General features: G+C 39.5%; 2 protein-coding genes across 14 annotated transcripts in view; one reads left to right on the top strand and one right to left on the bottom strand.

Moving 5' to 3' along the window:
* Positions 1–10184, bottom strand: part of TPBG (trophoblast glycoprotein) — a 14194-nt gene extending 4010 nt beyond the window's left edge. Inside the window, exons 1-2 of the mRNA XM_074864728.1 lie at positions 8487–10184; positions 5094–5154 (exon numbers count right to left, since the gene is read on the bottom strand). Of these exons, the coding sequence (XP_074720829.1) occupies positions 9057–10184 (1128 nt within the window). The 3' untranslated portion in view covers positions 5094–5154; positions 8487–9056. The remainder of the gene's footprint in view (positions 1–5093; positions 5155–8486) is intronic.
* A 35175-nt stretch (positions 10185–45359) lies between these two features.
* Positions 45360–105542, top strand: IBTK (inhibitor of Bruton tyrosine kinase). Of its 13 annotated transcripts, none has more exons than XR_012628057.1 (29): positions 45360–45559; positions 53764–54431; positions 57723–57819; positions 59277–59401; positions 60468–60578; positions 61810–61980; positions 63126–63243; positions 65016–65196; positions 66437–66560; positions 68820–68997; positions 70466–70643; positions 71486–72082; positions 73418–73504; positions 74460–74542; positions 74659–74696; positions 76456–76552; positions 76923–77024; positions 77989–78106; positions 79724–79784; positions 80509–80636; positions 82435–82547; positions 83196–83344; positions 83992–84155; positions 86035–86127; positions 87282–87356; positions 90601–90667; positions 93220–93372; positions 101434–101502; positions 101601–101733. XR_012628057.1 is itself a non-coding variant. In XM_074861933.1 (29 exons), exons 2-29 carry the CDS (start codon positions 54108–54110, stop codon positions 104283–104285), a joined length of 3990 nt encoding a protein of 1329 aa, XP_074718034.1. In that variant the 5' UTR covers positions 45361–45559; positions 53764–54107; the 3' UTR covers positions 104286–105542. The 13 variants fall into 13 exon arrangements, 10 of the variants coding, with proteins under 10 accessions (XP_074718034.1, XP_074718035.1, XP_074718036.1 ...); XR_012628055.1 differs by having other exon boundaries at positions 87282–87437; XM_074861933.1 differs by lacking the exon at positions 90601–90667 and adding an exon at positions 104160–105542 and having other exon boundaries at positions 45361–45559; positions 87285–87356.
* Positions 105543–144179: the final 38637 nt, after the last annotated feature.

Raw genomic sequence — 144179 nt, 5'->3', positions numbered from 1 at the left:
CCTGAATAAACCTAAAAAACCTGAAACTTCTGAAAGAAACCATATCTTCCTCTACTTCAGCATCACTAATGTTGCCACATCATTCTTCCATGAGGGCAAAAAGGACTGTCATTACAGGAGATTTTTGGCTTTACCACATTTCTTTCTTAAACAGTTTGTTCTGTCAAAGATCTTCCCTTTTCTACTTCTCCCCTTCACATGGCAGAATAATGGAATATTAGATTGGGAGGGCCCTCAGTAGCTTTTCTCTACTATTCATTGGTCTCTTTGCACTGAACACTGCCTCTGCAAATTTCTGTGTTTACAGTGCCTAGTGTATAACAACAGTGTTGAAAGCATAATAATGAAGAAATATGTGAAGCCAATATATTTCTGTGACCACAATTTCTTGAACTGTCATGAATAATGATCTCAATAACTACTATTATTTTGAGGGAGAAGATTTTTGCCCATTAATTTGATTTACATTAACCGGTTGTTGTTTGCTCCAATTTTCCTTCTAAACCACAGAGGAGACATACAGTTTTCTGTGAACTATTACACAACTTGTATACAAACAAACCTAGAATTGCTGTGGTGGAGGTGGTGCTTCACATCTATATCCAAAACCTTTTGGATATCCTACATTCTATATCAACTGCTAAATAATAAGAACAGTTTGTATAGCTCTCTACAGTGACTAATACTCAGTTTTGAGTCTTCTCCTGCCAGTTAAAATGACGATTCTAGCTGGTGAAAGCACCAGTACCATCTACTCTAAGCTGGTGCACCACAGCATCACCTGTGTATGTTTGAAATAGGTCACATCAATTCACGTTACTCAGTGTCATTTATCAAGTCCTATCTGCTCTCTCTGTGATTTTCATCAGAAAAATTGCTAAAACTACAAAATCTAGAGAGCTTTATTAAGAACAACAGTAACCCCTACTGGATTGTGACTGTCTCCCTGGAAACCTAGGAGATAAAACACCTTGCACTGCTTTGTGCAAAAGGCATAGCCCGCATAACTACGATGAAGAACAAGTCATTCCTCTGCTTGCAATAAACTTCAGTGTCATCATTTCCTGGATTAAATTGGAAATCCTGCAGAATTTACACTCAAGATTGCTGAAAGACATCTGTTCCTTGCAAATTCAAATTCAGAGCATTTTTTTTTTTGTATTTACAGATAAGTTATGAAACCAGGCTTATGCCAGCTAGTTTGTTTCTGTGTTAAAAATTACAAGTAATAGAACGCATTTCTTTATGTGCCTGAAAATAAGGGCCTTCACATATGATTACTAATGTAAACAAATTACCACAGTCTGCTGAATATATGTCCTAAACTCATCTGAGTCCTCTTCAAACATACTGGGGTGTGTGCAGGGCTCCACGGAGGAGATACCGGAGCAGAGGTACCATAAGCTACTGTAATAGAAATCCCTTGGTCTCATTAAACAGCATATATATCAGTATCACAAATTCAGCATTTCATTCAGCATTCTTTCTGTATATGTAGCATTTCTGAAAAATGAAGAATATGTTAGCAGAGCTATTTTCAGTGACATTTTACTATCCTGTCAGAAAAGTTCGAGCACTGTTTCTGCAAGTTTTTTTCTAGGCTATCATCTCAAAGTAAGATCTCCTTTTTCATTACTGGAAATTGGAATCTGAGAGTTCCTCTGGTCTACCACAGACGCTTTCTGGTATGCTGGAAAACTAAACAGAAAGGGACAATCAGGAAAAGGGAAAACTGAATGAAGGTCTAACAACAGATATAACTTTATTAATTAATCTGCTTAGTGATAGACATTCAAGATTTGATTCTATGCATGACTTGTTTCATAGAAATTCTACCTTTGCTTACCAATGTGAAGTGATCAAGCTTGATCACAATACAAAGGTGATGGAAAAAAGGGATCTGGATTAGGGATGATTAAATAAATGAGCTGGAGAAGAGGAAGGATATTCTGCATAGACAGCGTTACAGAGTTCCCAATGAATTTGAGAAACAACAGAGAGAGCAAAGACTGGGGAATTTCAAAAGCTCTTACAAGTATTTATATTGTCTCTCAAGTATATACCAGACACATGCCTTTTCACACTGAAAAGTTTTTTCCACATTTGGTTCAATTCACCTTAAAACTGTGTAGTTTTCCAAAAGGTGTTCAACAACTTTTTAAAATTAAGCCCCTTTAAAGCTACTTTGAAACCAGAACCCCAAATTGTGGCCACTTTGGAAAATCTAGGCCACTCAGCACCAATTTGTGTTAACTTGCTAATGGCCGCACTAGGTGTGCAGCAACATGAAGTATGTCTTGAGTGCTTCCCAGAGGCATACCTACTCCATTTAGGCACTTAGATCCCCTCTCCAATGTGTGGGAAAAATCAGGCCCCTAAGCTAGCCAAGAGAACGCACTGGAGAGGCTGGTGTGCCTCGGACTCTACTCCTCTTCAATCTCCTAGTTTTACATTATGTGTGTGTGTGTAAAATACATATATGTACATATAAAAAACATCAGAGAACAAGAATTTTTATAAGAGCTCTCTCTGAAGCTAACAAAAGCACCCACCCCTGAAAATAGGGAAACATAAAAGCACTGGGGTAAAGCCACTGACTCAAATGGATTCAAATCTGTATGTGCAGGATTTGGTTACTGCCTGTTCATAAGTTGTTAAGGAGAATGAATGAAGACACCCACCTGAAGAAGAAAACTGTCAATATAGTAACTACTTCTTTTTCCTTCTTCGAAACAAGCTTAAATTACTCAAATGTCCCAAAGTGGTGTCAGTTCATGACTGCTTACAGTGTTCTTGCAATACATGGTATTTTTTCTTAATTTAATATTTCATTACTGTTACTTGATGCTTTTACATTTCCAGCATGCGATATATACCGCATTCTGTTAAAATGTCTATGTGACATCTGATCATGTCAATTTGACAAATGAGTTCCTTATTGCATAAATGCCCATGATTTCATGTAAAGTTGCAGTGGGCTATGCCATAGATAAAATTTGTACTAGAACAAATGGAATATGTGAAGTAGACCATGGATAGATACTAAGAGATCAGTCCTAAGATAAAATCTAGGACAGTTTAATCCGTCACATGTAAAGCCAAACATCCTTCCATGTTAGGTGTCCTAAGAATGTAAAAAAAAAAAACAGCAGCAAAACAACTCTAGACACAAGACTAACCAAGTTATCAGCTATGCTCCTGGGACCACCCCTAAAAAATCACTCCGTTTTATTAAAATTTCAGACGTCTGCACTAGCTATCTAAGAAGATGAAATGTCATCCTTCCCTTTGAATTTCCAATCTAAATATTTGCATTAAAAAAGTTGAAAGAATAAAGGAGTTTGTCATCAGAATGCTTTTTTCTCTAGAGTTCACCCTTCGTTGTCTGTTTCAGCAGTACTTTTCTTTAATAGTTCCTTCACAGTAAGAAAATGCACAGCATCAGTAATAACAGTGCCTCTATATTTCACTATGTAAATATGTATTTCAAGACTTTAAAACACACAGTTTGATCTAGTCATTAAAAACCTGAAAATCTGTTACTGTTAAATTTAGAATTGGCACCTAACTTGAAAATCAATACTGTATATATTAATACCCACAAAGCCATCAAATTATGACCAAAATAACAATAATGATTAAAACACAATCCCTTATGTTCACTGAACAAATTTCTTTCTAAAGAAATTAATCAGGCTATCTAGATGGAATTTGTTTTCACTATTCTAATGTGCAAATTCACAGCCCAGTCATCAATCTGAGCTATAAAGAATACAAGTACACCTTTAGCAAAGACCTCAGTTATCAGTAATTAAATCAACAGAGTGAACATATAACATTTATAAGCAATCTGGTAAGTATTTTATTGTGGTTTTCTTCACAAATAATTTTCAATTAAGAAATAAAACTTCAATCTGAAAAAGTTACAGCAGTTTCTTGCACATCTAAAATTTCTAGAATAGTAAAACATTCTAGAACATGAGATTTCTAACATTTTTATCACTGTATGTACTCAAACAACATTACTAATTTATTCAGATACTTCATGCATAATTACTAGAAAACAAATCTGTTATTCTGTTAGTCTATCATCAGAAAGGAAAAGCCATCTAGTGAATACTTTGAAAAATATAAATAATTGCAAGTATTAAATTATTAACTGCAACTTGAATACACTGTCTAAAGTACCATTTTAATTTTCTTAATAGTTCCCTTTTTCTATTTAGGCTAACTCGGGGAATGCAAGGACTGATTTCAAGCTTTGCCTACACAACAGATGACTTCTGGCATAGCAAGGTTTTCCGAGGATGTGACAACACATAAATTGTAACACTGTTGAGAAAGCAGAAGCCCTTTTAAAGGACATACTTATACCACAAACCTGTATTCTTGCTTCTAAAAGCTTGGTGGTGGTTTTTTTTTTTTCAAGGTGGGAGAGCAGTGGTGTTAGGTTTATTGTATTGGTGCAAAGCATCACTTTTCTGCTACTGCTCTATTGACTCAGGAAGCTAGCAGAGTACGCTTACTTCTGTATCAGCAAAGGATCCTCTGCTCCCACATGGTTTATGCCTCTTTTCAAAGCATGTGTGAAATACCTAATAAATGTTACATTCCCCAAATGGACTGCTTTCTCTCTTCCTTGGTGGGCTTTCACTGTTTGATTTCAAGCTAAGGTCTTTGCAACTAGTAAGCAGCACATTTGCAAAAAAAGGAGCGTTAAGTTATGGGCCTGATCTAGTCATTATTAAATCAGCAGGCACTGAATTAAATTCAATCTTCTGTTATATCCCACAAAAATCTCACAGTGGAAACACCTGCATTAACAAACATTATAGGACGTGACTCCACTTGTTAGCAAAATGTTTCTATTTATAGCAACAGGAAGAAATTAGAGCTGTATCCATAAAACATGACCAGAACATAACAGACAGAATCAATCAGCAATTGTTCCTATGGCTAGCGTTGTGATTTTTTTCCAGTGCTGACCCATTACAAAGGGATATCTCAGCTTCCTTTATAAGCTTCTACCTTCAGTCTTCTCTCCTAGAATATAAATGTCATTCGGAAGCTTGAAACCGAAATGTTTTTCTTACCAAATGCTATTTTCCTTCATCATGTGCTGAGAATGAATGGTTCTTCTTGAACATTCAGCTGCTAAAGAGAGAGAAAAAAAAGTGCATATCAAATTTTCATTCTGTCCACTTTGACAAAGGCTCTTTTTCATGTTAAGGCTTATAAGGCAATGAAGATGCTAAACCTCAAAATATAGGTGCAGTTGGACTGATTTCTCCACCTGTGCAGATTCATGATACTCCTTTTAATGGATTTCTTGAGAAAATGAGGCGAAGAAAAAATTATGCAGATGCATAAAGAGCAGAGTATACCACAGGGAAAATGCTGGTAGAATAATGAGAGTTGGGATCCTAGTGCAGTCATATTTTGAATATTTTGCCATGCCTGTCTTCAGTGACATCTCAGTCAACAACCGAATACGGGTCTGAACAGACTGCTTTGCTAGCTGGCATGTCACTGGGAATTGTCACCAGTGCTTAAAAGATAAATTACCCTGAATTAAAAGGTTTAAAGCAGTTGTGCAAAACTTAAATCACTTTTTGGATGTCAAAAGTATTGGTAATATTATGGCTTGCTGAAATGAAAAAAAAAAAAAAGTCGGATGATCTAATATAAAGCTACCTTGGATAAAGAAAGAGTTTTCTGTTTCTTACCTGGCAACAGAGCTTATCCAAAACTCTTTAGGAAAATATATTAAAACTATGTTAATTCCTTGTGCTTTTCTTCTAAGAAAATTTTAAGCTTATTACATCTAAAACTAGTTTTAAGAAAGCAGTTGAATCTTGGACAAACCATCCTTTCTGTTTCTTAGCTGCACAGACTTCCCTGAAGATTTCCCTACTACTTCAGTCTAAACGTTTTCTGTGAAACATTAGTGACAACTGTGTCATGCAGAACTTTGGGGGTTTATGTATACAAAAGACATTTTAGAGGCATTTAGTACTGCACGTGTTTTATTGACGAATGAATGAATAAAACAGCCTCGCTAATTAAGCTGCTCTGGAAATAGTAATCAATTGGAATTTCAGGTGTCAAAGCAAAGTAAGATTATAAAATGTGCTTCAAAAGAACCATTAAACTAATGTTACTTTAAATGTATAGTTTTTAACCAATTCCGAAGCACTTTGGGAGCTACTTTTTAAATGTCTTCTGAGTACCACTGTTAACCATTTTGTAAAAGGAAAGGAAAACAAATTTCAAGCACTGTCTATGGAAGGGGATTTAAGATTAAATAATGCATTGTACAAAGCACCAAAGCATTCACTGTTGGTCAAACACTGTAGAACGTTGTCCAACACAATACTGACACATGCTAACCGTTACATCCTAATAAATACACATGTAAGCAAATGGCAAGAATTATTTTAAAGTAGCCATCACCAGGTCTCTAAATAAAATTCTATTACATTGACTTTCTATGATACAAAAATAATAATAATAATCTTTAGAATAATAGGTGTAGTACAACAGTTACATTTGCTTGCTATACAAATAGTCCATTGGTGAGAGACTGAGATTAAAGTTGTTGCCTATCCTTACACCGCGGCTCTATAAATGCATGTCACATTAACACATCACAGATAATTGCTTTTACTGTAGTTACTTTAAAGTATCTGTTAACAAAACCCAAGAAATTAACCAAGAAATGGCTTGGTTGATACGTATTTTATCTATTATATTACAGGAGCATCTTAAGCAAGGATGATGCTCTACTCCTCTTGGCACTGTACAATTGAGTGTAAGTTGATAATATCCGAAATGACCAACACAACAAAGTACACTGCATAGCTCTTGTAAATTTTAGCTTCTTACATAAACTACCTTATGTATACAAAGTATGAACAGTTTGCATAGTTGCACAGTAATAGTTATTCACACCGGGGTTTTTTTACACTGTTCTTAAAATACGGGCAGCTAACATTCAGACCAGCAGTCTGCTTCATAAGAATCCACAAACTTAATTCATATGCTGTTAATCAGATATTGCTCATACATAAGTTACAGCAGAAGAAATAGGCTGTGACTTAACTTACATTAATTGTAAAATACACTGATTTATCAAAACATTAATTGTACTTAATATTAATTCTTTTACTTTTGAGGGCAAATGTACAAAACTACATTTAAAACAAAAAAATCACTGCTATTAAATAAAGCCAATTTAAAGCAATAGAAAATTAGTGGGAACCAACTTGTGCTACTTGCTTAGTCTGAAGTTGCAAGAAGAGAAAAATGCATCTGAATAATACTGATGCCCAAAATAGATTACATTTCTTCTGACACTTTAAGGACTATTTTATATTTATGAGCTCTTACCAAAGACGTATATCTATGAGAAAACTGTCACTTCTGAAAGCAAAGGGAATTAGCCAGTAATTCATAAAATTTTAGCGATGCTCAAGAGCTTCAACTAACAGTGACCATGGGAAAAGCTCCAAAGATATACTGATAGATACCAACTCACATCACACTTTTACAGTTGGTGTAGTTTTTTCATTAAAAATCTATAAATAGATTAGAAAAAGTGCATTAATTATTGGTGGCCATTGGAAGATTCTTGCTAACCTTTTCATACACCATCAGAGTTCCATATAAAATGATGCATTTCTGAAATTTTTCTTCGCATGCTTTATCTATTTACAAGAAAATGCATTCCCAAGCAATAAGCATGAGTAACACACAATACTGAAATGCACCTGTTATAAGCTTTAAGATAAAGTTCCATCGTTACTTGATGTAGATCACCACTGAACTTCACGAGTACTGAGAGCTTAAAATGAAACAGTAAGCACTTAATAAGTGCTGCATTGATTTACAAGCCCGAAGCTCAGCGACTACACGACAGAGCTGCATTTAATTTAGTTCAGGCCATGAAAGTATCTTTTCTTTATAATAAACAATTCCATTCAGGTAAAATTTTCTTTAGCTTACAAACTCTGCAATTTAATTTGAACTGGTTTGGGTTTTTTTAATTTGGTAGAGAAGACCTTATGAAAATTCTATCAGCTCGTACCTTCCCAGCAAGGTGGACCCTAGCATCTGTTTCGACGTTTTGCAGTTGTTTTGAGAGAGCAGACCAGGGTTTTTTTTGCCAAGTGAAACTGCTCTCGTCATTGACCGGTGTAATTATCCTAGCATATTTCACAAAGTTGTCAAACATTTATGCCTCTAAGCTACACATTTGTATAAAATTTTATTCAGATTACTACTACGGGGCTATTACTTCAGAGCTATCCACATTCTTAGATGTCCATACATTTCTCATCGAGCAGCAAACTTCAACACAACAGTTCTTGTAAGACTGTTTATTGAATTTAACAGTTCAGATGGAGTTTAGATGCAGTTTGTATAAAAACCCTCTTTTCACGTAAACTGCAATCAAAAATAACTTTACAAAATAGTAAGAGACTTACTGAGATCGTAAGTTTCCTAACATGTAAAACTATAAAGCATTTGTGCATGCTCACTATTCGAATTCCTTCTTTTTAACAGAGGAGTTGTTAAAAGAAGTTTGGTTTTTTAAATCTCAAGGTAGTCTGTGAAACAGAATCATTGTCATCGCAACTTGGATATACAAGATCAAAACTGGCACAGAGGAACATAACAATTTTTTCCCCCAAAAGTTGAGGCAGCTTTTGTTGAACGGTGTCTGCATCGGTAAATTTTTTTATGAACTCTGGTGGCTTTGGAGCATCAGAGAGAATCCTTTTTATCTTTTCAGATTTTGAAAAAAATTTCCCACAAGTACAGACAGGTAAGGAGGAAAAGAAGTAGCAGCTTGTTTCCTACATACAGCCCAACGCCATGCGCAGCTGCCCAGCATCTCAAAACAAAAATGAACTTGACATCACAGGGAGGCATATCCCTCTCAAATTACAAGCACATCTGAGATTTCTCAGAGAGGGAAGCAAGCACGAGGGTAAAGCGTAAGTCTACTTTTCATGCATAGCTACTGTGCGCTGCCCAGCGTCCGTGGCGCTTCGTCAGACGTCCGAGTTGGAGCTGAGGTTTGTTAACCTGGGGTCTGCATTGATCTCGTATCTGTAGTGGTAGCCTTCCATGTGATCCCTACAAGCATCTCTGATGTTGTGCATCCACTTTTTGATTCCTTTTCGGTTCAAGTACAAAACCAGGAGGAAAATGGCCCCGATGAGAGCCAAGACTATTCCCAGGAAGACGTAGGAAGTCTGCAGCTGGGAAGGCAGGTCTACGGGCACAGAGCAGTTCAGGTCCGAGCCGTTGATCTTCAGCAGGGCTTTGCCCAGCATCTTGTCGGGGTAGGCACAGGTCAGGGCTTCTTTGCCCTCGGCCTGGTCACTCTCCTTGAGCCAGGCCACCAGGTCCTCGACGGTACAGTCGCAGACCCAGGCGTTGCGGCCCAAGCCGACGCGCCGGAGGGCGGGCAGGCCGCGGAACTGGGCCAGGGTGCCGTTCCTCAGCACGCCCAGGGAGCTGTCGCTGACGTTGAGGCTTTGGAGCTGGCCCAGCCCCTGGAAGGAGACGTTTCGCAGGCCCACCAGGGAGCTGTTGCCGAGGTCCAGCTGCCGCAGGGTGAGCAGGGCCGTGAACATGCCGGCGGGCAGCAGCAGCAGCCCGTTGTCAGCCAGCTCCAGGCGGCTGAGGTTGCGCAGGGCCCCGGACTGCAGCATGGTGGCCAGGCTGAGGAGGACGCCGTGGTCGCGCAGGGCCCCGCGGAGGGCCAGCTCCTCCAGCGGGCTGCCGCCCTCCCCGAAGGCCTGCGGGCTGAGGGAGACCAGGGGGTTGCCGCTGAGGTCCAGCTGCCGCAGGGCGGGCAGGGCCGCGAGGGCGCCGGCCTCCACGGCCCGCAGGTGGTTGCCGCTGAGGTTCAGGGCGCTGAGGTCGGGCAGGCGCCGGGCGGGGAAGGCGCCGGCCGGCAGCCGGGCCAGGCGGTTCCCGGTGAGGAAGAGGGTGCGCACGTAGGGCGGCAGGTCGGGCGGCACCGCCGTCAGGTTCTTGCTCACGCACTTCACCGTCTTGGCCGGCTCCGAGCACTCGCAGGGGGCCGGGCAGGCGCCGGGCTGCCGCGACGAGCCGCAGCCCAGCAGGACGTGCAGCAGCAGCCCCAGGCAGAGCGCGCCGCGCCCCGGCATCGCGCCCGGCCCGGCCCCGCGCACAACTTTCCCCTACGGGCGCTTTCGGCTCCGGGCGGCGCGGCGAGGCTCGGCGGGGGGCGGCTCCCGCCGGGGCGCTGCCCGCTCCGGGCAGCCCGTTCTCCGGGGGCAGGCGCTTCCCCTCCGGGGCTGGCTCCTCTCCGCTTCCCGCAGCGAGACCTGCGGCAGGGGAGGAAAGGGAGAGGGCAGCGGCGGGGCGGCGCGGCTCCGCTCGCCCGCGGCCCCCCCCCCCCCCCCGCCTGCCCCCGGCCAGACGCCCCCCGCCCCGACACGTGGATCGCCCAGGCAGCCCCGGCCCGGAGGCAGCGCGGGGGAACCCGCCGAGGAACAAGTTTTCCCCCCGCTTCCAGCTCACGCCGCCGCCTTCCCACCCGGCCGGCGGCTCCGCTGGCGGGGCACGGAGGGGAGGGGAGGGAAGGGTCTAACCGGCCGCGTCCCGCCACTCCCCGCCTGCCGCGCCTGGGCTCTCCCGTCCAGCTCCGCGCCGCGACCGGTGCAAACTCCCGCCCGCCCGCCCGCCCGCAAAACGCACCGCGGAGCGGAGCCCGGTCCCAGCCCGCGTCCCCTCACCTCCCGCCGCCGCTCCCGCCTCGCGTCCGGAGCAAACTCCGCCGGAGCGAGCAGTCGCCGACTGCCCCCAGCCCCGCCGCCAACTCCGCGCCCACCCTCGCCGCGCCTGGCCCTGCCTCCGCTGACAGGAGAAACCAACCGCCGCCCCGGCCGGGGGGAGACGCCGGCCGCGCCTGCCCCGAGGGGCGGCCGCGCCGCCGCCCGCGCCCCGCCCGGCTCCCGCCCGCCGCCCCCGCGCCCCTGCTCCGCCGCCGCCGCCGGCGGGCCGCGACCGGGAGCCCACCGGGAGGGTCCGCTCGGCCCCCCCGCTCCCCTCGCCCGCCCGGCCCAGGTGGTGCTGCCGGGGCTCACCTTGCCGCCGAGCGGAGCTGCCCTCAGCGGGGCGGACGGACGGGGCGGGCGGCAGCTCCCGGCTCGCTCGGCACGGAGTGGCTCCCGGCCGCCCCGCGAAGGGCGAGCCGCCGGCAGCGAGCGCTGCCAGATCCCCGTGCCCCGCTCCCCGCCTTGGCAGCGCCGTACCTGCGCTGGCCCCGACGCGGCGGCGCCTGGCTGCTGGGTGCTGTTTTCCGCAGTTTTCCCGACCGGCGCGCTCGGACCGGCAGGACGGGAAATCCCGAGGGATTTCCAGGGCGGGGGGCGCCGGGCGCGGCTCCCGCCCGACACCCGCCTTGGGCTCGGGTGCGGGGACGAGACGAGAGGGGTCCGCGGGTCTCGGCGCGGAGGCGGGGGCGAGGCCGGCCCCGACCGGTCTGGCCAGGGAAAGCGTCTCGAGGGAGGGGGGAGCAACACCAGCAACAAAATACATCGAATAAGCTCCACAGCTAAAGCAAAAGAAAAAAAAAAAAAACAAGAAAACAAAACTAAACCCGCTGGGATCTTTAGTGGTCCTAAAATTATTAATAATAATCATTAAAAAAAAGGTCGCAAATTGACAGTTTAAGTCTGAGATTTAAACTTTATTATGATGAGGAAAAAGCTTAAACGTCTATCTGTATGTAAAATATTTAGCAGTTTCAGTCACTGCAGCTGTCCCAGAACTGCCTGGCCATGGCTGAACAATCCGGGTGGTACAAATGCTGTTTTGTAGATGAGTAACTCATGTGGGTCACTCCATGGGGGGGGTATTTGAGGAAGAGGTGAATGATGGGAGCTATCATGGGGGCTGTATTGGGCCACTGGTCCCTGAGAAATGATTGAGATAGTTAAATAACATCTAATTAACGCAAAAGACATACCAGTATATTCAAATAACCAGTTCCAGCAATGCGAATTCCAGCCCTTTGGGTCTGACTCCTTTGGGTTTTCCTTACCCTTCTGATGAGTGCTTACACAAGATTTCCCTCTCCCTGTATGTCAGAGCTATGCTTCTGCTTTCCTGATCAACTAGGTTCCTTTATCTGGTAAAGTCAGCAGAAATTTTACAGCTGTCAAAAGCCATGAGGGAAATGAACAGATGAATCCAGTATGAAGTCTTGAGAAAATCAGCCCCAAAATCTGGGGAATAATGAGCTAAAACACTGATTTCTGTAGCATTGTTCTCTCCTCTATGGCCTGTCAGTGGTGATATGGTGCAGAAAAGTCTGGGGTTGGTGTGGCAGGCAGGGACTGCCCAGCTGATAGACCAGTATGCTCTTTACATGAAAATTATGGAGAAAAGGAAATATGGAGTGGCTGAAGTAATAGTGATACAAGTGAAATCTTGGACTCTCAAGCAGTTCCAGAAGTTTGGGAAGTTATCGCTTTGATGTTCAGTTAGAAAAACAGTAGCACTACACTGCAGCAGCTTTTAGTTTCTTAAAAGGTATTTACATTCCAGATCCAGGTGCCTGTCTTAGTATAAAGCTTAGAGAAGTAGATAGGTAAAGATATCCCACATTTTGTAAGAGAAAGACGTGTTCTCCAAATCTATTAAAATTCTTTGAAAAAGTCAAAGAGAAAAACCCCACAAAATTGGCCTACTAGACAACAGTGAAATTCAGTGACCAGGAAGAGGTAGTTTCCAAAAGGAGACAGCTTTTAAAAATAGGTAACTGAAAATATGAACAAAATACCTGAGATAAATCGTAGAAAAAATTGTTGAGCATACCCATAACTGTTTTTAAAAAAATGTTTAAATACAATGTCATTTTTAATGGAATAATACAACTGAGAGCAATTACACTGATCTCATCGTGCTGACCAAAGTTGTCCTAGTAGCTCCTGGCTCTCCTTGACTGTCTGGGTAGGTCTGTGCTTCTTGTCCTGGACAGCAGGTTAGCTCTTTGGGCAGGGAACATGGTTTTGTTCTGTGTTTGGGGAGTGTTCCCTGACAGGTGCTTGAATGTGCTGCAGTAATGCCAATAATAAATAACAAATATTTTCCTACTCTTTCCGATTATTCCCATAGTAAATTGCACCTGCTAAGCCTGCTTAAGCTTGCAAGAGGAAGAAAAACACTTGTTAATCTGCTCTCTTCTCTTCTTGTTTAAATAAAACAACTTTTCTCAGAGGCATACTCCAAAAATGAAACAGTACTTTCTGGTGAATACACTTCTGCTGAGTGGATTTCCTGGACATGTTTGTAATCTGTACTAGGAAAATGAAGAAAGAAATCCTGATGTATTTTCAGGTCAGTTGTGGCTTTTACGATTGATTGATTGATTTGTGAATTTGCATTGTACAGCCCTTAAAATCTCATCTCAGTTTTTTGCATAAAGCTTATGCAAAACTTCTGACTGAGTTAAAATACAGTATTTGAAAATATATTGACTTGGCTAAAGGACTCAAACTGGAAGGGAATTTACCATAAGGAAACTGTTCCTGCAGCTGATGTTCCTACAGGTTGACTGAGAAGCTCCTGTTAAGGGAGGGGGATTAAGGCAATGCTTCAGTCTCTCAGCGGTTCTGCTGCTCCAGGCTGAGGCTGGGTGATGTGATGGTCATCTGGAATCATGAAGGAAGCTTCTGACTGTCCTTCTCCAGAAGATTAAAGCTTGCTTCATGTGACAGTGATGAGAACTGCTTGCTTTTGAAAATCAGTACTCCAGTGTTTCAGCTCCCCCAAAGTGAAAATGTGACACCTACCTAAAGGAATGCTGAGAGTCATAGGGACACCCTGTGATAACTTGATAACTATACTGCTTGACATTTTTGGAGTCGCTATACCCCTTTTAAGGCTCTCACCTTAGCAAGAAATAAAGTGGCATCTGTAAATGCTCATGTGACTCCCCTGTCCTTAGGAAAACCTAGAAGATTATTTTAGACACTGAAACTTAAGGCTGTTAATTAAGTTAATTGAGATGGATTGCATCCTAAATAATCTTCACAAATCCCCTTGGCCAGATACTAAACAATGGTGGATGCCTTATATGAGATTCTGAGCGGCCTGACTCTAGCTATGTCCAAGGAGTTGGAATACCATGGAGTAGGACTCTGTCCAAAGCTATCATCTTTTTTTATATATTTTCTTTTCTTTACTGGCAGGGAAATTTATGTTTCTTCTGTGAAATGTTTCTACATTGTCTCAATATTGCATAAAGATACTCAGCACTTCACAGGAAGTGGTCTTGGAAAGGTATTTATGATGTGCTAAAGATTATACACCAAGTGAGCAATAGCACAGAGACCAGAATTCTTTTCTTTTACCAAAAATATCCTCCCACAAAAGTGGAAGAACAAGCTGCAAGTTCCATCTGCTTCCTCACATGGAGAGATCCAGCAGGTCCTCCAAAGGACGCCACCTGCTTCCCTTGGGACTCAGCTTCATTTGAAGAAACACCATCAGAATTCTTAAAATGGTGCCATAAAAATACTTAGGCAACCAAATGCTGCATTGAATTCTTGTTTGAATGTTATATTCAGCATTCACATGCTCACACCCATAAACACTGATGTTCTGGTTTTCTTTTTAGGTGCACTTAAACTTACGTGATATTTTTTAATTTTTATACAAATTGAAGCAATACAGAAGACAATCTTTAAGTAATTTATTTTTTTAAAAACTTAGTACTTTGTTCCAGACACAAAAACACCCTGTCTAAATGATCTTCTTGTCTGTTCTGGTTTTCACTGCCTATATGATGAATGCAGGATAAATCCTATGTTTATCTATGCATCTGCTGGTAAATCATGCAGCCATTAATCGCTATACAAGATAAGACCATGTTTGCATTTTCTTGTATGCTATCTATTTTCATATTGAAATATCAAAAATTGGTCTAATACAAGGAATGTTGATTTTTAATACTGTGGAAACATATTCAACTTTCCCAGTACTAACAAAAAAGGTTTTATACTTTTTTTGGGGGGTCTTTAAAAATATGTTAGCTGGATATCTGTAATAATGCACTGTTGTCAATTCTGTGGACTCCTGCATGCCTTAGGTGGGGATTGAAAGGACAATAGGAGACAAAGTGAATATAAGCAACACTGAATATAAGCAACACTGAAAACTGTAGAAACTGTGAAGACATACTCACTACCTGCTCCCCCCATTTCCTGATAGTGGTTTATTGTTAAAACCTGTTACTCAGATAAGAAGGAAATGATGGTGACTTTCTCCAGTGAAGCTGGCTACCAGAACCAGTCAAGAACATAGTAGGAAAAAAGACTCAGGAAGAGGACCTGCTGTATTCCAGGTGCTGCCACTGTGTGCACATCCCTCTGTCCGTACTCCAGCTCTGCATGCTTTGACACGTAGAGCATCTGCAACAGGAGCCAAATTGAATAACCACTTACAAGTTCATCATAATATAACTGAGAATTTAACATGCTTAAACAGATCAAGCTAAACTTTCAATCTTGCTTTTATTCTTTCCTTGCTCAGGAATGATGCATGTCTTTTACTTTCAAGCTACCTTTGATAGATTGCCATATGGAAATGATAGGGTTTTTTTATTATTTTAATATTAAGAATATAAGGTTTAGTTCTATGACCTAGGCTAAGCTCCATGTAAATTCTACTTCAAGTAAATCACTACAGCTAGTAAAACTCTTCCTTCTGCAAAATAAGCCTTCTGATTTTAGTCCTTTTTGAAGGACCAAAAGGACGTGCCTTGTGATTACTCCTTATTCCTCTGATTCTCACTGCAGGGAAGTTTATATGAGCAGACTTCAGCTGGCAAGCTTGTGTATTGTTCATGTCCACTTGGGATGTCCTTTCAAGAAGCAGCAGTCTAGAAGTCTGATGGCAATACTGGGAAATCAGCGGAGTGGATTATCTGTTGGATTAGCGTTGCTTTGTGCCATGGTGACCTGTCTTGCTACACACAGTCACTCTCAGTGGACGCTGAACTCAAAATCCTGGTTTTTGGGCCAACTTGCAATTTTGTCTTAGTTACAGTGCATGAGGAAGGCACCTGGTTGGATCGAGGTGCTGGGTTCCAGCTCACATCTGGTCATGGTTTCTAGGGGGCTTTTAAAAGATGACATAGGTTAGGTCAGTCACCTAGCTGCAGCGGGGGAAGGAAAGGAAAGCTGAAACACATGGCATTCCCTCCTGGCTCTGAAAAGCAGAAACCCAGATCTTCAGGGAATCTGGGCCAATGTGTTCCTCACACTTCAGACGGCAGTCCCACTCATTCCTCACTCTGCAGGCTGTACCGTGCCGAGGTTTCGCAGCCACTCGCGGTGCCAAGGGTGTTTCCCGGTTTGCCCCGTTTCCCCAGCGGGTAAGAGTGGCTGGCTTTAGCACACAGGGCTGCGGGAGCTCTAACCTCAGAGGACTGCAAGTTGGGAGTATTTTCATGTAAAGCCTTTTTCATGAAAACATGTTCATCTGTTGAAACTGAAAGTCTTTGTAGGGAAGAGTTGATTTTGATGAATTCCCCATTTTTTTTTTTAAAAGGCATATAAAAGGCTCAGCAGATTTGAGAACATATGGGGTTTGATTCTCCACTGTCTTACACGTTGTGCCGTTGTTTACGATCTGACAAGGCAGATGTAAAATACAACCTCACTGCCTGGTTAGGATTTGCCTCCACTTAGTTACAAGTATGACTGAATACACAAGATTAAAAAGCCTGGTGAATCAGTTCCCTGTTTCTTTTCCTCCATGATCAGTGATCCTTTGTCACCTGCTTTTGACCACCATGACACATGTAGGTTTGTATCAACCCTCCTACTGAACTCTTTCTCTTTTGCTTTGCCTTCCCAGCCTTCTCCTGCTTTTTCTCAAGTTTTTGCATCTTTCTGGGTTACTACATCCCAGGTATTTTGAAAGGAATGTGCATGTAGAAATTGGAAGGGGGTGGGAGGAACAAGTAGGACAGTGATTTTTTTGTGGGGGTCGCACATTCTGTCAGCAAAGGAGGAAGATGAAACTTTCTCTCCCTGTTAGCTCTGGTGACTACACCTGAAATACTGCATTCCATTCTGGCATCCTACAACTAGAAAAAATGACAAGAGAGAAAGAAAAGAGCAGTATAAGTGATTCAGAGACTGAATATACACTGACTTATATGGAAAGACTAAATTAACTTTAAAAAGATATGGCTTGCCCAAGCAAAAAAAGCTTACTGAACTATTTTAGTATCCTTTATGGGTATTATGTGCATTTTACATTATAAAGTCTGTTATAATATCAGTTTGATGTCATAAATAGTTTGAGGTCTGCCCCATTAGGTTTATTATTCCTGAATATAAACTGAAAAAAACTTCAGTGCCAGAAAGAGCCAAAGTCTTGTTATGGCATTGGAGCAAAAGTCCACCTAGTCCAGCATTTTGTCTCCTATGGTGGCCAACACAGGTTGCTGAAGAAAAACACTGAAGTGTTTTTCCCCAATATTTTTTCCCAATATTTTTCCCAACTTCCAGCAATTTGTGGCTGAGGGACTTCCCAAGCAAGAGCTAGAAAAACTTCAGTACCATGAACACGAGCACTTTTAGCTGAATTTTTTCACTTGAAAGACTTTTTTCATCAAAATTCTCCCTTTCTTGAAATATTATTCTCTTTTAATCTGAAATTTCAAAACAAAATTATGCATCCTAAATATTTTGATTTTTTTTTTTAAAAAGTGACAGAAGTTTACAGCATCCCTTTTCATTTTCTAGCTCTGAAAAATTTCAATCGTAGGAGGCCAAAAGAATGGAAAAAATGGAAGTGAAGCAGGGGACCAAATTAAATCAGTTACATTCTGTGACCAAATAGAGGGAGACACATAAGAATGAAGGACACAAAATTCTAAAATATTTAAATTTGTCTTTTCTGAACATAAGGAGAAACAGAAAACATTTGATTTTTTTTTAAACTATTTTTGATCTAACTTTCCCTACAATATGACTCGCAGGTGACAGGGAAAAGTATTTGAATATTTTTCTGGGATAAATCTTTTTCTGACCAACTGTAGTTATGAAATTCTCTGGTCATCTGAATATATTTATTAACAAATATCTATTAAAAATATTTATTAAGGAATTCAAAATTTCCCACTCTTATAATTCAACAGATGCCCTAATGCTAAACACATTAATTTTAGATTTTGATGTATTTGTAATGCACTTCAGCACCACAGTGTATGCTTGGTGTTCTTGAATAAATTCTTAGAAACACACTTGCACAATATCAGTCCTGCAGGGACTCGCAGATGAAATTGGCTCATTTCTTTGTTTTATTAGGGCCTCCTTGTGCCATATTCACAGACCAAAAAATGCCTTGAAGGGAGTAAAATAGCTTTCTGAAGCTCCTTCCCTTCTCTGGGTGCAGGCGACCTCCAAAGAGATGCGGTATGGACGTGGAGCACATTGAAGGGTCGTGCTAGTTTCAGGGTGAATCATGTACACCCACAATTTATTTCATGGGGATTGAGGAGAGCAGAAACTAACTGAGTCCTGCTTCATAGGGAAGTCTGCTGCCTCCCTGGGGCCCAGGTAAAGGACCTCACGGCAAAACTCCCCAATCTAGTGAGACCCAAGAACCACTACCCTCTCTTGGTTTTTCAGGTAGGTAGCAACAATTACCAGGAGAACTCCTGATCAATGAAGAGAGATTTCAAGGCCTTGGGGAAACTGGTTAAGGGGTCAGGGGCACAAATTGTGTTCTCCTCCATCCGTTCAGTTGCGGGGATAGATGAGGAAGAATACAGGAGAACTCAACAGATGAACTTGTGTCTCCGAGACTGGTGTTACCAGCAGGACTTTGGATTTTCCAATCATGGGTTAGTATACAGGACATCAGACCTTTTGGCATCAGGTGGGATGCACCTGTCCCAGAGGGGGAAAAGTATCTTGGGGCAAGAGTTAGCTGGTCTCATTGAGAGAGCTTTAAACTAGATATGAAGGGGGAAGGGGACAAAACTGGAACTCCCAGACATAAGCCCCAGGGTAGATTACCAGAGCTTGTGGGCTGTTGTGCCAGCGATGACCCTCACCCTGCTATCCCAGTGGAGGCAAGGGATGGAGACATGCAGCACAACAAAGATGCAAGGGATATTGATGGATCAGTAACTGTGGTAACACCTGTGAAAGCTCAGGCTGGAATTAGGATCTCTAAATGCAAACAGGTGCTGGGGACATCAGCCCATCTGAAGTGCATCTATACCAATGCACACAGCATGGGTAACAAACAGGAGGAGCTTGAAGCCATGATGCAGCAGGAAAATTATGATGTAATGGCTATCACAGAAACATGGTGGGATGTCTCCCATGACTGGAGTGCACCAATTGATGGCTACAAGCTCTTTAGGAAGGATAGGCAAGGAAGGAGAGGCGGTGGGGTGGCGCTGTATGTTAGGGACTGTTATGATTGCTTTGAGTACAAGTGTAGTGAAGACAGGGTGGAGTGTCTTTGTGTTAGAATCAAGGGGAAGGCCAACAGGGCAGATGTTGTAGTGGAAGTCTACTATAGGCCACCCAACCAGGACAGAGAGGTGGATGACATATTCTATAGGCATTTAGGTGAAATCTCATGATTGCTTGTCCTTGTTCTTGTGGGAGACTTTAACTTCCCAGACATCTGCTGGAAATACAACACAGCAGAGTGGGACCAGTCCCAGAGATTCCTGTAATGTGTGGCAGATAACTTCCTGACACAGCTGGTGAGTGAACCGACCAGAGAAGGTGCCCTGCTGGACCTCCTCTTTGTGAACAGAGAAGGACTGGTGGATGATGTGGCAGTTGGAGGTCGACTAGGGCACAGCGATCATGAAATAATAGAGTTCTCTATTGTTAGGGAGGCCAGGAGAGGGGGTAGCAGAACTGCCATCCTGGATTTTCCAAGGGCTGACTTTGACTTGTTTAGGCACCTGCTTGTCAGAATCCTTTGGGAGACGGTCCTGAAGGGTACAGGGGTCCAGGAAGGCTGGACACTCTTTGAGAATGAAGTCGTGATGGCACAGGATCTGGCTGTCCCCACGTGCTGTAAGAGAAGCTGGCAACAGAGAAGACCACCCTGGCTAAACAGGGAGCTTTGGCTGCAACTCAGGGAGAAAAAGAGAGTTTACAGCCTTTAGAAGAAGGGGCTAGCCACTCACAGTGATTACAAAGATGCTGTGAAGCTATGCAGGGCGGAAATCAGGAGGTCTAAAGTCCAGCTGGAAATTAATCTGGCTTCAGCAATCAAGGATAACAAGAAATGTTTCTATAAGTATGTGAGCAGCAAAAGAAAGACCAGAGAGAGTCTCCATCCCCTGCTGGATGCAGGAGGAAACATGGCAACGAGTGATGAGGAAAAGGCTGAGATGCTTAATGCCTTCTTTGCCTCAGTCTTTAATAACAAGACCAGTTGTACTGAGGGAATCCAGCCTCCTCAGCCAGAAGACAGAGACTGGGAGAACGACCTCCCCCCGCAATCCAGGAGGAGATAGTCAGTGACCTACTGCATCACATAGACATACACAAGTCTATGGGACTGGATAGGATACACCCGAGGGTGCTGAAGGAGCTGGCTGGGGTGCTCGCCAAGCTGCTTTCCATCATTTACCAGCCGTCCTGGCTGACTTGGTTGTTAGGTGTTGGAATGGACTGCCCAGGGAGGTAGTGGAGTCCCCATCCCTGGAGGTATTTTAAGAGTTGGGTTGACATAGCGCTTAGGGATATGGTGTAGTTGGGAACTGTCATTGTTAGGTTAATGGTTGGACTGGATGATCTTCAAGGTGTTTTCCAACCTTGATGATTCTGTGATTCTGTGATTCTGTGAGACTGCTCTGACTCACATTTGGGACAGAACAGTCACAGCCTACAGCACAGACTAAGGCTCTCGGTCCCCATGTCCTTTTCGCTACTATTCATACCCCAAAAAGGTATAAAGAACAAGGTAAAAGAAATAACTGAAAAAACAGCTTCCAGTTGTGATAGCCTTAAGGCAATAGGAGCACACAGCTCTAGAGATTCTGCTAAGAGGAAGAAATCTGATTCTACAAGTTACACACTTTTTTGAAAGACAGAATTAAAATACTTTTTTAATGTGCTGTTGAAACAAGCAAACAAAGATGCATCACTTGAAACACAGCAGAATGGGGAAAAGATGACAGTGTCACAACTGCCAGCTCGATGGAGCCTCCAAAGGAGGTGATGCAAGGCAATGCAACAAAGGTGTTCTTGCTGAGGCTTTCCTGCTCAAAGAGGTTTATGACATGAAATTAGATCCAGGCTGGCAAAAGTTTCTTTTACAACTAGGTTAAAATATTCTGAGATTCAGGATGCTGATACCAAGTAAATGAACATGACATTTTTAAATTGATGTGGTGCCAGGGAAAATGGCCAGAAAGCAGTTGTTAAGATGGTTAAATCATCTTTAGGTCATATTGGGAAAAAAAATCCCACTGAAGTTTTCAGCACTGGATATGTTTTATTGCTTCTAATATAAATTTGCTGATAGTAGTTATTACCATAACTGGGAACTGATCACACCGGGCATGGAGGATTTGGGTGCATTTAAGCTGGCCTAAATGACACTAGGCTGTGAGTGCTTTCCTGAATGGAAAACAGTTTCAGTATTTAATAGTAATTTTAATGTGAAAAAGCCAATTCTTAGCATCTGCAAAAATACAGGGGCACGGCTTGTTAGATTTATATATTCCTATTCCAATGACTAGGAACTGCATAATATCTTGGTACCTTTGAGGCTGCAAGTAAAACTTTTTTTTTTTTTTTTTTAATTTTACCATTCTACAGTGACAGAAAAGTAGCTTGCTCACCTCTGCACTTTCGGTACTTAATTTATTCCTTCCAGTCAACTTGTTCTTTCTGGCATGCTTAGACAAACTGCAGACTCATGTACCTTTACAGAACTGCTGCAAGCCAGGAAACAGAACCAGATGAGATATAGGAAGAAGAAAAGAAAAAGGCAGGATGCATTCATTTATTCTTGACTGTGTTTTCAACTGAAACTCAAAAAGTATTACAAAGATAATAATCTATTGCTTTTACATACAGTAGGGGTAGCTTCTATATATGCCATGACAGCTGAATCTCCAGTCAGTTGGCATTTTGTCCAGCATCTAGTATCAGTTTGAAAAATGCCTTCACTTTGCCAATCTCACGTTGCCAAGTCACAGTTCAGAGTCGCAAGAGAACAAAGGCAAATTCAATAGCTGGAAAAATACAAGAGAAGAAAGACTGGCCTTGGACAAGATTTCATTTAATGCTGCTAGGAACTCTAGCGCTGGCTAGAACTGTTTCAAAAGCCTGTATTCTTCTGCTCTTCCTTCAGGAAATAATATGTTAGCATACCTCAAACCCAATGGAGCCACCCAATGGAAAACTAACTATACAATGCACACACTGCCAGATGCTGTTCTTTCTAGCTGTGACTAGAGCTGCAAGTATCTTAGTTAACCTGCTCTGAGATAATTCAGGTATCTCTAGCCTTACAGTGAAATCTGCAGAAAAGGTAAAGGCTCTTCTAAGTTTTGTCTTCAGAAGCGATTGATAGTGAGAAGCTAAAGTTTCCTGGTTTCTAAGCCTTTTTGATGTTTTTGAAAATTGTACCCATATTCTAGTAAATGTACCAAAAAGCATGCCTGTTAGTTGGTACATAAACTATAGAGCGAATATACTTGGGCCAGTAATGCACACATTAACATTAATGGACATTCTTAGATGCTCTGTCCCCTCTCCTCGGCCCTTACTTTTTGAGAACAAACATGATTGGAAGTTGATGGAGGAAATGGTTTTGGAAAATAAAAGACAAGCTGATTTTTAGCTGATCTTTAAGCATGCGTACGAGACGTATGCTTTGGAAAATACTTAAGATACAATCATACACTGATATTTCCTGAGCATATCCATCACTCCCATGGGACATGTCTTTTCAACACTCTCATTCATGGATATATATCTATGATTTTGCATATAATTAGCATAACTCAAAAAATTCCTTTCTCCTATTGAAAGTTAATACAGAGCTTCAGAAGCAGACAGAGGATCAAACTTGGGTCTTCTGGAATCAATGAAGAACTTAAGTGTCATTAATATCACTCATGATCAACAGAGCCAAAAAGCTTTCTTCATTACAGCAAAGAGAAAAAATGTTGACCATGTCATTATGGATCTTTCTGGACAAGTCTTGTCTTTTTTAGTGAATTTGTGACAGTGATCAAATACATCTTGCAACCCTCTGTCAGCCCTATTGACTAACTCTGAGGTTTCACAGACTGCCTGAGAAGCACGCAGCTCCTTAGGTAATTTGACGACCATAATGTGGCATCCATGACTTGCATCCCCTGAAAGCTCCAAGTGTCTCTCAGCTTCCCACCAGGATGTTCAACTCTTTCTTCTTCTGCTCCTTCACATAGAGAGACCTGCATGGCCATAACTGACTCCTTGGCTTGTGTATGTGCTGTCTGTCCCACAAATATTTCTCAGATCACAGCTTGACTTGTCTTTTACACTCACATAGAGGTGTCTTTAATTCCTTTTATCTTTCAGGCTGAAGAAAGGGTTTGCCATTTTCAAGGATGCTCTTAAACTCACACTCCTTTTCAGTGGCAGCATGTTACTACCTTCCGGGAGCACAGGATGACTTCTAGGACTACTGGCCACAGTTCCATGAGCCAAAGATTTTAGTGACTTTGTAGGCAGTATCGGTTCCCCAAAATCAGATGGATCACTGAAGCTTGTGCTTTGCCTTAACTCTCAGCACTTCATTAGAGGTCTCCTAAATCTCTTTGAAAAACTCAAATAAACCCCAGCAGTAGGGTGCCCACTGATGGAACATTACTTACTTATATATTTGCCCTGGATGGTGTGTGATTAGTTTTAAAAAGTGTCGACCAGTGTAGAAAATGAGCCTGTGTAAGCAGAGAAGGAAAACATATGTTGAAAAATTCTCAAGAAAGGCTAGGACTGGCATTTTAACCAAGATATGCATGAGACAGACAATGCTGTAAAGTCATGAAAGCCACAGGTAATGTGACACTGCAGATGTTTTTAATGGGACCAGAAGCTCTGTAGAAATGTTTTAATCTGATTACACAGTTACTTACATTGCAGGCTCAGAATTAAATAGTTTTCCAATTCAGATAGGATGAAGTAATTCCCGGGTTTTATAGTTGCCATTTACACTGGTAGAGATACAGAACACGAAAGCTAGAACAATCATTTTGTTATCTCAAATCTTTTTCAGCTTTCTCCAAAGCATGTTAACTCTTCTCATTATTTCTTCTTCAGTTAAGGCCTTTGTTTGTTTCCTTCAGATTAATAGATAACAGGCTAATGAATAATCCATCAGCATGTGAATTCAGATTCTGATTCTGTGTGAAGATTAATTCCTTCATTCAGAAAAAAACCCCCACTTTAGCAAATGCTATCCGTGTCGCGATTCCAGGCATTTAATTTATTCGCTGACTAAATTCTCAAGTCAGGGCACTTTTTAGGACTTCTAACTATTTTTGGTTACAGAGATATTCTCGTCCCCGATACTCAGAGTCGGTGCCTCTACAAGGTAAATTTATACTGTTTGCAGACTCCCGATGAGTAGAATAGCACTACTTAAAAATGAAGGTTCTATGTATAATATCAAAATATCTCCCTTGGGAATAGGAAAAAAATGGAATTAGCATTTCTTGTTGTATTCTAAATTTTACTCTTCAGTCTGTAAGGCACAAAAAGATATAAATTGGGTTAGACTTATTAAATCTCATGTCTTACCTTGCCAAATGTAGTCTTAAAGAAGGTTTATTCATTGTTCAGGCAATGCCTTTAATAGTGAAACACGAATGGGGAAAATGTATCCCATAATTACTTTTTAATGGCAGCTTCATCTTGGAGAAAAAAAAGAAGTGCTGTAATAATTTAATCTAAAAATAAAGATAATTTGTAGAAAGCAGTACTGAGTGTGTGAAAGAGTCAAATGTTGAGCTTCAGAATAAAAGAGAGCTAAATATGTCTGGGCATGTGTTAATTGTGTATAGCAGAGGTCTTCACTTGGATGGGGAAGAGAACTAGTTTTTTGTTCAACTGATTTAAAAAAATAACCTTACCTCAAAGCTTGGAGTAGATTTGAACGAATCATCTTTTCTTTGTTTAAATTATGTTTGCTAAAGGCCAAAACTTTTTTTAAGCAGAGATGTCAAGTGAATTTTGAGAGGAGTATTTTTAGTTTGTTAAGCCTACAAGTGTCATTCTGTATCTCAGTGGTTGGCTTGTTTACCTGCAGTAATAAAACATTTCTGGGTTTGGAAAACTAACTTGTCAAATATTTATACAATTGGGCTTGTTTATATTTTTGGATTAGTACAAAACTACTTTCTCATGGATCTATGCCACCTCTGTGTAAATGAGTATGGGACCATGTATATACCTCCATCCTATGTGGAAGAGAGGACCATAGCAGAAAGCCTTTGCACGTGGATAGCTTAGGCTGTAACCTCAGCCACTACCCAGGTTCCTTTTTTTTTTGTACTAACTGTTGCCTCACTGGCAGTGAAATTCCCTACCTGGAACTGGTCCTGATGTGTAACATGGAAATGTTGTTTTTTCCTATCTAGAAGTTACATCAGACTGTTCCACGCACTGTCAGATAGCTTTGACAATCAACGAGGTGATCACGCTCTAAGTTTTAAATCAGCCAGAACTTTTCATTTTATTAAATATTCGTCACTTGTGTTGGCTTCTTTTGTTTCCTATACTTTTTGTTTCTTCTCAACCTGCTATAGCTGTTTTCATTTATTTTGAATACTAGATCGCTTTGACTGCGTTAATATGCTGAGACCCACTATTTTTATAGGAATGGAGTATAATTTTTTATTTTCTGCTATAAGCATGTCATATAAAATACCTGGCATCCTGATAATTGCAGAGATGCATTATGTGGAGCAGAAGTAAAAAACCTGCTTTTGTTGCAATGGGTTGACATTATTTCAGGTGCAATGTTAAATGCAAATTATAGAATATATTATTTTGCTTACAAGATGGTCTTTGTATAAACACAATAATGTGAAAATAAGGAAAAGGATTATTTTGACAGCTTAAATGACTTAATTACTGTTTCTTTTTGAAAAGTTAATATCTTTTAATATTTTCTGCTTTTGATGAGGCAGTTTTTATCATGTTCCTTTTTGCTAAACTAGCATTTCTCCAACCTCAGATATGGCTCCTATTACAGTTACGATAAACTTAATTATAGAAAGGGAATAACTCTGCTGGGTCAGAATGGATTTAAAGTTACAGAAGCTGCTTGACTAAATTTCAATGCTGATTCTACAAACAGCTCCATATGTTACATTTCTGTTCCTAGCTGAAGCCCATGAAGTGAGCTGCACTCCAAACTGGCCACCATCTATAGAGAGACAGAAAGATCAGCCCTGTAATAGCATATGTATCAACTAAAATAGTTCTACTTGCTTGATATTCAGTGTAAGAGTAACAGAAATATAGATCCTTGGGATAATGCACTGCTTATTTCTTACTCCAGGAGAAAATTATACTTTAGGGAAACAGGTAATAAATAAGAAAGGACTACAGTTTTGTATCCTGCTTTGTTCTTCTGGAAGGCACTGATTTCCATTCAAGCAGAGTTAGTGCTGAGCTCTTTTAACCCATTACTGTCCCTTACCAGTTTCTCCCTTCCATTTCTGGGAGCCTGATTAAAGCTGTTCAACAGATTGCATTGCTTAGATCACAACATTTTATTACTGGTGTTGTTCCTTTTTGGTACTTTGGTATCCTAAATGTGTCTACAACTTTCATGGCTCTCTGAATACTTCCCTTACGGACAAAGTAGCTCTTCAGCTGTTAAAAATCTTCTGTGACAATATATAGAGCATCCTGGAGGTGCCCAATGCTTTTCTTTAATTCACCATGAAGAGCAGCCTCTAGACAGTGTAACAAATGCATTAAGTATTAATGTTTTACAGTAATCAACAGATTTATGAACCCAGCTGGATCAGTTTTTGTTATTATCAGCATTTCTCACAGGATAGCTTCAAAACTTACATTTTGAATGAGTTGACAGCTATTACCTTGTGCAATTTTTTTTTCTTCTTTCATTTTTATCTAAATCCTTTATAAGGAGTATTGGGATTTATGTGTTTATCTTACGATAGAGAATTAAAATGTTGATATAATTGGGCATGGTGGATAGATCTAATGGGAAACAAAAAAAGTATTCTGATGTAAAATGGCTTGTGAAGGGATCACAGCTGTAGTACTTTGTCAGCCCCATTTGCTTACCTGCATGTAGAAAGTCTGACTAGCATTAGTGTATATGATTATATTATAAGCTGTATATATGTACATATAAACTATGCACAAACACTATAAATACCTACTGCTGCATGATTTTAGTACACATGTTGGTAAAAAAGACCAATTAGACATGTTACAGAGTCACAGACTTGAACTTTTTCCAGCAGCTGTAGTCTTACAGGGAGGCTGTCATGTCCCCCAGGAGGCAAAGGACAGCAAAGGAACACATACCTCTCTCCCTGCTTGGCATGGGCAGCTGTTGATAGCCTGACTTCCTTATTCAGAAGCATTAATCTTTTCAGTACTCCTCTTGCAGCATGAGAGATGCATTGGGAGTATTCTCTCTTGTGTTGAGAGAAGAAATTACCTTCCTACCAGTTTTTCAGGTGCATGAGGCAGATGCCTAGTGTTTCAGCTATATTGTTATAGGCATTGCTGTGCTCGCTGTCCATAGGTAAATACTGACAAGTGCCAGGTAAGCGTGCTATAGAATGAATCACTGCCTTTAGAGTGACCAAGCACTCTGTTGAAGGTAACAGGATGACATTGGTTCATATGCTTTCAGGAAAAACTCCTGAAAACATTTTTATGGACTTTCATTACATACTTACATTTTGGGATCTGAGAAAAGAAATCATAGATGAAGTATCTGAGTTCACTGCAAAATTTTCTTTCTGCTTCCTTGGCTGATGGAAGAATAATAGTTTTGTTTATCTTCTGCCATCCTAGGCAGCTGGTAATTCCTATTCTCCTTTTTTCTCTAGATTGTTTTTTCCTTCTGCAGGACAGATTGGAACCACAAACCTAATCTCCTGCTTTATATCCTATGCAGCCACTTACAGGTGTGTGCATAGTGTCACCTTACCAAAATGGCAGTGTTTTACAGAGATATAAATTAGAAGGTACAAGCAGTACAAGCAATATAAAGAGAAGACAGGAGATAATCAAGTCCCAGGGAGAGAGAGAAACTATGTTTCAGTCTTATACCATCTGGACACAACTTTTCGTGAGTGCTTATGAGTTTAAAATATCTGTAGGTGCTGAGGCATCTGAAGGTTCAGCGGCATATGCCATTTTTATGTGAGGAGCAGCTGAGTCCCGGATCAGAGATTTACTAGCTGTTAAAGGGAGATACTCCTTAAGAGACTGGAGCAGACAGATTAAGCTGCTTACTTCTCAGAAGCTGCCTTTATAAAAGAAGTTTTCTGTTATTTTCTTCCCCACCAGCCTGTCCTTTACATAAAGCTATGCCAGCTTTGGTGTTTGGCTGTGTTTGAGGACAGGGGAACTGTGGCTGTGCAAGGATATTGCCCGTACTGGTAATACAGAGCTTTTAGTTGGAAGGAGTTGAGAAAAAGATGGCTGTAATCTGCTCAGGCTGAAAAAGGCTGAGCACAAAGCTTTAATTCATGTAAAAAGCAGGCTCCAGAAAGAAAATGACCCTGAGGAGGGCTTGTAACAGTAATGTCCTACAGGGTAACCAGTGAATCATCACATCAACTGTATAATATCATTAAATCCCATCTATCTGGACCTGTTTATTAAAAAAAAAAATGTGTATTGTGTCTCATCCCTTTCACAGCTGTGCAACACCAGTCACTTGAAAATTCCTCAGTGGGTCACTAATCTCAGAATACCACCTCTGACTATCTTTTGCCCTAGCCTTGTTTTCACATGCTCTGGTGGGAGGATAGCATAATGCCACTTAGTATAAAGTGTGCCTGCACTGGTAAGAATGTAATAAAGGTTTTGTTGAGCTGCCTTACAGCTGAGCCAAGACATAAGACAATGCTGAGGTGAGACATTGCTGCAAACTCTTTACTAAGGCAACTAGAAGGTAGACAAAAATAATTTCTCACAGGTCAGCTCATTAAGAATGTTACTGAAGTACAGGGAGAAACAGGCTCCTGAGTTACTTTTTTCCTTTCCTTTTCTCTTTTTTTGGGAGCTGAACCAAATTTGCTTAATGAGCTTTGGCATGAAAAATGATCTTTATTTCTTTCTTCCTACTATTTTCTATAAAAATAGAGCTGAGGGAGCAAGGAAGAGTACCTGGCAAACAAATGGGTATGTTCAGAGAGAAACGATCATTAGTGGGGAATAAAAAGTGGCAAAATAACTCTTCCTTCTGTCCCCAACCCCTTCATCAAGATAAACCAAATGTCAGGGCACAGTGGGGCTGGCGGTCAGAGTGGCAGGGGCTCCCCTGGTGTGGGCAGGGTCTCATAGCCAGGGATCCCACCACCCCAGCCAGCAAGCAGGGCAGGCCTCTTAACCATGTCATTGGTGGGTGAGCTGATATCCAGCACTTAGAGCTGAGAGTTGCCTCTGGTCTTTCTGTTTTTTAAAAAACATTTTCATCTGTGAATTTTTCTCACCTAATCTTTTTCTGTACTATTTTGCAGGACAAGGAGTCTGTACTCTTGGTGGTCCTTATTACATTTACACTGTCATTATGTGAAGTGGCTGAAATAGAATTAGTATGGTGAGCCAGCTTGGAGCTTCTCAGCTGTCATAGTGATTTTGAAGTATTTTACCACTTACCTGGAAAATGTTACATACCTCTGCTAAAACATCCGTTTGTGGTCTGGGCAGTATTATGCTATTCCCGTGTTACTGCTGATAAGAACAGTGTCGGAAGGGTGCTGTGAGCTGTGTCACAGGCTACGGTGTGGTCTGCAATATTTTCTTTGTTGGCAAAGCTGACCCACGAAATTCCTGCCTCTTCATCCTATCCTCTGCCTTAGATATTCATTCCCATGTCTGTGCTGCAGTTTTCTCAGTTGGGCAGGTTTGAGACTCTGCTGAAAAAAAGATCTGGTCTGATCTGGGTTTAAAAGAGGAGTATTTCTGAAATCCACATCACTTAAGGACATAGTGTAGATCCAGTGATGTGGATCTACAATATCATCACTGACCTGTGCAAATACCTACCAGCTTGGTAAAAACTTAATCCAATCCTGTATGTAATCTGCCCTCACAGGTTTATTCTGTTTAAAAAAAATTTTAAAAAGTGCCAAGCTGGTAAGACTGTTTTTCAAGAAGTAGCAGCCACATGTTCTGGAAGCAATTTACTGCTGACCAAACCCTCAGGCAGCAATAGCTAGGGAAGATGTATGCATGGTAAAAAAAGACTTTTAAAAATGAAAAATGAATTAATGTCTCTGCATTTTTAACATCTTGAATTTCAAATACTACAGGTTTTATTTTATTTTTTGAAGTACTGAACATTCAGTGAATTGCCACTTACAGATTCTGAGTACGAGTCCTTTTATCTCCCTTCTAAATGATGTCAAATTAAAACAGTCTCGTGTTTGCTAAAAACAGCATCGAAATTACAGCAGAGTGTTACTGCTTCTCATTTGGCACTTCAGGTCAGTCTCCCAGTTCTGCTAGCCTGCCTGAGCCTGAAAACAGTCCTGCTGCCTGCCGGTACCTTGGCAGGAGCTGAGCAGTATTTTGCACAAGGATAGCTGTTCAGATAACCACCAAACAAAACAAATGCAGGAGCGTGTGGACACATTCTGCGTCAGAAGGAGACCTGTACATGACTAAGTGATGATTTCAGTTTTTCAAGGTCTAGAAATAGGATTGCAGATTTGCTGTAGTCCCAGTCAAATAGCTGGATGGAGTCCTCCTACTCCACACAATACCTTCAGGGTAATGGGAGACTTCTTATTTTCTTCCCTATTGGGAAAAGAAGGAGGAAGAATGGTCCGGCTTCTTGGTTCCTTTCTTAGAGGTTTCTCAGCTAAGCGAGGAAAGCATATATTCTCAGATAGGAGGACTTGGGCAAAACTAGGGAAGAACTAATACTTTTCTCCTGGCCAAATTAAATAGAAATCTCACACGCCACCTTCTCTCCCTAATTTTGATTCTACAATATTTGAATAGGCTTGTGATTAGATGAAAGAAATTCACTCTGTCTCTAAATGGTACCATAACTATTTAAACCAGTTAAATAGAAAATGAATGTATTTACTTGCGATAGTCTGAAAAGATTTTTCCCTGGTTCTACTTCAGGAAACTATACAATATTTACTAGAAATTTTAGCTTCTTCAGTTGCATTTTCCCCTCATGTTTTAAAAATAAGACTTTCCAAAATGCTACTAACAAATACATCTTGACTTTTTAAAATTTGGTTTTCCTGAATACCTTCGGAGAAGCAGGATGAAAGAACAAATGTTTCTCGACAGTGTCATCTAGTGGCAAAATACGTACGAGGCCCTTGAGATAGAGCAGCAGCAGCTGAGCTACGCAGGACAGCTGGACAGCCACCTTTACACACTGATTAATGACTGATCCACGGATTTGTTCTTTTTTGGGAGGCCTCCCTGCAGGCGATTTGAGGACTTTTCCCATCCAGAACAGATAAGAGACTACTTCTAGCAGTTTGCACAGTAGATGATGAGGCCATCCACGTTGCTCTGGGGGAAGAGATCTGTGCTTTTAGATCAGTTGCTAAGAAAGATTTGCCCTTTGCACGCCTAAAAATACTGCCTGTGCAATGAAAACATAAAGGGACATCGGTATCTTCCAAGAAAGAAGCGTTCCTTAAGCTAGCCTGACACAGAAAGTCAAACTACATGAGCATAAGGACTATGAATTTGTGTTTCGTGGGAAACTGGTATAGTGAGTGGAGAAGAATGTGGTCTTAGCAGAGATAATAGGAACTATTCAACCACCAGGATATTTTAAATAAGACAGGAAAAAAAAAATCACAATTTTTTTTTCTTTTTCTCTTTTCCAAATAGCTTCACTTGCTTATGTTTGTGCTACTGTGTTCACTACATTCCAAAAATCCAGCCTGATGATGTGGATCATAATCTTGATTTGTCACCTGGCAGCATGAGCTGTATCCTCTCAGCCAGAGGAGGAGAGAGGAGAATGTCTATAGACAGCACACATGGTTGCCCAGCAGCACTGAAGAGTTTAGAATGAATGTTAAGTATAGGAGCTGGCTTGATTCTTGAGGGCAAACTTTAATGAAAAAGAGATACAACTATGAGTGCAGTGAGAAATGCTACAATTGTGTTCCTTGGGCTCCCTTTTCTGGAGGTCTTAGTCTCCGGCCCTAGAACCAGGTCACTGAATTTACTGTCTATTTGGAAAAGACAGCAGAAATGAGCTGAGTGGTTTTTGTACTACTGTTGTTCAATCCATGCTGTCTCACAGGCATTTATGATCTTTTGGCCTGCAGTTCTATTAAAACACCCCTTTGTACCTGCAGTCTGATACTGGGTGTTCACACTGCAGCAACCAGTGCTGGTAGAGGAGACAGAAGTCCACTTCAGTCCTCATACCTGGAAGTAAAGAAAATTAAATAATTAATCAGAAACAATTACATCAAACTTGGGATTACTTTATCAAAACTTACAAATCAGCAGAGTGTATGAAATCCATCAAATATTATGCATCCTCTTTGTGAAACCAGACCAAATCATACAAATGATCATTTCCATCATGACTGCTAATCAATCACTACACCTAATTTTCTTTTCAATAAACTTTGAATAGCATATGAAGATGCAATTTTTTTATAATGGAAAAATGCTCATAAATCTTCAGTATCCTAAAAGGCTATGACCATATTTCTATGGTGATAGGTCATAGAAAAATAGTATTCATGCCCATTGGAATGGCAGTTCATCAATATGCTGCTGCTTGTCTTTTGCTATTAGAATCCTTAGCAGAAACTCAGACAGATGTATCAAAGTTCCTAGAATTAATGTTGAAAGCTATTAATCAAAACCCCCGAAAGCTTTTATTTTTAAAAAATACTCTACACAGTCTATATATTCTGTCTGGAATGCAATGTACATATGCATGATCTTCTCAAAGTGGGCCTAAATGATAGCTGGTAGGTTGGAATTACTCAAGAGAAAAAAATTAATCTTTTTGGTTTTTAAGGGGTTTTTATCCCCTTATAAATTGGCATATCTTTGTTTTACAAATTGCAGAAAAAAAGACTTGACTTATGACTTTTATAGTTTCACTTGCATCTTCATTTGTAATTTCATCATACACTAAACCGAAATTGAATCTCAAAAAACTGAAATATTTACTGTTTCCTGCACAGCCTTTCATTCATAGGTTTCATCACACTTTAGATAGCCTTATTCCCCCCTATTTTGCAGGGGAGTAAATGGTCAGAAACACCTTCATATAAGGGACAATTTAAAGCAGGTAAGTTAAATTCCTGTTTTCAGCAGTCCTAGTTGAGCTTATTCTGATTCTGCATGGAGACAGACCATGCTGGGAGTGAGGAAGGATGAATATTCTCCACACTGCCTGATGCAACATTCAGCACGCCTGAGACTAGCTCAAGAGAACTGTCTTGAGTCCTGAGCCTGCACTCGACATGCTCCGCATGCGAAGAAAACTGCGGTGCTATAGTTTTTGTTGCAGAATTACTTTGCTAGCCCTGTGAGATGTTAACCAAACAATAAATACTGTGGTGTCATCTGAGTCTCAGCAGAGTTTTTAGACTGTAGATGGCACTGCAAGGTAAGTGCAAAGGTGTGTGTAGTAGCTGTGGAGATTTTATTCCCTTAAGGTTTTTTTTCTCCCAAACACTCTGAAATCTGTGTTTGGAAGATTAAAAAACCTCAGGAGAGGTTACTAAGATCCAGAGAAGACCTAGAAAGAAGTAAGGTAAGGCAAGAAGAGACCTGTCTGAGGTGATGTAAATGGAATGCCATGCTATCTTTGCCAAAACACCATTTAATGCAGGGCTATCCCATTCTGGGAACTGACACCTCCCACAACAGTGATGGATCACTGCAGAGATGAACAGGAGTGGTGACTCCAGCTGCTCCTGGCACCCCTGGGTCACACAGCTGGAGCATGACAATCCAGGTCCCCAGACATCACTTCAGCTGGGCCATCAGCTCCTGCAGAGAGCACACTGGTAGACTTGGAGAGACAGGCTGCATCTCACTGTGCCCAGTGCTGCGAAGCGCACCCTGACTCACGGCACTCCGTATGGGATGTGGCAGTAGGTGGGCACCCTCTGACACCCAGACTGGGTGCAGTGGGACTGTACTGTCAGCAGCAACCCTGAAGCCAGTATATCTGGCACTCAGTGCCAGAGAGGGTGTCAGGTGCCTCATTCAGGAATAGCACTGACATAGCCCAGATAGCTGCACCTGGGGATGAAATCGCCAGAAAAAATCAGCTCTACTCTAAACAGGATATTTACCTAGTCTTTACAAAAAGTTTTAAAAAATAACAACCTCTTTTTTTCCTATCATCAGAACAAGGCAAGAAAGGCAGTTCCTCTCTGTTTCCACAAGTCCAGAAGCTAAAACCAGATCCTCCATGACTCCTAACCACCATGATCTTGCCTCTCCCCTGTCTGTGAGACTTCCACAAGACCCGCAGTGCTATTTGCAATGGCTATGGAGTCTGAGTTGTGCACTGGAAAGTCCTTAGGAAGCCCAAGAGAACATCCTTGATTCTCAGGTCTTTCCATCCATCCTCTCCCCTCTGTAGGAGGCTGATGCTCTGAGATAGCCTGCCCCCTTGCTCCTTCTATTCAGGAAGATCAGGGTGGAAGATGTGCAGGAAAGACAGACCTCAGATCGAATTTTCTTGCTGCATTTATACAATAAACTTCCCACAGAATAAGAAAACACTTTGTTTAAAATGATACTCTTCTGCAAAATATTTCACATCACAACAGATAACACTTGTTTCACACATACTGTAGTTTCTGATTGTATTGAAGATTATATTCCAGTCACTGAAAGTAACTGTCCCTTTACCAGTTCCCACAAATGATTGTTTTTAACTACGTAGAGTATGCAAATATAATTCTTGTTTTATGTATGTTGTGCCCTTTACCAGAGTTTTTTTCAATTTATTTTTTTTTTAAATACAGAAATTCTGTACAAATGTGGGACAATGCATTCTCGTCACATACACCTCCTATCACTGGTAACTGTGGCAGGTGCACCCGCCCAATGACAATAGGGCTTCTTGGATGCTGAAGTGTAGCAGCTTCTGATTGCCTTTTCTCTCAGGGCTTCACCGTAGTTGGGGCCTTTGGCCAATGGGAGCCGCTGTTGACTACAGGTCGGATTCAGCCTGGGTATAAATGGAGCTCCCTGGGGAGCCATTTTGAGCTTGTTCCCTGGAGCAGCACGGTGCAGTTGAGGACTCTCCCCTTGGGTAGGGACACCACCCAAGGAAACACCTCGAGGTGACTTGGGTGGAGACGCTGCCCTGAGCAGGTCCTCGAGGTTGAGAGCCCTTGCTTGTTAGATGAGTGATAGAGCATTTTGGGTTGTTGTTAAACCCTAGCAAGTGGTGCTTTGTTCTGTGGTTTGGGTTTTCATTAAACCCTAGGAAGTTGTTCTGTTCTCCTCTCACAGACATTCGAACCTGTAACTTACAGAGAGCTAGTTAATTCTGTTAATAATAAATTTTTAATTTTTGGTTGTTGGTTGTTTATTTGAGAGCCTCCGTAACAGTAACAAACTATCATTTTTTGGTATCTGGACTACTATAATAACAGAAATATACTTTGGGCATCAGAAATGCTCTCAGAGTCTAATTAGACAAGTTGGAAATCTTATGAGTTAAAGAAGAGATGTCAGAGTATCTGACATGACTGTATGGAAGTGTTCCCAATCTTGCCAGATAAAGAACCTGCTTTGCTGAAGCCATGGTTTGGGGAGTAAAGAGTCTTGGGTGCTCACCTGTAGTGCTAGGGCCTGAAAAAGGCCCTGAAACAAAGTTGATGTCTAGATGAACCTCACAACCAAGCGTTATCCATTATTAGTATCTGTTAACTAGTAAAATCTGTATTACCATTAGTGTTTATTATTAATATCTGATCATTAACGAAATATGTATGCTCACTAGTGAAAGATGGAGCTTAGACAAACTATAATCAGTAGTGAGGATGAAATGTTGTCAGAATGTATCCAACTTTCCTTGTTTAGCCTTGTTCAAGGCTGAGAACCCAAGTGTTTGGCCTTGTTAGGAACTCCCTTGGTTCTCCTCGCCGAGCCCTGGCCAGGCTTTGGGTGGAATCCAACAAGAGAATGAAACTAGATATTTCCACTCAAATAAAAGTGCAAGTCATTCTGACTTGCTGATTTTTGGTATATAAGGCTGGACCCTCTTGCCGTGACTTTGGATGCCTCACCTATGGGTGGACGCACCGCACAGGACTTCCCACTTGCCAGGAATGGCTCTCCAAATCCTCGCTGTAACCGGGGCTCCCCAGCGTCTGCAGATCTGGATGTTGGTAACGTATGCAAGTGGTGATGTATCTTTCTTAATCACTATTCTCTCCATCGTGTAGTAATGATTAGGTGCATTACCTTGCTTAACCTTATTTTCTGTAATTAACTGTATGTAGTAATAATTAAGTGTACTATTCTGTATTTTTCCTATTGCTTATTCTCTGTATTACTTGGTTATACTCTTTAATTATCAACAGTAAAATAAGCCTACTCTTTTCACTCTGGTGTCTGAGTTTAATTGGCATTCTTGATCAGCAAAACATAAATTGGTGTCAGAAGTGGGATCTGAAAAAAATGCCATTATTTAAAGTCAAAGCTAATGTGTCAATTCCACCTGACGTTCCAGAGTGGGAAGACCCTCCCTACAGCTCATTGGCCCGGGAGTGGGCTAAGGTCGGAGGACCGTGTGAGCAATGGGAGAGTCGGCTAAAGGGTGCCGAAGCATTGGATGTTTTAAATTGTATGACAAGAAAAAGGAAAAGAGACTACAAATTTAGGTAAACGAGGGTGGAGCTTGTTAACTGCATATAAAAACCAATACCAGAGTAAAGAGAGGCTCTTGTTGGAGAACTCCCAGAAGGAGCGACAGGTGTGTGATTTGCAGAGTCAGATTGTGATGTTGCAATGTCAGAATAAGTTACTTGCCGATAAGTTGAATACTTATCAGACTGTAGCCAAAAAAGCTGCAGTATGGGTTGCACAGTATAAGAAAAGGAGAGGACAAGTAAATTGTAAGAAAGTGCATGCAGTGATTGCAGAAGTGGGTGCACAGTGGGATCCCGATAGATGGGATGGTGATATTTGGGATTCTACAGATTCTGATGAGGCCGGTTCCCCAGATCAATTCATGGATGTGAAACCCGTGTGGAGGTGAAAGACAGAAGTAGATCCTAATAAAGGGCAATCTGTGAGGAAGGATGTGGTAGAGCATTACACTCAGCATGAAGTGAATGACATAACTGACAGATTTAAGCAGAGACCGGGAGAATCCCTGCTCTCTTGGACGGTGCATTTGCACCATCAGGGAGCAGCGGGGGTAACCCTAGACCCAGGGGATTCCAAGAAATTTTTGATTTTAAGTTCATATTCTTTTGTGCAAGATGTATTTCAGAATAATCATCAGGATACACACTTATTGGCTTTGGCAGCTCAGGGATGTAATACTAAGTATCCTATGGAGAATGACTGGCCGGGATCTGAACGTCTGTGGTATACTTTATGAGATTGTATACAGTGGATGAAAGAGGAAGGGATGAAAGCGGCAGTTTTTGTAGGAGATGCTGACACTATGATGTGGCATCCTTTGTCTGTCACCATGAGGAATGAACTGATTAAAACCATTCCACCAGCATATAAAAATGTAATCATGACTCTTTTGATTAATGAGACAGGAAGTCCCCTTTGTAATGTGATAGAAAAAATACAGCAGCTGGGTGACCTTGGAGATTTGGGCCCCCGAGGGAGTGCAGGGAATCAAGATACTCGAGACAGCCCTAAAGGCAGTGAAAACAGGATTTCTCATAAGGAAATATTTATGGCTTTGTTAAAAGACAGCATGTCTCGTGAAAAAAAATGACGGTGTTCCAACTAAAGAGCTGTGATGAATATATAAACAGAGAGGGCTGAATAAACCTAGCAAGAAAGTGAAAAATTCACAGGCTAAGGAGGCAGGGACAACTCAGCCTACGGAGCCCCTTCTCGAACCTCAACGGGACCCTTCATCTGTTCACGGAGGGCTCCCTGTGAGTGGATCAACGGTTCCGGGTGTGAGAGAGGATTTGGCACCGTTTTCTGACTTGTACCCTTTGCAGAAGCAAGGAAGGAAAAAGGTTTCTTTAGGTTTTTGGTGCAGGAAGCTGCCGGAGGCAGGAAACAGTTATACACCCTTTGAGAAACAGCTGTTAGCATGTTATTGGGCGTTAGTAGAAATGGAACAACTTACTATAGGGCATGAAGTGGCTCTCCATCCTAAAATACCTATTATGCAATGAGTTAAAAGTTCTCTGAAACCCCACCGAATTAGGCATGCTCAGGAATTGAGTATCATAACGTGGAAACGATATATTCAGGACTGAGCCAAAGCAGGGGTGGGTGGAGCGAGTAGATGCTGCCCCCATGAGGGATCAAGAAGTAAATACCGATTTTGCAATCCCACAGAAATCCCCAGTGCAATGGGGAAAAACTTTAGAACAGTTAACACCCTTTGAAAAAGAACATGCCTGATTCACCGATGGATCAGCTAAATATATAGGAGGGAAGAGGTTTTGGAAAGTGGTAGCTTACCATCCTCATTCAGAGAAATTTTTAGAAACCATGGGAGAAGGGAAAAGCAGCCAATGTGCTGAATTATATGCAGCTTATATGGCTTTGAAACAAGAAGATCTAGGAGAACGTAATTTATATACTGATTCTTGGTCAGTAGCTAATGGATTAGCCACCTGGCTGCCAACATGGGTAGCCAAAGATTGGAAAATATACTCCAAGGAAGTCTGGGGAAAGGAACTGTGGAAAGATATTTGTGAAACTGTGCCAAAGGACTAAGGTAGCTGTGTTTCATGTTGATGCTCATAGTAACAGAGACACTTTAGAATGACTCTATAATTCTGTTGCAGACAACCGGGCAAAGATTTCCCAAGCTGGATTGGAATTCCCTCAGAAGGAGGATCATGAAGTCTTGGCGAAATGAGCACACCAAAAGTGTGGGCATCTTGGAGAAAAAGACACTTATAGGCGGGCTCAAGATCGTGGTGTAACAATGACACTTGATATGATTAAAAATATACTTGCCCAATGCCCTGTGTGTCAACATACTCACAAATGTTCGGTACCATATATTGTGAAAGGACAACTGGGGAGAGGAAAATTACCAGGACAAATGTAGCAAATGGATTATGTTGGACCTCTACTCCAAGATCAAGGATGTAAATATATTTGCACCGCTGTAGATACCTATTCTGGATATCTGATTGCCCATCCCTGTAAGAGGGCCACTCACCATAGCACCATTTGTACTATAGGTATAATAATTTTGTACTATGGAATTCCATTGCAACTTCAAACTGATAATGGGTTTCATTTTTGAAATAAGTTTGTACAACAATATGCTGAGCAACAAAACATTCAGTGGGTTTTTCATATACCATATTACCCTGAAGCTGCTGGATTGATCGAGTGGATGAATGGGAAGTTGAAAGAGCAGTTGAGAAAATTGGGGGATGGGAACCTATTCCCAGTGGAGAACCCATCTCACAGATGCGCTACATATTTTTAACAACAGGCCCATTGGGGAAATGGAAACCCCCTTAATGCGTATGATCACACCTAATCTGCAAATAAAACCTCTGACAATAAAAGAGACTTTGACTGATTGGGAAATTGTCCCAGGAGCCATGGCCCCTTACTAAGCCACCTCAGAAGCTGCAGGGTTAGACCTTCATGCATTAACATTAACCAAAATAAGCTCAAGACAGACAAGGGTCATAGATACTGGAATAGGATTTCAGATTCCCCCAGAACACTTTGGATTAATAACTGCTCTCTCAAACCTAGCCATGATAGGTGTTCATGTCATGGGAGGAGTGATTGATGCAGACTATCAAGGTGAAATTAAGGTAATTCTGTTAAACAATGGTGAACAAGATTTGAATATTCAACCCCAAGACCAGGTAGCACAATTGTTGATACTACCAGCTCTGCAAGCAGAGGTAAAGAAAGGGGATCCACCCCCAGTCACCACAGACTGTGGAGATAAAGGGTTTCGGATCAACAGGTATTAACAATGGAGCCAAAGTCTGGGTTCAGAGGCCAAATGGTCACCCTGAACTGGCTGAAGTAATAGCCATGAGGAAAGATAACACCATTTTGATCATGACACCTGGACAAGAAAAATGGGAGTATGTCCCTGCAACACGATGTTACTTGTGAGAGTAACTAGATGGTAGAGTTTTGTCTTACAGGTCCTGCACAATTGAATCTACCTGTTTACTGCAACGGCCCCTTTGCGAGAGGATGTTATCCATGTCACCTGATCCGAGGAACTAGTTTTCATGGACAACAGAGAATGCACGGATAATGGGACTATTGTTGGTCTTATTGATTATATGTTATTATTTTAATCAAATTGTAAATTGGGAAAATAGATTTTAATCCCTAGGAGAGACAGTAGCAAACACATTTAATCTTAGCAATTGTTGGGTCTGCGGGAGCCCAGGTGGATTTAAAGATTGGCCTTGGATAGCCCAACTAGTATCACCCAAGTGGTGGATCAGTGACCAAAGTGACATACATGAAGGAACCGGATTGATTAAGCATGCAATGAAGGGAATGCAACTCATAACTATACTTGATGAAACATCATCAATTGATGAACAGAGATTGATGTCTATATGTGTAACTTCTGGACCTGAATTAATCATAGCAACAGTCTATTAGCCATGGTTCATCTATAGGTCAAAGAACCGATTGTAGTGCTAGGGCCTGAATAATAGGCCTTGAAACAAAGTTGACCTCTAGATGAACCTCACAACCAAGCGTTATCCATTATTAGTATCTGTTAACTAGTAAAATCTGTATTACCATTAGTGTTTATTATTAATATCTGATCATTAACGAAATATGTATGCTCACTAGTGAAAGATGGAGCTTAGACAGAATATAATCAGTAGTGAGGATGAAATGTTGTCAGAATGTATCCAACTTTCCTTGTTTAGCCTTGTTCAAGGCTGAGAACCCAAGTGTTTGGCCTTGTTAGGAACTCCCTTGGTTCTCCTCGCCGAGCCCTGGCCAGGCTTTGGGTGGAATCCAACAGGAGATGAAACCAGATGTTTCCACTCAAATAAAAGTGCAAGTCATTCTGACTTGCTGATTTTTGGTATATAAGGCTGGACCCTCTTGCCGCGACTTTGGATGCCTCACCTATGGGTGGACGCACCGCACAGGACTTCCCACTTGCCAGGAATGGCTCTCCAAATCCTCGCTGTAACCGGGGCTCCCCAGCGTCTGCAGATCTGGATGTTGGTAACGTATGCAAGTGGTGATGTATCTTTCTTAATCACTATTCTCTCCATCGTGTAGTAATGATTAGGCGCATTACCTTGCTTAACCTTATTTTCTGTAATTAACTGTATGTAGTAATAATTAAGTGTACTATTCTGTATTTTTCCTATTGCTTATTCTCTGTATTACTTGGTTATACTCTTTAATTATCAACAGTAAAATAAGCCTACTCTTTTCACTCTGGTGTCTGAGTTTAATTGGCATCCTTGATCAGCAAACATCACCGCATCTCCATTTCCTACTTTATCTTCACGGGGGAACAATCAGGCAGATTGAACCCATACTTCACCATCCTCCTTTCCATGCTACTTGATCCTCAGACTTCTCCATACTTTTCTCAAATGGTACTGGTGTATGGAATTTAGTAACCCTGTCTCTCTGAGTAAGAGGATAGGCTTTCTTCAAGCAAGATGAGCATATTTTTAATAAGTTTAGAGATACTAGTATAAAAATGCTTCTTTTGAGTGTGTGGCTATCTGATAAATAATTAGTAGCCTGGGTTTTTTGCAAGACTTCCCTGCCAAGAGGTGTAACACTGAATCTTCCTCTACTTGTTCTGTAATACAAATTTCCCAGTATTTTATAATCTTTTTTCAAGTTCATAAAAGAGAAAGATCATGAGGAACTTATTTAGTATCAGCAGAAGGTAATCCTGGAGCTGATTATTTTTTTCGTCAGTAGAGGGTATTACTGCTGCCAATAAGAATTATTACTCAAGGTTCCAGAGGATACTGGTAATAATTAGGCCAGCTAAGGCACATAAATAGATATGTGAAGGGGGAAATCTGTCACTCGACACTTAGTATAGCTGAAATGGAAAAAAATAATTATTTTCATTTTTGATATATAGACTACACATTTTGATTACTGGCTGATAAAAGTAATTATCATATTTTTTCAACATTCAGAATCAATTTCAGACATCTGTTACGAGATCGTTACAGTGATAGCATAAAGTGCAGAGTACATTTTTTCCTTACTGTTGCTTACATCTTCTATAATTCCTCCATTAGTCTAAGTCTGGTGCAGTAGACAAGGCATGGAACTTCACCTCAGTATTTCTGCAGACTACTCTGGATGGATGGATAGGATCCATAGGTCTCCAGAAAGCTGTCTAGTGGAGTAATGTCCTGCCTATAGCCTAGATTTATCTCCCCTAACCTTAAGTGTGTATACACATTTTGAACACAGTCTATAACCCTTCAATGAACTGAGAGGCATACTAAGACAAACATACACTCTGTAGGCTAATTAAGCTTCTCAAAATTGATGTTCCTTCTCAAATTCTGAAGACGGCTAAGTATACTGGTTTTCCTTTTTAAGTCCTGCTCTTTCCGTTTTTTGAGAGATTTTTGATTTAAAGTCTAGAGCTGCTATAAAAAGCAACAACAGCAGTCAGAGACACATTTTTTTCCCTATAATTAAATGTTTATTTGTGATCATTCAGACCTTTTCACCACAGACTGAAAAAAAAAAAAAAAAAAAGAAAGATGAACAGTTCCTAACTGTCAGGCACGTACTACATGCTTCAGAAGTTCACAAATCCAGCTGTTGGACTACCAAATTGAAAAAACTCTTCAGTGACTCATTACTGCCTTTTCATTTTCACTGCCTGTAATTTCTTCTGACAGGCTTAAAATAGTATATTTTTCACAACAATGTTGTCATTTTCCATTAGTAAAAAAACAAACCAGAACAAAACTGGTAATTTTGCTTAAGTTAACCTGTTTGAGCTTTTCTTGTCTTTCAACATTACCTCAATATATCTCTGCAAATCAAACTATCTCATCCTGATTCTGTGAATGGTATTCACTGGTTTGCTGCTTTTGCAGAAGCAGGACAAGACAGCGGGAATTTCTATTACTGACCTATGAGCTGGGGACAATTAGAAAAGCCTGAACAATAAACAATAGGTGAAGTCGTTAATATCTTATTTTTCCATGAAAATATTAAAAGTCCTGCAAAGGAGATCAAACTCTTGCATAGAAAGCCATTGCTAAAAGCCTTTGGTTATTCTGTCCAGGTTTTGTCTGACTTGGACTCCATTAGGTCCTGTTCATGACTCAGTACTATTTTCCAACTTTTCTGTGTCCCTTGCTGTAGTTTTTTATTCTTTACAGTCATATTTTGTGTGAAAGACCTGAGGGGCATCCAGCTTCTTAGAAATTATTTTTCTCACATAGAATCTATTCATGTTGTCTTGGGCCTTGTTCTGCTTTAAGCCTCTTGATCTTTCCACTGTGCTGTTTACCCCTCCAAAGAATGCCCATCCCAGCTATTCACTTGAATTCATAATTGTACAACAAAGCATTGTTTCTGACTGACTTCAGCTGTATTTGGATCTCCTTATCTCCCCAGATGGTCATTACTGTTCTTAGGCCAGCTGGCAGCATACTTGGAGCAAGGCCACCTCTGAAGTATGCTTACGACTTAAGCAGAAAGAAGCTATCACTAGGAAAAGAATGAATAAGTAAGATTCACATAGCATGCAGGGTTAGTTTCAGTGGTGAATGACTGCTGGCAAATCAAACATTTATACAGTGAAATACAGAAAGCAGATTGTACAATTCACATTAACTGGGTCAGATGGCACAAGTAAAAATGCTTGAGATCACCTACATACTTCTACTCAATCTTCCCCAGATTGAAGTGCTGCTGAAGAATCCACGTGACTTTTTTCAACTTCAAATGTTTTGTGGTTTAAAAAATAGCTAGTTTGATTTAAAGTCTTTTAATGCTTGCACCACACAGGGGATAAAACAGTGTCTTTAAAGAGATACATAGAAACACTGGCCATTGGTATTGATACATCATAACTATTTCAGTATTTCACAAAGCGATGTGTGATTTTTCTTACTCTGTATTTTATGTTAGGTACTGCTTGTCTTGGTTCCTATCTTCCCATCCTAAAATGCTACACCCTGATCCTGTTCCAGCTTAATCTGTGATCTGTACCACCTATTACATCATCCAAGATATTAATTAAAAAGTAGAATTGAATTGAGCCCTCATCGAGTTTACCTGAAACATACATTAAGTGAACCCTAGGCAATTACTTTACAAGAGTTTTTCAAATCCTCGTGCACATACCAAGTTTGCTTATAAGACTGTCTCAAGTTGGTGTCAAAAGCCTCACAAAAAATCAAACCGTATCTTCTAAGTCAGGCCACTACATTGACTTAAGACAATCTGCCTGGACACAGCCTTCTCATTGCCTTCTCTCACTTCATTCATTTCTAGAAACCTGCAGGCTGATTTATTTCATTATTTGTCTTTGAGTCCTTCTGGAGAGGTGTTGTCTTGCCAGAAACTCATCCTCCTTCACAGCCGACACGCAGCTTCTCTCGTGAAGTCTGACACAAAAAGGCACAGAAACACCTCAGCTTTCTCCCCTTCACCTGCTCTCTCATCCGTATTTCCAGTCCCTTTCCTCGCTCACGACACAAGGTCAGCTCCTCACACCTGCGCCGGACATTTTGATTTAACACTTGCACACCCGGGCCAGTCCGTCACGGCAGGCCCCGCCCACTGGGCCCGCCCCGCCCCCTCGCACCCCTTTCGCCACCTGACCCAGCCTGTCAGTCAATCCGGGCTCCGCCGTGGGGGCCGGAGCCGAGGCGGCAATCACAGCCAATCAGCGTGCGAGGTGCCGCGGCGTCACGGCCAATCGGTTGCTTGCTTCTTTGGGGGTGCGGTGGCTGCTGTCCCTGCGCCCCGCTGTGAGCTGCTGGCACCGGCTGTCGCTGTCGCCGTCTGAGGTGTCGCGGTAGCCGCAGCAGCCTGGCCCTGCTTCGGTGTCACTGAGGATGAGCTCCTGCGCTGCCCAGCGCGCGTCCCGTCCTGTCCGCTCGAGTCCATTCATCTAGCGACTGGTGAGGGGCGGGCCGCGACCTGCTGATGTGTCCGGAGGGGGAGCCGGGCCTGGGGGAGGGGCAGCGTCATGGTTGGCCCTGCCAGAGGGGACGAGACGAGACGGGACGGGACGGCGACGGTGGGGGACTGCAGGAATGAGGAGAGCCCCGGGGAGGGTAAAGGGCAGCCGGCCACGTAGGATGGGAGGAGACCGGCTTCGAGGCGGAAGAAAAGTGGCTCGGCCACCTGTTTTGATAAGCCTCTTCTATCGCTCGTCGCTTCCCGGCTACGTGATCATGTGTAGTGGGAGGCAAAACGGCCACCTTCCCCCCTGCCTGCCCCTGGCCTGGAGCTGGCTCTTTGGAACACTTCAGACCTTCCCCCCCTCTTGACACTGGCAGCAGCCTCTGCCAGGTTTTCCTAGCTGGAGATTCCCGGGAAGCCTGTTGTGTTTCTGGCCGCCGTGATGATACTTATCTGTGGCTTTTGGTAGCAGCTCACAGTGTTGCTGGCTTTGAGTAGCAGCGGATGCACGGGAGAGATGAAGTCTTGTAGTTAGCTTAAAAGGATATTTGTGTGCAGCCTTCTTAGGGGGCAGCCACCTCATCTCTGAAATCTGGCTCTTTTTTCGCTGACGTGGTCAGTGTAGTTGTCTTCATGGAAAGTGGTCGCAATTTGTGGTCTACAAAAAACATATGATGTTGCTACTTTTTAATGATACTGTATGAAAAGTTGAGAGTTCATTCAGAAAAGTCAACTTTTCCTAAGAATTCATGTATTTATTGGATATAGTTTTAAGTGTGGTGAAATTCTAGAACACGTTTGTGGTTCGTTGCTCTTATCTTCAGGTTATCTATTTCAATAAAAAATCTAGAGCAAGGTCCCAGTGTATTGTGGAAATGCCTGTAACTGCACTCACTGTACTTTGTCTATACCACTTTATGTTTTAATTTTTTGGACAGTCTTAAGTTACTAAACGTAAGTAGTTTTGACTATTTCTAGATAAGCCAAGCATGGTATTTCACAGTTTACTGTTTATGTGCTATGATTCCTGACTAATAGATCCGCTCTGACGTGTTGTTGCTGAATTTAGCTGCCAATGGTACTTTGGAGTTTTTTTGACAGACGTGTCTGCCTTTAATTGGTAGTGCTTGTTAGCACTGTTAGGAGCAAATAGATTAGAGTTGCTGGATCACTGAATGTCTCATCCTGATAAGGATGATTATGCTGTTGTTGCTGTGAAGGTGGAAGTTGTAGAAAGTCTGTAGAGAACATCTAAAGGTCACCTGCACCAGGGGTGTACCTGTGCCAAGCAGTGGCACAGAGGCCCTGGCCCAGTAAATGAAGCAGCTTGGATCTGCCAGGGCCCAGGGGACATCGCAGGCATAGTGGAACATGTTTTTTAAAGCAAGATGGTTTTCCTCCGTAGCTTTACTTCTAGGCGGGTCACATTTATTTAAAACTTGAACAGGCTGCTTGTTGTCTAGTCCATTTTGAGAGCCTCATTAGCATTTGATTTATCATTTGAAAGTGCTTCCTGACATATAATCTTAATCTCTTTCGAAATTTGAACAAATGACTTCTTATCCTCCTGTCAGGGGTAAAATGGACTAGAGTTTTGATTTTTCTTCTTTATGTAACAGCCACATTCAGAGGCTTTGGCTGGTCTGTAGAAGCTGCAGCTGAAGAAGAAAATAGATCCAATTTGCTCAGCTTGTACTCCTGGGTTGTTTTGTAAACCTTCTGAATCCTAGTTGCCCTTTCTAAAGACTTCTTCTACTTACCTACTTCTCTTAAAACTTGCTATCTGAACTAGAGGCAGCACTCTACTTGATGTTCTGTGTATTGAGAAGAGCAGAACCCTTGCTTTCTGTGCCGTGTATTGCAATACTCCTGTAATACAGCTGAGAAGAAGCTACTTTTTTTAAAAGACTTTATGTGGGAATTTCTGGCTGTCAAACTACTCAAAGCTTCTGCATAACTTAGATTTACCTGTTTTTCCTTGTATATTCAATCACTTTTCCCCCCATAAAATTTATTGTGTATTAAGATGGTATTGTTCAAGGGATTGAAAAGCCTAGATTTATGTCCAGACTTCAGCAAATGTGCACAAAGGTTCTGAACAGGTTAAACTGTCTGTGGATATGTAATCTTCTGAGTAGAAATTAGTAGTCTAGCTGTTCTTTAAAGCATTGGAAAATGTGCTACTTATAGCTGAAAGGTATGTTTGCTGTTATTTATCTAGGAATTAATCTGTGTTTCTTTTAGGGTATGTTGCTTAATGCCAGTGCTATGTTTATTATATTACTACCCAGCTTCAATTTGCTAGTCACTTTTGTCAGATTCTAAACTACTACTTTTAATATGTATTAGTGAAAGTTGCCTTTAGGTAAGACTACAGTCAACAGAAATTCCTGGAAAATCAGTAGCGTGGTAGCAAATTCCCATGGCTTTAATTCTGTAAGCTTTAGATTTTATTTTACTTTTTTTTTTTTTTTCATTAGCTTACTGATCAAGTAGTTTGCATGGTGAAGTTTGTTTTGGGTACAAATGTTTTCAGGATTTCCGTGCTGTTATGGTTACAAGTCCTTTGTGATGTTATGAATCAAGTGCGAATGGACCAACTTGGAGAATGTTATTAAATGTTAGCATGCTTGTTTAAAAAACAAACCCCCTTCTGCTCCACCCTGGAAATCTTTACGAACTTGTAATACCCTTATAAGGACAGACTTAACTTTACCAAAGTGTATGTATGGCCAGTCATACCTCTCTTCATTTAGCAACTTACTATCAAAAGGAAGAGCAGATGAATTTTGTACCTTCTGAAATGTCATATTATTTACACTATATTTTTCTAAATGAGGGGTATTAGGATTGACAATTTTATATGCAACATAGAAGCCATTATTTAGTTCCATTTTAGGAGAGCCAGATGCTAGGTAGTTTTTCTCCAAGTTCATCCTAGATGCGACTGCTATCAGAAAGAAATCAGTAGCACTTAAAAAATAAATTAAAAAAAACCCAGCAGAAGAACAGTGAATGGAATGAGGTTATGCCAATTTAAAGATCAATTAAGGTCTTGAAAAATATGTTCTTAGTAAAGCAGCTTAAAGCTGGGTTTCAAGGCCATGTCACTAATTTGACAATTGAGTTACTTTAATGCAGTGCACATGAAAGATGCAAACCCAGCAATCTGTCTTCAAGTGGCACTGAATTCTAATTAACTGAATCTCTTCTGTTTTCTCTTTCACTTCCATGCAAAACCATTGTCTCTATTAAGATGAAAAAAAAACCCACTACTGGCAGCTACTAGCCACTGCCTTAGTACTGGTATCTACATCCACGTTAGGCAGATTTTGCTAGATCTAATACTGAGTATAGGCTTTCATCAGGAAGAATCTGAAAAAGCACAGGTAGGAGTTCTAGTATCCGTGTCTCCCAGATTGGATGCCAGAAACATATATTGAAACTGCCAACCATGTGGTAAGGGTTGACTGCTGTTTCTCTTCTGATAGCACCCTTGTACCTTTGAGCCAAGAGCACACAACCTCTGTGGAAATACTTTATAGAAGAAAAGAGAATTGGGAATGTGTTGATGGAGAACATGATCCTACAGGTGTGGAAACAAGCAGTCTGGTATTTTCCTTCATCCAGTAGCTTGTGATGCCTCTGTGCTAAATGTCAGTGTTGTAGGCATCACAAAACTTTGTGCTGAATATGCTCTGCCTTCACTGGGTTTGTCTTCTGAAAGATAGTGACTAAGAAACAGATACATAGTAGGGGGTCCTAAAGCTGCCTGGGTAACATCATCTCTTTCTTTTGGCTTAATTTTTGTGAGATTTCATATTGTCAGAATACAATTAATTATATATTTTTTTATCTATTCTGGGAAGCATCTTCAATAACAAAAATAGGTAAACAGAACCCTTGGACTTGAAGACCACTAACTCACCAGAAGTCCCTTGTAAGCAGCTTTGATATGCAGAGAGATTTCTGGAACTCCACAGTGGGAAGCTTCTGCCATCTCTCTTCATTTTTCCCAATGATTGAAGAGCAGATTTCACATCTGCCCTCTGCTGTTTGCAGGAAATGAAATCCACCATCGTCACCCTTAGTCATTAAGGTGTTTGTTAGCTCAGTCTTACAGATGTGTAGAATCTTAATTTCATACTTGAGAGGTGTGACAGCTTTGATTTTAGACTTTTTAGGAAAAAAAAATGCCTAATCTTTGCAAATTTGTAGTGACCTCTTGAAAGAAACAGGGATTTTTGAGACAACCACAGTAGGCAGAGAGCTGCTTTTTCAGCTGTAGGAGTTCTGATTCCATGAGGTCAGATGACACATCTCACACTCTCCTTCTAGGAGGGTGTGACAGCTGTGGTGCAGTGGTACTTTGCCTTCTCTGAGGGGAAGAGCTGAGTGAGAGGCCTCTACCTACTCACCTCCAGGAGGCAAGATACCACAGACACCTTCTTGCTAGTTAGGAATTGCTTCCAAGTTGGTTGTAATCTTTTAAATTTTCCTGGGCTGTGAACATGTATAATAAGTAGCTTATGTCTCTAAGGGAAAATTTAGAAACCTCTTGCTTCTGAAATAAAACATCTTTGGGATACTTTGAATACTGTGAATTCCTCCATTTTTTGGGACTTCTTTTCTGTAATGAAAGTGTTAATTAGGAATCAGTTTTTAAAAAGAATATGAATTCCAAATTATACCTATCGTGTCATGAAAATGTTTTAAAGGATGATAATCTTATTTAGCTACTTATGTCTTTTAATAACTACAGCATTAGGAAGATACTGGTATTATAACATGAATATGGTTAGTGCTGAGAAGCCTACAGAAATATCTGCAAATAAAAGCAGAGACACATCACCAAAAGGGCACCGTATTCTAGACATTTCATTTCAAAGTTCAAAAAATGCTGGGTCTGTTCTATTTTGTGCTTATTTTAGGTGCTGATCATTCAGGTGGGACTCCTCTACTAAAAGCTTTTGTACGGCACAAAGGTTTTCACACAGACGTGAGTGTCAGTTCACAATTTGAAAGTTTTAATGTTTCACTTAAGGACCTACTTTGTATTTACAAATAATCAGATCTGAGTATTAACCCTTTTCAGATGTTATAATAACATGGTAGTGTGTGATATTGGTGTGCTAGTCTTTATTGTGGAGGGGTGAAAACTTGATCTTCTGAGGCTTCTGTCTTGAAACTCAAGGTGTATATATCAATGTACTAATACAGTATCTGGTGTTGTAATGTTTATAGTAAAGGAGGGCTGTGTTAGAATGACTTACAAAGAAATAATTCAGCAGAGTCAGATTTCACATAACTGTGGTGTCACCATAATGGAGTTAGTGTGAGGTAGGCAGGGTTGTATTTCTATCTAGTAGCAGACTTTTTATTCTTTCAATGTGTAGTTTGTTGTTCACAGTATTTTGGTGTTTGGTGAGGCTAGTGCTCAGGTGCTTTAAAGAAGTTTTCCTCTGGCCTCTCTGTTCCTTTCTTGTAATGGCACAAGTTTCTCTGGAACCAGGATTTACTTTCTTCTGAACATATTCTCCTGCAATTCAGTGTTTTAAATAGGTGTGTACCTGCACAAGGGGAGGTGTGGCATGGGGTACAGTAGGACTGCTTCCTTGGGTGGTGGTGCCATTTCATACCAGTTTACCTAACAGATTAGTCAACTTTATTTTATGATTCCCCTGAGTAATTTTTCTTTATGTTCTTTTTATTTTTTACTTTTCTTTCTTTGTAGCACTAGTAGCAATGTCTTAACAGTTAATTATATTTAAGATGTGCTTTACAAGGCATATTTAAAATTCATACTTCAACCACAGCATAATTTTATTGCCTAGTGGCATATTGATGAAATGTGAGAAATTGGTTTGAGGATAACAGCACTTCTGATGTTTTTCCTATAGATTTCCAAATCTTTTAATTGATTACTATTTAGAAGGGTGTTTGATGCACTGGCAATCTGAGTCTACCAGTAGTAGTCACCTGTCACACCTTGATTCCTTGGAGCAGCAAGTCAGGCTGTATTCTTGAAACTAGAGCGCTTTTTTAAGCTTGTGACAGTAATTCACTTTTCCTTATAATCTGAGGCTTTAGAGAAGGTGAAAGGAAAAGAGTCCACGTAGGTAATGTTAAATTGCTTCTGTTACTGCAGAAATTTGTATGTTGGTTGTAAAATGCCCTGTATAGTGAACTGAAACTTTCTTTGACAAATGTAAGATAAACAGTTGGGGTCAGTTTTGGTCTCTGAAATATTTCTGAATGTTACTCCTGGTCAGGGATGGCAGACTAATTGTAGTGAATAAAACCTTTTTTTTTTTTTTTTTTTCTTTCCCTTGTTCATTTGCCTGCTGTTTGAAATTGTTTTGAAGGTACATACTGAATAACTTCTGATCTGTAGATTTCCATTCCAAGTATTTAATCCCATCTGAATGGGGTGGAAAAATAATTGTTGAAGGCTTTGTCATGAGATGTTTAAATGAATACTCTTGGATTAGAAATGGTTTTTTTTCTTCACAGTTTAGATTCCATTACTGGTGTTTGCTCTAAACTGATTGTTTTCAGCATGGTGTCAATATTTATGATAATTCTTGACATAGGAGGACTGGGATTTCTGTTTTCTTTTCCAAACAAAATCATCTTTCCTTGACATGCCTTTGCAGATAGAGACATTAACAAAATACAGTTACACATTCAGTGCCTGAAAAGCAATGAAGCTAAGCTCAACAGGCTTTTTTGAGGGGAGTGGGGGGCGAGGAGTGGGGTGTGCACGTTTATGATGATGGCTAAGCTGGAAAGGTGGCAGGGTGAGGGTTTTTGTTTGTTTTATTGTTGACTGCCCGCTCCACTGGAGGATTTGTTAATATTTTTATTTAGTCAGCTTTCATGATGGCATTGTCCAGCTTCTTTTGCAATATTTTACTCATGGGTAGAACAACTTTAAACTACAGTTTGCATAGCAAGGAAGAACATCAAGGAGTGTATTACATGATTGAATACTACTTCACTTGGTTTGCAACTTAGGCTTGAAGGATTGAAGCATGAAATTTTTTGGGACTGGATAGCAGTTCACATTAAATTAGGCAACATATCAGTGATGTATATAGCTCACTTTCTGTTTTAGATGGGTTTATGTGTGATTTTTATACTGCAGTCTGAACTTTGTGTACTGTAACCCTTTTAAATATAACTGCACACATTTAATAGGCTAGATGAGTGCTTCTGTCAGGCCATCTTTATTTTTGAGAAAGTGGATGCCAGAGAAAGATGATTATATGCTAAAGCTAAGTATGCATAGATAAGCAGAAATGCTGTATGCCCCAGACTGTGAATATATTTTCATGAAGAAGAATTTGTATCTTTGCCTCTTTTTATTTCTTCTTCCTCCCTTACCCCTCCCAACCTTGACCTTCACTACTTCATGACTATTTCAGGAGCTTTAGACCTTAGCTCTCCAGGAGTGCTAACAGCCTGAATTCACGTCTCTTGTACAAGTTGCTTTTCTTTGCTCTGTTGCCATCCTTCCTTTCACATTTGTCAGCGACACAGCTAATTGTGGAGAGGAGCCTTCCTGTTGATTCTGCGGAAGAGACTTAGTAGGGAGATGGGTAGGCATTCAGGCCAGGGAAGACAAAGTGGGGCATAATACTTTTTTGCAGTGGCTAAGGGAAACTGTGGTGCTCCTTTCCTCTTTCTGGGTGTGACTGACAAAGCTTCTGTTAGCCAAGGTGTACTCAACAGCTGTGGGGATTTTTTGGTGGGTGGCTTATTTTTTTTTGTGTTTTTTTTTTTTTTTTTTTTTTTTTTTTCCCCCCAGCAGTCTTTTAGTTCAGTTCTTGCTTTTCAATCACTAAGTAATGATATAATTAGACAGTAAACTGTCAGGGCCCTAAGGACCCTAAGACTGGGAAAGCAAACTTTTTTTTTCTTCAGATGACTTTTTTGGATCCAGTTCTCTGTGTAGCCTCAAAGATTTATGTCAAAGAAAGGGAGGAGGTGCCTTTGGAGCCTGGGGTGGGGAAGGGAGTCATGGGTTTCTAAACTGACTGAATGCCTGAGTATAAGCTCAGATGGCATGGGGAAGGTCAGTTAACCTTGCTACATTGCTTCTGTGCTTTCAAGCACTAGTTTGGTATGCATTTAAATTGTTACCATTTCTGAGGGAAAGAATTTTGTTTACTAATCTGTTTGGTTTGTTCTCTTTCAGGTCTCCCTTGCAATTATGGAGTTTTAGAAGAATAAGGTAGTGTGGAGGGGGAATCCCCCTCTGCACACTTGAGGTAGTTAATTTTTGGAATTTTCTATGGACAAGAATATTTCTTATGTAAGATGGTGAAATAAGACTTCTGAAAATATATATTTATAAATATTTATTTGGATCAAGTGCCAAACATAGCAGTACAAAGATTTTTAATGGCAGCTCAATAAAACTGGATTTACATCCTTGGAATTACAAATTTTTTAAGGCACTGTGTTGTGTACTGATTTGGAGTGCCTTGATACACTTAAGGGTTGTTCCCCTTAAGGAGAGGAGCAGCTTTAGACGTGAAGATGAGTTCTTTCATGCCAGACTGCACTTCAAAGTGTCGATCTCTACAGCATGCTTTGGATGTTATTTCTGTAGTAACCAGAGGAAGCGAAGGCCAGATCAAGGCCTTTCTCTCTTCTTACTGCTACAATGCTGCAACTATAAAGGATGCCTTTGGTAGAAACGTTATACATCTTGCTTCGTCTTGTGGCAAAAAAGGTGTGCTAGACTGGTTGGCTGAGACCAAAGGAGTAGATCTCTTGGCAAAAGACAAGGAGTCTGGATGGACTGCTTTGCACAGAAGTATATTTTATGGATACATTGATTGTGTTTTGTCATTACTGAAGGTGAGTGATTTGCAACTGTAGTTTTCCTCGGTATCTACAATTTTTAGAGTTGTATTATTTATGTAAAAGTGTTTTTTAAAACTTGACTAGAAGTGTCTCGATGGTTGTCTTAATACTGTGTTTAGATCAGAGTATGTTGATTTACTTGAAAGTTCTCTCTGTGTTCATAAAAGATGTCTGCCTTTGCGCATACAGGAATCAGCACTGAGTAAGGATCCCTGATTAATTGTGGACTCCTTGAAGACTGTTTTGTGTGGATGATATCAGGGTCAGGATCTTAAAAGTGGAGAGTGATCAGACTGAAGATACTCTAAAAATAGACTCTTCATTAATTATACCAATTAGTGTTTTTAGAGAACATAAAATAGTGAAAGCTTAAATGGAGTTATAATTAAAAACAAATCTTACGTTTGAGAGATAAGCACTTCAAGATACAGAGCATTTTATTAAGCGCATCCCCATTTCATTCATGTTTTAACCAGGGCTTTTGCTGAGTCTCCCTCATTCCTTTCTTGCAATTGCTGTTTCTTCCCTACCACTTAGAAAGTTGTATATATTTTTGACTGCTCTTCCTTCTGTTCTTCCTGTCCCAAGTACAGCAAAGGGAAGAGCTACATATGGTTGAGATGTTCAGGGTCCCTTTAACCATGTCAGAAAATAAAATATTCATGATTCAGAATTACTTAAAAGCAAACATTTTGAGGCAGAGAATTTTCCAATTTGAGTTCAGCTTTTTAAAATTGCAGTGACTGGCAATTTGTAAATATAAAACTCTCTGCTTTCAACAAGATTTTAAGCAAAATGGTTGTGGATCCAGTATTTTTTACTTCTTGAAGGTCTGGTAACTGTTAAATACTTATTTCATGTGCTACATAGTGAGGAGGTTTTCATTAAAATTGACAAAAGTAGGTGTTTGTATGAGAATTGTACATGATTCGGTTTTCTAGAAAACTGTAAACTCTGTATGTGATGTACGGAAAATTAGTCAGTCCTCTAGTGCATGTGTGTGTATGTCTGTATCTGATATTTGCTTATGGGAGACCTGTACAGGTTTCCCCAGACATATTTTACTTTTCTGTCAGTTGCATAAATGAGATTTTTCTGATAGCTGGCTCTGCTGATATTCTTCTAAGAAGCAGAATGAAACAGCTCATGCAGAATGAAACAGCTCACACAGAATGCTCTGTCTTCCAGTTCCTTAACCGAGGTCTTTCTGCTGTACTGCATTATAAAAAGGATACATTCTTAAGGTATTAGAGCAACAACAGGAAGGGATTATAGAATAGAGTTACGAAATAGCTGAGCTAGAAAGAGATCTTGAAGATTGTCTAGTCTAACCCCATGCTCAAGCAAGGTCAGCTAGAGCAGGTTGCCCAGGACTGTCCAGTTGGGTTTTGAATGGAGACTCAAAACATCTCTGTTCCAATGTTTTAATACCAGTGTAGTAAAAATGGGGTTTAGGTTTAAACAGAATTTCTTATATTTCAGTTTGTGCCCATTGCCGCTTGTTTTGCCACTGGATATCACTGCAATTCCAACCCCTCACCTTCAGTCAGGTGTCTATGATACATATCGATAAGATCTGCCCCTGACCCCCCGCCCCTTCTCTGGCTAAGCATCCCAGCTCTCTCAGCCTCTCCTTGTATGTCAGATACCTCAGTCATTATTTTTATGGTCTTTTGCTGGACTTGCTCTTGTATGTCCATGTCTGTCTTGTATTGGGGAGTCCAGATCCTACGAACGCAGCACTCCAGCTGTGGCTTGCCAGTGCTGAGTAATGCCTGCTGGCAATGCTCCCACACGCAGCCCTGGATGTTTTTGCCATTCTTAGCTGCGAGGACACGTTGCTGGCTTGTGGTCAACTGGTTGTCCACTAGGAGCCCCAGGTCCTGTTCTGCCAAGCTGCTTTCCAGCCAGTCAGCCTCCATCTGTGTTGATACATTGGCTTGTTCCTCCTTAGGGCCAGGATTTGCATTTCCCTTTGTTGAACTTCATGAGGTTCCTCTCAGCCCCTTGCTCCAGCCTGCCAAGGTCTCTCTCTGAATGGCAGCACAACCCTCTGACTTATCGGCCACTCTTTCTGGTTTTGTATGATCATCAGCCTTGCTGAGGGTGCACTCTGTCCTGTCATCCAGGTCATTAATGAAGACGTTAAACAGTACTGGCCCCAGAATCAACCCCTGGGATACTCAACTAGTGTAGATGACAGACTTCTGTTGTGGGCTGAAGGCAGTCATGACTTATTCTCTGACTGCATCTCACTATAAGTTTTTCCACTCGGCAATTGGAGTTTGTTTTTACAAATTCAGACCACATGAGTATCACTGCAGCCTCTGTTTTGCTTGTAAATGACTTACACAGCTGCCAAAGAGAAGAATATCCAGCTGCGTGTTACATCATAAAGATAGGTTGGTCTTTCTGTCATTTAGTGAGTTAATACCAGCACTGCTGCTAGTAAGTTACCTTTATAATTTGGAAATGTATGTTCTTTTGGCTAGTGTTTTTCCAAATCAGGTTACAGGTTCAAATCCCTACTGCAGATGTGGCTAGCTGTCCTTCTGTCATGCTTGAAACAGTTGTGCTCCCTTGGTTTTTGTATTTCATGTGTTTACCTCTTAAGTGTGAGATTCTGTAAGGTTTTCCTTTATATTAGCCATGAGCTGTGGTACATAGGTACGGCTGTATTATCCATTAGGTTCTGCTCAGGGACATCTGTAGTTCTTCCTGTCAGGGATGTGATTGATGACACTTGGCTTCCTTAAAACCAATGCTGATATAGCAGCACTTTTTCGTATTGAGAAAACAGTATTTATGGAGAATATTTACCTCTCTCTGAGTTCTAAAGGAATGACTTGTTTATGCTTTGTGCTTCTGAAGCTTCCCTGCTGCTCTCTTGTCTGACTGTTCGTGTCCTCTTGCCTTTTCTCAGAAACTTGTGAACCACCATTCCCTGCTTATTTTCAAAGCCATAGTAGGTTTTTTCATTTTCTTACTTCTCTAGCTTGTCAAAACTGATTCTGTAAAAATGCCGATATAAGAAGATGTGTCCTTTGAAGCTCGTAAATGCATTTTTTGTAAATACTTACACTTACTAGATGGCAGTACTTTATCTTCAAGTGTCTTTCCTTTGTCTTTCACTAATTACATCTTCTCACTCAGTCAGTGCTCATACAACAAAATCCCAGTTAATAGATCAACATGATGTATATGTGGCTGAACAGAATTGCACTGTTTTTTTCAGATTTGCTTACAGTTTACTTCAGTCTGAAGATTTTCTTCCTTCTCTTTCAGCATGGCGTTAGTCTGTACGTTCAGGATAAAGAAGGCTTATCAGCCCTGGATCTTGTGATGAAAGATAGGCCAATCCATGTGGTGTTCAAGAAGACTGGTAGGAAATCAAATAGCTTAAGTTTGTATTTTATAAGGAGATGTGTTCCAACAATGTATTAATGTATGTACCAGTGTAGACAAGATTTTCTGTTTCTAATTAGGACTGTGTAAGCTATGAGATACCTGGAGATATGGGGTCATTAATATTGCAAAACGGCAGGTGCACAATCTTGGCAGTAGGCACAGGATGCACATGTGCAGCAAGAATGAAGGAATGACAAGTGACTTGGAGGTTAGAAAAAGAAAAAAGCAAGTGATATAATAGGTAACCCAAAGAGGTTTTGGAGACTTCATCCTTGGAGATACTCAAAACCTCAGAGAACAGGGTCCTGGGCAACCTGCTCTAGCTGACCCTGCTTGAGCAGAGGCGCTGGACCAGGTGATCTCCAGATGTGCCTAACCTCAATTATTCTGTGATTTTTTTTTTTTTTTCTTTTTTCAAGTTACCAGAGAGATTTCAATGTCTTTGAATTTGATAGAGTAGTTTACATCGTTTCTGTGTCTTTTGTGAAAAGAGGGGGAATGTGTTCTTGAATCTTCAAAATATTTTTTTAGACGAGGTAGCTTTATATAAGCTAGTTACAGTCACTCTAAATACAGTTTCTCCAAATAGGAAAAGAGCATGTAAGAATAACTCTGAGCACACAAGTTTTTCTTTGACAGGGGAATAGTTTTTCCAGTAGTTTTTATTTATTTTTATACTTTTATAAAAGTGTAAACTATAGGTAGAAAAGTGTAAAACTATAACTATATGGTTTTATACTTTTCTACCTGCCGCCTTTCCCCTTTTCTCCACATCCTTAAGTTCAGTTTTGTACGGTGAAATTTGTTCTTTTCAGCTTGTTTCCCGTCACTTTAAGTAGTTTTGGTTACACAAATCCTGAGTTTTAGGTATTTTTAATTGTACTTTGTAAAATATGTTAGAATTCTTTTTAATAGTGATGCAATGTGGTCAAATACACATTGATTTCAGTTTTTTACTCATCAGAAAATGGTGTTCAGGTATCGCTGTAACTGAGATGTTATTAAAAATATATAAAGTGTTAGTTTTTGGCCACACCTCTGATTTGAAAGTGTTTATGATTTTCATACTTGACAGCATAACATTTTTTTGGGAAAGGCTTTTTACTAAATTGAAGCAAAGCATGTATAACCTAAGGTGGTAGTAGTAGTTGTCCTCTGAAGACAAGTAATTCTGCTGCTGAGGAATGTTTGCATTTTCTGCAACTGGAAAATATATATAACTAATGTTGATCATCTGTACATTATTTTTTAAAATATTTTGTCGTAGCACCTTATGTCTCATAAGAATAAATATTTTTAAAGTTTAGTTTTAGGTAAAAAAGAGCTTTCCTCTTCAAATTTTAAATAGAAAAACAGGAGTTGCTTTTCAAAGTCAGTATGCACAAGATCGGTAAATTTACAAGCTGCAGAGAGAATTTTTTTTCATTACAGATCCCACAGAAGTCTACACCTGGGGAAACAACATAAATTTTACTTTGGGTCATGGTGGTCAACAGGGTAAACATCATCCTGAATTGGTGGACCTTTTTCCTCGGAATGGCGTATATATCAAACAGGTATTTTTAATATATTACATAGGCAAGCACCTTTCTTGGTGAATGTGAAGAGGTGTGTGAGGGGAGACAAGTATCAAAGATGTTACCAAATTTTGAAAATTTGCATGGAAAAAAAAAAAGTTGGGTCTGTGGGTTTTTTGTCGTGTTTGTTTCTGATGTTTTGTCCATTCCCCCTGCCCCCCCACCCCACCCCCCCTACCCCCCTTCCCCCCCAGTCTCTTTTTTTTCCTAGTTATTTCTCAGCAAACAGTTTCCATTGCTCTAGAAAGCACATTAGAGCAGCTAAGGAGCACTAGAGTAGGCTTGCTGTATTACATTCTTGCTGCTTCCCTCCCGCAATGAAATCGTGGTTCTCTATTTTGATGGGGAGAATGTTGTTGTTTTTTTTTTTTAAATACGATTTACCTTGGATATATGGCTCATATATCATTAGATAAGTTCAGAACCATGATACTTTTGTAGCTGTTTGGAGTTTCTGATTTGCTGTGCAACTCCCATAGTGAACTGAAGTGGGACAGTGAATCTGTTTGATACATAATGAGTTAAAATTCTTACTGTGTTGAAAGCAGCATGTGCTGTTAAGCACGTTTCCTGTGGCAGTAGTTTTGTCCCTAATAACTTCTTGGGACTACTTCAGTTGAAGAATGTTTGAAAGTTTAAAGTACAACTTGAACAAGCATTCAGGGCAGACAGTCTGTTTTGCAGTCTTAACATGTTTCCTTCAGCTCTTCTGAGGCAGTATTTCTGCCCTTAAAACTCAGTCTTTTGAGTTTCTCTTAGCCTGTAGGGCCATGGTTGGACTTATTTTAATAAACACAAATTGTAGGCCTCTTCAGGTAGGTTAAGGCAGTACATAATAAATTTAAGCGCATGTTTTGTGTTCCTTGTGACTTGACAGCCCTGTCCTTTAATGCTAGTATCTTACTTATATTTTCACAAACAGATCTTTATTAAAGCTGTAGTTCTTAACAGAGTAGTTTTGGCAGGTGTTTCCAGATTATCCAAGAAAATTGATTTGTCCTATACTGCCTCGTCCCCACCCCTTTTTTTGCCCTTTTTCTTTCAGGTGGTACTCTGCAAATTCCACTCTGTGTTCCTTTCCCACAAAGGTCAAGTTTATACATGTGGACATGGACAAGGGGGACGCTTGGGTCATGGTGATGAACAAACATGCCTGGTATGCTATCTTATGCTATCTTGTGTAGTCTAGCATGATGTGTCTTTTATTTCAAACAGCAAGTCTAAAAAGTGAATTAGAGTTTCTGTGAGTGTACTTTCAAAAGAAGTTTGCTGTTGATTTCAAACAAACCCCCTTGCTCCCCACCAAATAACAGAAGAAAACCTCTCCAGTACTACTAGTGAGGTGATAAAGAATAGAAGAATGTGCATTTAAATATATTTTAATTTAAGATAGCTAGATGTTGTGGTCAAACTTCTGTGTCATGGCTGAGTTGTTTCAAAGGCTAGCTGATGCCAGATAAGTGGAAGCAAATGGTTTTTGGCTGGGCTGGCTTCTTAAATATCATTGTGACGCCATCTGGTGAGTGTCAAGGCTGGCACAAAGGAAACAGCAGCACTGTGGAGAGTAGTGGCATGAAAAGTGGTGGTAGGGTTGCTTCTTACTAGGCTTGCACAGCTACTAAGTGAAAACTCACCTATCATTTTAATTTGAATAGTACGTTGTTGCAGTATGCAAAAAAAAAAATTGAGGAGTCTAAGATACGATGACAGTACAATTCCTAGACTTCAGTATCTTCTCCTGTGCACACCACCCAGTAGCGTGTATTTACTTCGCAGCACAATTAATTTCTTAAAATTTCTAATATCAGGTATCAGTAGAACTTGATACTGTGTTGCTGGATGTTATAGTGAAGACTGGAACTCAATTCTTGATGCTTTTTTTAAAAAAAAAATGCAATTCTATAAAATTAGAATCTTTTGCAAATTGCTGTTTTGAAATTGGGATATTACCCAGTTGAAGAAACGAGAACACACATTAGAGTGCATGAAGAGTCAAAGATACAGAACTGCTTCCTTATTCTGTGGAATTTTCTTAGGATTATCCTGTGTTTTGGAGGGAGAAATCTTTATCACTCATGGTAATTTAAAAAGAAAAACAAAAGAGGTAACAGTTAATATTTGTTCAGTTGCCCTGTAGATATAGTTTCCAACCTAATTTCAGAGCAGCTAGTTTAAAAATCATCTCTCCTGAGGATGCATTTCAAATGAAAGTAGCTCATCTTACTGCATTGAATGTGGTAATTTTGTTAATGAGTGTATTGCATTTTCACCTGAATGTCAAATGTTTGGTCATGACTTTCTGTTGGTGTAACTTTAGTTTCATAGTCAACCACTGATTAATATCAAACTAGTGTATTTTCATATCAATATTTTTTTACCTTGTTCAGGTTCCAAGACTCGTGGAAGGCTTAGCTGGCCATCAGTGCTCCCAGATAGCTGCAGCTAAGGATCATACTGTTGTTTTAACAGAAGATGGATATGTTTACACTTTTGGTTTAAATACTTTCCATCAGTTGGGTATTCTTCCTCCTCCTCCTAACTGCAGTGTTCCTCGACAGGTAAAAATAACATCTGTCAAAGCTTAATTGTTTGTTTGTTTTTAACAGAAAATAAAATGTGAAGATTGTGGAAATACCTTTTAAGCTTTTTCAGGACAATAAAGTTGGTTGTGAGTTCAGATAAGTCTTGATTCTGTGTTATCATACATTTCCATCTTAAATACTGAACTGTGTTCTGATAAATGTCTTAGTTTGTAACCTGAACTGTACTAAAGTTTGTGGTGCTAAGTATGATACAAGGTACAATTGCCAAAACTCTTTTCTTCCCCAAATTGTTCTGTAGCTGAAATGACGTAAATGTAATAGGTATGTATTACTTGAGATTCATGCTCTTTACTCCTTTTGAATCACTGGATGATGGATCTCAGGGTTTGACGGTTGTGTCTTTTGCTGGAAGCACTGTTGATTCTGGATTCCTAATGCTTTGGGAGGAATAGCGACAGGGAAGAGAGGGTATGGGCATCAGCAACTTGACTATATTTCTATGCTCAATCTCTAACTTTTTATAATTTTTTTTTAAGTAAATAAGAATTACCTCTTATTGAAAAGAATCTTCATCTGGAGTAGAACAGCATTGCACTACCAGTGTTATAAAAGTAGGAAAGAATAATTGGCCAAAGTGCAACAGGGTAGTGTTTTGGTGTACAATGGGGTGCTCTTCAATAGTGTAATGATAGCTGTGTATCCACAGTATTTGCTTTGATTTTGATCATCTTGATGTGGAAAATCAAGTTAAATTTGAAGTGTGAAATTAGTAGTATAGTGTTCTGCAGCATGTTCAGAGCATTAGAACTTAAAAGCTGAAAATTTTTAGCTGATGCTTTTGCAGCACCTGTGTTGTCTTTGGCTGTCTTACACATGTCCTGTGCAGTCTTGTTCAACATCTTACATATGAAGACAGCCTAAGAAGATTTGATTCTAGTTCTGATTAGATAATGCGAAAAGTTTACTTCTTTTTGTCACTAGTGCAATAGTGCCCCACTTGACAACCTTCTGAAATAATCCTGATTTACTAGACTGTATGTGGATTGATACCGATGCTTCATTTGTAATGACTTAAGGGGTTAAATGTTGTCAGAAGTTTGAACATGTGAAATTCATTTGTTGCTGCTTAATATTAAGATGTACTTTGGATTTGTGCCTAGGTTCAGGCAAAAAACCTGAAAGGTAGAATGGTGATTGGAGTGGCTGCAGGCAGATTCCATACAGTGCTATGGACTAAGGAAGCAGTGTATACCATGGGGCTGAATGGCGGCCAACTAGGTAAGGTAGAAGTGTTCTGAAAGTAAAACCCAGTCATTAAAAGGTGTTATTCGTACTAATACTGTCATCTGCTTCTTAAAACAGGAGCCTGGTTAAAGCTTTCTCTTCACATGCTCTCTCTCTCTCTCTTTTTTTTTTTTAAGCCAGTCTGATGACATCATCCCTTCACACTTCTTTTGAAGAATATTTTTTGTTACTGCCAGTCACTTTCACATTTTGAGATGATGGGAGCTAGTCAGACAGCTCTGTTATTTGCACTGTTTATAGCTTTCCATGTATCTTGTGTGGTCCTGCTACTGAAGATTTTCAGGAAACAGAATGTTGCTGTTTGTGTTGCAAATTACCCCAAGGCATGCTTGTCTCCTTCCAGCAGTATGACTGGTACCGCCTGTAATAAATGATAAACTAGTATTCAGTTTTCCTGACTATATCCTTCTTTCACCACACACTGTAAACATGCTACTGATAACTATTTCCATCATGACTCTTAAAACTGAAATGTTGCCCGATCTAGAATATTTTTCAACACTGTTACCAGAATCTTCAGTATTATTCTGAAGTCAAGAAAGAACTATTAAAAATGTATTATCAACTAGTGAATTCTTCTTGATTTGTTGTATGAATGGGATATTTTAATTGCTTTTGTCTTTTTTAATAAACAGGTATTGCAATATTGGTTTGGATTTGCATTTCTGCAATTCTGTATCTGTGTGCAAAGAAACCTGTTAGCTAGCTCTGGTACTTATAGTTAATCTACATCAGTTCTGGCTTCAAGTTCAGACACTTTTTTGTGTTCCTATTTAAGATTGCAAAGGTGTGTGAAAAAACTTGTCATTGTCAGAGAAGTATCTTACTAATGAATATTTTTGTTTGGTTTGTTTGTTTGGGTTTTTTTTATATGCACCCATCATATAAGTTTTTTGTGGTTGCTTATGTTGTTCAGATTATTCTGCACTGTATGTGGCCCAGTGCAGGTACCATATGGAGACAGTAATTGGATCGTGAGCAGTATAGTTGTGTCAGCTGTCGTAATAAACCTTGCCTCTTTAAGATGTTCAGGCATAGCACTACACTATCGTATGACAGGGTTGCTTCCAGCTTTAGAGGTAGCTCTGCTACTTGTTCCTGGATATTTGTATGCTGATCCACTCTGTGGTGCAGACATAAGTGCACACAGAACAGGGTTATGTTGTGTATGAGATTCTTTGTGTTAGAATTCTTGATTCTTGATGCAGCAGAGCAGCAATGGCCTGAATTTTTTTTTTTTAATATATTTTCAGAGACCTTATATTACAGCTTCAGCCTTGTCTGTTGTTTCACGTAAATGCTTGCCTTCATGCTTACATGCCTTTACAGTATTTTTTATGACAAGGTTGTTTGGTATCTTTCAATGGCTGAAATAATCTGTAGTTTATGCCAGTGTGATAATATTTCTAGTGTCTTGAATTGTAATGTGATCAAATAAATGTTCTTTCTTTGGAATCAAAGGCAGTACCACTGCAGAGTCTTAACTACATTAAATAGTTTTCTCTGTAGAATATGCCTTCATTTTTTTTGTGTATCAAATCCTGGATGTTTTCTGGTGTTTGTGGTGAGCTAACAAGTATGTGTGGTACATCTCTTATCTGTCTAATTATTTTGAAGATGAATTATCTAACTACCTAAACAATCTTTTAGAATTTAAAGGTTCTTCAAAGTAGTGTAGCAAAGTGTCCTTTAAATGCACGTGTGGAATGGCAAATAATGTTTTTGGGATGTGTTGTATTTTCTAGGTTATCTGCTGGATCCTAATGGAGAAAAATGTGTAACTGCACCTCGCCAAGTTTCTGCTCTACACCATAAAGATATCTCTGTGTCCTTGGTCTCTGCAAGTGATGGCGCTACAGTATGCGTTACTGAAAGAGGAGATATTTATTTACTTGCAGACTATCAGTGCAAAAAGATGGCTTCAAAGTATGTGCTATTTTTCTAATTTGTCATGAAGAACAATAGGTGAAGATTTCACTGTAGTCTTATACTTGCAAGCTATTTTCAAGATTTTTGTGCCTTAAGTAGAGATAATACAGTGCTCCCCTGAGTTTTCTTCATTTGCAATTCTTTCATATGAACTGAGGCTATCTTGTTTGTTTATTTATTTTTGTTATTAGGTGAGGCTAAGGTGCCACTCACTGTTTACCAAAGGTACTTAAAAAAAATATACTAGGAGGAAATATTTTGTGCCACAGGTGTAAAAATATTGAAATTGGTATTTTTTTTTGTTCTTCTGTTATCCTGAATTTGTATAAATGCATCTTGATAGAGGTGTTGAAGATCTGTTTGAAGATGCTGTTCTATTTCGTTATGTTGTTATGATTTTGAATTAGTAAGTTGGGGTCTGAATTTCATGATTAATGTGTGGATATGTTATGTTATAAAGGGTAATTTAAGTTGCAGTGGGGACCTTGTGACATTATCTGGTCCGTGTGCTAAAACCTGGATGTAAAAACCTGTTGAAGAAACTGGGCCTATCACTCATAAATTTAGGAAATGATTTGATCCCGTTCTCTCTTAGTTTGCAATAACAGTTTAGAAGAGATAATTAGCATTTTTGCCCAGTTAACTCCCAGTTAGCTAAATTCTAACAGTATTTATTGACATATTGTAGCTTAGTCATTATTTTATACTTCATTTTCTACATGGTTGTAAGTTAAGGTGCTGCCACTTGCAGAAACCTAATACTATGTACTGTGCTCTTATACTAAGAAACCGAAAACAGATAACATGCATGGTTTTGATCAGGTAGAGAAACAAAACCCACCAAAAACCTGAGAAATGTCCTACTGATATAGCATAGGTCTTTTAATAGAAACAGATAAATGAAGTTTATACAACTAAAATTTTCGTAGTGCTGATGATCAAAGCTAAATCATATACTGGTTTTTACTTTATGGAATTTTGTGAAGAACCTGTAGATATGATGTGACTTACTTAAAAGCAAAGCAAAAATTACAATCTACCAATAGTATTTTATTAGCAGTTATGTTGGTAATACCAGTGGGGAGAAACTAAAGTAAAGTAAAAAAGTAAACTTTTCAGTGTTGCTACCACAACTATGTTTTTTTAACTCCTTCTCTAAATGAAACAGGTAACTGTCATAGAAGCAACATAAGTACACAATAAAGAAATACTAATTTAACCTTTTGTGTTCTTCCAGACAGCTAAACCTTAAAAAAGTTCTTGTTAATGGGGGATATTTGGAATACAAGGTAGATACCCAGCATCTTAAAGAAAATGGGGGTCAGAAGATTTGCATTCTAGCGCTGGACGAAGCTGGAAGAGTAAGTTGTGTTCCTAGAAATCATAACTATATAGCAAGCTGCATACTGATTAATCAAACTTTAAACATGACAGGACAGAATCATGCATAGAAAATACCCAATTAATTTCTGTAAAGCTGCTAGTAATTTTTTTTTTTAAAGGGCTATGGAAAGACTACCAAAGTAATATATGGGAGTTTAGTTTTAAATCTGAGAACGTCTAATGGCTTTCAGTGAAGGTGTAAATGCCTTTGTTTTTATGCACATAAGTGGATATATAGTGTACATGGTCTGGTTTTTTTTGTTTTTTTTTTTTTCCATCTGCCCTCTCATCCCACGTATCCAGTCACCTTTACACTCTCCAGAAATAGTCTCAGAAATAGTCTCTGTACTTGAAGTTTTAGAGCCTTTGCTCAAAAGCAGCTGTTCTGTAGAGGAGATGTCCCTTTTATTGTTGAAAAGTTGCAGCTAAACCTGGTGAATGGTTTAGTATTTATAGTTAAGTGTAGACACACTGTTGTCCTAGAACTGGAATACTGTGGTGGATTTATTGTTTTCTTCCCTCATTCTTTCATAGAGTAACAGTTTATAGGACCGTTCAAAACCCCAGCCTTTTCTGGATCTGCTTACTGTGAGATCTGAACCTTCAGTGCCATCTAGTGGTGTTTACAAAAAGGTCTTGTTACAGAAATGCTGCCTTAAAGAATGTTAAAAACTGAGCTTGTATATCAAAATAGGGAGCAGTGTGGGTATTTCATTTTCTTTCCTTGCCTTTGACTGAATAATATTTTTGAATGATCTTATCTGTTTGTTAGGTCATTAGTTGTCTCAGAGTTTATAAACTCCCAGTTCAGTATTTGTTCACGTGAGGTTTAGCCTCTGACATCTGTAGTGTTGATAGTGCCCTTTCAACATCTTTGGGACATTGCTTTAGCAGTAGGAAACTGCTTTGTCTTCCTGCATCGGTGCAACTATGTCAGCCTACAATTCATATCTTCCCATGCTGAATACTGACTGGCAAATGCTGCGATCTGTAGTGCTTTTAGGTATTATAAATTACTGAGTAAGGAGGGAGGTGGGATCTTAATACTTTTGCTTCCTGAATCTGTGCTTCCTGATCTGGCTTGATTGTACTCTCTTTAAGAGAGTACTGTTTAGCCTAGAAAAGAGAAGGCTCAAGGGGGATCTTACCAGTGTATATACATGAAGGGAAGATATAAAGATGGAGCCAGGCTCTTTTCAGTGGTGCCCAGGGACAGAACCAGAGGCAGTGGGCACAAACTGAAATGGGAGGCTCTGAGTATCAGGAACTGTAAGCGTGATTGAGCATTGGCACAGGTTGCCCATGGAAGTTGTGGAGTCTCCATCCTTGGAGATACTTAAAAGCTGTCTGGACACAGTCCTGGGCAATTGGCTCTGGGTGGCCCTGCTTGAGCGGGGGGCTGGACTAGATAACCTCCACAGGTCCCTTCCAGCCTCAACCATTCTGTGATTCTGTAGTGCTCAAGCGAGGGGAAAGGTAATAGGTTACTCATACTATTTTGCCCCCTCATGTAGGTGTTAATAGACCTGTGCAGGCCCTTCAATGGGGGAAGATGAAAGCCTGACTTTAATGCCACTAATGCCGCATCTGGGCTTTACCTTGTGTGGGATTGTTGCTTCCTGCTCTCTTCTTTCAGACACCTACAATATACATTGTTGGGGTCCTGCTGTGCATTGAGTTCTTCCTGTTTCTGTTGAATGTTTTGAATTTTGTGTTTGGTCATGATCTCCATTCCAAAACCTTGGCTGGTACAGAGAAAGTTGAGATTTTTGACAAACAATTAACAGGAAATGGATTAAACTTTTTGGTGTGCTAAACCAGTTTTTTTTTTGGTGTCCAAACCAATTGGACATATTTGTAAATTAAGAACTAGATTAAACTTGTTTCTTGACTTGACAACACCTTTGGCTGTTGTTGTTGTTGAAGTGTCAGTAACAACTGTTCTATAGATGACTGATGTGAAGATGTTTGAATATTCAGAGAAGCTTTTCAAATGCCCTTCATAGGCAAATGGATCTTGATATCATGATAGATTTTCCCCGTTTTACTTGGGGGTTCTTTGTAAGAGATGCTCATAACACTTCAAGATACAGTTTTGAAGAATGTCTTTGTTCTTTTATATGCAACTTCGAGGTGGCATGTTCTTGCTTGTGTTTGAAAAAAGCAATGTGTAATATGTAACTGCTTTTAAATGATACAAAGATATTTCCCCTTTCTCTGAAAAAATGATATTATAGGTGTTTTGCTGGAAGTCATCTAACAACTCCATGAAGCAGTGTCGTTGGGTATATGGCCGGCAAGTCTTCATGTCCGATGTTGCTTTAAATGGGAACGAAATAATGTTTGTCACACAGGATGGTGAAGCCTTTACAGGGAAGTGGCTGGAAGAAGGGAGAAAAATCTCAGAAAAGAAAGGTTAGCTGTGATTTCTTAATGTTTTTAAGCACTTCAAATCAATATAAAAGTTTAATTGAACCTTTACAGTGTCTAACAATATTATGTGGTGAGTTGTGGCTGACGGTTGGTAGCATTGACCACTACTGTTCTCTTTCCTCAGTAATATTAAGATTTACTTACTTTGCAGCCTTCAGTTAACCTTCAGGGGGAGAATTCCAGGAAGAAAAGTACTTCTGAAGTAGCACAAGGGTCCAGTGTAATGATCTTGTCACACATATTGGATGACCAGTCCTAAGAGACTGGCATTGAACAAGAGAAGGAGCATGTACTTGCTTGCACTGCTAAGTCTGTGTACCCTTATCATGTTTCCCAGACTCTTATCTGGGAAGAGATAATTTCAGGGTGCAGAGAAATTTCCACCTTATTAACTTGGCTCATATTGCTGAGAGTAGGTCCTCATAGATTGTTTTTCTGCGAGGAAGATACCTGTCTACTACAGGACAAAGTTTTAATTGAAACTGTCAACTCTGTTTATGTAGGGATCTTAAAACTATGGATAAAAATGGATTTACATCCAACCTGGGATGTATTTGAACTTATAGCTTTATGTTGCAGTTCTACCTCCTTTGATACTGAGATTCCATATTTAGTTTTATCAGTCCATTTTTTCATTCTTTCACAGCAGAGATCTTTCCTCTGTTGCTCAGAGTTGCATACTAGTTTTACTCTGTTGCTACTTTCTTTTATTCTACATGTCACATAGTTTCCTCATTACAGAGGCACCAAAGACATCTCCTTTTCACTCTGTCCTGGTATGTGTCTGTAAGCACTCTCTTATGCTCGTTGCTGTTCTTTTTGTCATTTTAGTATCTTCAAGGAAACTTCAGAATGCAGACCTGTTGGCTAGTTGAATGTCTAGTTCAGTTCACTGATTTGTAATGAATGAGAGCTGCTGCTTTTTTGAAAGGTTTTAATGAATGTGGCGAATGGCGTGCATGTTTTCAGTTATCCAGTTCTTAGAAAATAATCCAGCATTCAGAGAATATCACATTTTTTCAACAGTATTTTGTTAGTTTGGGTACAATTTAAACAGATATAATATGAAGTCTGAAGGCAATTGTATTATATCTGCTATAACTGATGAAAAGAAAGCGTTGTGTTGTACACTGATGCACAGCTCGTTTCGTTCCACAAGAAGTTGCATTGAATGTTAGATGGAGTGTTTTTCCTTTATATGAAGAAGTGGTAAAACACTTCCACAAGAAGTTCTGGATAAAAACTCTCCTATATTTAATGTAAAGTCTTATACTTAAAACATCTTCCTGCATTTCAGTTAAGCAAGCTGAAATCTTCAGCATAATTTAGCCTTATTCAGTGACTTCATCAACTGACTTACAGAAGTCATACATCTTGCCTTTTTGTTACAACAGTTGCATTTTAATTAGCAAGACCTTTCTGTAGTTTTTTTAATCTTTTTTTTTTTTAGCAGAGTTTGTATCGAACCTTCAGAATTCTTCATGTGATGTGTCTTGTGAACATGATACAAACAGTGTGTATGAAAGAATTCGACTTCAGAAGCTTACTTTTGTCCACCGAGCTGTTAGTATTGCCACTGATCCTAATGGTTGCAATTTTGCTGTTTTACAGTCAGATCCTAAAACAAGGTATATTTAAAATATCAACAGCTGTAATTTTTCTCTTTTTTTTTGTGTGTGATTGCAATGAAATCATTCTGCTTTTCAAAACCATTTTTTGGCTCATACAGAAGTCATGGTAAATATCGTTATCCATGCTGCTAGAGAATAGCACTTATTAGTAAACAACTGTATTAAAGTTACACAAAGACCTTAGCTTATATATTTGCATAATTAGTATAGATAGTGATGATGTTTTATCTAAAGTGTTGAAGGCAAGCATTTGTGATGTATTTCTTGGCACAGTCTGAGCTCTAAATACTGTAGAAATTCACCCCTTCATTAATCACCAATAATCAGCTTTTAAATAAAAGTGAAAAGTGGATCTTTATTTGTTTGGAAAAAATGTTTCAAGTAAAATGAGTAAATAGAATACTGAACCATGTTCCTTGTGCTTTCATAATAGTTCAGAATATATCTGATAAATAAGTAAATATTAGCTTTTTTTCATATTGCCTTGAATTGTAATATGAAATACAGCAAACATTTCCATTTTTTTGTTTTAAAAAATAAGATGCAGATAAAATAGTTCTGATAATACAAATTTACTGGCTACATTATAAAGACAAAATACTATATTTGATATTCTGAAGCTAGACATATCTTACATATGTGGTTTAATTGCCTAAATACCGTATTATTCATTCTTGCTATAAAAAATAGGTCAAAAATTACTGAGGAGTCCAGCAATGTAAGAAATAACCCAAACAAACCCAGTGGAAACAACCTCACCCTCTTCATTAAACATGCTATGTAAAATTTTATGGAACTTGTAAATAGTGGGGTTTTTGATGAATTTCATTTTGTTCTAGTCTCTATGAAATTCCAAGTGTGTCATTATCAAGTTTTGGAGAGGATTTTGGCAAACTGCTAGATGAAACAGATGAAATGGACAGCATCCATGATGTGACTTTTCAGATTGGCACTAGAACTTACCCCGTGCACAAATATATCTTGGCAGTACGCTCTGACTTCTTCAAGAAGCTCTTTGTTTCCAGTGACAACCAGCTAGACACTCCAGACATCTACCGTAAAGATGAAGATGCTGTTGGATGTGATATTTATGTAATAGAGAAAGTTCATCCAGATCTGTTTGCATACCTTCTGCAGTTCATGTACACTGATACTTGCGATCTTTTGACTCATGGTTATAAACCAAAAATCCTGCATAAAGGAAAATCAGAAGAATATCAAGATACTTTAATTTCTAACCTGAGCAAAATGAGTTTTGATGAAAATGTTAATGGAAAGTCTGCATTTGAGATTTATAGAAATAATCAAGTGCAAGTTATAAATGAAAAACAGAAGAGCAAATCTAAAAAAGGCAAAGTTGCTGGTGAAGAAGCTAACCTTATAAAAATGTTGCAAAGTGCTGCAAAGAAGTTTGGACTCAGCAATTTAAGTGGAAGGTAGGTGAAAGGAAGTGCATTTATATCCTGGCAAGCTCTTCGTGGAGTGTTTTTATGTAAGCTGGTCTAACTTTAGTTGTTATTGAAGTAGAAGGCTAGTTGGGGTTGGTACGTTTGCCTTTTTTTGTTTGTTATATTGTTCGTAATTATAAACATTTACAGCACCCACCGTGTCATCTCTTTAAATCTACATCAGTTTGTTCTGATGCTCTTCGCTAAGAGAAGACATGTATCACCTTTTCAAATAATGTCAGAAGCAGACTTTCAAAGTATGATTATGTACTTAAAGCATAATTTTTCAGTAGGCTTCTATATGATGGAAATGTGCTGTTGACCCTTATTGTGCCCTAGAACTTCTTGGACATTTGTATTTAAATCACTTGTCCTGTGTATCTTTTAAGGCATGATCTCTCTGAGACTTGACATCTAATGCAAATCATCTGACTTACCAGAATGACTGTTATAAAACATCAGTACTTGCTTTGTTACAGAGAGCTAGTCTAATTGAGTTTTGGATTGATGACTACAGACCACAGCATAGAAATTCTTCTAGTTTTTCCATAGACAGTGAACATATTTAGCATACAACACAAAGCGAAGCTAAATTCTTGTTTAACTGATGCATTTTCAATGTTACATGGTGAAACTAATGGAATTGAGACCAAATGTCTCTGTAGCACTGTATTACTCAGTTGTTTGGTTTTTTTCCTTGCATTTCCCTTTTCCTTTCAAAGGAGGGAATGAGCTTTTGCAGGGCAGTTTTCTTCACTGTATTTTTTGCAAACACTATAATTAATCAGCAAAGATGTGAAGCTGCTGCTAAAACTGAATTCCCAAGTAAAATTTCCATGTTAGGGCACTTTCTCTTTGAAAGTGTATTGCTTTGTAATCCACCAGCAGCACTCCTGTGTCTTTACTATCCCATTCAAAAGCCTCCTTGATGAATTAGGGTGCTAAAGAAGCCTGTGCTGAAGTATGCAGCTCTTCCAAACCACTATCTTTGCTCAGATAACTGACCAGTAGCAGTATATATAACTCCTAGATTTTTGACCCAGTGGTGTTGGACTTTGGCCTTAACTATAGCAGTATAGCTTTCATCTAAGATAATAAATAAGATAACTAAGATGTGGAAATAATGTCAGTTACATTTTACATCTGCAGCAAAGACTTTCAAGTAACAACTGGCCCTTTCTAGTTTTCTGTGATGAATGATTTTGATCCTTTTTCATATTCACAATATGAGCCCACTGAAGTGCATTACTTCGTGAAACTGTTCTTAATGGTTTGAACTCTATGCTAATTGTGTTACTTACTTCTAACGTTAATGATTTGCAGGTTGGATGGAGTCAGGTTAGAAAATGGAAAAATTAATGTTGTCAACAAGAAGAATGGGAACAAACCAAAGTTAAATCAGAAGAAATGGTAAACTTTTTATATCAAGCTTTCCCTACCCCCGCTGTCTTCCTTTTATGTCATCTCTTTATCTGTTGAGTGTAGGCTAAGGTTGATCAGTTGTATTTTAACTTCTGGTGTACACTTGTCTCTTTCACAGTAACTCATGTTTGGAAGTTCTCTGTAGATGCGGATAGACTAATCTATGAGTTAGTAATCTGGGATAGATTATGTATGGTATATTTTTGCTTCTTTTTGCTGTACATTAATGTGTTCTGCAGATTAACTGTGTCATAGAATAATAATGCCAGGAGAAATGTGGGTAATCCAGTCTAAAGCAGTTTGACTTTTGCAAATACACTTGCTGTGACAGTAAGACTACATGGATTGGAAATAAGCAAAAATATAATATTTTTTGTAATTAAGAAAATCTCTGGAATATCTTTCAATAGAAAAATTCCTTATGCTTTTATCAAAGTGATGTTTGTTTTTTTAATTCCATTGGGTGATTGGGTTATTTATACCCAAAGGCTTGAATAGTCTACTTACATAGTAAAAGCTACATTGCATAAAAGTAGCTTTTTCACAGAATTTGGATTAGTTTATTCTTAAAATGCATTGCCAAAGCTTATAGAAGCTACTAATAGAAAAGAAATTACTAATGACATAGACCATTTAAGATTGACTAAAATTAGCCATAATTAATTTATTTGGTCATAGCAGTTTTGAAACAGTAATTGACTGTGTTTTGAAGGAAATACTTCAGATGGAATTTTGAGAGTTCAAATTTGGATAAAAAAATTTCTCTCTTGAAACTATCATGCCTGTACTTCTGGGTTCATATTATATGATATTATTAAAGTTCATGTGTGTTTTATTTTGAAGGATAAATCCTAACTTGCCAAAGTAAGCATTTATTTGTAGAGTTTACAACTTGTAGCTCTTCGGAATAGTCACAGTTCTGATCCTATTAAATATCTTCTAGTTCGTACCTCTGCGATGTGACCCTGAAATCTTTAGATGGAAAGGAATTCCCGTGTCATAAATGTGTACTTTGTGCAAGACTTGGTATGTGTGTGTATTTTTATATATATATATATATGTATATATAAAATATAAGTAGTGTTGTCTTTTTTTTAACTGAAATTTTATTGCATTTTGAACTGAAATGCCTTTCTTTACAGATTATTTTCACAGCATGTTAAGCAGCTCATGGATTGAGGTAAGCTTGCCAATAAACATGTGTGGTGGTGTGTTTTGTTGCATCAAATAAGTGACAGCTTTCCAGTTTTTCCTAGAATAACATATCCTAAATACTGGGGAAGAGGAAAGGCTGGAGTCTTGGATCCTGTTTGCAAGAAACAAACAAAAAACCCCACGTTTTTGGCTACTCTGTATTTGTACTATTGAGATTGTGTATTAAATGAGAGTAATAAATGTAATAATGTATATCAAAGGAAACTAAAGTATTACTTTTGTTTTAGAGGTTTATCTTGAGTTAGTTCATGGATTTATAAAAGCTGCTGGACTGTTCCTGTGGGATGCTGCTTTGGATGAATTTTCATTTTCTTTCTATAAAAGATCTTACAATTTAAATAGTATGCAGTATGGAATAGCTTTTCATATGTACTGCATGAAAGATACAGCAGAACTGAGAGTCAATGTGTGGAATCTCTAGTTGACTTTTACTGTTAATGAAATAGAGTTTATCAGGGACTATTCCACTTAATCATCAGCTGCTGATTCAAAAGGTATAGATCTTTTATTTGTCTTGGTTCCTGTTTGCTAGCTGTGTATCAATGCCCTGGTTGTTCCTGGACATTGTAATTTCGCTAAATGCCTCTGTTTAAGTATCTAAATACTATTGATAATGCTTGTTGAAAGAGAGGAAAGGTGTAAATGGAGAAGCATTTTTCAGAGGCTGAAAGCTGAAGCAGTGTTCAAGAGTTTTCTCAACTTTAGAGCTTTTTAGCAATGTGTAAATCTAAGAACCTGGCAAAGTACTGGCAGTTTTCTTGTAGCTTAACAGAACTTCACCTGTCCTCTGTTACTGTACTGCTTTTCCTCAGTTGGCCCTGAGGAAACATATCTGAAATGGTGTGAGACAAGTGATTGATTTATGGGTTTTTTTTAAGTGTCGAATGTCCATTTGTATAATTGAGTTCTATATCAGTTATATGTAGTTCGTAAGTTATCTATTATTTTGTAAGTAAATCTAAATCGTACTAAATTCATAAGTATTTTGTGGGTCATGTGCTCTAGATGTTGTATAACAATCTTAATGTCTGTAATAATAGGTTTTTAACCCTCAGATGGGAAATATGTCAATACCAGTAGCATGTTCTAAAGCAAGAAAAATCTTCTAGTATAAAGCTTTGTTTCAGTACCACCTGAAATAAATCAAAGTTGTTAAGCAGTGATGTTGCATAAACTTGAATGATGACAATTACATGATTTAATGGCTAACGTTTGCTCATACAAAAGCTTTGTGTTAATAGTTAAGATGGTTCTTCAAATGGAGGGTTTGCTGAGGACCTTGTTTTCTGAGGGACGTAGTGGCTAATTTAATTTTATTCTTGCATGGGAACTTGTGATTTCACTGGATCTTTTACCTTGAAAGAAAAGCAGTTCAGTACTTGCATAGGGGATTCCTATTATTTCCACTTTTAGACAACTGTGGGCAAAATAATATAATCAAGGAGGATTGTTAGAGGAGATGCTCAAACTGATGAAACACTGAGCTGTTTCATGGATATTTATTCAGAAGTTTGAGCAGATTTTAATTGCTCTACTACAATCAATTCTTAATTGAAGAACTTGAACAGATTTTGTGCAGATGCTTAATTGTTTAACTTTGAAAATGTGACCGTCAGTCTGAGTCATTTGCTAAATATAATTGCTGTTTTAATTTTGTATTTTATTCCAAGTAGTCAGCTTCTTTTACTCATTTTGTTGTTTTTTTTAATCCTTTTGCGTTTTAGGCTTCCTGTTGTTCAGCTCTGGAAATGCCAATCCATTCTGACATACTACAGATAATTGTAGATTACCTGTACACAGATGAAGCTCTTGCAATAAAAGGTGCCATTGATAAATTTTCAACTCAGCTGTAGCTCCTGCAATTTTTATATTTTTAAGATAGAAATTCAATACTTAATATGTTTGTGTTGAAGTTTTATGCAGAAAATGTAAATTTTTGTGAGTCTTGCTTTAGGTTTTGAGGTGATAGCTGTACCCCGGGCCTTTTTGTACCTTTTCTTTAGTTTGCCAAGCTGCAGTTTTCCTTTTCCTTCCTTCTCTTGCTTAAAAAAAATGACTGTTTGTGCTGTGAAAATCCCATCAAAATTTGCAAAGCCATTACATTTGTCCTTTGGTAAGTCTCATTGAAGCTCTATGTGTTATAGTTGCTTTTGACTTGCCCAGAGTGTTTACGTGATGCTTTGTTTTTCAGATTCTCAAAATGTGGAATTCATATGTAATGTTCTTGTGGTAGCAGACCAACTTCTTATATCCAGACTCAAAGAAATCTGTGAAGTAGCCATTGCAGAAAGACGTGAGTTCTTCCACTTGTATTATAAAGGGTTAGAGAATAAAAAAATCCTTTCTTTAGAAAGGATTAGTGTTCTTGCCTGTTTCAGCACAGAATTATTTGTGTATATTCCTTTGCTCTGATGACCTTTTTCTGTTCATTGCCTATCTGTTAACAATTGCTTCTTTAGTCTGGATGATACTCTAGGTTAGCATAATCTTCCATTCCTTATGCGTTGTTGTCTTCATCTCAAGCTCTTTTATAGAAGAAAAAAAAGTTAAAAAAGCAAAAAGCAAAAAAAACCCCACCCCCAAACCACGGCAACAAATAACCCAAACTTTTATAAAACCTTCGTTTCATTGAATTCAAACTCTTGTCTTTACAACATGATAAAATGAATTCTGTTTCTATTTCTGTACTTGTATTAAGTTCTGCTAGTTCTTCTGTTGTTTGTTTGACACAATGTTGTTTCTGTATGGCTATGAAGATCTGTCTCTTCTCAAAAACACTTAGGTGTTGTTGCTTAGCTTGATAGAAGAAGCCGGCATACAATTCTTGCTTGGCATTTCTTAGTGACTTACATGTTTTTAATATCTCTTCCCACTAACCCTTCACCTCCCTTTTTTTCCTTTCTCCCTGCTAAAGGAACATTTGGATCTCTAAGAACTGTTTATGCTGCATATGAAACTTGCTATCTTTAACTTTCTTTTTCCCCTTTATTTTGGGCTGATGAGTTTCAATATATTGAAACTGATTGTAGGTAGGGCCCTTCTATTTTTGTGAAGCAACCATTGCGTTCAAGCTGCTACAAAGTTATGTGGAGCTTGTTGTAGTTTATGGGCATTTGAGCATTAGCATTTTTTCTAGGAATGGAAACGTATATTATATGTTTCAGTAACTAGATCACGCTGTGCAATAAGTCTTAAAAACTGCTGCGTGATATTGTAGCACATTATCCAATTTAGTTTGTTGTGTTTCTTCTTTGCAGTTACTTTAAAGAATGCTGCCGAGCTGTTGGAGTTCTCAGCCATGTATAATGCTGAACAGTTAAAACTGTCCTGCTTGCAGTTCATAGGACTCAATATGGCAGCTTTGCTTGAAGCAAGGTAAGGAGGAATGCAAATGTATTCATGTACTAGCTGTTAAATTCAGACATCCCAAAAAGTCAAAAGGCTTGGAAGAACTAATAGTAGTAGTTAAATGTTAAAATACAATTGAATGCGACTAGTTTAAAGGGAGACTCATTTTTGCCAGACAGGGAGAGAGAAACTAGTTAAATATCTGTACTTATTGTACCAGTTCTATAGTATGAAACCCTATGTCACAAAACCTCTTTTGACTTCAGTGGGCTTTGACATTAGGCCTAATCTTGTTCAGGTTTTTAAAATTGATTTTGAAGATGCATAAAAGTGCTGTGGTTTTTCTGTTGTTTGGTTTGTTGTTTTGTTTTTGGTTTTTTTTTAACGTGATAGTTGCTATGTAAAGTGAATTTATTTTAAGTAGGGTTGTTATAGCTGGTGCATTTTCCAACGAGGGTGGGCCTGCCTTCTGGTAGTCTCTTTGTTTTAACTGTCTGCAGTGAGGACTGAACAAATTAATTAATTACCCTTGCTTTCCACAGTGATTCAGCACAGATTCCACTTCTAAGAAGTGGAAGGTGTGCTCTGGCGTTCCTTTTCTTGGTGCTTTCGGACAGGGCTTCAAGTTGCTTCCAGAGTACATATCAACTTCTCAGAGCAAGCCTTATCAGCACTGACTGAACTTATTTTCTATCAAAGACTTAACCTCCCCCGCCAAACAAAAAAACCCAACCAACCCAAAACCCCATGTCTCTATTACTGGTTCACTCTGTCCATTCCTAGCCTTTTTGTCATGCTTGCTTTTACCTATAGAAGTTCTTGGAGATCTGAACCATTTCAGAATGCAGTACTGCATTGCTATGTCACACAAACTTTCTTGTATCAGATACAGGAATTTATTCATATTACCAGTTTTTCTCTCCACATCTTCATAAAGCATAAACATTTTAACCTTTGATTTTGGAGAGAAGAGTAGAAATCTAATAACATTGTCTTAAGTATTATTGTGAATTCAGATTTGTATAACGTTAAACCTGGAGAAGATGTGCAACATTCTTACTACAGTTAAGACTGTGTCTGCATTTTAGTGAAAGTCTGAAAATGTGGAAGTCTGACTACTGGGTAGCAAGACTTTTAATCTGAGACACCTGAGAGAGAACTTAGTCATGACAGCTTTGCACAAGGAGAGCTGCTCATGTGGGCAAGACAGTTCTGAGTAAAGGTTTGTTGCTGTAGTATTACTTTTTTGGCATAAATGTCAAGGGATGTTGTGGCTGAATTTTATAGAAGAATTTGCATAGACTTGGAGTATTAGATACATGTCAATAATATTTGAAAGTATGCCAAAATAAGTAAAGTAATGACCAGTTCGTGGTAACTTAACTATATAGGTCTGTATTGGCTGTGGCCTTAAGTAAGGGTAGGCTACCTGGAAGGGTTGTGGGTTTAATCCTGCCTTACAAGGGCATTGGCTAGTTTACATTTTGTGTTCATTTTCTTCCTTCTGACTCTGTGACCACCATGAATAGGTAATAATGGCTGTAGGTGAGATTCATCTAAAATATTAATTGGAATTTTTAATTAATCTGATTTTTCTTTTTTTTTTTTTAAGATGGTATGATAAATTTGTATTTATTTTTTTAGGACTCTGGATGTCTTAAGTGATGAAGTTGTAAAGGATCTTTCTGTTTATTACAGGAAAATGGTAAGTTGTACAACGTAAGTGTAAGCTGATTAGGTTTAAAATGAGAACAGATGAGTAATAAATACATTCCTTCAGGGTCTGTAGATGACAGGCTGAATATGGAACATCTGACTCAAAAGCTAAGGTTAGCTGCTGCTATTATCACTCTCCTGGATCTCATATTTCATTATTCACTAGCCACTGCTGCAATAGTATTGTGTCCTTTAATTAATTGTACACATTAAACTTATTAATGTTCTGTAATTAACAATTGTTGCATGATAAAGCATAAGCAAAACCTATGGAAAAGAGCATGTGTTACTTAGAAGCAAGGAGAAGAAAGCTATTTAGACTTCTCCAGTGTAACATTCAGGGTGATCATATAGGTCTTAAAAGCTGTAAGAAAAATAATGTTAAAGCTGAACTTTAATGCAAAGGGGAAAACCAAGGCACATTATAATCCACTATTCTTTAACTGTAAAAGATGAATGTTTGCAAAACCTTGAAGCATTTTTTTGTCACGAGCTACAGGTAGCTAAAACATGCATTGAGTCTGTCACTTTAAAATAATTCTCCTGTTTGTTTTGCTTAAAGGTGTAACTTAAGTTTATAAGCTGGTTAAAAAATTAATTACTTGATCTGTAGAAGTGTTGTAAAAGGACTAAAACTGTCATTTAAAAGAGATCATATATTTGCTAGCATACAACTTGAGAGAAACTTAGTATAACAGCTTTTACAACTACAGATTCCAGCTATGGTCAGGAGAGTAATTACTCCATATCCAGATGGACCTGACATAAGTTGTTTTGAGCCTGAAGATGGAGAGAACTTTGTCTTTTTAAGGGAAGAAATGAATACAGAACAAAATTCTCAGTAAGTATTTATTTTTCATCAACACTTTTAACTAGGTGAGCTGTATATGGTATTTTTCCCCCTTTGGATGGTGCTTGACTCCCTTTGGGTTCAGGATTGAAATATTAAGAAATAGGAGAAAAGGAGGTTTCAAAGACCCTTCTCAGTTTCCTTAAGTATTTTAAAATGTTACAGAACTGCAGTGGAGCACTTTTTTTGATTTATAAGTAGCATGTGAGTAAAGGTAGCAGAACAAGCATTCACAGTAATGTTTAGGAGTTGTGCATGTGGTGAGAGTATCTGTGTATGTGTGAGACAAACTGTGGGGTTCACCGAGCTTCACGGAATTAGGAGAAATCAAAAGAGAAAAAAACCCAGACTTTAATACAGATCTGTTTGGATAATCTACACTTCTTAATATTAACAGAACTGTTATGTGAAATATGAAGTATTGTAGCATGAGTTTTTAATCTGTCAGTTTAAAGTGGCTACTCACTGTCTGTAGAATAACAAAACTAGTGACCTGTGTTTAAGAAGTGGTAGAAAATATGATCCAAACAACTGTAGATCAGGTGGTTTGGCCTCAGTGTTTTTGTGGACTTCTGGTATTCTGTCTTTGAACATTTGTTCTGAAGACGTAGAAGTAAGAGCAATAGAATCAGTAAAGTCTTACCAGACTAATTTAATATATTAATATGCTGCTTTTCTCTGACGAGAAATAATAAAATTAAAACTGCTTTTCTTTGGTACAGTTTTTAAACTGGAGAAATTGACTATGACATCACGACTATGAAAAGTTAACTTGATAGGATGACTTGGTAACGTGCTTCCAAATAGTGAAATATGATGTCACTGTGCAGACGAGACCTCGCTTGGGGTGTTGTGTAAGGTTCTGACCACTTGTGTCAAGAAAAGTTATGTGAACTAGTACAGACAAGGACTAGCAGGTCAAGGGAACTGAGAGGCTGCTTTGTATTAGACTTCAAGCCTTTCAGTGTTTTTAAAGGCTAGATGCTAGCCTTTAGGGAACAGAGCAATCCAGGATTAAAAAAACACCCAAGGATTTTAAGGTTACGGTATTGATGCAGGAATGAATAAGTGCTTCTCAAAGAAGCTTTTTGAAATAAGGTTACTGTAGCTGTGATTCATAGAATTCTGAATTTTTCATAGTTTTGCTAAAATGAAAGATGCCTTTTATTTGATTCCACGCTTCCTAATATCATATATAGGAACATGAGACATTTTGGTAATGTGACCGTATACCTGCTTTATTGTAGAAGTAGTGTTATCTTGGTGGCAATATTTGTGTGGGTGAAAAATGAAACCAACTGTGGAGTTTATTGAACTTCACTAATTTAGGAGAAACCAAGGAGAAATTCGAGGAGAAAGAAAGTGGAGACTTGGATGTTGTGTCAGTTGCTGCAATGTGTAGCAGGTTTAGTCTGACCTAGGTGGCAGTGCCAGCCTGTGCAGCTTCTGTATCTTTCACTGTCTCAATAGAAGTCCTTGTGCAGCATACTAGACCAGAGACTAGATCTAGATTGGAAAGATTTTTTTCTCTTCCTCCTGGATTATTTTTTTTTTCCTCCAAATCGAATACTAAATAGTTGTGCCAGTGAATAAGCAGAGCAGGAACAAGCAGTTAGTGACAGCTGGTGGGACCAGGTATTGCTGCTTAAAGTGTAACTGCTCCTGACTGAAAGTCTTGACACTGACCCTGATAGTTCTGAGGCACAATTTCTTTGGCTTTAATCCATCTTGGGTTTTGTTTTTGGTTTTGTTGTGGTTTTTGTTTTTCTTTTTGTTTTTTTTGTAATAGGGAAGCCCTTTTCAAAAGAGCAAAAACTAAGGCAAAAAAGAAGCCACGAAAGCGGTCTGACAGCTCTGGAGGATATAATTTATCAGATATTATTCAGAGTCCAGCCTCTGCAGGTCAGTGAGAAAGAGGTTCCTTTCGGGTATAAAAACAGAACATAAAGTTAAATGTGCAATGCAGTGTGCTTTCTATACTTCAGTAAGGAAATCTTGCAAAGTTTACTTCTTTCCTAGTGAATGTACCTTTTTTTGTAGTGAATACCATAGCTGAATTTGAATGGTGAATCCTTAAGTTTTGTTTGAAAGGATGCTTGTCATATTAAGCTGGTGTGCAAAGTTCAGATTCTGTAAAAGTAAGTATTTTATCAAATAAAGTTAATGGTCACTCTCCCATGTGGTTTTAATAAGTGGAACATTTCTGCTAGTGTGTGTGGGTTTTTTTCTTTTTTCTGGAATATAAAAAATAAATTAGTCATTGTTTATTGAAAAGATGGTAGAAGCTTTCATTTTCAACAGAAAAGTGCCAGTGTTACTTCCTAAAACTGTGAGACAGAGGAAGAAAACTGAGACTAATCTTACTCTGAAAAAATATTTAAGATAGTCTTAACTTTGTTTATACTTACTACACTCTAGTATACTGGACTAGGTAAACTTCTGGTTATTTTGCAGTCATCATACGGAGTGAATAACTTTGGGATTTTTTTAAGTGTTGTTTAGTCCAGCTCTCATGATTTAATAATTCCGCTCTCTTTTCTTATTTCTTAGGCTCAGTGAAGCTGGATAAAACTAACTCTGTAGAGTCACTTCCAGAACACTCAACATCTGACTCTGAAGGTAGTTATGCAGGGGTGGGTAGCCCCAGAGACTTGCAGTCCCCTGACTTCACAAAAGGATTTCATCAAGAGAGGACTGAGGTTGGATTTCTTTGTTCCTAGCAATTTATTTGTTTGCATTTATCTAGTCCATCAAAAGCAGAGTTTATATTTTGGAGTGTTTCTGAGAAGCTGTTGTCCTTAAAATGGAGTAGACAACTTTAAATAGTTACTGTTTGTCTGATAAAGCAAATAAAAATGAGTATTTCTTATTAAATCTCTAAGGGTAATTTATTCGTGTGGTACTGTAATAAGAATTTTTATATGCTGTAGTGTTCAGAGAATTTCAAATGAAAAGAGCAATTATGTAGAGTCTTTATCTACTTCATTTAAAATTCAAAGTAAATCTGAAGTTCAGAAGCCGAAAAAACAAAAACAGAAGCCAAAATCTCCAGGATAGTCCTGCTGTTCTTCGACTCTGTAGTTGGACAGAAGTGTGGTCCAGGATAACTGAGACATAACTGATACATATTTGGACTTAAATGATTCAAAGTGAAGTGTGAAGTGGGAAAGAAAAAAAAGGTACAAATAGCAGACTCATCAGGTATTCAGTATGTTATTCCTATTTTTGAGGTATCCTTTAAAATCTTTTCACTTATACATGTCATTCAGGTTGTTTGTAGCATCACTGTTTACTAAATGGAAAAATGTGAGAATATTTATTGAACATTTTTCTGTCTGTTTTTTAGATGAAGGACAAAGTGTGCAGTCAGGGTACGAAACCCACTCAACCTAACAAGGAGGTGAAGTTGTACAAGGGATCATCAGCATTGACACAGTCTACTCCACAGTCCATTCCCAGTGCCAAAACCAGCTCTGCAAGCTCTCCCAATTGGGTAGCAACCAGTTTCAGGTGCAGTAATAGTTGTGGTGCCTACCTAAGTTACAATCACAGCTCTACACTTGGTAGTGAATGCTAATAATCTTCTATTCAAACTAAAAATAGCTATCTGCTCTTCCAAATGATCATACATTATGTGACACGTGAATTAAAGATTTTGGTAGTTTTATTAACTGGTATGTTTTTTAATTATTCTTTGGGAAAAGCAATTGCTAGATACATTTTTTTTTTAAAAAAAAAAAAATTATATTTTTGCTCTTAAGTGCTACTAGTCTGGATTTCTAATATCTTTCTTAAAAGCCTGCTTGGTTAATACTTTGTAAAATGCTTGGCAGTTTTTTGTAGAATAAGACTATGCTTGAAGCCATTAGAAGCACCATTGTACTTTGACATTTTTAAGGCATGCCTTTAGATTTAAACAGTCTGAAAATCAGCACCACAGGTTTAACTGATACAGTGATAAAAAATTGATTATTAATTTTTATCTGTAGCAGTATCTGCATATGAAAAAGGAGCAGTACTGTGATAGATTGAAGGTCTGTCTTGCCTGATGTCCTGTCTTCGATGGTTGTCAATAAAGGTTGAATAGAGAAGAGTTTAAGGATTTAGGGAGTCATATAGTGATAATTTCCTACAGTGTTCCCAGGCTCTGTTGGTTTGTCACTGGTGGGCTTTGTTAATACAGGTGATACAGCTGCAGAAATTAGAAGTTGTAGCTCTGAAGTATATTGTTTGGTGAGCAGGGTCCATCTGTGTTTTGTCTTGCTATGTATTTGTGGAAGAATTTGTGTATTTACCCTCTATGCAGAGAGGGTAACACATGCCACAGCCAACTCTTCGGTCTTTAGATTGGTTGTAAGAAGCTCCACTTTCGTCTGCTATCTTAAGAGTTCTTTTTGAATGTTTTTTAGACTGCATGGAAGGGGAACAAATAAAACCATAGGACTTTGTTGTAATGTCACTGTGCCTGTGTGGGTTTCCTTTGTACTCTTTCTTCACTTTTCCTGGTATTGCTGGTATGATTTCAAGAAAAAGCAGGCAATGCAGTGGTGTAGAATGTGTAAAGGATTAATACTATAGTGTATTTGATTGAACTGCTGTGGAGGAGCAGTGACAACAGGGTTTGGTGTGACCTCCCAGTGATCAGTTAATTCACTAGTTAGTCTATGGCAGTTGGGTTTATGCAGGGAGAGAGAGAGGGATTGCTGCTTTTATTTTATTCAAAGCTTGTTGTGGAATCTAGTTGTAACACAGCTTGGTTTACAAATGCCTTTAAGTACACAGATTTTAATTTATAGTTTCATGTAAAGCTTTTAAATGTCTGGATTTCTGTGGAAGTTTAAAATTAGATCTAGGAAGTTTAAACTAGTTTTAAACTAGGAAGTTTCAAATTTAATGAAAAAGAAACTGATTCCTAAAGCTTGAGAATGTGACTGCTGTTTGTACAAAGCTCTAACTTTGCAAAGAGTGTTCTGTTTGCCATGTGAAATAATTTTAATCCTGTTCTTCAAAGAAAGATCTCATTCAGCCTTCATGAAAGAGCTGTGAGCAGTGCCTCTCCAATACTTAGCATGAGCAGTTGACTACTAAATAAGTATCCTGGATTTAGGTATCTAATTTTTTTAAAGTAATCATAGTTCACATCTTTTTGTTTCATAGCATAATGAGTCTTGAAAGTATTTTTATAGTGTGCTCTTAAATATGTATATATTTATAAAAGTTTTGTCAGAAACATTCTATTTGAGGTTTGCCATAATTGAGGAAACAGACATAAATTATACATCCGGTTACCAATCTTATATATGATTTAGAGGATTTCAGTGAAGGCTGGAACTGTGGAATGTAAGTAAAAATGAGTGCCTTGTAAGGTAACTTTTTATTTTTCATTTAGCCCTGCCAGCCCTCCTGCTATGGATCTAAGAACCATCATGGAAATTGAAGAAAGTATGCAGAAAAGTGGAACCATGCCAAAGGCAAATTCAGGGTTGGTAAAAAACCAAAATCTATAAAAGAAAAGTGTGATAAACCAGGCTATTATGAATTTACTTAGTGGTTCAGGCAGTTCAGAGTTTAAAAAAAGCAGGAGAAAAGTTGTCCTATTTGTTTTTGAACGCTTTGTTTACTGCAGTTCATTATGGTGTTTTTCTGTGAGCATACAAAGTTTATCCCTTTATTTTACTGTAGTCTTGTTTGGTCTACTACTGCAAAAGCATGTCTTAGCTGTTGAAATGTGGAAGAAAGAGCTAGTAAACTAGTATCTTAAATCAGTGGCCTGCTGTGCTGAATTTTCCTATTTTCAGCCAAAAAGAATTAATTATTGACGCTAGCACCTTGGAAATTACTTGTGGACCAGTACTGTAATTGATCCTGAAGTTTATTTCTTGTCTCACATTCTCTGACCATCCCCAGCACCCATGTGTTGATATTGACAATTCTTCCTCAGACAGAAGCAAGGGTGGGTCTTGTTTGGAGAAGCATCCCACAGACACAGGTTAATGAACATATTTTTTCAGGAGACGGTGGATTAGACCTTTTGTTTCTTAACTGGTGACATATGGAACAGAATGGGAGATGACTTTCATGACCTTTGAAGTGTGACATTCTTGTAAAGGAGAGCTAGGACAGTAGTCCTGGAGCCTGTGAAAGGGTTGCTGGCTAGATTCAGAAGCTGTGAGCAAAGCAGCCAAGACTGAAGAATAGAAATAACTTAAAAAATAAGTTATTACAAATAGAAAAAATGACTATATGCTGTTGTATACATTTCTTATGCATGAATAATTTTGGTTTAAGGGAGCTAAGCTTCTGACAGTCTCTTAAAAAGTCACAAAATTAGAAAATAGTCTTTATCTGGTGGTAGTCCATCTCTTCTGGAGACTTGCATGTTTTCATTTGCAGACGTCTATGTGAAGAATAGTTTAATGATGCTTTTCTTTCCGTCACTCTTGATATTCATTGATCCTTCTTTTGCTCACCAGACACCTAGACCCTCTCTCCACCTATACTCCCCTTTTAGCACTCTAGACAAAGTATTTTGGTCTAGGAATGAAGTATTTCTCAGTTTAATTTGCAAGCTTAAAGGTGAGACATCTCAAAAGACACTGATCTTACATCTTCTCTCTTTGCAATATCAATTCACAGCAGAATCGCGTCTCATGGAATCAAGCTTTCTCAGAAGCAAAGGAAAATGATTGCCCTGGCAGCAAAAGATAATGGGTCAGTAACTAGCAGCACAGAGCCTACTACACTACCCACACCACCCCCACCTACAAAAGTTGCAAAACTAGGGAATGCATGGTATGTTATAAATCAAATAGCACTTCTTTTTCTTTGGAGCGTTTTTACATTGAATAGTCTCTTTGAAGCGGTTTCTTAAATAAAAATGGCCTAGGTTCTGTTCATTAAAAAGGCTAGCATCGAACTCTTTTTGTATCTACATTTGGTAGTAATCTAGAAATTCAAAGGGGGCAGGGAAATGCAGTGGTTGCAGTTTAACAGTTCTCTGAAATTTTGCTATAGTGAGTCAGAATACTGCATCCCATCTGGTTCTCGCCTGTGTGTGATGTGGTATTTGCAGATGGTATCAAAGCAAAGCATAGAAAAAGAAGGTTGAGCACAAGGTCTGAAACTTACTGAAAGCCATTATGAATGATGTTTTTTCCCTGTCAAAAAGATAAAGAAAAACATTAGCCCTTCCTGGAGGAAAGGACTAGAGTGACTTTGGAGTAGAGCTAAATTGACTGAAATTATAGGTAACAAAGTTATGTAGGTGTCTAGAGCTGGAGGGAGTGATGGATGCTGCTAAGAATTCTTATGGTAGAAGGATGCATAATGGGTTTAAAATGACTTTTAATGCTGATTACACACAATTTAAATGTTCAAGTTAATATCTCTGTATCAAATAGAAAAATGGTTTATCATCTATTCAGTGAACTAGGTTTACAGCAATGTAATGAGGTGCTAGCCTGATTCCTGCTTTGTTCCTCACACTTACAGTTGGTATTGGATGAAAGCATAAAGGCGTAACTATAAAAGTTGCAAGCTATGTAAATTTAATGTGTTCAATTACAACAGAATAAATACCGATGTGCATGCTCTTAACTTGAGGTAAATGTTGGGCGGTTCTCCTCCTTTCCCCGTTCAAGAAGGTTTAAACTTTTATTGCAGCTTGCATCTATACTGGTACCCTAGAAGAACTACGAGTAGGTCTCCTCTCTCTAGAGCTTACCTGTTTGTGCCTCAGTGGGAACAAAGCTTGCTACATATCCACCACAGTCACTCTATTTTATGTGAAGTCTTTTTTAGATGATTTAGCTGTTTTAAATGCTATTGTAGTAGTTTTCCTTTTGTATTGGATAGATTTGAAAGTAAAATAGGAGTCTGTCTTTCAAAGGATAGGTTTATTTTCCACAATTAGAGCTGTCTCCCTCTTGTGTCTTTTGGCTCTCTTTCCTTTGATCCTTTATATGAATTGATTGCTCCTTTCAGAAGTAAGAGTAGTAAGCATCTACTGGAATCTTTGCCTTTCTGCTATGCTCCTGTAAGTTCAAAACAGACATGTAGCCTGTTTGCTATTTAATGAGTGTTAAAGGAAAAAAAAATCACATCACTAACTAGCTGAGGAAAAGGTAGGTTTCTTCCTGAGAGGTGTTCTGTGTCAAAAGGTGTAGGGTAATACCTAGAACAGCTTGCTGTTCTACTCCATTTCATGTATATATTACTTCAACTTTCTTTTTTGGATGGATGCTATTATGATCAGCACTTTGAGTTTAAAGTGCCTTTAGATTTATTTGAGATTCCACATAGGCCTGTTGGTATACTATTATCTTGGTTTAAGACCATAGTAATAACAGTAATATTCCAGAACATAACAATGGTAAAATAGAGCTGGTGTTCAAAATATTTATCAGTAATGTATGGGAAAAATTTTGGGAGTATTTTGTAATCATCCCAAAATCATGTGTTATAAATCAGATAATAATTGATTGTAAAGTGGTATTCTACTTCCAGTTATGACACCAGAACAAGCTTTGCTTGTCTAGTGGACACCATGCAGTACATCCAGCCTTGTGGTTAAAGGGCTTTAGTATTTTACAGGGCCTGTCAAGGATCACGTCAGTCTGATCTGAAATGGGCAGTTGTTTGGTGAATTCAGGGTAGTGTGGCGTGACCATCCTTCAAGTAGTGAGTCTGACATTGATGGCCCATTCCATCTACTAGTTTTGACGTTACTACTAATGCTATAATTACGCATAAACAATATGTAACCCAACATCTACAGTGACGATGTACACAGTCTTACATACACAGATCACAGGGTCTCATTCACATGCTAATTTATGCAGTGCTACAAACCCACCACCTTTCTACCCATCAGTGACTCAGCCAGGCTCACTGCGCTACTGGATGGGTGACTCAGAGGGGTGTCTGTGCCGATGCGGGAGGGAGGACAGCTGCAGCTGGCCTGGAGTGCTGCTAATGAGATGGAGTGGGGCCTGCATGAGTCAGTCCTTTTCCTCAGGCACCCAGGAAAGTCAGGGGTGTTTCTGTGATCAGTGGTCACAAGTGGGTCTTCTCTGGAGTCTTCAAAGGAACTTGCCCATACGTGCCATGCTGTGGCTTGAGCTGATGTTAGTGATCACTGGTGTAGGCATTTCGTGGGTATTTTCAACCAGTCATTTTAAATATCATCAATTAATTTCCTTTTTTGTTTTACTAGTCATTTTCAAGCTGCAGTTTTATGTACTTGTCTCTGACGGACTTTGGGTATCAAGGGAAGGGGCTAGGAGAACTCTGTAGGAGGATGTTTTGTATAGGGCGGCTGTCTTTCTCCAGCCTGGTCTTTCCCTTCTCCCCTTCATACACAACTTTTAGACACAACAAAGCCTGAAGCAGGTTTTGGAGGACATCGCGTAGCTTATCTAGTTATCTGGGCTTCTTCAGAAGAGTTTTTTGTTGGTTCCTGAAGTCTATTTTTCAGTGTAAGATAAATGACTCTTTAGAAGTATTTGTACTGTTTGACTGAAACACATGAGCTAGATGCCTCTAGTTAAATGATTTGCTTCTCCATATAGGAAATAAGAGAGAAGCTCTGATAAAAGGCATATAAAAATATGGGGCAAACTCTGAATAATTTGACTATTCATGCTATTCATCTACTCCCTGATAGATAATTCTTTACCTATTGGGTGTTATTTAACTTTATACTACCAACTGCCTGTGAACTGTTCCTTGCATTTAAAAGCAAGTATAGACTGATTTTTGACTATGCTTAGATAACTTTCTCCAGAAAATATATTGTGCTCTTAAGATTCTGATTAAACAGTTTTTGAAAGTAGCTGGGCTCTACTGTATTACACAAACCATCTTGAGTGAAAATACCAGGGTATACTTCAGGAGGATGGAATCCAATCTAACGCTGATGTGGTCACCACGCATGATTCTGTACGTTCCTCTGCAGCGTTCCTCTGGCTGCTGATCTGGAAAATGCTGGTTGCTCAAGAGTTCAAGCAAAGAACCAGTGGGAGGTATAAGAATATTTAAAATTATGCCTAGCTGCTGGAAGAGAGCATTTGTTGAATAAACTTTTAAACTGCTTTAGGCAAGCCATCAATTATTTGATTGTCCCTGCTAGTTGTTTGAAGTATTTTTATGTGTAAGATAGAATGGTGTTACTTATCTGCTCTAATACTATATTTGCAAAGTTATATTCTGTAAATTCACAATGGACTATGAGAGTGCATTTGGCAATAGATTGAGCTTTCCATGCATGCAATATAGTCAGAGTCATAGAACTTGTGTTCCAGTGAAATAAGATATTCATCTTGGATGTGCAGTGAGCTCACTTGCTAGAAGGGTGTGGGCTCTTTTTCGGTTGACTAAAAGACCAAGTCTGTCATACACAGTGTCCTACCTCTTCCACCAAAAGAAACCTCCAGTTTTATAGTTTTTGGGGGACTGAACCTGTTTCTTTCTTTGAAGAAAAGTGGAAATTAGAAGAGGGAAAAAAAACCCCACAGTAGTAATACTTTGAGATGTCATGCAAGAAGCTAGGTGTTAACTTTATTAGTTCTCCAAACCTACTTTGATCAAGGGTGGGGGGTGTTGCTTATTTGTTTTGGTTTTTTGTAAGCTCGGGAGAGCCTATGGCTTTTCAAGAGTGGAGACATAAAGAAGTTTGAAGTCTATCTTGAGAATTAACGATTGTGTATTTTAATGTCTAGGTTGTCAGTTTGTCAGGATTCCAGCTTATACTAAAATATCAACAGCTGTTTTAGAACTTCATGCTTTGATGTTTTGCACTTACAGTTTATAGAAACTTTGTCATATTCCACTTTTTTAAAAAAAGGTGTATAAATTAGTTTTTCTAATGCTGCAAAGTAGATAGAAATGACAATGTATCTGGCAGGACAAGCTGAAAATTAGAGTTGTTACTGTTGGGAAATTTTGTACCAGTTTAAGTTGAACCATTTTAAGTCACTGGTAATTGTTTTGGGTCACAAAAGCTGAGAATGATGCAGGGTTGGGTTTTTTGCAGGGGGTGGGGTGTTTGGTGCTGTGTTGCAAGTGGATCTGATTGCAGTACAGAATTTTCATGAAAATGGGTAGGCTACTTAAATTGTTAGTAGCAGAAGCTTCTGTGACAGCAGATCCCAAGCGAACCAGTTGCCTACTTGGTATAATAGGTTTGGGGAAGTTCTGGTCAAACAGTTGCCCAGATTCTTTTGTGCCAGCTGGTGGTAGGAGCAGAGGATATGCAAAATGACTCTGAGCTGCTGCATCTGGAGGTTCCCATTCTGCTTTCTATGCCTTCTGCACTGCTCATGCAATATTAAAAAAAAAAACCCCACAACAAAAAACAACAACAAAAAACCCAACAGAAAAAAACAAACCAAAACAAAAAACCCTCCGAACTTAACTCTGGGTGGCCTAGCATGGGGTTCAGACATTGTGTATAACTTCCAGATGCTTTTGTTGTAAGATTTCAGATACAATGTTGCAACATTTTAATTTCCTCATGTTTATTATTTTAAACTGTATACAACATAGATGTAGTTGGAAAGTCTTTGGCTTCAAATACTTCCCTTCTTACAGTAGCTGCACAATTAGCATTGTATAGAAAACTTGTTTTACTTCAGCAGTGTTTATAATTGATCTTTTATTTCTTTGAGAAGATAATGAGGAGAGCTATTCTTCCAATATGTGTTTTGTGTATTTGACAATGGGTGGGACTGCTATGCTTAGTAAAATGTAAGCAAATGTATGAAGAATTAATTCTAAAGTCTTGATGGGTAAGGGAAAGACTAACGGTAACTGCCTTGAATTCTGCAAATAAAAAGGCTTTTGGATCAGAAAGCGTTCAGAATAGCTATGATGCTAAATTGCTATATTTTCATACTGCTTTATTTCTGAAAGATAATATGCAGGCTCTAGTTCACTAACAGTGCATATTATACTTGAGCAACTAAAAGAAAATGAAGCATATCATTTTTATGAATTTCGCTGTGCATTAAGTGATTTATAGAGCCTCCAGCAGGTATGAGTGACTTGTTCAATATCTTGGGGAAAGAAGATCTGCTATACTTGACTTTCATGGTGGTAAACTAACAGTATTAGAACAAAAGTACTAGAGCATTGTGTGCTTTATGAGAATACTTTTCAAGGAATAATACTGTTAGAAAAGGTACAGCTTGTCTAAGACAAGGTGTCTGTGAAGATGAAATTGCTTTTAAAAAGGATGGGTTGGAGGGGGGGGAATAGATAGAGGGGTGGTTTGGGGGTTTTTTGTTGTTTGTTTTTTTTTTTCCTTCTAACAAAATTTCCATACTACTGGCTTGTTCTGTTCTCATCGGTATTTATTTTCTGATGTTTACTTATTTGACCCAAAGTGACTTATTTTAGTGAAGGAGGTCTAGGAGGCATAATGATGAGACACAGAAGCTAAGTAATATTGTATTTTTAGTAACTGAAAAGGCTCTCTTTGCTATCGGAATCGTGCAACAATTTGGAGTCTTGGAAAGTGCAAGTATAAAATGAGTTGTTCTTTTTTTTTTTTTTTTTTTTTTTTTTTTTTTTAAAGGTTGTCTTCATTACATTCTGCTTTGCCAAAGTCATTCCGTGATCTTGTAATGGAAGAAGAAAAATGTATGAGTGCAAATAATTCACCTGGTACTGCTATCAAAAGAGCTGGATATAAAGGAACTGAGGATTCATTGGTCCAAAACACCGTAAGGTAAGAGAGCTGTCTTTTCCTAGTTGGTCGACCATTATACAAGAACCACAATAACCTGTTCAAATTCTGCTGAAATAAGAAAGGATAAAATTGTAATTTTAAAAAAAGTAATCTGTAAGGATTCTTTTAATGAATCTCTTAATAGGATTTTATGGATGGAATACTCTTATGAATAGGAAGCTTAACGACTAAAGCAATTTAGTGCCACTGCTAATATTTTGTCTGAGGTTTGAAGTGTTTGTGTCTATGGACACGTGTGTGTGTGTGTGTGTGTGTGTATGTGTATGGACACAAACACCTCAGGCTCCAAACAAAATATGTATATGCATGTATGTATAAAAATGGTAAAACTATATTTTCTAACTTCTGTAGAAATTAGATATTCTTTAGCATTCAGATATGGCATGTGAGAAACATTGTAACCACCGAGTAGATAAAATCAGTTTATTCAAACACAGTTCTGGCATTTTCTGATCTGTTTTTGTATAAGCAGACTTAATTGTTTAGGTGCAATTTTTCGTGGATGAAGAGGGCTTACTGAAATACTTATGCATTGGTTGTGTCGGTATTATAATTACTGGGGGACTACAGTTCTAAGGACAAAAATAACTTGTTATGAGGTGCACGTGAGTTCTGTGTCTAGTTATTAGACAATGTTGCTCTTTGGTCAAATTCTTTTATCCATGCATCCTCTGGCTGTCTCTAATAAAACCTCTGGTTTGGATTAAAATAACTGTCTAAGCTGACGAAAGAAATCTCAGCCTTATTCCTGAAATCCTGAAGGACGGAGTTGCCCACCCACCTGCATCTCTTCCCCCTATCATCAGTAAATTTGAATGCTATGCATTTCAAATATATGTATGAGTCAGAGGGCCCGAAAATCTTACAGACTTTCCCACCCTCCATCTGGAAGCAGCACAGGCCAGCTGCCCCAGGGTAGTAGGGGAGCCAAGGGTGACAGCAGCACCAGCTGGGTAGTGGCCTCCCTGGCAAGGGCACAGCCCCACTGTGCCAGAGCGAGGTGAGCAAGGCAGGCTCCGTGACAGAAACCAGAGTGAGCCACAGTCAGTGAGCGCAGACAGGTCCATTGGGATGAGGCAGAGTTGAGGTCAAACCTGCAAGCCAGCATCAGGAACAGCAAGGCTGGGCTTGGGCACAGCTGCAGCGTAGCTCAAGAAAGGCCTAAGACTGAGGGCCTGAGCTTAAATGCAGCTCCTGAGTAGAGAGGGGGGAGCCCCATGTGAGCCTTCACACAGCTCTTCCTTACAACTCAGTTCTGTTCAGAGCCTGGTAGTACACAGGGAACCCTGACACCCATTACCTCCCAGTTTTTCTTAGGAAATTCCATCCCTCTCCAAAAACTGTCCTCTCCAGAAGGAAAAGAAAGCTCTTCTGGTCCTCCATCTTTGTTGCTCAGCTTGTATAGAAACTGGTGTTTCCTTAAGACAGAAGTAGTATGTGTCCTATTGGTAGATAAAGAACAAAGTGAGGGTAGAAATACAGAAACACTGTTTGTGTAATGGTGTTAGAGGAGACAGGTAGGAGGGATTTGAAGAGTGTGTGTGATGGGTGTGCATTCTTCAGGAACAGAGTGATAAAGCTGAAGTTATTGTGGTGAGTGGAGATGTAGGGACACAAAGCACAAATCTGCAGAAAACCATGTATCATTAATTTTGTTGCTAGCAAAATAATGAAGCTTTTCATCATATGGGAGATGGCAAGGGCTGGTGATGAAGGAATTTGCATGGGATGCTGTTATTAGCTTTGTCACACCTGCTTTGTGATCTTCATAAAGTAATTTCTTTTTCTCTTGCATTGCTCTATCTAGTCTGTGCAGTCTGGCCAGTCTGCACATTCTCCAAGTGGATTATTTGAGCTGAATCCAGGCCTAATATGTTAGCTGTCTGAAAATGATACATTAAGCTAGTGGGAGCCTAGATGACTAGATTGACTATAATCAGTTAGAAAAGATGGCACTTCCAGAGCTATTTCAGGTTGGTTTGAATTGTGTCTGAAGATGCTTACTTTTCTCTATTAGGTATAAAGAGCCTAGGTGGCTCGTTCATCCATCTGAAAGTTAGGAGTTGAATTTCTAGTTTGAGGTAATTTTATTCTTTGACTGTACAGTTCCTGTCACAGTGGGCTCTGACTTTTGCCTGCGGCATTCAAGGGCTATTTCTGTGAAGATTAATTATCCACACCCTTACCTCTTCCTTTTTAAGGAAAGGAAATTGCATGTGTGTAGAGCATAAGTAATCCTCATCTGCTGATGTCAGACTTACTGATGGGACATTGAAGATACTTACATGGCTACTGTTCCTGCTTTGTCTTTTTTCCTTGGATAAATTGTACAGTAATTAAACTGACAATTTTCTTAAGTCTCTGGATGAGGGTTTTTTGGTGGTTGCATAAACACTCTTCCATATACTGTCACCTTCCAATTTATGCAACCCAGAAATTTTCCGTAGATGAACCATGTTATGAATGTGGAGATGTGAACTGGATTCAGTCCAGAGGCAGATCAGCAGAAAAGCTGGGCTGTGTGGATGTGGCTGCATTGTTTCCAGGGACAGATCAGCCTTGGGAGTTACGCTGTGCAGCTGTGCATGTGTAGCTAGTAGTCCAAGCTAAAAACATAGGCCTGACATGACTTAACTTAGATGTGGCAGACTGGGTTGTCTTCACTGTGTTACTCCAGGGAGCAGTGAAGAGTCTTAGTGGAAACAAGTCTTTGTGGCTTTGCGTGGGAATGGTCTGGTTCTGGCATGGCTAATAATGAGCTAATAAGTAGTACATGACTCAAATGGTACAGCAAAACCCAAGAGGTTCTGCAGGAGACCAGGCTTTGTGTTCCTTTTCTGAGAGTAGTCATTAGATCAGGGAGGCACCAGACCTGAACTGGCTTCAAATGAACAAATTGTCAAGAAACACTGGGGGGCTGAGTGCTGGGACATCTTGGTGGCTGTGCAGGAGTCATGGCAAGTTCAGCCAACTGAGTTAATCAGGTTGGTTCAGTACTGATAATACTTGGCTAGTTCCATGCAGAACCACTTAAGTCTCTGCATCAGTCTTTAATTTTCAAGACTTCCAGGTTTCCAAGTTCTATATTTTTGAGGCTTTTTTTCCATTTTTCTGTATATGCTTCCCGTTTCCCGTCTGTTCCGTTTCTCCTAGTTATTTTGATGCCAGCTGAGGAATTAATCTAGCATGTTGAAATATCTGCAGTTGATTTAATATCTGGACTGAATGTCTTGCTAGCAAGAAACACAGATGTACGTATGTATGTACAAACAGCTTCAAAATATCTGAACTGCTTCCTACATTTTAAAGCCACGTTTAAATTGAGGGAGATGACACAGGTATTTAAACTTACCTTTTAATTGATCACTAGAGTGTGCTGTGACACTGAAACTATTAATTCCAGTTTTTGGAAATTTCTGTTGTGGTGTTTTTTTCGTTATTTTTTGGTTGGTTTGTTTTGAAGTCTTACTCTGGAAAGAACTTTATATCTGTACTGAAACAGGTTTGTAAAGTATAACAATCTACTTGGATTCATTTATAGTAGTGCTGTGAGTTCTTTGGACTGTGAGTGGGAAAAAGAGTGTACCTGTCAAATGTGCTGGATAGGTGTCAGTTACTGTCAAATGTGACAGTAAGCATTATTAAAGTGGGTGGAAAAGGAGATAAAGTTCAGAAATTACACCAGAATAAAGGTATTTAGTAAGTTGTGCAAACATGCTCCTAATTAAACAAACCAGAAAGCAAAAAACTGCCTTCATCTCTTCTTCTCCTTCCTTTTCTCTGGTTCTTTGCTGCTTTTTGTTATTATCTGAAATTCAGTAAAATCTGGAAGTTGATTTATCTAGACTTCAGCTAAAAAGTGGTTCCCAGCTGTTGAAATAATAGAATAAATTAGATTCTCTAGTTCAGCCTCCTGCTCAAAATAAGTCAAATACGATGACATTACTCAGGTAACTGGTCCAGTTGAGTTGTGACTGCTTCCAAGTGTGAAGATAACCCAACCTTTCTGGGCAACATGTGCCAATGTACGATCATGCCCGTAGTGGGATTTTTTTTTCCTTATATCTAACTGGGATTTCCTACTTTGCAGTTTGTGTATGTTGCCTTTTACTCTTATCACTGTGCACCTCTAAGATGATTCTTGCTGCATCTTTTCTTTACCTTCCAGTTAGATAGTTGAAGACAGCAATGAATTCTCCCCTTTGCTGCCTTCCTTTAAGGTTAACAAAACACAGTTCTTCCTGTCATGTGCTCCAGCCCCTAATCTTGGTGGCCCTCCACTGGACTTTTTCCAGCCTGACAGCATCCTTCTTGTATTGAGGAGCTCAAAACTGTTTGTGATACTCTGTACGATAACAAATACAGCATAGAGGGGAAGATCACTTCCTTCGTCTGCCTGGCTACACTCTCGCTAGTACAACCCCATATGCAGTTGGCCACCTTTGCTGCAAGGACACATGCTGATTCATCTTCGACTTGCTGCCAGACAGGACTCTGCAGGTCCTTCTCTGCAGAGCTGCTTTCTAGACAGTCAGTGCCTGCCTTGTATTGCTTCACGGGGCTATTCTCTTTCAAATATAGGACTTTGCACTTGCGTTTGAAATTCATGAGTTCTCAGTTGCCCATTTCTCCAGCCTCTTGAGGGCCTTCTGACTGGCAGCCTGGCATCCAGAGTGTGGACTGCTGCACCCTCCTCACCCTCTTCCCATCCCCCTGTAGCCTTGCTGAGAGTGCACTCTGTTCTAGCAAAGATGCTAAACAGGATTGGTCCCAGTATCAGTCCCTGAGGATCACCACTAGTACTTGGTTTCCAGTTGGACTTTGTACAGCTAATCCACAAACCCTGAAGCCCTTCAATCCAGCCCATTTTCCACCATCTTGTAGTCCATTTGCTCAGTCCATATTTTTCAGACTGAGTATAAGGATACAGTATCAGAACATGTCAGGGGCCTTGCTGAAACCAGAGAACGTGACATCCACTGCAGAGCCTGTCATCCTGTCACAGAAGGCAATCAGGTTGGTCAGACATGATTTACCTTGTGTCATAAATCCATGCTGGGAGTTCCCAGTCATCGTCTTGTCCCATAGGGGCTCAGAAATTACTTCCAGAAGGATTTGCTCCACAATGTTCCCCAGCATTGAGGTGAGACTGATCAGCCTGTAGTTCCCGTATCTTCCTTCTTGAAAATGGATATAACATTTAGCTTTTTCTAGTCAGCAGAAAACCTCTGTGAGTGGTTGGTTTGTTTTTATTCCTGCTAATACAGAAGCCCTTCCTTTTCTCCTGCACATCTCTTAGTTGTTTAAGTGCCAGCTGAGCATTGGCTCTTATAACTCTGTCCCTGTACATAGAAGTAATATTTCTATTTTCCTCTGGTGCAGACTGTCCCTGCTTCCACTGTTTATATTTGTCCTTTTTGAAGTCCATGTAGAACAGAGTTGCCTGTTCATTCCTGCCAACCTTCTGCCATGCTTGCTTGACTTAAGGCACATTAAAATGATCTGGTTTTGTGTTTGGAGGATGCTGTCTTTGTGTATCAGATACCTGTCCAGATACAGTCTGTATCTGGAATGAATGTAGTCATTCTCTCTTTGTTCCTTCCTTTGCAAGGTTAGAGATAATTTTTAGTCTTTTCTCAGATGATCAGAGGAAGGCTCAATATCAGTTATTCTTCTCTGCATCTATGACAGTTTAGATTATTGAACCAAAGAGACCAAACCTGAAAGGTCTTCCAAATAAGCTTTGTCCAGTGTGGTATATGTTGGCAAAAGTATTTGTTTCATATGGAAATAACTTTATTTTTTTTTTTCCCAGCCACGTACATCTGGTTCATACCATGATCAGTACACCCTGGATTCTCCTTTTTCTTTCCAAGTTGAAAAACTCCCAGTTTATAGCTACTACAGCCTTCGCTTCACAGTCTTTTGTTTCAAACTTCTGAATTTCCTCTCCCATTGCTTTGTTCCACAGTCATACTGTTATTTTTATCCTTTGATAAATTAAGAGCATCACTTACCGGTTTGAGCTTTGCTACTTATTGTGTCCACCAACATTAACTTAGTTCTTTTAGTTAACTTATTCTCTAAATTAATGATTAACCCAGCTGTAAAGCGAGTAAGGAATTAGCTAGGCAGGAGAAGTATGAAGAACTTGTTTAACAAAATTGAGTGGATATGTGCCTCTTGTCTCAGTGTCTTACAGAATTCCCATATTTGTTTATCACATTTACCTGGCATGACCTGATACCTTTCTTAAATAAAATAGGAATCTCTAACCTACCATTGGGGTTTTTTTACTGAAGATAAACCAGCAGAAATATTTACAAGGTACTGATTTTCTACCTTTTTTGCATTTCTGACTATTCTTCAACACTTACAGAAAAAGCATTGCAATAAGGTCGAAGTAAAGGAACTGCAACTATATAGATACTCAGTCTGGAGAGTGGTACAGCAGATCTGATCACTCTTGCCATGGAGCTGTTGTTTCATGTGTCAGTTTTTCAAAGCTCTGGAACACTGTTTATCTGGAAACATCCAGTTTGGAGAGTACCACACCTTTTTGGTTTCCTCTCCATACAGTGTACCACGCCAGTCCTGTCAAGTGTCTGATATGATCACCATTACTGAAAATGGAGGGGAAGGATTGTCCTGGCTAACATGAACTGTGCTTTCCTGGTGGAAGCACAGAAGCGATATGACCTGGCAGAAGGTGTATCTGCTGGGTTTGATTCAAGGGAGTAACAGTGTAGAAAGCCTCTTTTGAAGTCCAGTGTTATTCAGCTGTTCCTGCAGATATATTTATTTTTTTTTTCTATCAGCAGTTAAATTTCTGTTCATTCTGTTCTCTGAGTAGTTGGCTGTTTGGTGGGCAAAATTATCTTTTGTGACAAAAAGCTGGGTATGGTTCATTTAAATGCCATTTTTGATGATGGACATTGCATTTCAGATTTTTTGAGGTCTTGCCCTCCTTGCTTAGCAGTAGGAATCATGGTTCTTGTTGTCCTTGGAATTGTGTTCTGGGGAAAATATTCCAGGCAGAGAATTTAGCAGTTACTGGAATTCTCTTAACTTTCTATAGATACTTTTTTCTCTTTTCCAAGAGTTTGTGGCCACTTATGTGGATTATCAAAGCCTTAAAGAAAATTGAGACTGATTTATTGAAATACCAACACCCTTAGAGCTTTTTCCAGTGCCATAAAATAATTCAGAAAAGTCTGCTAGCATTTCATAGTATGCTGTAATACTTCTTTAGAGTTCTGGAAATCACAAAAGTTGCCAAAGATAGATATTAAATAATGAGAATATGTCCCTCTTTTCCTACTGATGTAGGATTTTTCTGAAAAATATACTTATCTCTTAAGGCATACCATATACCAAATGTGTCTTCCTTTTGTTGAGAGGTTAACGTTTTGCAACTGAATAAAATATCTTCCTGTTGGGAACTCTATTGATATTTCAGGATTTTTCTTTTTTTTTCAATTCTGTTAATTCTAGTTTTTTGCTATTATGAATGTGGAAGGTAGTTGCAGGGTATGCAGTGAAAGCCCATAATTTCTGGGCTTACACTTGAGGAAATAATTTACTAGGGCTATTGTAGCACTGATTCTTTTACATGAAATGCTTAATTTAAATACAGGACAGTTTGTTGGTTTTTTTCTTGAAGCCATGTTCTTTTCATATCAGTTGCAAACTTTTATAGTCAAAGCTATTAGTGCATAACTCAGTTGAATATTTCACATGTAAAAAACCCTTTTTTTTTTTTTAAGAAAACCCCACTTTTATTCAAATGCTGAAATGTTAGGAAATGCCAGAATTAATGCCCAAGCTGAAAATCCGTTCAGTTCTGGTAGTCAGAAATGTCAGTGTCTTCTCTGGTCACAGTATCACACTTAAAGACAAATTCAGTGTTACTTCCTAATGCCTTTCTTCTGGAAAAACCCTACACATTTGTAATTGCCTACTGTAAATTTGTACTTCACAGTATGATGTAGGAGAATGCTCTGTCAGTGACTTTCACTCTCCTTTCCTACCTTTTTCCAGGTGCACCACTAGAAGTAGCCCAGGTCTGGAAGACCATGTTCTGGATTCTCCACAGCTGGAGAGTCATAAGTAAGTTTGACAGTGGCTTACATTCTGGAGCTTATTTTCTTTATGTTGTGCTGACCTTGTTCTTGATGTTGCCTCAATGTCATTTGTTTTTTTTGCAGTCCTTGGTTAGTAGGATCACCAACTAGCTCTCCTGTGATAGCACCTGTCATGTTTTCAGCTATTGTAGAGGAAGAGCGCCAGCAAGAAGCTGCGCTTATTAGGAGCAGAGAAAAACCCTTGGCTTTGATCCAGGTAAAGTCTGTGTTACTGCAGCTGTGAAGTAACACAAGGAGTTTTCAATGGCTGTTTCAGAGATAAGTTTTTAGGATTAGTTATTTATTGGAACACTTAGTATCATTTACATCATGATATTAGATATAATTTAATAATAACTTCACATTGCTGTTTGATAAGGTAGACCGACATTAAAGTCAAACTGACTACTGAGTCCATGATTAATGCTTTCACAGCATCAGAGAATGGTTGAGGTTGGAAGGAACTTGTTTAATCCAAAAGGTAAATTGTTTAATCCAAACCCCTGCTCAGAGCATGATTAGAGCAGGTTGCTGTGTGTCCAGGCAGCTGTTGAATATCTGCAAGGATGGAGGCTCCATGGCCTCTCTGGGAAACTTGTTCCAGATTCTAACCACTCTCACAGTAAAAAAAGATTTTTATATTTAAATGCAATTTTCTGTATTTCAGTCTGTGCCCATTGCCTCTTCTCTGTCACTGGGCACCACTGAGAAGAGTGTGTCTCAGTTGTCTTTACTCGCTCCCATCAGATATTTATACACTTTGGTAAGATCTCTCTAAGCCTTCTCCACACTGAACAACTGTAGTGTGCTGAGCATCTACTCATGTGTCACATGCTCCAAGCTCTTAATCACTGTTGTGTCCCTTCACTGAACTGTCTTCAGTATGTCTGAGGAGTCCAGAAGTGGAGCCAGCACTCCAAATGTGTCTCACTAGTGCTAAATAGAGGGGAAGGATCACGTGTCTTAAACTGCTGGCAATGTTGGCCCTTGTGGAGCATAGGAGACTGTTGCCCTTCTTTGCTACATGAGCACATTGCTGGCTAATAGTCAACCTGTCTGCCAGGACCCCAGATCCTTCTGTGCTAAGCTGCTTTCCAGCCTGTTGGCTCCCAGTGTGTACTGGTGCTTGGGGTTAATCTTCTCAGGAGCTGGATTTCACGTTTCCCTTTGAACTTCATGAGGTTCCTCGTAGTCCGTTTCTCCAGCACGGCTGGGTCCCTCTGAGTGGCAGCACAACCATCTGGCATATCAGCCACTCCTTCCAGTTTTGTATTGTCTGCAGCCTTGCTGAGGGTGCACTTTGTCCCATCATGTGGGTAATTAATGATGTTAAACAGTACTGGAACTAGTCTCAGTCTCAGTATTGGTGCTAGTGACTGGCCTCTAGCTGGATTTTCAGATCACCAGTTCAGCCAGTTTTCAGTCCGTCTCACTGTCCATTTATATTGTCTGTACTTAAACTTGTCCACTTAAGCTCTTAGTCCATACCTAAGCTCTACCATTTTCCTAGGGATCGAGATGAGGGTGACTGGTAATTAGTCACCCAGATCCTCCGTTCCCTTCTTGAAGATAGGAATGACATTTGCTTCCTTCCAGTCCTCAGGAACTAACCCTTATCGCCACAACCTTTCAAAGATTTTTTTTGAGAGTGGACTTACAGTCATATTGGCCAACTCTGATCTCAGGGGCATGGGTTGCTGAAGGCTGATCCTACCACTGAAGATCAAGATGAAGAAGGCTGTTAGTTCCCCAGCCTTTTTCATGTCCTTTGTCATTCAGCGGTGGTCCCGTGTCATCTTTTCGCTGCTGTAGAAGTCTTTCTTGTTGCCCTTCATGTCCCTTGCCAGATGCAACTCCAGATGAGCTTTGACTTTCCTAATTCTGTTCCTGTGTGCTCAGACAGTGTCATTCTATTACTTCTGGGTCACCTTTCTCTGCTTTCACCTCTTGTATGTTTCCTTTTTGTTTGAGTTTTGTCAGGGTGCTCTTTTTTCATCCATGCAAGGCATCCTGCCACTCTTGGCTTGACTTGGCTTCCTGCTCATTGTCATGGACCATTCTTGAGCTTGGAGGAGGTCATCCTTAAAATCAACCAGCTGTCCTGGACCCCTCTTCTTTCCAGGGCCATGTCCCATGAATTTTTTCCAAGCAGATCCCTGAACAGACCGTAGCCTTATCTGCCGAAGTCCCAGGTTGTTTTCCTGCTATTTACCTTGTTCCAGTCTCTCTGGATCCTGAGCTCCACCATCTCATGGTGATTACAGCCAAGGCTGCCCTCAACTTTCTCATCCCTGACCCGTCCTCCTTTGTTTGTAAGTATGAGATCCAGCAGAGTGTCTCCCTTCATCAGCTCCTTGATCCATCTGTGTTAGGAAGTTTTCACCAATGCAGAGCCAGAGTGCTTGTGCCCTGCTGTGTTGCCTTTCCAGCAGATATCAGGGTGGCTCAAGTTTCCCATGAGGAGCAGGGCCTGCAAACATGAGGTTTCTTCAACTTGTCTAAAGAAGGCCTCATCTACTACTACTTCCTGGTTAGGAGGTCTGTAGCAGACATGCATTCAGGACCAGTAAAGCCAATTCATAACCGTGCTACTGGTGTAAATGTAGATCTGATACTGACATACATGTTCTTTCTTCCTTCCAGATCGAGGAGTGTGCTATTCAAGATCTATTAATCCACTATGAAGCTTTTGACAACCCTGATGAATTTGTAACTGTTGAAAGGGCTCCACAGGGACCTATAGCAGCACCTATGTGGAACAAGCACTAATTTGTACTCTTCACAGTCCATGTTGTATGTGCACTTCTGAAGTTCTAATTCTTGTTACAAGTAAAATGGGACTGGAAGAACAGGAATCATGTGATTTTTAACATCAGCATTAAAACACTGCACATAATCACTAGGTATTTGTTAGAGGGTATGGAAATAATGTGTTCACTGTGTCCTTTACCCACAGTATATATTGTATGTATGTTTTGAGAGAATTTCTTTAAGAAGACATATTATTAGTAATGTTACATGAAGCTGTAGATTGGAAATGTATTTGCTAATCTTAAATTGTGAGGGTTTTTTGTTAAATTCACATGTGGCTGAAAAGCGAGTGCTTATTTTGTGAGTCAATGTGGAATTGAATGTGCAGAATTATACATCTTTAAAGTTTGGGCGGGAGTATGTTCTTCAGAGCTTTCTGGCAAATTGGGAATATTGGAAAACGTTTGTGCTTGAACTTCATGTAGAAGTACAGTTTGATAATGCAGTTTTCCTTAAGTTATATGTGCAAGAACTGGTTCTCTGATTGTTGCGGCCAGTATTTATTACTGTCATGCTCCACGATGAACCTCTATGCTGTACCTAAGTGCCCTGCCATTGCCTGCTCTCAGTTCAGTTTTGCATGGTTTTTCACTGTTGTGAGGCTGGCCTTTGAGCAGTCAGCTCTGTTGTGAAGTAAAACACACAGTTGAATAGAACATGGTGGCACTTAATTAGCTCATCTATAGTCTTATTCTGGTAAATATGGTACAGTTTTAGAACCACTGTGTTTAAGGTACAATTCACTTGAAGTGCTGAGGAAATAAAAGATCTTTGTATTCATTGTTAAAGCTATAGGGACGAATGCTTCACTGTGGAATTTGCAAACACCTAACCTTCAAAGATAATCATAGGTGGCTTTCAGTATTGTGTGTTCCAAAGTTCTCTGTGCCTGGTTTAAACAAGCTCATATATATATATAAAAAAAAAGAGGAAAAAAAAATGTAGCCTTATCTACAATATTCTGTCTAGTTTGTCTGTTTGTATAGGTGTGTTTGAACTTGTACTTTTTCAATAGTGTTAGTACTCGTGAACTCTGGAAAACTGGAATTGACAGAACTGCAGATGATGAATGTAGAGAATTGATCACTGTGTGATAAGAGTTGAAAAAAAGCTATGTAGATATGTCTAATGGTTTCAGGTCAAGCTACACCAAAAAAATCCCCCACAAAAATTGTAAACAAATGCAATAAACCATAAAATCTTGATTTACACAAAGTTAGTATACTTTTATGTGCTGTCTGTATATAATCACTACTTTAGGTAATCCTAAAAGTATTTGTTTTGCATATGAAACAAGAACTGTAGGCATTTTGAAGTTACACAGGCAAAGGAAGATGTAGCTTTTAATCTATTTTAAATTCTAATGGTGATTCATTCACTATGCTGATGAGAATACTTGCATTAAGTGCTTTACTTGATGCACTGCAGGGCCTTAGAGCCTGCTGAAACTATCCTGAATTAAAAGAAAGCTTATGTACTGTGAGAAACAGCTATAAAAGCAGTGAGCCTTTCCAGGTGTGAACCCAATTTGTTCTCAGATATAAAATGATTGTAAAGTTGCTAACTTAGATTTTTTTTTTTTCTTCCAAATGGATTAGAATATGCTGTTCAAAATGTCATTCTGTCATTATAAGAGGATTCATCCTTCCACAGTGCCGAGGAGCTTGACCACTTTTAAGTTCTGGGTTTGTTGCCGTAGTTTGCTTATGGATTGTCACTGATTATACTTAATATTCACAAAGCGAAGAACAATCAGTGTACCACACTTCTGAAATTAAGAACTTTTTTTTCAACAGTTGTGTTAGATCAGCTTAAGTGTCACAGCTTAAATGTGTCACAGAAAGGTGTGTAAACTTAGAGATTCCATTTTTAGTTAACTTTCTTAAAACTTAGAAATTAACAGTTTAAAATGTCTGAAGCACACTTTAAAAATTCAAATTATAGTGGAAACAGAAACAAAAATTTCTAAATCCCTGGATACGCTCTGGGGATAGCTTATGGTACATGTGAAAACCCAAGCAAAAATCCCGAACAAGACAATTGCATCAAGAGATTTAAATGTCTTTCTGTGGAAGTGGTAGAACTTTACATTTTCTTTGGTTGCATACTTTGATCAAAAACTATAATTTCCCGGTATTACTGTGAGGTCATTCTGTATTTTTTTTTTTTTTTTTGTATAGACTTGACAATTGCATAACCATCGAGATGGAAAGCAACTTCTGGAGATTGCCCAGTCTAACCCCCCTGCTCAAGTAGGCTCAGCCAGAGCAGGTTTCTTAGGCACTGTCCACTAAGGTTTTGAGTATCTCCAAGGACAGACTCCACAAGCTCTCTGGGCAACCTGTTTTAGTCTTTGACCATTCTCACAGTAAAAAGGCATTTTTATATTTAAACAGAATTTCCTGTATTTCAGTTTGTGCCGTTCCTTGACTCTCTTCCTGTCACTGGGCACCACTGAGAAGAGTCTGTCTCCATCTTCTTCCCTGCCCCCTCCATTAGATACTTACGCACATTGTAAGATCCCCTTGAACCTTCTCTTCTCCAGGCCGAACAGTCCCAGCTCTCAGCCTCTCCTTGTCTGTCAGTGCCTCAGCTATCTTTGTTGTCCTTTGCTGGGCTCTCCAACATGTCCATGCTCACCATGAGTGTTATGTTACCAGGTGTCGTCTGGGAAAATATTTAGGGGTATTTTAAGAGCTTTAAAGCCTAAACAATTCTGTTTATCCCTGTTTACTACATAGTAGTAGATCAGTATTCATTTAGTGAAATGAGTTGAGACTTGCGACTCACTTCATTCAATGGTGAGTGTTTTCACATTAAAATGGGGAGGCAAAATTACATCTAATATTTTGATAACACTGGAGTCTCTTCAGTACTTGCTGTTAGAGGCACTGTGTCAGGGCATTTGAGGAATATATAACTCTTCTGCATTGTGTATCGAAATGAAAGTGCAGGAGAAGTGGGTGACTTCAGTTGATTAGAAAACCTGTAACTGCCTTTGTTCCCTAAGAACAGAGGCTATTTTTAGTGAATAATTTGACTGTAGAGTATCATTGAATGGAATCTCTGTATAAGGACTGATTTTTTTAAACTTTTCATGGAAAAGCACTGACAAAAAATTACTAAATTACTAACTTAACTTGTGGTACAAATCTTAATGATACTTTCCTACCATATGCATTTTAACTGAATCCTCCTGCCCCTGCTTGGTAAGTCATTTACAGGTGACAACGGGGAATTTCAGTTACAGATTCTAAAATGAAAGTATTCACAGAGGTTCTACCGTAGTTTTCTGCTATGGTGAAATTGAAACCAAACTTCCTTAAATGTTTTTGCACTTTAAATTATTTTGTGTCCCCCCTCTCCGCCCCCCTTTTTTGTTTTTTAATGCTTATAATAGGAAAATGATACAGAAAGTGACTCCTCAAGATCCCTCAAGAGTAGTTCGATGATGAGGTCAAACTGTTCATTGACTCATCAATGATCGAGATGTTCATTGATTTTTCTGTTATTGGAATAATATTCTGTAGCACCTTAGCAATCTGAATGCTCCCTTGCCAGAATAACTGTTTGCTCTAATATAATGACAATTTTAAGTCAAAAGAGATTACTGGATTATTAGATCTAATTCTAAATATAAAGGTAAAAAATTTATATTGGAATAAAGTCACTTTTAACTCTTGACTCGCATGTTGCCATCAGAGAATGGCAAGGTCTTTTTTTTGAAGACCTTTTCAGTATCGGGAAGCTAGTTAGTGGAGGTGTCAAATGATCTCAGAATGGATCCTCCCATTGTACTCCAAGAAAAATCTGTAAAACTCTGCCAAAGATCCTGTTAGTTCAACTGAAGGGAAGATTTTTTCCTCTCTAAAATCTGATGCACTTCACCCTGGTCAAGTGAGATGTTGATGAAGCATCTGAAAGGTGAGTCCCTCCTGTCAAGGTTCTAGCTGTGGCAAACCTCAGAACTGCCAAGAGGGAAGGAACCTGGTGTATCTGGCCAGCTGTGCACTGCAATTCAGAAATCTTTCTGACCGCTGACCAGTACTGTGGAATCTGAAACTCCGTTCTTACTGTACTCATATGTCTGCAAGTGCTTAAATCCTGTGAGAGCAATGTAGATAATATTTCTAGGAGTGCTCTTGAAGGAATGTTAGAGGCAGGATCTGCAGATTCAGAATCAGAAGAGTGTCTGTGACAGCCAAGCTAGTTCTGAACCTCAGTGCATAAACTTTCTTAGAAAAGCATCTTTCTAGAGTCTCACAGTGCTGATTCTAATGGTAAGCTGGGTGCTTATGTCCGTATTTCGACTAGGCAGTGGAACAGCGTGTATGTCCAAAGTAGTAATTGCCATGTAGTCTTGAATGGCTACTCTGCTCTCATTCACGTTACTATCTAGAAGAAGGTTTTTATACAGTAGCTGCAAGAAACCGTGCCTAGTGAAAGACGTGTTCCACTGCCATCTTGTATGCTTTTTCCTCCCCACCACCCTGTTACCTGCTTTTTAGGTTGAAGTAACCTGGAATACTTGTGCTCCTTCTGGAACTTTTTTGTGGTGTCATTTTAGTTGTCTAACTTTGAGGAAAAAGCTTATTAATTGTAGAAGGCAAACAAATTCACACACATACAATATATGTTTTAAATGAAAAAGTTTTTAGTAATGGTGCAGCAAAGGAATTCTCTGAGTTTGCGGAGTCCCTCGAATGGCTTGGGTGAGATTTTTCTTGGGTGGGAGAGTGGTGTCAGACACAAACTCTTCCCTGGAAAGTTTTTAGTTGTCACGCAACTACTTACCGCACTATGGTATATATCAAGACACACAAAAAAAAGCCATTTTTGTAGCAGCTTTCAGATACCTACATGCATGTTGCACTATTACTACTCATGTTGCACTAGCACTGCAGCACTAGGAGCTTCGAAGGCCTTGCCTGGAGGAAGTAAGTTGAGTGTGAACAAACAAGAATCTTCTAGAGATGAAGCTACCTTTCAGATGAGCTATCTTCATTCTTCCAGCAAAGATTCAGACTTTTTTTTTCCCCCAGAAGCACACATGGAATGCTATTTCTTTAGCATGGTCTGTCTTTTTCCCCCCCTTTTCTCTCTCATCACTTGAATAAAATGAGAAAAGAAATTGAGCAAACTTTTGCAAGGGCTTCAGATAAGGATTAGCAGTGACTAATACTAATATATAATGCTAATACAAGTTGAAACTCTGCTCTGTAGGTCAGTCTTAAAGAATTTACCCGAGTCTATCAAGGTGTTGCTTAAAACACATTTTTTTTCCTGTAATTTGAGTAACTGAAATGCTAACAGTTTTCTGTTTTGATGCAGTGGGTATAGATCTCAGCTAGAGCCTGAAACTGGGCCTCGGGGTAGGTGCTATGTAACTAAGCTGCTGTTATAGACAGTAAGGAGTTAGGTAATTGAGTTAAGGGAGTCTGAAGATCCTGAAGTGGTCTCCTGAGGATGGACTGGTCAGTGGAGTTCTCTCCTGGCTCCAGTGCCCGCTTTGTCTGGGTCTTCTCCAGCTCCATCCAGAGCACATGAAGGTGCTTGAATTTGCATGTCTCAAAGTGACAAAGAGGGAGAACTTCCTGGTTCATGTTTTCATGGGAACACAATGAGTTTGTGAAGGATATTGCGTGCATGAAAAACAGATAAGCAAACAAAAAGCAAGTTTATGTAAGAGCAGACTTAAACAGTCCCACTGCATTTGCTCTGAAGTAATAATGTACAGCTGGGGAAAAGCTGAGAGTCAGGTCTCTCTCCTCTCCTAATAAAAAAATCATCATTTTCATGAAACATTCTCAAATAAGAAACTAAGCAGGGAAAATTGACCCAAAAGATTTTTTTATAGTTCTCAATACTTTAGGATTTCTTGCCCCCCCTCTTTTTTTTTCCTTTCCTATCCCTTAGAAGTTTATTCCAGGAAGATATGGAGAATGCAGTGCCTGAGGCTGGAGTCTCAACTAATTTCTCACAGTGGTAAACCATTTATAGATCTCTGTCTCCTCAGACTGAAGTGCCATTAAGATAGAAGATGAGTCTTTCTTCCTCATCTAGTCATTTCACCGTCCTGTAATTCTGCAGGAATATGTCAGGTATGTTTGTCAGCCAGTGAACCCTGACTACAAGGAAATAGCTGCCTGTCTCAGAAGTTATGCGGTTCGAGGTGGGAGGGTGCCAGGTGCCCTTTGCTTTAAGCACAGCAGCTGCATCTGCTACGTGAGTCTGGCTGTAATCCCTGGACGGTGGGTGAAGAGGTCATGAGAGCTGCACAGGGAATACAAGTTACCTGCTCCTGCTCAGTGCTTTCCAGTCATCGTGATTCATCAGCTGTGACTGCCTTGCAGTGTGAGCTATCTTTTGTCTAATGTTATAGGCTTGTTCTGAAGGGGAACCTACCACTTCTGCTAAATGTCACTGATGGCAGCACAGCACTTCACTGTGAGAACTGTGCTCGTGTCATCTGGTGACACAATGCCTGGAACAACAGGTGATCCGTTAGCAAAAAGAAAAAAGTATAAAGAATGTGTTAACTGTAAAGGTGTCTTGTATTTTACTTATGCACATGTACAGATGTTTTTCCTGCCTTCTATATGCTGCCTTTATTGCAATAGAAGGGAAAAATACGTAGAATCTTGCCGTGTGTATTTCAAGATGTTTAAAAGACACTGCCCACTTTTGTGCATACTGCGAAGATGGAATTAAGCTGTAAGGCTATGAACGCAGTGGAGTTGCCAGGATCACAAATTTCTATTGCACAAATGGCTGACAGCATCAGGGCTGAAGGAGAATGTGTGTGCATGCGTGTGTGCATAGCCATAGCTCTTCATTTGAGTTGTTTGCGGTTGTAGAATTGAATTATATTGCACCACGTCAGCAAATAGAGTTAATATGTTATCTCTCCTCTTCATCTGTATGTACTGAGTGGTAGTGAACCTTTTCATCTGAACTTTGCGCTTTGCAAATATTAACAATTAAGCCTCACTCTATTTTGTGAGGTACAGTAACTGTGAACTGTTGTCCAACTTTCAGGTGGTCACTATCAATACACAAGTAATAAGTTGGTTAGTCTAAGGTTAAGCAGTAAATTTATGGTCACGTCCTGAAGGAGAATCTGCAAGTCTTTTCTTCCAGTTGCCCATTCCAGCCCCATGTAGAGCCTGTAGCTCTTCTGGGATCAGCTATGTAGAAATTCCTTTCAAGCAGGACTTGTTCCTCTCTTTCTCTGCCCCTCTTTCTGAAGCGAGTGCCTCTGCTGCTGGAACGTGCTCCTCTGTGCTGCCAGTCATTTGGTAATATCTGTTTGTTCCTGTTCTGAAGGGGTCATATTTCTGATCAGGTCATATTTCTCTTTTTGTTTTGTTTCCATGTTCATGAGCAATTGCTAGTCCCGTAAACTAATGTTCTTGTAAAAAGTGCTTGACCTGCTATTGACAAGTCTATGATGATTGTTACGTACGAGTTTTAGTGTGATGATTTCACTCTAAATAGGTAAGCTTAACTACTTGAACTGGTGGTGATGAATTCCTTGGGAGAAGGCACACTAATGTAAAGCAGGAGCTGCGTTGAGTAGCATGTGCCACCTGCTTGGAGAAGTGAGGGGTTGACTGTGGGATGTCTAAAGGTGAGCTGCAAAGAGAAGAAAATTGAGCTTACGTCCTCTGCAGTTTCCTGTTGAGGGCATAGAATTAGTTTCTAGTACATCTTTTATATATTTCTATACATTTTTTTTTTCATTACAAGTTCACATCTCTATGTCAAATGTATTTTACTAGTACTATCAAGACAAGAAAAAAGCAAAAAGAAGGTGAAAATTTTAATCACAGCTTGTATTAACCTCAACATGGATATTTCCTTCCAGGTGTTTAACAGGCAACATCTTTCAGGTAACTTGTAAGAACAGGCAGTAAGTATCTTTTGAGTCTAAATATTGTCTAGTAAACCCAGGAAAATTCTGACCTGAAATTCCTGTTATTTGAAGCAATAAAGTGAAAATTATTCCCAGTAGTTAAGCTGAGGGGAGCGGGTAGCAGCAGAGAAACAGGGAAATGGCAAATAGTGCAATAAAAATAAAAAAGCATGAGCCTAACTTGATTGCTTGGGGGGGAAATAGAGGTATATGGTTACTTTTCAAAGCATGTGATATTATTTGATGTGTGTGAGCTTTCAGAGCATCCCATCAGGGCTGAGCAGCAATGCAAGCAGACAGAGGTGGAAATTGCACTCCTGGAGTGCTCTCTCTTCTGGCTGATGGCATCAAAAAGGAGGTTTTGGCTGGAATTCTGAAAACTTATTGTGAGTTGCAAGCTGCAATTGTTTATGTTGCCCTATATTCATTCTCATCTTACAATGTCCAACCTCTTCTTTCCTAGAAACAATGAACCCAGTTTTTACTCAGTCCTTTTCCCCCTGCTCCTTTGCAGCTTCAGAATGAGCTGCAACACCTGAAGATGTTGTATTAATAAAGCTTTGGTGGACAAGGAGATGTGAAGATTTATGTAATACTGTGCAGCATGAACTTATTCTGTGAAGTGCTATTGGATATGTTAGAAATCACCAATTGCTGCAGAAATTTTAGGGCTTTTACTGTATGTGGCAAGGACAAACTGTGTATGCAATATTTTGGTTTTTATTGAAGAGTGGACTTGGTATAAACAGCACCCAAAGATTCCTTATGTTCCCATATAAAACTCTTCCCTGCATAGCAGTCATTAAACTGTGCATTTTTTTATGTTGTTCAGAGCCTGAAATTACCACCTTAATTTTAGTAATGTCCAAGTTCATGTAGTTCTGAAACTGAATTTAATTTCTCCTGGGTTGTCCTTTTATACCTGGTATAACTTAGAGCATGAGCAAGTCTCCTGCTTTGATGATAAAAATTTAGCTCATTAAGGGGATGAGATTTAAAAAATTCCCCCCACAAGGAACTATATGGAGTGAGATTTACACTGAGAACTGAAAAGGCTTTATGAAAACACAGTAGCAAAAACCAAGCCAAATCAGAGGCATCGTAACTATGTACTGGCTCTCAAACATGCCTTTCTCCTTGTGACTGCAGTGCTGATAGCCTTGGCACAATGGCTGCAGTGCTGGGTGTTTCAAATTGGCTCTGTAGACTTGTGAATATTTTAGTAATTTTCTTCTGAAAGCTATGATGCTTTCAATCTTAAATACAGGACGTGCTTGCTGATTCTCACGGGACTGAGGCAAAGGAATCAACCAATAAGCATATTGGTGTATCAAGGGGCAGCTCCTACCTTGGAGTTCATTCCCACCACAGGTTTATAAACCTAATATTTTTTTCTGTTTTCTTCTGTCTCAAGTGATATGCAGTGGTGGCATACTGCTACAAAGGTTTTAAGTCCATTGTAAAATAAAGGTAACTACTGACCTGGTGCAAACTTTTTTACAACATGATGTCACTTTTTACAATGTGTTTTAAGTTCCCATACATACATCTTTACTAACACTTTAACACCTTGCAGAATGCTTGGGTATTTCTGTGCCTGTGCAGTAGCCCTCAGGGCAGATTTCATTATCTACCCCTGAGCTTGCTGAGATGCACCTGTGGCAACTTGGGCTGAGCATAAAACGGAGATAAAAGTGCAAGTTACAAGGACTTTTTTCTGGTTCTGAACATATAATAGCCAAATATTTTTTTCCTCTTGTCAGTATTATCTTGATAAGGAATATTTTTTCTGTTCTTGTTTGTGTAGTACTGTGCTGCTGTATCTCAGTTGCATTATTTTTATGCATAAGCATGTGCATGCATGCACATGTGTGTACACACATGTACAAACACAGAAACCTACCATGAAATTTCTGGTTGAGATCTCCACCTGCTGTAAGCTGAGCCACAATTAGAAATGCCATTGGAGGGTAATGAGCACCCTTAGAGGCACCACAGGTAGTATCAAAATGCTATTATTATTTGTGATATACTGATAGCTGCTACTCATCCTGCTGTCAGGATGGTATTGAGTAAAATTACAGAATCACAGAGTGGTTGAGGTTGAAAGGCCCTAGGCTGGAGACTGTCCAGTATGTCCATGTCTCTCTTGTACTGAGGAGCCTAGAACTGGACGCTCAGCACTCCAGGTGTGGCCTCACCAGCGCTGAGTAAAGGGGGAGGATCACCTCTGTCAACCTCCTAACAACCCTCTTCCTAATGCAGCCCTAGAGGCTGTCAGCCTTCTTTGCCACAAGAGCACATCGCTGACTCATGTTCACACTGGAGTCACCCAGGGCCCCCAGGTTCTTTTCTGCAAAGCTGCTTTCCAGCCTTTTGGCCCACGCCTGGTGCCTGGGTTGTCCCTTCCTGAGGGGAGAACTTTGCACTTTCCTTTGTGTTTTGTGTTGCTTCCCCCCCCCCCCCCCCCCCCGCCCCCAAAATGAAGAAATGAAGTTACAGATGAGAAATGAGAAGTATAGGGACATCATCTCTGGTTAAGGATTGTGTATTGGCATATGAAGAGTTTCCTCCCACTGCAGTCGAAGGAAAAAATAGGTTAACTCAAGTAGGAGTAGGATTGAGTTATGTTTTGCATTATTATTTGTACACTTTATTTTCATCGAGGATGATAGGATCAGGTAACAACTGTTGGCAATGTCACACTCTGTTTCATTTTTGTCAGTTCTGGCATTTGGGAAGAAACAGGAACAGTTCCATGTTTTCATTCTGGAAATATTACTAATAGCTCATAGCAGCTGGAGGAGATGCAGTGGGTAGCACAGAAGAGTGCAAACACATTGCAATTGCAAGATTTATCATAGAATGAAAGCTGATGATCTTTTATTTATTGAGAACTAATTAATCAAAGTCTGTTCTGGAAGAAGGAAGATTTCATGAATAGGAATTTAATATTTCTGTAATTAACTTATTAAAAGTGGCATTACTAAGCTCAGGGTTGGATGGATGTTTATAACTCTGCTTTGGACTCTGAAGCAATATGTTGACATTCAGCAGGATCAAGTACTGGTTTTATGACTCTTGTCTAAATATTTCTAACATTTTTAATAACATCTCTTTTGGATTCTACTGTTGACAGCGTAATGATGATTAATTTCCGTTACGGGATGTTAAATTCCTTTAGCCTTGTTGAGCAGTTCATGGGAAGAGAAGCTCTAACTTAAGTTTCATGAAGTTCAACTGTGAGACAGAGGTGGAAAATGAATCCATAAAGTCCTATTTCCTGTTGAGCTATACCCATAGAGTATTTCTCTTGTGGCTTTCCAGATTCAAATCAGATACCAGTTTGCCAGCCCTATTTTCCTAAAAGTGTCTGTGCCTTGAATATGTCCAGAAAGTATGGCTGCTTCTTCATGTACTCTCCTGTGGTGATGCAGCTGTGATACAGTTCAGCTGCACTATAGTTGTAGATATAATATGTTGAATTTGAGCCTTTGCAACATTCCTGGCATTCTTCTATAAGTTTAACACATTTTGTATCAGGTTGAGAGGGAGAAAAAAATCAAGTTGCATGTATTTTAATATGTTATGCAAACTGACTGAAACACTGCTTTGCAGTAATAATATTACCAAGGAGTAGGTTAAGGTTGTCTGATGATATTTTGATAGTAAGTGTAAATTATATAGTGCCAGAAAGCTTGCCTGAATATAAACGGGAAAAAAAAAAAAGAATTATTTTCTCATTAAATCATTTTATGCTCTTGGTCTCTTGACACGGAGGTTCTAGTAACTCCTGGACAATGGTGTGGAGGTATATGCAGCTAAGCATAAAAGAACCGGATGGAGAGCAGGCTGAAATCAGGAACCATTTCCCTTCTCATGTACCTTCACACACTCATGTTCATGATAGAAAATGCTTCCAAATGAGCTGAGTACATTCCAGGCAAAATTGACTCAGTCCCTTGTGGCTAAAAGCATTTCAAGCAGATAAGTTATCCTGTAGACCCTTTCAGTTCCCTCTTGTTCTGTGTGAGACAGGAGTGAGACACAAGACTTCAGTGTCCTGGTCCTGTTTCTTCTTGCACGTGCACTGTGCTCACCAAGTAAAAAATCCTGAAATTTGTTTCCGGTTTCTTTATGTAAGATCATAACACCCTGTACAGGGAGATCAGATAACTGGTCCCTCTGTCACATTTGTCTGAGTAAATTTACAAACAAATCACATTGTGTTAGGGTAGATTAGCTGACTACTTTATATATTTGTCAATACAAAATTATGTGTAACCTGAAAGAAACACAGCACTCTCCAAACTAATGGTATTTCACTGAAGTGCTCAGCCCTACACTGAAGGGAAATTACAATTAAGCAATTCCACATACGTAGCAGTTTCTCCCAGTGAGAAAGATTGATGTTGACAAAGCCTTTGTGTTCCTAGCAGGCCTGGACTTCTTGGGCACTCTGCAATCATCTTTCTTCTGAATGATCAGTCCTACTGTTGTTTCTGTCTGTAGACATGCTGGAGCCAGTGAGCTACACAGATATATGTTTGCCTTGCTATCATGTATTGAAATAGTTTGGCATTAATGTTATTGAGGGAGAGTTTCTCAACCCAAAAGTGCACTTTTTTCCTTCAATTTTAAAGATGCGTGCTTTGGGATTTTAATAGAAGATTTGGTTTTCTTCCTTCCGTGATGATGATATGGTGGTAATGTGATATGCACATATTTCTACAAACTTCACTGCAAAACAACAGCCAGTTTGTGATACTGTTCTGATGAAGTGCTGCTAGGTTGGGGTTTTTTTTGTTTATTTGGGCTTTTTTATTTTTCTTTCTGTAAAGATTTCTCTGGGACCAGCAAAAGCTCAATTTTGAATACTGTTTCATATTATAGAGAGGTAGATTCATGTAGTTTTGCAGCAGAATCCCATTTCAGCTTTGTTCCTTGACCTGCTGCTAGTGCTATGAACTGTCATTATCTCTTTGACACTTGGCTTGACTTCTACGAGTATCATGACCACTTACCCCAGTGTCCTTGGCCTAATTTGGCAATTCTGGCTTTTCAGAAATAGCCTTCTCTCTGACAGTGGCTCTGACTTTCGACAACACTTTTGTTCTCAATGGTCCAGTCTACCTTTTTAAGTAACGCTTTCAAGCTGGCTCAACTTGTCTCTGTGGTTCTTGTCTTTATGGGCACAGAGAAGAATTCTTCCCCCTGTGGGGCCAGCCTGACAGAATAATGAATACAAGTGCATGGAAACCTCTGCTTTCTTTTCCTGTTTCCTTCTAGTGCCTGCCTTAAAATTCTCAATTAGACAGGATGGATGGCACTTTCCATTTGTGAGTTCAATGTTCTTGTTCAGTTGATGTGTTTTCATATAGCAAGGCCACTCTGGCTCAGCTCAGTCACTTTAGTGAAGTACCTGTTTTGATTGTGATTTTTTTGTTGTTGGTGTTGTTCAAAATAAACCAAAAAAATTCACCCCAAAACTCCCACAACCCACTAATCAGCTAAGTGGGGGAAAAAAAAAAAAAAAAAGTGGCTCCTCACTGTCTATTTTCCTTTGCTACTAGTTTTTATCTTCTCTTGAAAATTCTGGCTAGACTTTTGTCAAGCAGACATTTGCTTTAAGATGTTCTTTCCAAGTATCTCTTGACCATCTGTTGATAATGAAGCTGATGTACAATCCAGCAGCTCATTGCCTTTCACTGGAGTAGTACTTCTGCTCTGCCTGGCTGATCTCATGCTGTATGCTGATTGCCTTTTCAGTCACCACTTTATTTTTCAGGATGTGGTAGCTGGCTTCCAGCTCCTATCAACATTTAAGTTACAGTGTGCTGAGGCAGTATCCTGTAGAAGCTTACTCCATTTGTTGTCTCAGGTGGTGAACGTCTTGGAGGTCTTTGAGAAAATATCAGATAGTTTAAAATCCTAATGATTATTGCACTGATAATGCGAAGGATGGATATCTGCAGTAACGTTTTTACTTCTTCAGGGTCAATGATAAATAAATATGTCGGTTATGAACTTGTGACTGACTCATAACCATCCTGTTTTTATTCAATTTTACATTGACTTGATGTATGTCTTTAGTGCAAGTTAATCTATGCACTTTTTTTTAAGTTGGAAACTGTGACTTTTCCTCCCTGTGTGAAATTTCAATCTTTATACCTTTTCATGTGCCTGTGTTTATAATGAAGATCCCAGTCTCATCTTATTGTCCACTTTCAATTTGCATTGTTTAGTACAGACTTTAGCATGAAAAAAAAGTGTTTTCTCTCTTTAGCTTCTGATTTCCTGTTCATTTACTGCTGTCTTTTACTTGGGGTTGACAAACCTTTACTTTTTATTTTTGCATTTCATTAATGTTTTATGTGAGAAATCTCCAAGTTACTGGCAGGTGAATTTGTTTCTGAAACCCTTGACACAATGATTCTATGTATAAGGTTTTTACACAACATCACTGGTTTTCTTATTGTATTAGTTTTGCATCTTGTATACTTGCTACTGACTGATTTCTGGTTTATTTTCCATGTCACTTGCTTGCCCCTTTCTCCTCAGTATATTGTCTCTGTCCCTGTTTGATTTGTGACTTGTGTCTGCGTACAACTTACCAGGTTTGTGCAAGTCTCTACTGTTTGGTAGTTTGTGTCAACTTTTTGTGCTTTCATTTCAGCTATTGCCTTTTCCATTTCTGTTACTAGTGCCATCTGTTCATCTCTGGAAACTGAGTAATTACACGAGTCTTTTTCTTTTTTTTTTTTTTTTTTTTTTTGGTAGCTTGGAGAAATATTATTGTGTGGTTCCTTCAACTTCTTGGTAACATTGTCCAAAAATTTATTTCACACCTGCCATTTTTTTCTGGTTTTAAACTGCTTTTAGAGAATTGTCAGGATTTCCCTCCCCACCTCCCTGCAATCTGTTATATTTAAATGCTCTGGCATTGTGTAGCAGCATTTTCAAATTGCTGGTCCTCGCTCTGCTGCACATGGCTTTCCCCTCTCCTGCCCGTTTCCTCTTCTTACTGCAATTTTCATAGTGTCTCTCATTATCTAGGGAAACGTTACTTATTAAACACCTTTTCTTTAAAGTTCATCTGCTTGGAAACAAGAATCTGATCTACTAACAGATTCTCATTGGTTATATTTTATTTATGCGTTCCTTTGCAATATTCACAATATCTGATTTCATGCCTGTTTCCGCAATGTTGTTTCTAGACCTCTTTCTAACTTTGGTTCACCATGAAGCCAGAATCACCCTCCATTTTTTTCTGGCCTTTTTATTAGCTCTTGATGCAAATAAGTGTCTTTCTTTTTTAGCCCATATTAAGTTGTTTTTAATACAATTTAGAAACTGAATTGATGTTTATTATCTTTTCTGTGCTTCTGCAGGGATCTGTAAAACTGCAGTCAGACAAATATCGGCAAAGAGTTTTCTGTTCCCACAGTATTTTGCTGATCATTAGCCAGCGATTTTGCTGATCATTAGCTAGCACATTGGACAGTCAAAGCCATTTCATATCCACCTGGGATATCGGATACACTTTAATGTACTATCTATCACATACATAAGTTTTCAGCAGTTAGTGCTAGTGTTTTAAGTGGATTAATTAAATATCTGTAAAATCAAATTAAGAGAAGTTCATTGTTGAGTAAGATGAGGTAAATCAACAGAGGAACTCTGCCAGCCCAGGAAAAAGTCTTTCAGCCACTTCTAGCAGAAAATCACTGGTACCAAGCCTGGTTCCTGCATCCTGACTTGTATGAACTAACATAATTTTGGAGAAAGGGGATGCAGGTTTTTGTGAGTGGATACTGGAGGAGCACGTGTAGAGCTTGCTGTGGGAAGCACAACAGCACGTTTCTGTCTCAGGAATGCTGTCTGGCCATGCCACATGCAGAAACAGGTAGTTCAGGGGAAGGTCTCCACTGAGTTGTCTCTTCTTGTGGGCCTTACTACAAGACTGGTATTGGAAGAGGCTTTTTCACATGTTATGTGTTGCTTCAGAGGAAGTCAGAAATGCTGCTTTGGGTGACATAGCAGCATATTGTTCCAGTCTGAGAAGAAATAGAGAAGCACAGAGGACTGCAACAGGTGAATGAAAGGAGCACTAATGAAGCTTTACTGGTTGTCAGCAAGGCTCATGTTTGAGTTTTGTTTGTGCTACAGATGAAGACTGGAATCAAATCTTATAATGCTCTTGTTTCCTCTCATCACTGTTTTTTAAATTATTCTCTACCTATGCAGTATTTCTGTGTATGAAAAAAATCCTTCTTTTTCTTGCGATGAAAAAGACTGGAATCAAGCTTCTGAACTTGAAAATGTCAGTGACTTTTCCAATATAAGACTTAATATTCTTACAGTCCTTTGCTGCTCTGAACAAAGAAAAATTCTGAATATTAAAATTATAGACTGACAACAACCCAGTGAATTAAGGATTTCAAAACTCAGTAAGTTTGGAAATTGCTACATTGACCCAGTCAAGTCTTGATGTAAATGCAGCTCCTTGACATTAATGCACACAGTCTACCATCCAAAAAGTCAACTGACATATCTATAGGTCCAGTGAAATACTCTGAGCAGTCTTGTCTCCTACACTAGTGGGTTGAATTGACTTTGAATCTTATTTCCTTAGTTTCAGCTTCCAATCATTTGTCTCAATAGTGCTTTGTGTGCAGGACCTCAATGTATTTGTAATCCCAAAGGATGTAATTGAGTAACTTTCTGAACTACATGTGCTGGATTCCTTTGATGCTTCTCACCTTTTAGTTAGTAGCTCTTGTTTGAAACCTTCTGTTGCTTTTTTTTTTTTTTTTTTTTTTTGGTGTGTGTCTTCTTAAAGTCTTCCTTGAAATGAGAATATTTGGGTGCCATGATCTAATACAGGACTCCACTGAAATCATAATAGAACCAAATGCTGAGATATATAGTTTCCCTGCTTTTTTCATCTAACTTGTCAACATGCACAAATATCCCAGTAACCCTTAAACCTAGTTGCATACTGAGTGCTTATGTTCATATCATTATCCCTACTTTTTCCATCGTCACTGTTTTCTTGGGTAATCTCTCATGCTGACACATAGCTTTCATTTTTAACTCTATATGTAAAATTTACATAAATGTATGGAGTCACATATTAGGCGTTTACACACAGGGTGCCTGTTGCATTCAGTCACAGTGGGCTTTTGGAGCACCTCCTGCTATGTGTCTGCAATAAAATGATACCTATGAACGTTGGCTGGACTTGGTTTCCTGTCCAGGTTTCTGGCTAAGATGGACACGTTTCCTACCAAGCATTATTTCAGGTGTAAAAAATTTCACCACTAAGGAAGGAGTGGAAAACTCAGTTGTTTAGCCTCGAGAAAAGAATAGTAATGGATCTTCCAAAGCAATAGGAGTATACATAAAAGGCTCAGCTTAAATACTCGAAAAATCCTTATAATAGCAAGTATGGTGAAGCCTTGCTATGACTTCCCTAGGCAGACTTAATCACTGAAGTCTTTAAGAATAGGCTGGGTGAAGGCAGGGGTAACTAATCCCTACTCAGAGTAAGGTGAACTACATACCAATCCAAGCCATTTCTTCCATTTGTCATGCAGATACCTTCCTGCTTAGTAGTTAGCCTGAAATTATGACCAGCATCCTCCTACTCCTAGAAAGGAAAGACTTTCTGCCACTTCTGACCTCTGTATGAAACAGAGACCTTTATACAAAGACAGTTATTATAAGAAAAGTTTCTGCATTAAAGACTGTTATTACTGCAATGAACTTTTAGTATTTTTAGTGAGGAGTTCTTATTAACAGTTGATATTCATGAATCACGCAGCTAAGCATTCAAACTTATTCAGAGCACTGACAAGTTTTTCAGGACAAATTGTTTTAGAGTAATTGATAACAACCCCAGAGAGCTATAAAATCTCAACAAATCAATGCTTGAAGGGAAAACAATTAAAGAACTAATAGACATCAAAACATAAATCTCATGTGCCATGGCTGAATAACAAGATTTGGCTGACTATCAATTTTTACTGCTCTGAAATGACTTTTGCATAATCAGAAATTATTTTAATTATTTCAGTTTATTTCAGCAAGTGTCTTTTAATATGCATCTATGTACTTGAAGTGCCATTCAAAGCAGCTAGAGCTTGGTGTTTTCTCAATGAAAATAATATATTAACACTACTATGCCTGTGTGAATTTCTGTAAAGCATCCATTTTTAAAACCCATTATGTTCTTAAAAAAGGGTGACTGTGATTTGGAAATTCTGGTAACTGAAGAGAGAGACAGGTGTTTTATCTTGGCAATCAGAAGGATAAGTGTAGCACATAAATGCCTGGCTTTTAGTGGAGATGTACGATAGCAGTACAAATGTGTGTGTATGAAAAAGTAAAGCAAGATGACATAAATACCTGGTTGTATCTGCTATATTTTAAATAGTTTATAGTAACTGTCCCCAACCTCTCAGTTGTTGAACCATAATTATTAGACACCCTCTTTTGTGTCAAATCATCTGCAGAAGCAGAAAGTAAGACATTCTACGAAAAGTGCTCTGGAGCACTGAAACTCTTAATCATGCATAGTAACGGTGGGTTTCAGATTAAATTAATCTCCCCCAAGTAAAACGGAGGGCATGTGACTGTTTTGGTAAGAAATTGCAAGATCTTGCAATTGGTCTTGCTAAGGCCAACTGTATGAGTTTCAATAAGACCAAATGCCGGGTGCTGCACTTCGGCCACAACAACCCCCAGTAGCGCTACAGGCTTGGGGAGGAGTGGCTGGAGAGCTGCCAGTCAGAGAGGGACCTGGGGGTGTTGATTGACAGCCGGCTGAACATGAGCCAGCAGTGTGCCCAGGTGGCCAAGAAGGCCAATGGCATCCTGGCTTGCATCAGAAATAGCGTGGCCATCAGGGACAGGGAAGTGATCTTACCCCTGTACTCGGCACTGGTGAGGCTGCACCTCAATTACTGTGTTCATTTTTGGGCCCCTCACTACAAAAAGGACATTGAATTACTCGAGTGTGTCCAAAGAAGGGCAACGAAGCTGGTGAAGGGTCTGGAGCACATGTCGTACGAGGAGCGGCTGAGGGAACTGGGGTTGTTTAGTCTGGAGAAGAGGAGGCTGAGGGGAGACCTCATTGCCCTCTACAGCTACCTGAAAGGAGATTGCAGAGAGCTGGGGATGAGTCTCTTTAACCAAGTAACAAGTGATAGGACAAGAGGTAATGGCCTCAAGTTGAACAAGGGAAGGTTTAGACTGGATATTAGGAAATATTTCTTTACAGAACAGGTTGTTAGGCATTGGAATGGGCTGCCAAGGGCAGTGGTGGAGTCCCCATCCCTGGAGGTGTTTAAGAGTCAGGTTGACATAGCGCTGAGGGATATGGTGTAGTTGAGAACTGTCACTGTTACGTTAATGGTTGGACTAGATGGTCTTCAAGGTCTTTTCCAACCTAGACGATTCTGTGATTCTGTGAACATAACAGTTGACTTACTAGTGACCTTTCCATGAACACAAACAATAAAAGAAAAAACCTTTGTTTAAAACACAATGATCGAGTCCCAGTCAAACTGTATTGCGATATTTTTAGTTTAACTATTCTTGTGGTGATGGTATCCCAAAGCTTTTTGTTAGTAGTTATGATTAGCTCAGTCAAAGTAACTGTAGCCTGGCTGATTTTACTTTTTTCCTTTTTTTTTTTTTTTTTTTTTAAACCCCTTTTGCACCTTATTAAGGAGGTGCAAAAATGAAGTCTAAATGAAGGAAATAAACTGACATTTCTTGGGAAAAGCATGAGAAAAGCTGAGTAGGCACTGAAGAAATGCACTGTTTCAATTTGAAATTGCTTGGACTAGACACTATCACCAGAGAGAGACAGTATGCAGCACTTGAATTCAGCACCATAGGCTCAGCTTTTACAATATATATACAATTAACATTAGCCCAGCATTATGCAATAAACTTCTGCTTGATCTCAAAGTAGATGGGAGATAATCATGTTGCAGTAAAGAGAGGACATTAGGACTCTTACAATACAATGGAATGTTGTGTTGGTTTATGAACAAGGTGAGTTTTAAATAATAGGAGTAGCTAAACAACATTTTATTCAAAACAAGAGTTTTGAATAAAAAGAAAAGCTACTGTAAAAACATCCTCTACACCTTGAGGAAAACTCCCTTTCTGCCTTTAGAACTCTTGCCCTCTCACCCCATTTACCTCCAGTACATTTGAACTTGCATCGTCCCACTAAAAGCATGTCCTGTGTCTGCACTTTGTAGAGCTGTTTGTTTGGGTTTTTCTTCCTTTATTGTGAGAGTTATACCCATTGCCAACTCTGGAAAGATTTATTTATTTCCTGGTTTATCTGATGATAATATTTGTGAGGAGAAGTTACAAGATGTGGTTTCCCATGGTGCTCCATCACATCTTCTGTGCCTCCTCTTGTGAGAAGATTTAGTGAACCTGTGAATGAGGAGCCTCTACCAGTGAGTCTTAGCTGTGAATTTGGAGGTAAAGAAGAATATGGGGCTGGGGCTGGAGCAGGGATCCTGTGAAGGATCTGAGTCTCTCTGTGCCAGCAGCACTGACACACACCAGTAGGACTGAGGAATCAGAATTTTCTCTTAAGGAACCCCTTTTTCTTAAACAAGGTTGCCTCAAAAGCATAATGATTAAGCAGGGCCTTTTTCAAACCAGCAAGTGGATCACACTTGCTCCTTGGCCTCCCAGTTCACAGTGCCATAGGACTCTTCCTCTGCTAATCATGACTACACATCATGTTTCTTGAAGCTATACCACTTGCTGACTCAAGGAAGTAATGTGAAAAACAAGAAGTCTTAAGGCTAGACATTTCAGAAATGCCAAAGGTGAAAATTCCTGCCATAACATAGATGCTTTTTATGGCAATTTAGCAAGTGGAAATGAGGAGGAGAGCCAAAAAGCCTTTAACAAGGTCTCCACAGACCGCGAACAAACAGTGTGTTCTTGGTCTGGAAACTGGAATAGAAACTGGCTCAGACAAGCCAGCCCAGAACAAGAGCTTGTTGCTATACTTTGCCTCATTATTCCTCCCCACCACACACACACACACACACACACACCCCTCAAAAGTCACCACTGCAGTTAATGTCTGACTGTTGGTAAAAGGTGCAGGCTTAATTCATAGCCATACCCCCTAAATCAGCAAAGGAAAGATCCCAGACAGTCTAGTGGTTAAGATGTGGGTAGCTGTACAAGCCTTGTACAGAGGTAAGACTCTGTACTGGTATTCAAACTGTTGGAAAGAAAGCTAGCACAGTTTTCATCATTGTGGATGAACAGGGTCTGAACACATTTTTCATCTATTTCTGTTTTAGCCTGACCATGGACATTACCTCTGGAATTTAAACCTCTCAGAGTTGCTTGCAATCTGAGCTATTGCAGTATTCCCTCCTTTTTCTTCCTGCTGTATTTTTTCCTGTCTCCTGATGTGATGCCTTTTCTCTTACAATTTCTTCTCATCTCATCATTGCATGAAATATTTCTTCCTTGTTTTGTTTTCAGAAATGTGTTTTAGAGACACAATATCCTGTAGTTTTCGAAGGTCCCTCCTTGCTTCCTCCTTGTTGCTTTTCTGCTTGCTATATCTCATATCTCGTATCCCCAGTCTCTCAGTAGGGATGTTTAAGATCTTCATGTTTATTTGATATAACCGAAGTGTTTTTACTAAGTCTGAAGCAGTTATTTAGAACAATGAGGATTACAGCAATTTTGTGGTGTGTGTGCAGAGACTGATGGTAGTTGCTGTGGAAAACAACCTTATTCTCTGCGGAGTGCCTGAGGGTATTATTTCACAAAATGTGCACCTACTCCAGAAATGTCGGGGCGTAGGATAGCAGCTGGATGCCATAGCACATTATGACTCTTTCCCTGCTCAGCTACTCTCTGACGGGTGTATAGGTGGGGGTTTGCAGCCATGAAGAGCATATGGAGCAGTTTGAATGTCTGGGGGTGGAATGTTCCTTCTTAACTTTTATTGCCAAATGGAGTGACAACATCTGATTACGTTTATACCAGTTTGTCCCCAGCTGCAAACTCAAGGTGAGCAGCAGCCTCTATGCATCTGCTGATGACTCTGTTTCTCGGAAGCATGGAGTGGGCAGGGAAGGTCCCAGGAAAGGATGGACTTTTGTACATCTCTGGCATGATGTACCTAGCACTCTCCACGTTAGCTCTGGGCAGGAGTGGCCAAGTTTGGGTCTGAAGATAAAGCCAAATTTCTGGAACGTTGTGTGTTGTGTTGGTGTAAACCAAACCAAACTGTGATTCTGAAAGGTACAAAATAAGAAAATATTCCACAAATGAGGGCCAGGTCTGAAGTTCTGGTTGATTCCCCAGGGCTGCTGAGATGAGATGTGCAGCTCTGAGTTTATCTGTTACCTCTATGATGTAAGGATCTGTTAGCTGTTTTCCAGTCCATCTATCCTATTTATATCAACAAGGTAATATCCTGTCAGTCATTTGTGTGGGCTTTTATTAAAATCTGCATTTCTGAAAAAATCAGAATACTGAGTCATGCCCACCTATGGTGGCCATGTTCATAAACTGCACTTTTTTATTTCTTAAACAGTTTATTTTCAGTATCTTGTCAATTGACTGATGAAAGACTACTATTCAAGCGAGCTATGCAGCATAACTTTATTTCCCCACTACAATAGTCCATGCAAATAAGTACTGAAACAGCACTGCCTGCTTTGGGGTCAGATTAATCTTGCTGAAGTTCATGCAGTAACAAGCCATTGAGCTCTCAACATGAAATTACTGTAGGATTTCTACTGCTTAAAGAGAAAAGCCAGAAGAAAATCTTCAAAAATTATGGGAGATGATTTGTCCTCCCACACGGAAAGACTTGATTAATGTGGTAAGTCTGCTCTGAGAACATTTCTTTCTTATGGATATTAGCCTTATTTTAACATGAAAGGTAAGAACACTTCAGGCCATTTATTTGCAACCATTATCTCTGTTAATTACCCATCCAAATGGAAACATTTAAAGATAATCCCCATTTTGTAATTAGAGACATTAATCTGTTCTTCTACTTTTCCTCCACAACACACAGCTTCTAGATTACTTTGAACTTTCTTCCTAAGTCTCTGGAACACAATTTAAGAATCAATTTTATTTCCATATCAGATTTGGTACTGTCTGGGGAAAGTCTCTGTGTGTACATGGAGCGGGTACTTTGCACTTGGGTGAAAGCATCCAGTGATAACTTACAGATCAACACTGCTGTTGATAATGCTAGTGGAATGAGTACTTGAAGGAAAAAATAATCTTTCCATACAAATAAAAACTGGTAGAGCCTGGGGAAAGGTGTGCAATTGGCAGATGTGTAGATAACGTGTTAATCTCCTTCCCTGGTCAATTATAGTGTTCAACACTTGGTAGTGTCACATGGAACTGGAGATGTCTTTACATTCTTCTTCCGCCATCAAAGGTATCTTTATGTTCTTCTTCCCCCATCAAAGATGTCTTTAACTTGGTTGTTTGATTCAGTTTTCATAAGGCTGGATTTCTCTAATGCCTCATATTCAGATGCCACCAAATAACAGTTATTTTTATTGCATTTAAAAGGCCCTATTCACCTTCAGTATTCTTAAGTAAAACACACTGTGAAATGAGTATCATGCTTTACACTCAGTAATGACCTTATTGTCATTTTGATGTGTTGCCATTATCTGCAGAAGTGCTCACTTTATACTACATTATTCACTAGCTCATACCAGCGGTGACTGATTCAACATGACAAGATGACAGTCAATGCTTTGCTCCTTACCAGTCAGCTCTACCACTCATGAATGCTAATAACAGCACTGTAAAGTGACCGGTGGAAGAGGGGCTTGTGTACAGCCTGCATTGCTGCAGGCATCTCTAAAGTTATCATTTTTATGAGGCTGCTTTCAGATGCAAAGGATATTTTACAGGGCATTACTACTAGAGTGTGCTATTAGATATTTGTGACTCTTTTGATTGCTTTAGGGCTATATCTAATATCATGAGTCACTAACTTGAGTGTAGAACATTCTAATGGTATATTAATATTAATGAAAAAATACTGGGAGATCTGAAGACAGCCTGAGCACACCAGTAATTCTTCTACTTGTAATTTTGCTGAAGTAATGGCTAACTGGACATTGAAAGAGTTAGTGCCAATGAGACCATAAATTATTCTTTCAAGGAGTAAATGGCTTGATCTATTGGACTCTTTCTATAATTTGGATTTTTTTTTTTTTAAATAAGTAGATCCTATTCATTCACTCATTATTTAAAATTTATTCTCATTTTGATCTGAATACCTCTGTGTTCTTGTAATGCTGTTAGTAAGTCTTTGCAGCAAAATAGAGTACATTTTAAAAAACCCTATCTTATTATTAGAAAATTATTTAAATACAATTACTGGAGATGTTACAAAGTATTTGTTATAGAAGATATTCTACCTCTTACCAGAGACCTGAAACCTGGAAGACTGACCCTGTTTTATCCTTAAATTAGATCATGCTGCCCTTCAATACAACTGTGGTATGCAGGGTCTCATAGAGCTTACAGTTCAGTTGTGTTCCTTCTAATTCACGTGAGCTTTCTTCTGATCATGATTTCAAGATGTTTTTATTATTCTACATATTATGTCTTCTAAAACTTTTACCTAGATCTGTCTCTATTTTAAAGTCTCTGTAATAAATGAGGAGTTTTTAAAAATATTTTTCAAATAAGGGGATAGACTTTCCTCCATGACCTAGTTTTCCTATCAGCATCTGAGACCTAAAAGCAGTCTGCTTAATAAGTGAATGTCCCTGTCTATCTGAAGATACACCAGCACTGGGAGGCAGTGCCGCAGGAAGACTTCACATCAAAGATGAGGACGAGCCCCATTTTGGAGGCTAGACAGCTCTGAAACTGGTGTTTTCTTGGTCTTCAGAACATCTTGGCAAATCAAACTTGTCAGGCAGGCTAAACATATTAAAAATGGATGTATCTTTTGTAGAGTATCTGTTGCCTGTTTTGAAGAACAACTACGTTTCTGAAATTTCCAAAGCACCTCTATGGGTCTTTGAATATGGCCTGATCTTCTAGATTGAATGCCCACTTCAGAAAATGTTTAATGAAACTGTGTTCTTGGAGTTATGCATCATAATAACTGGTAGGTGGGATCCATGTGTGTAATGGCTGAAAGAATAAAGAAGACCTACTTAGCCTACAGCAACCAGGCTTTTTGAGAAGCTTTGTTTGCATGGATTAGTAACTATTCCCTGGTGTTAAACCCCTGTGCTTCTGGGATCCTTGAATGCTAAAGGAATTGGAGTAGATAATGTATTCATATGGGGCAGGACACTCTTTTGGGCATTACTAAAGCAGCCTAATCTTACCTACCTGAGCTGAACAGGCCCCAAAGGGTAGAATCCAAGTTAACAATTCACATTAAACTTACACAGTTACTATAAGGTAAACAATTATTCTTTTTCTTTTTCTTTTTTAAAAATTTTATTTTGTTTTTTAAACTCCTAAAGGTGTCATGGCAAAGGAAGAGCAGCCGGACTGCTTATGAAAGCAGTCAGGGCCATGTTACGCCTGTGAAGTACAGGTGGGATTCTATCAGGGCCATGGTGGTACCATATGGCACCTATGCATAGCTAGAGGACTCTGCATCACGACTGTGTGGGCCCCCATCTCAGTCCACGTTCAGCACAAAAATCCTCTGAAAACTTTCTTGTTGATGGCTGTAGAAATTTATCCATTGTGTCAAAAACTCCTGGTGGTAACAAAAAAGCCCTCATGAGTCACTGCAAGTGCCTGCAAAGGGTAAGCAAGACTGGTTTGTCACCATGGCTGCTGGCTGAATAAAGTTAGTGAAACTGTGAGTCTCGTAGAGGCCATCACTTTTGGAGAATCAGATTTTCTCTGGAGTATTCATAAGTTTATGATTTCAGAAATGCTTGTGGGCATTTAGGTAGAATCACCTGTCCCTGCTGTTGCATCCATCTGCAACTAGGTGCATATCTTTAAAACACAAGTTAAACAATTCAAAGGCTAGAAACCCAGGTCAGAGTTGACATCTGCGTAAAAGATTTCATTCAGCCTGTGAAAGATCATACACCATTTTCGTTTAATCATCAGGTTTTTTTGTGGTGCAAAAGCTCTGTTTGTTCTGCCTTTCCAACTTCTGCTGGTAGCAGTGGTCTTTGGTGCCTGGGAGCCTGAGACATCAGGCAATTACGTTAATATGACACACCTCTTGTTGAAATGTATTTGCTTATTATGTTTCTGTTTCTTTTTTTTTTTTTTTTTCCTGAAGAACTATAATAATTGTCTATTAAATAGTCAGCAACCATATCTGGCTAATATTCTTTGACTTTTAATCTTGGAAAGTAATATTCATGCAACAAAAAAGAAGTCATCCCTGGTCCTCTGTGTTGGTCCTCACTACTTCTAGAGACTGCCTATAATTTTATTTGTTTCCTAGGATTCTGGGCTTTAAAAAAATGAGTAACATAAAACTGTGTGTCTGTCTTTGTGAAGATACATGAGAAGAACTGAATATACTTAGTATGTTATTGCTTGTTGCGCTCAAATATCTAAGATTATAATATGGGAAAATTCTCTATGAAGAGCCCATTTGAACAGAAATAAATTTCTGTTTAAAACCAGTGCAGTCATTCATTCACAAGAAAAGTTTTAATGACCTCATGTTCTCATTAGAAAAGCTTTGTCTCTAACCAGAATGCTGAACTCATCTAATGCAAACACAGTTTATTATGACAAAAGAACAATTTTGCTGGCAGAACTTCACTGCATTGCAAGTATAAACTAAGCAATACATAACTGAAGTACTTTCCCCCTAATGATATAACTGAAAAACCATTATGGTTTTGTCACTTAAAAAAGAAATAGATCATCCCACTCACACCCTGCACTACAAAACTGATAAAAATTTCTAGTGTAGATCTGGGATGATACAGCTAAAGGAAAACAGCTGCACGGTATAGAGGCAGATATACTAGTAATAAAAATGCTCTTTTCTTTGTATAAGCCACAAAAAAACCCAGGTTTAAAAACATACAGGCAAGAAAAAAGCCTTCTTAATTTTCTTTTTTTAAGCTATGTCTAGTTTGATCTATAGCTAATTCTTTGAAAGCACTGAAAAAGATGTGTTATGCTGAAAGATATTTGGGACAGCCATTACTTAATTGGGATTAGTGGACCAGAGAAAGCTTTCTGGCGTGTACCAGCCAGGATCAAACTGAGATCATAAGGAATCTTTGTGTTACCCATAAACTAAAGCATAATGAGGTGAAATGTGTGTGTGTCTACATTTATTTATCACTGTTGCATGGTTCAAAGGAAGGTCCAAATAATGTTTTTCCTGGTCTAAGAAGTAGCTTTATTGTCCTCCATTGGAAAGTTCATGTTGGTCCAGGAAGCAGGATTTGGACTTAGTTTTGTTAGAAAAACACGTTTTATTGCATTCTGACTAATTTCCGTTGGCGAAAATTATGCTTTTGAAAGAAGGGTAAATAATGCTTTGTGGAGCTTCAGCACTTCTCAGGGGAAACCTATCTCTCTTCATTAACTTATGAAAACATAAAACTAGGAAATGTAGCTGTTTTTTATGCGTGGATTGTTGAATTATTGTGAGTACAGATGCAGGCTGTAGCTCTTAACAACTATCGGCTTATCTCTGTTGATTTCTGTTGATACACCACCACACTTTGGCGACTGAAGCACCGAGATGTGTTTTGAAGTGAACTACTACTCTGTGTCAAAACAGGAATCAGCAGACTAAAGAGGGAGTGAATCCAAAGAGGAGAAATGGGTTGAGCAATACAGTCGTTGCTTGAGTCTGTGAAAGGCTATGTTGTGTGCTCCCTGAGATCCCCAGCTCCCCCAAGGAAGAAATGGAAGCAGAGACAACAACTAGACCTATAGTGGGATAACATTTTCACATGAGTTATAGATGTGTTGCTTTAATGTGTCAAGCTCTGGTATCATTGTCTGTACTAGCTCATCTTGTGTTTACTATTGCATACATGTCATAGTGATATGTAAGCCTAAGGTTGTTTGTGCTGCTCTGAGGACCCTCATTCCTCTACAGAAGGAAACTAATTTGAGATGAAATGATTGTTGAAATACTCAACAAAGCCATGCAGCAGGAATAAGTGTGGGATGTCTGTATCTGTGGCTTGATACTACATATCCTGTGCACCATGGAAATTTTTTTTTTTTTTAATTCAAAAGCGGGAATTGCAGAAAGTTACAAGCACCCAAAACGAGGGGTTTAGATTTTAGACATATTAGGTACTGTGAAGCATTAATTGCTGATGACCATTTCCATTCCAACTACTTTCTTTTAAAGTCAAGGAGCAAGTCTGACAATGGAAGAATAGTTTCTTCCTTATTAGAAAAATGTGTAAGCTTAGGAGATCATTATTTAAGCAGTGTTGTGCTGTTTGACAAGTTGCATCTGTTCTAAGCTTTTGGCACTATTGTTTGGAGTGTTTGTTGCTCATGGTCGATGATGACAGTTGCTTCAGTGAACAAATCTGATGTGATACTTAAGTCTATGCCTTCTGCACAGTAGGGATCTTGGTTTTTTTTGCTTGACCAGAACAGGTATATGGATGGAACTGTTTGCTGAGGTTTGTGTGCATGTATGTGTGTTTTAAAATAGATCAAGTGAACAAGGAACATCAGCTCTGAAGCTGTGTTTTCCTTGGCTACTCAACCAGTCTCTGGAATGCAGTGTAAGCCAAATATCTGTAGAGATGTCCCTGAATGCAAAATGGACTACCAGGATATAGGCCCTTGTTGTGCCTGTTCATAAGGCTGCAGACAAGGCAGCTGCATGCTTTTTGCGCACTAATGGCTAGTTGGCTTGAAGAATTGTAGTTAATTAGCAAGTGCAGCATTACTTGGTTTTTGAGACTGTTGAGTCTTAAGATGGAAGAGTGTCTTGCCCAGCAAGAGTGCCCAGCCTCACTAGATTCTGAAAGTGGATTTGTAACACAAACAAATCACTATACAGGGAATAAGTAAGAAAAGAACAACATGATCGTTAAGAAGTCACATGCTGAAGGGTCTCTCTTAGACTCGACAAACCTGGTGTGCTCCCTGGCTGTTACTGTCATGCCGTGTGACACTTTTTAGAAAAGTCTTCCACTCCTTACCTGTTGAAAAATGGATATAACACCTAAGGTTGTTGTCAGTTATTAGCAGGTAGGTGATGGGCAGGGAGATGGATGGCACCATCATTTACATTCTGGGAGATCAGTGCTTTGCCGGGACACTGGCATAACAAGTTAACAGTGAGAATCTGAGTTGCTGTAACTATTCATGTGCGTACTATAAGCCCATAGCAAACATAACATAATATAGCATACCTAATGGAAGAGGTTTTTAATATAACTTGTGTGACTTTCTGCAGGACTACAGAAAACCCCTGGGCATGTAATAACATAAATTGTGTGTCTTAGCTGCATCATTTCATTGTGGGGGGAAAAAAAGGTAAGTAATACAACACAAGCGTGTACTCGGTGTTACTGGCACAGACTGGGACAGCAGTGCAAAGGACAGCATCCCAAGTCTTCAGGCATTGCCAGGTATAACTCTTGCTAACACAGGTGGCATCCTTACAACATTGACTTCAGTGGGACCTTTGGTGATTGCAACACATCAAGATTTCACTATTTGTTATTGCTCTGGCCCATACCCTCTCGAAAGTTAAAGAGGTAAACACTTGAATGCACCCACTAACTTCAATGGCTCTATCCATGTGTCTAACCTTAGGTGTGTGCTGAGCTGGGATTGCCTCTCCTGAGTGTTCCCGCAGCACTCACTGTGCAGCACTGTTTCCTACCACACTGTCAGTGCAGATGTTCAAATGACTATTCAGATGCAATAACTTCATCTGGAGCCAAAATTACTGCCAATAGTATGAATGATCCCACAATCCAGTCTTTTTGGGGCTGAATTTATTGAGCTGTACTCTGAAGGCAATCTTATCTTCATGAAAGAGTTGTCCTAGTTTAAATTGGTTGAGAAAGTTTGTTTGGACAAATGTATTCCATCCTCTGTGTGGCTACTGCAAATAAAATGAAGGTCTTTCATGGCAGATTTTGTAGTATAATCAAACCAACTTTTAAACTTAAGGAAGCAAGACAGACTGGCCTGATGGTTGGGGAACAACCTCACAGCACTGAGTTTAATTCCCTTCTATACTCTCAGGCTTGCCATAGGAATTTGAGGTATGCTTTAAACCTGACTATTTAATTTTTGCCCAAGCTGAGGACTGTAATGCTGTGGCTACTCTGGAACCAGGAGCAAGCTCCATTTACCCTTAGCATTGTTGGTACTTATGCCTATATTTGTAGAATGGGGATAACAGCACATCCTTTCTCATAGGGGTCTTGTAAGGAGACATACATTACCAGTAACAAACAGCCCAGTTATTGCAAAAATAATCACCAGATAAGTTTTGAAAACAGTTAAATCTGTGCATTTAGTTCAGATGGACCAAACCACTGCCTGACAAGAAGAGGTCTGAGTTAATAAGAAGGCCTGATGGACTGTGTCTAAGATTGCCCTTTCTTTACAGCTCTCCCTTTCAGGGGAAAAACTGCCTACTGATTGTCTGTCAGGAGTTTTGTCTTTCACCTCTTACTCTTGTGAGCCCTTGCATTCCGAGCTATCTATCCATGCACAAGTAAGGCCATGATGGATGAATTGCTCTAGCATGATGGTGGGCTCAGAAAATCCAAGACTCAGACCAAAGTCCAAGGAAATTTTTGTTTGTAAACCTGATGGGCATCTTTCTGTAAGAAAGAGTGAAGTCTCTACCAGCCTGTTATTGGTAATGGTCTACATAAAACCTAAATTACAGTAGGAAATTTGAAGAAGAGGAAATAAGGGGGAAAATGATTAAGTGTGGGCAAATTAAAGGAGCCAGGATGTTGATCACCTTCATAAGAGGAAAGTTTGAATTTGTTTCCAGCTTGCTTATGAGATGTTTTTGATGTTATTCTCTTGTGTGTTCAGTACCTTTCTAAAAAAAAAAATGTTCAGCAGAGCTCCACCATGGTCATTGCCACTAGTTCTTATTTATTTGGCTCCAGAAAAGGAAATGTGTCAAGCACTGTTTAATCAAAGGGGAAAAAAAAAAAAAAAGTTTATCTGTAATCCTTCATATTGTCTCACTCTGTACATACTGCCAATAAGAAAGGAGGCTGTGTTAGCTACAGAATAAAGAGATGTTGTATGTGTTGGCAAAGGAAATTCTTATTTATACTCTCTGTTCTGCTCTGGGATTCTGTTTCTGAGGTGAGATCCAGAGAGATTTCTTGGAACTTTATGGGCTCTTGGACTGGAGAAAACTATGGCTTGAGATTTCCAGCCCACCACTTGGACAAGAACATATAGTTCTGAATGTCAAGCAAAAGACCTGCCTCTTATCTGTTGTGCTGGAGAGGATTTATTGCCTTGGAAAAATGAGTTGCTCTCTATCCAATTCTTTTGAAATAGTGGCATTCCTAAGCGTGCTTGTTGGCACCAGCCAAACAAATGCCAGGAAACTCATAATGTTCTTAGAGGCACAAGGCTTTTCCTTTGAATTTTTTGTAGAAATTTGTTAAAAAAAACACCTCCTTGTGATTTACTGGTCTGAAAATTTAACTTTGTGTGGCAGGTTGGCTATCTTCAAATAGGTGATTAAAGAAAGGTGGGGTTATTTCTTTAGTATTCCTATTAAACTAGAGCTCTTGTATAACTACAAATGTTACGAAAAGTGAGCCATTTCAGAATAGCGTCTTTCCAGCTGTTTTCTTTACTCTGAAATATGGTTCTCCTACATCTTGAAGGCCTGTGTCCAGCTTGTGAAAATATATGAATTTTGATAAACCATATCTGTCATTGTTCCATGGACTGTACTTCCATCAAATCATTAAAAGCACTTAAAAGAGTGAGATGGGATATTGCCAAGGATGTGGTCCCAAGATATACAATAAACAACAGATTTTTTGTATAACCATATAAATGACTTCTTCTCCCGCTGTTCCAGCCGTATGTATCTTTGTGTGTTTCAGAACATTAAATTTAAATGATCAAGAAATGCCTACTGTGAAATGTTGGAGTGATGGGGATTTTTTTTTTTAAGACATACATTTTTTCTTTAAGGACAAAACACCCTTTCTAAAGAGGCTTTTAGCACTTCATCTTCCCACACTCTTTCCTTTTGCTCCTAAGATGTCGACAGGAAAAAAACTGAACTATAAAATGCATTTTCACTTCCTGCATTTCATTGTTTAGTGGAGTTATAGTGCTACGTATTCCAGTTTTGGAAGGTCTTTATGGCTGCATGTAATTCTGAGCATATATGCAGCCTCGTATTGCTGTGTTAGTAATGTGCTTAGATGTCTTTCTGAATTAGTCAGAATGCTCAGAAATAAACCCTTGAATATATGTAACCCACCACCTTCTTCCCTCCCAGAGCTTAGCCCACTTCTTTCAGTGTATATTTTGAGTAATCTTGAGCAAACTGTGAAAACTATATGAGAAATGCAAAATGACAGTGACTTCCAACCTCCCAGTCATCAATGTTTTGAGGTTACCACTTGAGGTGACCAGATGAGGTCACAGGTTCATTAACCACCTAATATTTAGAGGAATGCTTAAACATCAAGAACAAGATACTGATGATTGGGTCAATAGAAATGAAATATATGTAGGTGGCTGCCTGGATTCACTGGTCACTTGCTCCTCTGCAACCCATAATTTTTTATAAAATTAAGTAATTTGCTTCTCCTAATGTGGTAGCTGGCTGTGCTTGGAAAAATGAACTCAGGAAAAAGTACAAACTGTGATGCTTACATTTCAATTTTCTGCAGAAGCATCCCATGCACATGTCTATGACAGTGCATGTCTCCCCAGCTATGACCTGAAACAAAGGGGCATAGCACTAATGTGAGTTCAAAGCTGAACATCCTCTATTCTTGCTGCCTGGTGACCTGGGCTAGATGGTGTGTTAGTTTTTCAAAATATATAAAATATATCTAGCATGGAAAACAGTGAAAAATGCAGCCAAATGGAGAACATACAGTATTGTTCCCCAAAAGGTGTGAAGGCCTTATGTGGGCAACATTAATCAGCTGGGGATTGATGAGAGCTTGAGGATGCCTCAGCAGGTCACCCTCCTTCCTCAGAGAGCTGTCTTTCTGAGACTATCGCTCTCACCCTCATCCGAGCTGCCTCACAGGTATGTCCACATCCCCCAGGTCCCTGGCTGACCCTGACCTGCTGATGGGATTTCCTGGCCTGACAATGGGTGGCCCCATGACCATGGACTGGCCTGGTGGCAGTGGGGTCTGGGCTGAGCCCATTACAGCCCCGTCCTGGCCCCACGGTTGTGTAGTTGGCTCTGCTCTTGGGCTTCCTGATGGGAACATGACTGGGATCTACAGCTTGTTCCTCGAGTGAGTGGTCTTGTGCCATCTGGATAAGTTAACAGGAACTCTTCAACACGTGGTTATTCTGGTGGAAGAGGCTGCCACTAGTCATAGAATTTCTGCTTTTGAAATTGAGGGATTGTTTAATATTTAACATTTGTTCACTGACTAACAGAGACTCTGTTACAAAATACAGATGTGTGCACTCGAGTGTGTTCTCTGGTGCTCATGCCAAAGTCCTTGGTGTGTACGAGTTACTGACTTGTGGCTAGGCCAGCCACAGAGTTGCCTTAGGAGCCTTCCAAACCAAGGAGCCCAGGAACCAGCAGAGCTATTTGATTTGCTTTAATTCCCCTACAGAGGACAAAATGAGAAATATTACGTCACCCTCAGCAGACTGACTTGATTTTTGGTTTCAGTTATTGGTAAGGCTCAGATAAGTGGCTATGCTGTTTTCAGAGCAGATTACTACTCTCCCTCCCCAATAAAGAAATCATGATGTTTCCATTGGTTTTATTCTGTCATTGAGGGGGATTCCAGGTATAATGAAAAGAGCAGAGATGATCTTTATTTATGAGTGAAAAAGCACATTTCAGAAGGCAGCAACTGTGAGCTACCCTGCAGTCACCAGGGAGAGAAAAGTCTTCTTGGCAGTCAAAAAAGGAAGAGACAGCTAACAAGAGAAGGAAAAGAGGGAGATGTTCCCAGTACTACAATCCAAATTCCTCTCCTCTCCATCCCACCAGGCTGCTGTTAATTAATCATCTGTTGGGAAATACTGCATTCCCATAGGCCCTGAGTCAGTGTCATTCTTGTACCCTGTTGTTTCCTAGTAGCTACTTCCTGGGTTTCTCCAGAGAGTTGTTGCTTGCCCCTCAGTTTTACAGACAGGAAAGCTACAGCCTGAACATCTGAGTTTTGGGATATGAAGTCTCACCCTAGAGGACACTGAAGGACCTGGTGAAGCACAGGCTTGGGAAAGTTTGACAGAGGGTGCAACAGTGTCCACATCCCTGCAGCTGGGTGAGGTCATCACACAGAGGTGTCTCAGATGGCCCTGAGGGATGACATGTGCCACAGAGGAAGTACAGGGCTTTCTTTGTGTGTCCCTGGAGAAAATTCTTCAACACCAAGTACAGCCCTGGAAAAAGTCCTGAACAGGGAAGCCAGGCCTATTAGCTAAATGTATAAACAAGAGGATCCTCAGAGCCAATGGCTGGCACCTCTGCTGTCCTTTGAGCTGCTCTTCCATGCTGGGATGGAGAGATGCTTACTCCTTGCCTGCTCCCTCTCCCACAAATGCATACACCTGTGCATTCAAGTCATGGCCAAAGTGGTCTAACTTGAACTTGCTTTGTACCTGTTAGTTCAGAGCTGCAAACATGCTGAGATCAGGGCTTTCCTATTCCCTGACAAACTTGGAAATGCCAGGGAAGATTCAAATTTACAGATCCTCTGCTAAGGGACTGCCTAGCCTGACTCCAGGCAGGGACTAAAAACCTAGATTGTACATTTAACCTCATTTAAAAAAAAATAATCATACGGTGTTGAGCTACAGCTCTTTTCCTCAATCTCTGCTTCCTCTGGCAGAGACCAGGTATACAGTGAGAGGGGTGGTGGGTTCTTATCCATAGGACCTGAAGTGGCTTAGGAGGGGCCTGAGGAAAAGAATAGCTGTAGCTCCATCAGAAGTGGGGTTCTTCTTTGTCTGCTCCTGGTGACCTCTGTCATGTCCTCTACTGATCTACAGGCAACACCACAATGACATAAGTGACCCCTTACAGTCCCACTAGTCTGGGTAGTTAAAATCCAGAGAACTGGAGATTTGGTCTGCTTTATTTCTGCTGTTTTCAGTGTTGCATGACAATCTCTGAGTCAGACCATAGAAAACTAGGAACTGGAAAGCATAATTTATTTGCAGAAGAGAAAACTGATCCTCATACCCTTTGTGTTACCACAAGATTCTCTTCAAAATTTTCTTCTATTATTGTGTCCAAGAGTTGGAGATCCACTGACCGTTTGTAGGTAAGTTTATAATAAGATGGCCTGACTGATAGCTGTGCTTGTCCTCTTCCACAGTATAGCCGTAAATATATTCTAATATAAACATACATCTTAAGATATTACTATATACATATTTAGTCTAATATAATGCCTTAGTTCCACCTGTTTGTTGTAAGAAACTGAAGACTGTAAGAAACAGTAGATCTTTTCTCTTTTCCTCTTCACTCCTATTGCTCTGCTGTATGTAACTGTGTTCCTCCTAATGTACATCGCATTAGGAATGAGCCTCCTTGCAGATGTTGAAAGCCTTGCCTATGCCATTCATCATCTTCAAGGAAGTGCAGCCCAGGCCTGTGTGTCCTAGAAGGCTGTGGAAGAAAATGTACTTCAACTGGAAGGTCAAGAAGGAGCAGCTGCAGCAGGCTGATTGCCACACAGCTGAACAAATGCAAACATCCAAACAGTGTGGAAGCAGCAGGTCATGGTAAACCATGTACAGTAGCAGAGACTTCTTCTGCCCTGAAAATTTACTTGATCTTGACACTACTCTTTAACTCTTTTCCCAAAATTGTCAGATTTAAGGTCTATCATTTCTATAACAATCATATGCTTCTCAGAGCTGTTTGCAAAGGAATAGAAAGGTAAAATTACTGCGTCAGGAGGGAGCTCTAGAATCACATGGAGGAAAAATCAAACCGACAAACAAAGAACCTCCAAACTGATCATTCCATTAAAAAAGCAGCTGTGAGTTGTGCCAAAGTTTAGTGTAGAGCTGTAAATTTCAAATATACCTTGAAAACTCCTTGCTTCCTCTGCTTGGAACATGGCCACTACATTTGCTTTGAAATTTGCTTTCCTTTCCTTTTAAAGCAGTTTGCAAAGAGTCAACATATGGAATGGCAGCATTTATAAAGTGCCATGGAAATGGAAACCCCAGTGCTGCTTTGTCTTCACAATGCTTGTCTTTCCTTTTTATTCCCACAGAAGTACTAAAAGCTTAAAATTCAAAACAGAACTTATTGTTGTAAAATAATGTATATAATTTCTAGAAGTATGCTTTCTGTGTTTTTCCTCAAATATCTAAAACCTCTGCTTAAAGATGCTGGCCAGCAAGCTTAGACTTGTGGATGTAACTGCACTGTTCTTGGCTGTGCAGTTTCTTAGAAGTGGGAGCCCATGCTTAATCTATGTCCCCAAAGGGTCTTTTGGCCAAGTGCATCTTTTTGACATTTTTTTTTTATAGGATATGTGCTAACTGAGTAGTATTTTATTTATTATTGAAATTTTTAAGGTGTGAACACACACTTTTGTTTTAATAATATCATTCCACATTAACACAGCTTCTGAATGAATGAACTGGAGCCTCAAGCCAAAGCTGAGATGAAACCTGGAGCCTCCTGAAAAGCAGCCAGCAGTACAATTTAACACCTAATGATGAGAAGTGAAGAGTACTATAGCTGGTCCTCATGAGGCTTTTGTCCCATTTTTTCTGCTTATATCTATATGAGAAGGTGAGGGGAGAGCTGGGGCACAGGTTAGAGTACTGTCCTTTGATTATTTATTTGCTAGCATACTCCTGGGCATGGTTTTGTTCAATGGCAACTAGCGTGTGTCCAGGTAGTGCGCTGACACGGCACAGCATGGCCCAAGAGTATTCCTAATAAGCACTTTGGACAGGGATACTCTTCAGTAGGAGAAAAGAGAGGCAGATGGGGTGTGGGAGAGGATTGCAAACCATGGGGTAAAATCTGAGCCAGAAAATGCAATTCTGCTCTATTTGCTTGTGTGGTTGTAGCCTTTGATCACCAGGTTTATGTGAAAGCATCTTGTTGGCTTTAGTGAGGGACAGGTCAGACTCTCAGTTGCATCTTTGTTTAAAGAGTTGCACTTTGCTTAAAGTTGCATCAGGCAACTCTATTAATTACAATGATTTCTCTTTACTTTCTTCTAATCTTTTCTAGAATTATAGTTTCTTTCCTTGACCTCCTTTCCTTGAATTGCTGTGCAGTATTTGCCTTCTTGTCCTTGACTCTAACTGTATCACTAAGCAGCAGTAAACTGGTTTACAAAATTTGCAAGGACCTTCAAAGATACTTTGGACCTGCAGTTGGGGCTGATCCCCTTCTTAAAAGCCATGGCAAACTGTTAACATCAGTGACAGTGTATTGATCTACAGTTACCATCAAGGAAACTGGACTGTTTCTTAAAACAAACACAGCCACAGAGACCAAGAAGTTTCACCATCTCTGCCTCAGGGCATGATGGTGAAACTTCTGTTGACATCAGTGGAAAGATTATTCTTCTCGGAAGAACCACTGAATTGGGCCATTACTCAGAAGGAAAAATCACACTTATTAAGTCACCCACACCTCTTCTTATGTTTTCCTTGGAGATCCGAACTATCAGACCTTCTGAGAGCAGGTCACATCTTGAGACGATGGAAGAAGACAGTGTAACCCAGTGACTGGCTGTTTGGTATACCCGTCATCTGCTGCTGGTGTTGCTTAATTCTAGACTGTAGTGATGCATTCATGTCAGAGTCCTAGCAATGCAGTTGCACATTTCTTATATGGCAGGTCCAGTAAGCAGTACTGTTCACACTTGGGGCACTATGCAGATGTAATTTTGTGATAGTTATAAAATTACAAATTCTCTTCCAAAGATGCAGTTTCTTCTGAGGTGGCAACTGTAATCTGCTGCCTGCCTACATCTCTAGCAACTAAAGTGCTAATCAGTTTTGCTGGGTCCCATCCAAGCATGACAGTTGTGGTGAGAACTGAGTCAGATTCTCTGGTGGCTCTGAAATTTGTCATCAGATGTATCAGAGCTCTACCACAAAGTCCTTCACTTCTCAGAACAGGTTTCTGATGGTTTCTCTCAGGGCCATACCCCTATTTGAATCACAGTGGTCAGGCCTTCACAGCACATTTCTGTAACTTTAGATCTCATGCTATATTTTCATTATTTTCCCACAAATATAGCAGGAGGAAGGAATGAAATGCTAAGTACTATGTTGTTGAAATGTTGTTTTCTGTTTTAGTTGTGTAAACTTCCATCAGCTTTACTGAGAGATGTAGCAGAAGCAATTGGTGAAAACTGTTAAAATGCAAAGACAAGCCGTAACCCTCTCCCAGGCACTGAGCAGCAGGGTCAGCAGCAGAGCTCTTCTTTTCCAGCCAGTTTAATTAAAAAACATAAACTACCATGGCTCACTTCATCACAAAGCCTTTGCTATAAAATCAGCCTAGGCTTCACAGGAGCAGTATTTTCCCCCTTGCCAGTACTGTGATAAATAAAAGACCAGAACAGAACAGATTTTTACTGAAGGAGGAAGAAAGCAGAAAAGCTACAGTGCAATTTGGAAAGCCTGAATAACCTGTGCACTATCCCTTTCTCAACCAGAGAGTGCTGGCCTCCTCTAAGGGCTGTGGGGCCCTGCTGGAGTAGTTGGTTGTTACTCTTCCTGCCCAAATGAGCCCCACTTGAAGTGTGTTGGCTGTCTCAGGGGATTTTGATAAGTAGGAAGGTATGAGACTTTCTGGAGCCTCTACAGCTTCCTCTGGACAGGAGTCATTGTTCTCCACTGGGGACAGAGGCTCCTGTGAGTTATTGTTGAACTGTAGTCGAATAGGAAGTGATTCACTTGCTTGCACGGCTCTTTTCTAGCCATTACAGGTAGTTGAGGCTGCTACTGGGCTGTGCTGGCCCTCAGCTTGCAGTGGTATTTAGGGCGTTTCAGCTCCTTTGGATGAAGTGAAAAAACAAATGGCGTCTGCAGAGTCTGTCCCAGAAAGAATGCTTTCTAAACAGTTTTTTTCTTCCCGTTGTAAAAAAAAAAAAAAAAAAAAGGAGAGATTTGGAAAACCTCTTTTGCTCAAGAAAGTTTCTTTTCATAACATTGATCAAGTTGGCACCTGTCCTTTGGGCATTTGGTGTGTTTGGGTTTCCAGTTGTTGTCTTTATATTAACTTCACAGCTCCCTCATTAGTAAGATGTAGCTGACTTTAACAGAAAAAGCCACCAATCTTTTACAAGGATAGATATAAAGCAATCACATTTAGTTTGGCCTGGCTTTGGCTTGAGGCTCCAGTTCACTCATTCTGCTTTCCTAGTTTTCAGTAGTGTTTTCTCTCTGCTGGGATTCTGGAACTCTATGGAGGTCTTAATCCTTTCCTTCAAGCTTTAAGCAACAAGGCTCTTCTCCTAAGACAATGAGTGCAGTAGTTTTTGAACTTAAAAGGGCAAAAACTGTGGGTCAAATATTCATGTTGGATGACTACAGTCTTTAGAAAGCGAGACATCAGTGGGAGCTTTTGATTTTGGCAAGTTTGTAAAATGAGGCACTTTTTTCATCAGTAACTCAGCTGTTACCCTTAATCTAACTGCTCTGGGATGTTCTGTGCAGCAGGTTTTTATAGCAAAAACTCTTCCAGGAGCCTATGTCATGAGACAGTTTTGCAATTACAA

This window comes from Strix uralensis, chromosome 3 (assembly GCF_047716275.1).
Source record: "Strix uralensis isolate ZFMK-TIS-50842 chromosome 3, bStrUra1, whole genome shotgun sequence".
Lineage (NCBI taxonomy): Eukaryota > Metazoa > Chordata > Aves > Strigiformes > Strigidae > Strix > Strix uralensis.
The sequence above is the reverse complement of the archived record's forward strand: the minus strand, read 5'-3'. Positions and strand labels throughout refer to the sequence as shown.

Excerpts from the sequence above, each read along its gene's own strand:
- IBTK (XM_074861929.1), top strand. The coding sequence starts at position 54,108 with ATGAGTTCTTTCATGCCAGACTGCACTTCAAAGTGTCGATCTCTACAG. Across the intron at positions 57,820-59,276 it reads TGTGGTGTTCAAGAAGACTG|ATCCCACAGAAGTCTACACC; the intron begins GTAGGAAATCAA and ends TTTTCATTACAG. Across the intron at positions 84,156-86,034 it reads TGGGTAGCAACCAGTTTCAG|CCCTGCCAGCCCTCCTGCTA; the intron begins GTGCAGTAATAG and ends TTTTTCATTTAG.